Source organism: Teleopsis dalmanni, chromosome 1, assembly GCF_002237135.1.
Source record: "Teleopsis dalmanni isolate 2A chromosome 1, ASM223713v2, whole genome shotgun sequence".
Taxonomy (NCBI): Eukaryota; Metazoa; Arthropoda; class Insecta; order Diptera; family Diopsidae; genus Teleopsis; species Teleopsis dalmanni.
In genome coordinates, this window is record NC_051846.1 from 5,354,679 (window position 1) to 5,486,091 (window position 131,413).

At 28.8% G+C, this 131,413-nt stretch overlaps 7 protein-coding genes across 16 annotated transcripts; 4 read left to right on the plus strand and 3 right to left on the minus strand.

The window, feature by feature from the left end:
• The first annotated feature begins 19,740 nt into the window (after window positions 1–19,740).
• On the plus strand, window positions 19,741–20,938 carry LOC119670654 (signal recognition particle 9 kDa protein). Its single transcript, XM_038081006.1, has 2 exons — window positions 19,741–20,047; window positions 20,627–20,938. Exons 1-2 carry the CDS (start codon window positions 19,907–19,909, stop codon window positions 20,717–20,719), a joined length of 234 nt encoding a protein of 77 aa, XP_037936934.1. The 5' UTR covers window positions 19,741–19,906; the 3' UTR covers window positions 20,720–20,938.
• Window positions 20,939–23,103: 2,165 nt separating this feature from the next.
• On the plus strand, window positions 23,104–49,288 carry LOC119673058 (JNK-interacting protein 3). 8 transcript variants are annotated; one of them, XR_005252000.1, is made up of 19 exons: window positions 23,104–23,290; window positions 31,342–31,362; window positions 36,289–36,525; window positions 36,583–36,738; window positions 37,772–37,929; window positions 38,156–38,388; window positions 38,731–38,835; window positions 40,324–40,359; window positions 40,710–40,727; window positions 42,795–42,852; window positions 42,926–43,104; window positions 43,169–43,394; window positions 43,462–44,222; window positions 44,285–45,161; window positions 45,233–45,450; window positions 45,508–45,702; window positions 45,842–45,908; window positions 46,077–46,228; window positions 48,913–49,000. XR_005252000.1 is itself a non-coding variant. In XM_038084272.1 (18 exons), the coding sequence occupies exons 1-18, from the start codon at window positions 23,198–23,200 to the stop codon at window positions 48,914–48,916; spliced, it is 3,642 nt and encodes a 1,213-aa protein (XP_037940200.1). In that variant the 5' UTR covers window positions 23,104–23,197; the 3' UTR covers window positions 48,917–49,001. The 8 variants fall into 8 exon arrangements, 7 of the variants coding, with proteins under 7 accessions (XP_037940200.1, XP_037940197.1, XP_037940198.1 ...); XM_038084272.1 differs by lacking the exon at window positions 46,077–46,228 and having other exon boundaries at window positions 48,913–49,001; XM_038084269.1 differs by lacking the exons at window positions 45,842–45,908; window positions 46,077–46,228 and having other exon boundaries at window positions 48,913–49,288.
• Window positions 49,289–52,291: 3,003 nt separating this feature from the next.
• LOC119669230 (tRNA-specific adenosine deaminase 1-like) lies at window positions 52,292–54,445 on the minus strand. The gene is made up of 2 exons (XM_038079054.1): window positions 53,509–54,445; window positions 52,292–53,455 (listed from the first exon to the last, which is right to left on the minus strand). The coding sequence occupies exons 1-2, from the start codon at window positions 54,441–54,443 to the stop codon at window positions 53,125–53,127; spliced, it is 1,266 nt and encodes a 421-aa protein (XP_037934982.1). The 5' UTR covers window positions 54,444–54,445; the 3' UTR covers window positions 52,292–53,124.
• A 1,741-nt stretch (window positions 54,446–56,186) lies between these two features.
• Window positions 56,187–58,136, plus strand: LOC119672679 (transmembrane protein 43 homolog). The gene is made up of 5 exons (XM_038083797.1): window positions 56,187–56,544; window positions 56,607–56,830; window positions 56,897–57,269; window positions 57,349–57,568; window positions 57,640–58,136. The coding sequence occupies exons 1-5, from the start codon at window positions 56,449–56,451 to the stop codon at window positions 57,849–57,851; spliced, it is 1,125 nt and encodes a 374-aa protein (XP_037939725.1). The 5' UTR covers window positions 56,187–56,448; the 3' UTR covers window positions 57,852–58,136.
• Window positions 58,137–58,308: 172 nt separating this feature from the next.
• LOC119670678 lies at window positions 58,309–60,099 on the minus strand. The gene is made up of 2 exons (XM_038081047.1): window positions 59,773–60,099; window positions 58,309–59,708 (listed from the first exon to the last, which is right to left on the minus strand). Exons 1-2 carry the CDS (start codon window positions 60,013–60,015, stop codon window positions 58,932–58,934), a joined length of 1,020 nt encoding a protein of 339 aa, XP_037936975.1. The 5' UTR covers window positions 60,016–60,099; the 3' UTR covers window positions 58,309–58,931.
• Window positions 60,100–62,515: 2,416 nt separating this feature from the next.
• On the plus strand, window positions 62,516–98,607 carry LOC119687967 (protein ECT2). 3 transcript variants are annotated; one of them, XM_038102542.1, is made up of 14 exons: window positions 62,516–62,865; window positions 78,839–79,061; window positions 87,389–87,533; window positions 87,619–87,728; window positions 88,532–88,781; window positions 88,917–90,602; window positions 94,176–94,307; window positions 94,383–94,739; window positions 94,807–95,203; window positions 95,269–95,429; window positions 95,791–96,177; window positions 96,240–96,350; window positions 97,673–97,825; window positions 97,891–98,607. In XM_038102542.1, the coding sequence occupies exons 1-14, from the start codon at window positions 62,835–62,837 to the stop codon at window positions 98,023–98,025; spliced, it is 4,278 nt and encodes a 1,425-aa protein (XP_037958470.1). In that variant the 5' UTR covers window positions 62,516–62,834; the 3' UTR covers window positions 98,026–98,607. The 3 variants fall into 3 exon arrangements, with proteins under 3 accessions (XP_037958470.1, XP_037958486.1, XP_037958476.1); XM_038102558.1 differs by lacking the exon at window positions 88,917–90,602 and having other exon boundaries at window positions 97,891–98,025; XM_038102548.1 differs by lacking the exon at window positions 97,891–98,607 and having other exon boundaries at window positions 97,652–97,738.
• Window positions 98,608–100,911: 2,304 nt separating this feature from the next.
• LOC119676268 (uncharacterized serine-rich protein C215.13) lies at window positions 100,912–119,329 on the minus strand. The gene is made up of 5 exons (XM_038087539.1): window positions 119,211–119,329; window positions 117,310–117,427; window positions 115,265–115,477; window positions 102,327–102,703; window positions 100,912–102,242 (listed from the first exon to the last, which is right to left on the minus strand). Exons 1-5 carry the CDS (start codon window positions 119,327–119,329, stop codon window positions 101,294–101,296), a joined length of 1,776 nt encoding a protein of 591 aa, XP_037943467.1. The 3' UTR covers window positions 100,912–101,293.
• Window positions 119,330–131,413: the final 12,084 nt, after the last annotated feature.

The window sequence follows — 131,413 nt, forward strand, 5'->3', positions numbered from 1 at the left end:
AAATAAAAGTAATACATCACAGAAATTCTGAAAGAGTACTGGGTATTTACTGTGATGAAACTTTAAGATTTTATAGGAAATAGAAACACGTGCTTAAAATTTGTTTGACACTGATGCGTAAATAAAAGAAGTACCTAAGTAGGCACCTCATGCAGGATGAAGAAATTAAACTCTTTATAATGTAAGTTCCATACTACCATTTATAGAGGAGTTGGACTTAAAGATATATTCTAGAGGCAAGAAGGGGGTACAATGGTTTGTAGTTCGTAGTGCGAATTTCCTCAACATATTAATAACATCTTCTTTTAATACTTTCATTCATAGAGTATTTAAAATGCTATATCTAATGTAGCCTTAGTAATGTATCTCTGTATTCTTTAGAAAATAAAATTGAAGCAAACAGAGTACTGGCAGGGTACAATGGAGCAGATCACTTTGATCATGGCAGACGTTTTGTGTTGTTAATCGTGTGTAATTGAGTAAAGGACACTTAAACCTTTGATTAACGACCAAAATGTTAGCTGTTGAGGAGTTTCTAATACCAGATGTATTTGGAATTTATATTTAGTGTTAATGTTGTTCAACTGTTTGTAATAGTTATACATGTACTTCATACATGTTATACTCAATTCGATATTTTGGAACATAATTCGAATAATCAACTTTATTTAATTTTTTTGAAATTATGAATAAATGTTCTACTACACAATAAAGTAATGACTAACTTATATAAGTATTAATGTTATTGTGTTCTTCATAAAGTTTTTCATTATCAATTTCATAACATTAATGATTTGTTCCACAAATAATGGTGACACAATGTCTGAATTGTCTGCTTAGATACGAAATTTCAAAGACTCATGAACAATTGATTCACCACAAAACGACCTTAATTTATATCGAACACGTACATTACTCACAATTAATTAATAGTTAAAAAATATTTATTTGAAAATTAAACATTTCACACTTCGACGAATTTATTAGTGTGTAAGAAAGTCTAAATAATTATGTATTCAATTAATAATCAGACTTTCAATTTCATCAGAAAAAAACACTCATTATTGATAGAATGTGTTCTATATTTATAGAATATTATGTCACATGTATGACGTCAGAACCTTAATTCTCCTTAGAATGTAATCATCCTTTAATCAGTAAACAATTAAAAAAAAAATTATTTCTTTCAGCAAATCATTGCCATGCATTCCTATAATACAAATAATTATTGTATTTAATCAAAATTTTAATTATTTTGTACTTTATATTAGATAGACCTGGCGATTCGTTATCGATAACACTAATCATTATTGTTAGTAATTCGAGGGTCTCGATTTAAGTGAAATTGATTGTATTTATATCGAAATAATATTTTTGAATTACTGATTTAAATTTATTAATCAATTGCCTAATGAATTATAGTATTTGTTCAAGATTGTTAATAAAATAATAAATATATTGATACTAATATATCAATCATCTGCTTAAAGTAATAATTCGGAATTCGTTGCCTTGTGATTAGCTAACCATAAACATAAAATTAAGTTATCAGCTTGGATTTTTAGGATTTATGTTTTGTTTGAGAAACCCAGTTATAATGAAAGATTTATTATTGGTATATCGAAGAAAATAATAATGCAGTTTAAATTGTTCGATTTAACACCTGAGTTTAATATAAAAAATGTACCGTGATAAGTTTTACAATAGTACAAACGGAGACATCTCTCCATAAAAAATTTTATTTTTGTATTATAACATACGTTTAATATTGTATCTTTCCTACTAGAAATTAACACATTGCATTTAACTTTTAGAATTATACATAACGCAATAAGCAAGAAGAAAAAAAGAAATAAAAAAGATAATAAAGCAGATAAAAGAAACTTAGAAGAATTGTGGATAAGCTTGTATGAAAGACTTTTCGTTATGAACTGGAAACCATGGGACCAGAAAAGGGCGATGTATAGGACATATAGGATTACAAGATATGTACATTCATTATTGTGGATATATACATTTATAACATCCCATACTGCACCCGATATTAATAGACTATTTTGTATTCGCTATACTTTCTCGATATTAGAGAAGGACGTCGCGCTTCAATACCATACCACTAGACGAGTTTTATAATTAAATTATAAAATAATTGAATTTTCAATTAAATTGTAAATTAGAATTACACTTGATTGGATTTGCCTTTTTTGGGTTTTAGAAGATCTGGAGAATCTTCTTTACATTAATCCCATCGTAATGTGATGAGATTTTCAACAATAGAAACAAACTCGATGAAGATCTGTTGTATTCAGATTTGGTTGAAGAATGCTGTTAAATGTTCTGCTCAAATGGAATCTCTATCTTCGTCACCAAGAGTCCAAGATTGGTGATCTAAGTATTAGGTGTTTTTTTAGTTGCTTTAGAAATTTAAATGATAATATAAAACAGAAATATTATTAGAATGGAAATTTTTTGATTATAATCTAGTAGATAGTTTCATGTCATTTATTTTTCAAATATGATTTCCGACATATGTCTACCACTGCTACGAGTTAGATGGTCCATTCGATCAGCCCAATTTTTGACTATTTTTTGCACTAAATGTGGTTGTTTGACGCCAATGGTGGCAAAAACATTAGTTTTCAATGCTTTAAGAGTTGCTGGTTTGTCGTCATAAACCAAGGACAACATAGCCCCATAAAAGTGATCGTGATCGGCATTAAATAGCACAAACGAGGAAACTAGTTAACAGGACAGAACCACTTCTGGAAATAGCAAATTGTTTATTAGCAAATTGATTTCGCAATAAATCGATTGATTAATCTTGTTGGAACCAAATGTCGTCGATCTTTAACTGATTAATGTTTGGAATCAAAAATTTAGTCAGCATGGGCCGCTATTACATTGACCGTAATGGCAGCTTCTTTCTCATTTCGAAAGAAATAAGGACCGATGATGCCGCCAGCGTGTGAACCGTACCAAACAGTCAATTTTAAAGAATATAATGGTGATTCGTTAACGGTTTGATGATTATCTTCATATACGGCAATTTTGCTTATTGACATTTCCATTTAACCAGAAATGAACTTCATTCCTAAGCACAATTCTTCCATAAAGAGCTCTATGAACTTCGCAAACAGATTTATTTTTTTAAAAGTAAATTTCCACAATTTGGAATTATTGTTCTATTGTTAAACGATTTATGATGAATTGCCAAACCTTACTGAAAAGAAATGTCAACACAGTTTGGCATTCTCAGTTGTCAAACCATAGTTATTGAATCGATAGTCCTCATGCAGCTAAAAAAACATCCGTTATATAAAAATAAGAATAAAATAATGGTAAATTTTAAACTAGTTTTCGATGACATGTCGACACTTAGTTCGATTATAATAATGATAATTAGGGAATTGTCTTAATAAACATGATCAAGTAACAAAAAATCGATTTTGGTAACTAATGATAATCACAAGTTTGCACATTCAAATTTTCTCGCACAACAAAAAGATATTGTTTGGCTTGAGCCATCAATTGAAATACAAACCAACAATTGAAATACAATACCTTCCACATTCATGTCTTCACTTTCATTCCAAAAAAAGTAACCATCAAAACTGATTACTTGATCACACGATTATTTTAAAAAAATACTGGTTAACCACAGTTCCTGACTATATGCACCATATAATGATTTTTTGCAGTTACTTGTGGTTACCATAGAATTGTTTGTTGTCTATGGAACAAAAAATGTGACTCGTCTCTAAATAAAATTTAAAGCTGAAATCGTCACTATTTTTATAGTGAAGTTTTAAAATTTTTTGAGGTTGTTAAGCAATCAATATTGTGAAATAACATATAATAGCTTAAAGAAAACATTGCAACCATTTCTTCTAAAGGGTATAATATGCAGGTATAATATGCAGTTAATAGCATTGAAACAACAGTAGAGGTAGTGATCGATGATCATTTAATCTGGTACATAACATGGATCCAATCTACAACTTCGTAGTAGCCGTTTTGCATTACGCAACAGGCATCAATCGCTTTTCCGTTGTTCTTTCTAAAATTACATAATTACAGTCAATCAAAAATAGATAATCGCATGTCACAAATCAATTATCTTCTTTTTGATATTATTATTTAAAAACTGCATAATTTTTATTCATTATTCATTAGTTCTTTAATGGCTTGGCCTGAATAGATATTACTTTTTATGTGAAATTACTGATCATATTAATTTCAGATAATCACAAATCCATACTCTTCATTACACTGTATTTACATATATATGCATAATATTTAAATAGCTATAAAAGTTTATTATTGATACGAATAAGCAATAAATAAATCATTAATTCTCAATAAAAACATATCAGACAAATTTCATGTTTTAAGGTGATATTACAAAATTAAAAATAAATCATAATTGAAAGTCATAAATCGTTCAAATGTTTCTTGTATTTTATTTGTTCAATTTACCAAAGACCCCAACAACAATAAGAACACTAATGGAGCTACGAAAGTTGGTATAGCTGTACACGTAGTTGAGCTCAACAACGACGTATCGATAAAGCTGAACTCTAAAAGTAAATAAAGAAATCCTAATCAAATTTTAGCGCTTAGATAAGAAGTTCAGTCGTATTCAGTTCAGTTCACGCTACTACTGTTTACGTTTCGTTATTCATTAATACCTCTTTTTCCAGTAGCTATTAATATACAAATCATACCAAAGTCTATGACTTCCTCTTCGTATTGTAGCTATAAAAATCTTATCGTACTCCAAAATTTGTACTCTTTTTGTTTTTTGTAACCTTTGTTGTCGTCATCAGGCACAAATCAACAAATTATTTTTGACGGTTATTATGATGGATTAATTTTCAATTATTGAATTTAAAGCTTTGATAATAGGCCTTCCCCACGTCACACCCGCAAACTTCATTGATACCAATTTTCTGAGGGAACTTTTACAATCTGATACCACTTACTCGTACACCAGAAGCATATGCGTTTGGCTTTGTCTAGCTGTGGATTTCTGTTGTACGCTCGTATAAATTTACTTAATATTTGATTTGGGGTTTTGAGTATAATCACAGCGTTATCGGTATTTAACCACTATGTCGGTTCACTTCACATTCACATTCGTTGACTTTGTATTTCTTAAAATTTCATATCAGTAACAATCAATTTTCAATTAATTCCCAATGCTGCCTGGTAATTTCAAGCACCTTCTCAAATGCAGCATACTAGCACTTATCTAGGAATCCACTTATACTCACATATACACTCATACATATCGTACTAGTACTGCTTGCTGGGCATAATAAATTTTAAACTGTTTTTGTTTAATTAGGTAAATAAATTTTAGAGAAATATTTTTAAATTAAAAAAATTATACGAAATTATCATTGTTATCACATTTGAAAATGTGCTCGTTTGAAGCGTAAATTGCACTTTAAGCGAGATACTGTCACTCGCCATAATCTTATCGCATGCGATTTAATTTATTTATATATATAATAATATTGTTCTTTTAATTAAAAGATATTAAATTTGTTTATGACTTGAATGGCAGGCGTTCGGTCCTCTACTGCCAATGGCGTACGTGCGAGTGAGTGTGCGCCATTTAATTTAAAATTATTGTTCCGTAGATTTTTTTTAAATTCAATTTGTATTATTTAGTTTGATAAATTAGCTAATCAAAGTTACTTGCTGTTGTTTTAATTAAAATTGTTTTAAAATTTGTTTGTTTTATTTTTGTTGTTCTTTGGTCAGTTAGAAGAACAGTAGAAAATATCATTGAATAAGTTATAACATCAACGTAGTTATACAATATATTTTTAAGGCCGAGGTCTTTGAACAGTAGCAATAAAAGTAATTAACAATAAAAAGTATTCTACATTTCTAATAATAGATTAGAATAAGAGTATCTGAAGCGAATATTTGCCAATAAAAATTATTTATTGATCTCTGATTCTTCATAATTATTATAACTGTATAGGATAAGGTTAGCTAAAGAAAACTATCGCTAACACTAATCATTAAACATATAACAAAAATATGTTTTAATGAATATCAATCAATCATAAAATCGTAGAACAATATTACGGGAGGAAAACCTATCTAACCAATCTACTAAGTTCATAAGATCAGAAAAAAAATTTTAATCTCTATTAATAAAGAGCACCGCGAAATATTATATTGTAGATTTGTAGTTTCTTGAAATAAGTTGAAGATGAGGAAGAAAACTTTGAAGTGCGACTTTATTAGACTAATTTAAGTTAAGTTCGATAGACGTCATGCCCACAGCCCATTTGAGCTGAAATAAAAGCCAATTGCGTTATTATAGAGTAGAAATGTTTATATGCAGACCAGAGGCCTGCGTACAACAACGCCAAAAGGCACGACTCCCCCATTCAATTGAAAGTAAACCAACCTAACAAGTTTATGTAAGTACAAATTAGGCCAAGTCCCTAATTTTGCAGGGTGTCTGCTCTGTCAGGTCAATAAAAAATGGGTTCCCAAAGATTTTAAACATTCTCTTAGCCATCTTCTTAAATCTTCTCATGTAAACACTTACACATGATGTGAAGTATCCTTTATCCACAGAACTACAACCACGATTAAAGTCCGATACCGGAAGTGATAATCCTGCTTTCAAGTTGCTTCTCAACAAATTTTATCTTTAGACAACATGTAAAGGCATTCCTGTAATTTTTAAAATTGTTAAAGACCCTCCCGGAATCATTTACTAGTTATTTCGTAAGTTTCAATTAAATTGGCTTGTCTGTAGTTCTAAGAATATTTTCTATTTGCTCTATTGGAAACATTATTTTAGGTTTTATATGGTTGTCGGTATTGATATCCCTTAAATCGGTAGTTAACTATTTTGGAATGGAACACTTTTTCGGTATGTTTGCGCTTAAAATTTTAATTTGTTAGTATTAAATATTTTCTTTATTAAAATTTTTAATTTACCAAATTTTTACAAAGATATATGTATTATTATTTTTAAAGGCAAATGTTTGTTTATATAGAAAATGTGACGTTCGTTTATTTTGCTTAAGGTTGTCTTGATTTTATATTATTTATGAACCCAGTATATAGTAGTCTTATAATTATATTTTTGTATTTATATAGAAATAAATATTAGTGACATACTTACAAATGTCACAATATATGTAGTTGATCGCACTATCACAAAAAATTTGTTTAAGGGTACAAAATGAGTGTTTATTTGTCAATATTGACACAATCAGCTTGATCGATTTATTATTTATTTGTTACTAATTTACTCGAAATGATATTTTTAAAATTTTAAACGACAAATTATGAGTATATTATGTCAACATTGAAGAGATACTTAACGTAAGTACACTTTCAGGATAATCAGATTATAAAATTATTTGTCAAAATTATTGCTATGATATTTTAAGTTGATTTTTTATAATTAAAAAATACTAACTGTACTCACATTATCTAATGGAGTCCCCAAATTTCTATGTGTTTCAATACGTCGGTACAGTACATACTCGAGATTATCTGAATATGATTTTTGGTTTTGAGATTGTAACTCAAATTAGTATAATTAATATTAAATCTTCTGTATTTAACAGTAAAATCACCTCATACATAGAATCCATTATATAGTACTTTACTTGGTTAAAGGTTATTATATTTATATTATATATGAAATTTACTGATTTACGCAAAATAAACGATCAAGTTTATTGAAAAATAATTAATAAAGTCGCAAAAGATTTTTATTTGTTGACATTGAGTTATGTGACATAAAAGCCATATTTCCCACGTTAATTTAAGTCAATTAATTAATCATGCCTTTAGCAGCAAAATACAATATAAACAAACTTTGACTTTGATAATAATTTTAATATATTTACATTACATTTTTGGTTTTTCATACTACAGCGAGGAAAAAAATTGAAGTCATTTAACAAAGTAAACACAAGAAACAATATTAATCTCCATTAAAATAAAATTTCAATGAATTTATTATTTGGCGATGTGTCAAAGTGGCGCCAAGCTACTCACTTACGCACACACATTAACATTCTGACCAACAAATAAGTCCACAAAAAAAATCCATAAAACTTTTTGCCATTAAAAAGCCTGCGATTTGTCGCTTTTATGAGTTATGCAGAGCTGCTTTATAATAATAATTCCACAAAAAACACATAAAAATGGAAAAAATTATTATTTTTGATATCTGTTTTCTAGTTATTTTCGCTTTATTTAAACATTTTAACATTTTTAGTAAATTTTAAACAAAACAAACTTTGACTTACACCCACCGCGATAAATACTTGAGCAATGTAAAACCATAAACGAACGAAAAGTGGGAACCCACAGTGTAAATACGGCAAACACGTAAGCGAGCTGTGCGCTGTACGCTGAGTGAACGAATGAATGGAAGTCGTTAGAGAGCCTTAAACTGCTACCAGGCAACGTGTAAACATTTTAGTCCAAGATTTCGTCGTATTTGCCGTTGCAAACGTCGTCACTTAATAGCGCACGTTGTAAGGCTCCTCCACCTATTAAAACTGCCATCCAAAAAACGCTAATGGGTAAACAAGGTATTTTACCTTTTTTCACTAAATTTTGTTTTTGTTTTTTGTACTTTATTTTGTTGGTTACGAGACGTTAGCATTTAACAGTGTAAATGGCTTAAAGCATAAGAAAAATTGTTAAGAGCAATTGATGGTTACAGCTAAAGTTTGTTTAATTTGAAGTGGTTTACTTGTTGTTGTTGTTGTTAGTGTTTCTCCGGATAAAACATTTTGTTAGTATTTGCTAATTACAATTCGCAAATGGATTTCTTAACTACTATAAATTAAAACTGCTGCTACTGTACGGTTAATTGGTAATGACGGTTATGCTGCTTGACTTTGGTATGTGGTAAAATATTAAAAAGGCGGAAAAAAATAAAAAAAATTTTATTTAATAATAATTTTAATACATTGAAATTCAAAATTAAGTTAATTATCAAAATTATTATAGAGAATTGTTGTATATATCACAAAGAATAATTAGTGAATGAAATCAAAAATTATTGCTTTTATTCAAATTTATAGAAAGGATTTATGCCATACTTCGGAGCGAATACACCTAATAAATTCTTTTTTAAATTTCCATTTTATAATTGTTCCATATATTGACCAAATTCAATTTTAACAATAGAAATGACACTTCAATTAATTAGTTTATTTATTTTTTTTAAAGTTGCCAAATTAAGCATCAAATGTGTTCACACATTGAACACATATTAAACAATTAAACAATATTAAATAATAAACAATTGTTTTATTACAATGTCTTATGTTTTTTTTTCCTACAAATACGACCCTATCGAAAGATTTGTAATTCTTCATATATATATCACCTTTATTTTATAATTAAATTGATCATTTATTCATTCGCACAATCATTTATAGATCAACTAAAGTGGAAACATAAAATTACCGGAAACATAAAGCTAATGTATATGGAGAAGGCGTACATGCAGCAGAGGAATGCGCCTGGAGAGGAATGCTACACCAAAGCACGGTCATGGCCATGTAAGCAAGTATATGGAATATAAATACATGTTTAAGATACTAATACAACCTGTTGTAAACACATTAGTAGAAGCAACAATAGAGGAAGAAAGTAGAAGTAAAAAGCAAAAGGAAAATAAATGTGCCATCAAAAGTAATGGTAAATAAAAACAAGTATGTTATAATTTTCTAGAGAACTTACCGTAAAAAAACTGCACTGTATTGACAAGCTGAACATACTTAGCTGGAACAACCAGGTGCATCTAATATGGATGCCGGGACATGGTACATAAAAGGCAATGAAATGGCAGACAAACTTGCAAGAACAGACGCGGCCTCAAGTGGTTATGGTCTAAGCAAAGGAATTTTATTCATTCTTATGAATGCCGCAGAGAAAAAAAGAAAGAGAACTCTATTGGAAAAGGCTACTAAGACTTTCACAATCTAAAATGCTTTTAGAAACTTATAACCTAAAACGCTTCAAAGATAAATAGCACAATCAAAAAATAACCTAAGAATTATTACGGGATTATTGACCGATCACTGTAGATTAAATAATCAGCTATCGAAATTAGGGATTCAATCCAACTCAGACTACAGATACTATAGAAAAAAAAGAGAAAAGAGAGAAACTGTTTACCATGTGCTTCGGGAGTACCCGGCACTGACGCACAAGCGGAAAAAACACCTAGGAGGGTATTGGATAGATCGCAAGGATTCAAGATTAAGAAAAATAAGCTCTATAATATTCTTTCATTAAAGAAATCGGACTTGAGAAAACACTCTAATCCGACTAAGGGGCACAATAGATCTTTTAGGTCGCAGTGCACGATCCATTCTTTTAATAATAATTCTACCGTAAAAAATGTTGAATAAAATAAGTCATAGAGTATATTGTATATCTCTTTATATCTAATAATAATTTGAGCCATTTAAAAATAAATTATAAAATACAAATAATAATAAAATATTTCTTTTGACCCAACCATTATCTCATAATTTCGCTGTCGGTAAACTTGAAAGCATAGCTGCAGAGATTTCATTACAACAGCAAACCAATAAAGACAACAACAACAACTGCTCCCCATGTCAATAAAATGGAGTCGAAACTTCATAAAGTGTCACTGCCGGTACCGCTGCCGTTGTCGCTGTCGCTGCGGTGTTGTTGTACGGTTTACTTTAACCGGTAGCTTAACAGTTACTAATGGCACAATTAAACGTTGCTTATTTGCCTAAATGAAGTGGAATTTTATTTGATTGTTTACCGAAAAGATTTTAAAATTGATTTATAAATATTTTAAGTTGTTTTCATTTGCTTTGTTTTGCAATTGAAATTGCGTATGATTCATTTTCGGTGGTAGAAAGTTTCAGATAAGTTTTTTTTGCACTTTCTAATAAAATTTTTTTTTAATTATTATTTGATTAACAATCTTATTTTTCGGTCAAAATTGGCTAAACCTTTTTATTTTTCAGTATGAATCATCTTTTAGTTATTTTTTAATTAAAGACAAGTTTTAATTAATCTAAATTAAGGCTATTAAATTGGAAACATCTCTCGTGGTCCATTATTTGAATATAAAATAAATTTGAAAAAAAATTAAATAGATATCAAGACGTTGCTCGGTAAATAGGTATTCGGTAAAGTATGTATGTTGATCCTTTTTTCAAATCAGCGCAATTGTGCACTTTTACTCTTTGATAGGAGGTACTACAGGGTACCACCCATCTCATTGACTAATTTATGCATTGCCTAAAAGCTTCGTGCGGAGAGTGATTACTCTAAGATTAGATAGTGGTAAGTAGGATAGCCTGTCAATTTTCGCGTATAACTTCAGGGCTCTGTCCCTTATGTATTTTTTGATCGGTATAGTGTTAAAATGATTAAATTCTGAATTCTCTTCATTGATTCTTTCTGAGTAAAGTTGTAAAAAAGACCTGTCAGATCATTTGATTTTGTTTGTTTGCTTTATCCTATTTAACAGCAAAAAAAAAGCGAAAAAAAATGTTAAAACCAAATTGAGAATTTAAATAAAATTATTTTTTCTTTAATTTTTTATTTCTATATATATTTCTTTAAATATTATTTTATCAAACTGTTCAAACTTTGAAATAAAGTCAAGTTTTGTGCAATACTTCACAATAAAAAGCCTGTTCAGGCCTGAAGCCTAGGTAATTCGTTACTTCGATATCATTGTAAATATACATAAAATTACTTTACCGTCACTTTGCCGTGTTATCGAGTTCCCAAATATGGCTAAATATCCTTAATATTATGTTTCAAAATCAAATCTTTATATTTATAATGAAATACCTTAGAACTCTCAATCTCAAAACCCCAATTTTCTTTAACCTCGATAGTAAAGTAACAACTTAACAACAATTTATTAATAATATTAATAAATTTAATATAACATCTATCCTTAATTTTTTAAAATTTTTTAAACTTAAAAAGCACAAACCTAAGCTATGGAGCTACGTTTCGTCTGATATCGAGTAATTTCATATGTTTCATATGCAGAACGCCATCTGTCTATAAACAAGATTTCGACACCTAAGCCAATTGATATAAAAATTCATTACTTATAAAAAAAAAATAATGTTTGTATTTTTTTCAGTATTGATATCTGTTAAGTAAACCTGCTCCTTCAAAAGCAATATGAGTTGTCTGATTTATTTAAAATAGGTCATATAAGCCTGACGACAATCCATTACAAGGACGTCCAAAAACTGCAACACCAGAATTCGCTACACACAGAATATGTTATGGAAAATAATCACTTAATCTACAATAGAGACAAAAAAGTATGCTCAACCGTATTTCTGGACAAGAAATAGCACATGGGACTTACACAAAATTTGAAGGATATGTTACCAGAACAGTATTGTAGTATGTAATATTGTTATCATTTCTGGAGGATCGTTTTATTTAGAGTAAAACATGAAAATGCTTACTCTGATGTAAGAAAAATAAACGCTGATAAGCCACAAGGTACTTACTGTTAGGTAAGTATGTAAAATATTATTAAAATTATTATTTTTCCACGGAGCCCATGATTTTAAATTCAATGATTTCATTCATTCAAATACTATATTATTATTCATATATATTTATACTACTCGTACATTTATTTGCTATGAACTATCCATATAGTGCATTAGCTTATAGAATTACCTACTGTTTAATTGCTTAACTTCCATGAAAGAGATAATACTTTTTATCTTCCGTGAACAGTTTTGTTCTCTTTTAAAAGGAAGATGATATTTCGGAAATTCTTTACCCTATCTTATACTATGTGTACATCAACAAAAAACATGCTTTCATTCATTTATGGAGAGAAATGTTTTTTCCCCGCTTACGATCAATTCCAGTATGTTTTCCACAGATCTTTGTTAAATAGGAAACCTGCTTTCCTATAATTGATCAATTTTTCTTCTATTCTATTTCAGAGCTTGTAAAAATTTCTATTTATTCGACACTAAGATTTAACTACTCAATGACAGATTTGCTTCATTAATATATGATGACTTATAGTAATTAAACCAATATTACAAAAGTTAAAATAATATTAAATTTAGAATTCATAGAAAACAGTTATCTTACTTAATTAATAATAAAAAAATATTTTTAAATGCCAAAAACCAAGTATCAGTAGAAACGACAAACTGAAGAATTTTATTGATAATCAATCAATTATATCGCGCTACTGTTATTAGCTAACGATACTTACGATATAACATGACTTTAATTAGTAATTTTAAATTATATTACTAAATTAATAAATAATTTTAAACTTTTTTTAAGTCGAAAATTGACAAAGTATGAAATACACAAATACAATAGAACTTTTACATATACAAACTTAATACACACTCGTATATATATAAAATAAGCCAACTTCCTTATCGTCCTTATCTTTTGAAGTATTTCAAAATTACTTTATTTTAATTTACAACTAATTGTCATATGACTACACAAACATTTAATAACAATTTAACAATCATTTAGTTAAAAATGCTTAAATGATAAAATAAATAAAATTAACAAACAAAATAACAAAAACAGTGCCTCCAACGCCGCACTTGAGTGAAAAATGTGAACTTAACTAAATAAAGTAATATATAATTATAGTTAATATCTTTATTTGTTTTTTTTTTTTTTAATAATCGAACAAAAACAAGTTAATTGTTAAGATTAAAAAATATCAAATACTTTTCCTAATTATTAAATAAAAGTGGTATACCTAGTACATATATTTATATGTATTATATAAAAATATACTCTCGTAATATGAGTTTCAAGATAGTAGGTTAGTAGTGTGTCTACCCTACCTTGGTGGTAATAGGATGGCCACCTGCATCACTCAACCAATATTTACATGTTTTGATTCACAAGTGGTGTACATATCCTATATAATGGTGAAAACTCTCTAATCCGACACTTCAGAACTCTCGTTGTATGACTAACAAGCGATACGCTTGGAATATATGGTAACGGGTTATTAAAATATCCTTTTCGCAGTTTTAATAAAAATTAAAATAAATGTTTTTTCAATATATAGAGCTTATCTAGGTTATTGGCCCACATCTAGGTTATTGACAACTTCTCTGCGAAGAAGTTGTCAAATTGGTAACGAGTTAAGTATCTCTGCGCAAGAAGTGGAGTTGATGATGTGCATGTCATTGGGATTATATCTGTAATTAATACAATCACGGAGAATTGTCCTATTAAATGTACAGATTTTTTTTATTTAAACAAATTGCATATCAGATTGAGATGGTATAAAATAAATAGAATTGACTACTTTGTTGTGTGTCAAAGTCCTATCAAAAGGTTTAGTTAGAATTTTTACTTACTGTAAAAGTAAATGGTATATACATAGGTTAATACATAGGATCTAAGATAAAGATTAAATTCTATGTATATATTTCAAGATATACCATTGAGATATAACCAAATTTGCTCGATTCTGAAACGAAGGATAGGAACGAAAAGGATTGAGATTACGTCAAGAAGAATTTTAGCGACGATAGAAAGCGTACAGAAAAGGGAAAAAAAGACTATGGAATAAAAACGAATATGACTAAAACAAGAATATGAGTATATATGAGTAAGTCGGGACGCGAAATTCTGCCGTAAAACTTTTTGAGCCTGTCTGTTAGCATGTTCATGGCATAAATTTTATTTACAATCTTTAAAAGTAATAACCAATATAATAGATCATAGTATCACAACTCAATAAGAATGATGTTTAACTTATACGATTTGCACACATATCCAGCGTATTTTCTAGATGTAGTCTTCAGCGACCGCTACCAGTTAGAAAATCTTAAAAATATACTTACTGCAAGGAAAGAGACTTGGCTTGAATGAATAAATGATCGACGAAACGAAGCTCTATTTTAAGCTCTTGTCATATCGTACTATAAAAAAGATATGAAGTTAGACTGATATATAAATCCGAATCTAAACAAAATTGACTTCTCATAAATCCATATATTTCTTTTCTGTGAAACCTACGTTAAGTTTATTTAAAATTTGGGGATCGATTAAGACGGCTGTAGTGAGCATAGTAGACCACTACTAGTAGACCACTACTAATATCAGAAGGGACAATAATTCATCACATTCTCTGAGATCTATAAGTATTCTGCTACTCTACTTATACCTATATTAAGTACTAAGAAGTTTGAAAATTAGTTAAGTAATTTAAATTATTCAATAATATTTGAATTATTTATTTGAATAATAACAATTATTTACATAAACTTAGAAGACTCATTAATTGGATATTACATTACACAATTTCTGGCCCCATAATTAATATTAACTTTGCACACGTGTTCTCTCTCAATTTAGTCTAAGACTAATATAACTTACATTTGTAAGTCATTTAAAAAACTATTCAATATCATTTAAATTAAATAAATAAAATATTTTAGTAATTGAATAATAAATATACTTAAATATTTTTATAATTGATTTATGTCATTAATGACAGTAGGGAATTCAATGTGGCACTACTTAGAAGGCGTCTATTTCTTTACCGTGACAAATTCTACTTGTTGTTGGGTTTTTTTTTTTGTCACGCCAATATATTAAACACACAAATAACAATCATAAAATAAACCTCACGTAATACTAGAAGCTATTGGGCCATAGACACAAATTGTCAAGACATAAATACTGTTTACTCGTAAGTATATTTTAACCACCCGCAATAAAAGTATTTACGAGCATTCAATTTGATACGAGTAATTTTATCGATGATCATAAAATTGAGTGAAGATATTGCCCTGCTACCGTAATTAATGCTATTGATTTTTTTTATATTATATTTATAAATATTTTTTAATTTTTGTTGATATATTGAACACCTCAAAACTAATCCCTGCAGTGGTAATTGAAGCCTTATAAATATACACATTATATTAGAACTTTATCAATTTACAACATCATGAACACTTTCAGTTTATTGTATATGTGTTTAATGTGAGTGATTAATTTATTGACCCAAGAATAGGCCTCAGTTATTTCAAATTAATCAAATGGTTTCAAATTTGATGCATTCAGCAAGGAAACATATTAACAACTATAAAGATATTTGTAGCTCCAAGCTACCCCATTTTGAACGCAGCCAAAATTTCGAAATTTTTTTAGGTCTGTTCTTATTTCTAGGTCTATAAGTTATTGAGGCGGTACACCCGTTTTAAGAGAAGTACCATAGGTATACAAAACCTACCTTCAAATTTGGTTTAAAGATTGATTTATTCTAAATTTCCATTATTCTTAAATACGCAAGAAGAGTCATAAGTTATTTATTACAATAGACCATAGACTTATCTGAGTCCTTCTTAAGAAACCTAATGGAAATTCTTAAAGTATTATAGTAATCAGACGAAAAACAGAAGATGAACTATTGTTTGGAAGGTATCAGTATGAAAGTTATACATGAGTGATCAAGAATTTCTTCTAAAACAAATTGAGAAAAATATTAAAAAGGTAGTTAATACACACATCTATCCTTTGTTGACTTTTGACAAAAGTTTGATAGAATCGATTCTAATATTTATGACAGTGAAACCCCAGTAGATCTAGGTGTTAACAAAAATGGCACGTACTAACTAACGTATCAATTAACGCCAACTAAACTCATTCTTACCGAATTCAATGGTATCTAATTGCCTTCATGACAGATTTTCATGGACAATAACACTGCAGAAAGACATAAGGAAGTTCCAACAAAAACTTTTACCAAAACTATTGAACTCAAAAATGTAAGCCATTACTCGCAATATAACGACGAACTGTCAACTCACAAAGCAAAGTGACCACAACAAGCGATGTGTTCACATGAGAAAACATATGTACGAATACGCAAGACAAAATTTGGATGCAATGTACGTTTTGTAAATAAATTCAGTAAGGTGGCAACACTGATAGAAAATTGAATTGTAAACACATTAGCCAACACGTCAAAGTACTATAAAAGCGAACTTCCAGACAAACAACTTAGTTCAAAAGCACATAACGTAAACATCCGACTGATAAATGATCACAGTATATGAAGCTTTTAGTCAAGATACAGCGATCAAGAAATCTGGTAGCCAAACATGAAATATAACGACGAGTATATATGTCAACATGCTGATTGACTAAAGCCTAATAACATTGAATAAACTCAAAGAGATCCGCAATTTCAAAAACCTCTCAAAGATTTTAATAGCGGCAACTCCAATAAAAAAAATAACGACTTTAATGGCGGTTAAATTTCATTTGATTCGTCCATTCGTCCATCGTCTTACTCCATCCAAGCAAAATACAAGAAGGAACGCGTTGTGCTTCATTGAGAATTAAACGAAAACCTTTTGTTGCTTTTGTCGTCTTAATACATATCACCACTGGGTAGTTACATTTCATAAAAGGTACCGACTCTGAAGTGGTCACAGCAACGTTTCACTTATATTTACACACATGGCAAGTGCATATCCACTGATGCACTTTGCTCTATAGCTTAGCAATGAAGTGTCTGGCTTTGCCACTAGAGGAAGAGCACAGTAGAGTACAGTACAGCAGCTCTTCTCTGACTATCATTAGATGTGTAATGCAAATAAATAAATTAAGGGGTTTCCGAGTGTTTAGAGACTTAACATGCTATGGAACAGCTTCTGTGTTGCTGGTAGCCATTTGATCTTCAAGTGTTATTTGTTGGTAAAATGATAAAGTAAATATTTGTGTATGGATTATTAAGTGAGCATCAAAATGCAGCAAATATTGTCACCTTTAAGTGAAAATAATTAAATAATGAGATTAGTAGGTGGGAATCAAAATAATAAGAAGAGCTCTCTTCTAATCAGATTTCGAGAAAGTTAATGTATATATATATATATATATCAATATATATATATATATAGTGAACTATATATGGTATAGTACATAGGTATAGAAAATATAGTAGATATAATCCGTTGTGCTTACATCCTAGTATATATACAACGTAATATTATTATTTTGCATTGAATTCGTGCGAATTGTTGAATGTGAATCAAATGCATAGTGTTTACATTACATTTGAACACAATTATTCCATCGTAAAATGCAACCCCTCATTTTTATTCAGATAAAAAATAAACTTTATTCTCTTACTTAAAGTTAAGCAAAATATTTCCGATAAATAATAATTATAGTAAAAATAAACAAGTATCAAAAGATTCTACTTCAGCAGAGCATTAGGTTATGTTATCTTAGATTATACCCGATTAGGATATTTTAATAATCCTAAAATTATTTTTAAAGAGAAGGTATGGAGGTGGCCAAGATCGTTAAGAAACTAAAGTCCTAGCATGGTTAATCGGACACTTTCATTCTCATCTCCACAACAAGAGAAGTATTAATTTTTTATCACAGTTCTCTGAGCGACTGTGACCCTACCACAAGACTGATAGCTCAATGCGATTACTGTATTTTTTTTTAATATCAGATAACTATTACCTTAAGGATCTTCTGTACTGCAATTAAGTCTTAACGGAACAGAAAGCACAGTGCTTGTTCAATAAAACTATAATGTTTTTTGTTGAAAAATTTTTGTTTCCCGGCTGAATTCATTATTACTAGGTCAGTTTATGTTGAAAGTGTATATATTAATGGCACTATAACTATATACATAGCTATAATCCATCGTGATGTCTTCAAAGTTACTAGGAATAGGCAAACCACGCTCACCATTGTTTCCAATATAGCTCCTAGTCTTATCCTCTTATTGTTTTCCACATAAAGTGCAATAGTAAGTAAATGGTATCTTAGATATTGGAGCCGCTTTTTCTGTGGAGCCAGGCACAGACATTAATAGTGATTGATAGATTCCTTTTTCTTTTTATCATTAAAACTTCTGCTTAGTATATTTATCGAACTATAGGCTTGCTTAAACTCAAAAAACATTATTTTTCTCCTACCTAATCTTGGCCATATAGTCCAGCTATCTCACAATCTTGGAGATTATCAGTTGTTCCGCATTATTACTCTAAGAAATGTTATAGTTAATTGTAACCATCAAGTAAAGTTCCACAAGATTTATATTCAAAATTTTAACTTAACACTCTTGTAGAATATACTATACACTCCCTTTGAAGCATCTCTGTAATGGCACTGTACCTCGTTAGTGTTCCAATTAGTACCTGAACTGCCGGTTTGCTGTAGCCTAGAACACAGATCGTATTAATTCTTGTCTTACCTAGCCCATAAAATTCTTGCAAATTTGCACCCTTGTTTCCCTTCAATATTCCTCCTATTCCTTAAATAAACCATATTTCCAATTTATTTTATTATATAATGTCAATTTGAACGCACTATATATAAAAGATTACAATTTTGAAATGAAACAATAATTTACACAATCTAAATAATTATGTACTCTATTTCTAATAATATTTAATGTAACATATTCATTATTTTATTCCAACACTAAATTTTAAAAAACATATATGTATGAAAGCATACATACAAAATAAAATCAATTATTTTTAAAAGATATATTATAAACATACTACAAATTATTCTTAATAATTTTTATATTTTTTACATTTTTATAATAAATTTCAATAACTTTTCTTTTATTAAAATAATTTTTATTTTCTTTGAATAGTAATTTGACATATAGATGGCGGTAAACAAATTTTGTCGTTCTATTGTGAATGCTTCTGGCGTTTAATAAGATGACAACAAATTTCCACGTAAAAAAATAATATAAAACGAGTTGTCAAAAGTGCAATTGAAAGAAAGCTGATTTTAACACAAATTTTTGTTTTATACATGTGCTAATTTTGTAAATAAGAATTATTTTAAGAAAACATAAACTAACACAATGGTCTTTGTAAGGAGTTGGGAAGATTTCGAAGTAGCCGCAGAGAACATGTATTTAGCAAATCCAAAGAAATGCAGATATACAATGAAATACGTACACTCGAAAGGACACATTTTATTAAAAATTACCGATAATGTGAAAGTAAGTTAAGGATACAAATACTGGTTACTAATTATGCCTGCATTTATGACTATAGCATTACTTTTTAAGTCCGTTACTTATAAGAAAAATTATCATATATCGTAATTACTTTCTCATACAGGATATTTGATCAAAATATTTCTATGTAATCCTCCAGACTGGTGTGGAAATAGATATTAATTGCGAAATCATATGATTTCCATAGAAAAACATTATACTTTAGGTATTCCTAGTTTGGAGTCATGTATCTTAAATCTCTTCATCTTAAGCAGTTTCGTTACTTTATGCCAATATGTGTTTAATCTAAAATTTGCATACTCCGTTTGTCCATTTATTTCCTAACTTGTACAAATTATACTATTCTTTTAGGATTCTTACATTCACTATTTAGTTTTTGCTTGTTACGATTGTAAGATTCCAAATCGATGGAAGTTCTAATCCGTTTTCACAAAAACAGAGTAACTTTGAGATTGTCCTAATATATTTTAACTTTTAATTAAATTTATAATATCATGTATTTAAATTATTAAATGTAATTTATTATTATATGAAAATTTTAATAATAAATATTCTTTTTAGTGTGTGCAGTATAAAGCGGAAAATATGCCTGACTTAAAGAAAATCGAAAAATTTAGCGGCAATCTAATGGGACACATGGCTTCGAACGAATAATGTTATGAATTATTAAGTTTTTTAACATTGAACAACGGGTGGGGAAAGTGGGAACAGAGTCGTTATAGTTTAAATAACATTTAATAAATGTTAGCTTTGTATACCACTTTGAGAGTGGCGTGCTTAATTATAAAGCATTACTTCATAACGTTAATATAAAAGGCTTTAATTATAAATGATAATAATAAAATGTTTTGTATATGTGAATTTAAAAACGAATTGCATTTTTTCATAAAAATAACACAGTTGAATTATTTGTTAAAAATATTATATAGTAGAGTGTGTAAAATTTGATAAGAAATGAATTTTAAATAAAATTAATTTAATACTTACATAAATCATGAAAAAAGTTGGTTACATTTTACAATCTCTTCAGAATTTTCAATAAAAATATATTTTACAATTAATTAAAATAATTATAAACAAATATTTTTATATATTTTCTTTAGTTCAATATATTATTTTTATATAAAGTGGATGTACTTCGATCGCATCGTTATATGTAGTGTTTTATACCATAAAGAGTTATTTTAATGCACCATAATATTAAATTTACGATATTAATTTCACAATTCAAAATAAAAAATTTACGATATTAGTTTTACAATACAAAATAACGAATACGTTATAGTAATTTTACCGAATCAACAAATTTTATCATACAAAAGTACGTTTAAACTTTAATTGACTTATTATATATAATAAATTTTTACATTACTATATTTCGAAATAAGTGTTCAGATAGATTATTTGGATATTTTATAATAAATGAAGTGTATATTTTTTTTTTAATTTAATTTTATATATTATTCAATTTAATATGACAAACCAACTACGTCTAACACAAAACAACAATCTGATCTGTTAAATTATTTTACTAAATACGTTATATTTAAATATAAATCCATGTTTAAATTGTAGTATATCTAGTATTTTGATAGCGACTTGTTAGGTTGTTTCCCTACTACTTTAATCGGGGCCTTGTGTCTTCTCAAAGGAAGGCTATTCATACATTAGATGCATGCGACTTCCACCTTTAAGGTCACTCTTCGGGTTTAATGTATGGACTGTTTCTCATCCCTTATATCACAATGATTCAGTGCTTGTGCTTAAGTGAGCTTTGATGGAAAACACTGCCGCTCTAACCTAGAATAGTATTATGATAGAGGACAAAAATATCGATCATTTCCTTTTTTGGGAAATATACGAGGGTGGTTTGATAAGTCAGTGACTTTTTGAATTTCCCGCGAAGTTACTCCAAATGCAAAAGTGCTGCCGTGGACTGTAATCTACCAGTGGGCAACTTTCTAATTTTGAGCAAGCTACATCGTTCAGTTGGTGTTTGATAGCCGTTCAAAGCAGACAATCTCGTGAATTTTTACGAAAATGGAAAAAAGTGAATTTCGTCATTTCTTTAGGTTTGGAGAATATGCTGGATGGGGTAGCAGTTCGTATCCCAATTCGTGGGTTTTGGCCACAATGCTTAATCAGCAAACGAAATGATGAATTCGACATTTTTGGTGTAATTTCCTTTAATTTACTCTTAACTAAGGTAGCACGAAAGCTCTTTGTATGGTTAATCATTAGGGGTCTAAATTAAATAAATAATCAAATTGCCTTTAATAAAGTTAATGGGAACATACTATAAGTAGCATGTCATGATTGCACTCACAGCCAAGCAATTGTTGTTGCTTATAATGCAAAACGAAAATTTGACACTGACACAGCTCTTTTCATTTTACATTTACATATATGAATGCAATCATAACATGCCCGTAAAAATATATATAACCCATCAAGCCGCTGTATTGTGCTTGCCTTATATAAATCTTATTATTATTAAAAGAAGGGATTGTGCACTGCGACCGGAAAGATCTATTGTGCCATATAAATCCTAATCCAAATATAAATTTTATTTTGATTAGTGGCTGGTCACCTTATGTACTCTCAATGGAACTGTCAAAATAATTTCTCTGACAGCAAAAATGACACACCAGCAGCAGAAGCGAATAATTTTCACAGCACAACGGTTCGTGTGTGTAGTTAATATATCCAATTAGTTGCAAAATAAATTGTTTTAATATATAAAAATAAATAATTGTCATTATATATATAATGTTAATTTAATGTGCAATAAGAATACATAATATACAAATCTGTAAATATGAAGTTTAAGCAATGTAATTCTAGTCTATAAAATATTGAGTAAAGAAAAAAATGCAGTGAGAGAAAATTATGAAGCAAAACGTAAAATACTGTTAATATATGTGCAAATAAATAAATATAAATATGTTGAAATGTTTATATTATAAAAAATAATATATAATAGAACGTACTTCGTGTACACATTTAAATAAATATTGAAACGTAAATAAAATGTAAGAATGAAATTGCAAATTTTTTGTGTTTGTATTGATTGACGCATGTGATTTCTTTCCCCCCCAAAACAACAGAGGTTTCAAAAAAAAAAATAAAGCAATGGATAATGACATGGAGAACAACCGTGGGCCTCAGCCTGGCGCTGAGACAGTCTATGGCACCGAAGACAACAATATGGTCATGTCCGAAAAGGTGTGTACAAGAAAACCAAATAACCAAATATGTCAAGAAATAATCCTACGCAATTGCACAAGAAAAAAATATAGCTAAAAAGCTAATTTAATAAATATATTAATTATATTAGTTTTAGTTTATATAAATATAGCTAATATTTTCTTATTGTTATTGTAATTGTAATTATAGTGTAAGAAATAAATAGTAAACGGGTCAAATCTTGTAAAAGTGACACGGTTCATAAAATTGTTCATATGCGAAAGTAACTACCTCAGTCCAGTCGTTTTCTATTGCAAAACTCGTGCTTCATTTCATACTCATTACTTCATGCTTATCTTGACTTTTGTACACATATGAGGTTTGCCAGCTAACCAAAGCTAAAATAGATAAATTTTCAAAAATAAAAACACAAAAAAAATAACAAAAACAAAAAACTCTTGGCCCAACAACGTAACAAGTTATTTTTATATCGCCGCACTCGCTTGTCCCCTTTGAGTAAGACGGGTGAGTTTTTGTAACTCATTCGGTCGGAAGTGACGTAGTCGTGGCGTTACACTCATTCAGTTATTCCACGGTAGTAGGAAAATAATTACTAACAACAATAATATTTTTCATCGTTGGTTTCGAATTCAAAAATTCAATTTTACAGTTTTCAACTTACGAATCGAGCACACATTTTCTGGCTTAAGTACAATAGAAATTTATTTAAAAACATTGCTGAATGTTTGTATGTTCGGGTTTGTTTCTGGTCATTGACATTTAAAATTTACATTGCCAAAAATATTTTATGTTGCAGCCAGAAATCAATAATAAATGCCTTGGAGAATGCTAGCCTCAACACCAACACTCAATTAACCGCAATAGTACGTGAGCCATGTGCGCTGAAGACGGAAACAACCCCGTTCGCAATCAACTTATATTTAATCAATGATTTTAATTTAATAATATTTCACATGCATAACTTATCGGCGGTGCCCTAATGGAATTCCATTTTTTTAAATTAGTTTTTATTGATTAGAAAAATATAAATATGCAATTCATAATTGTATGAGATCAAATTATAAAATAAAATCAATATTGTTTTAACGATTGAAATATATATATTTATGAATATTTTACTTCCTTAAATGTTGTTTCTAGAACTATTTCTATATATTTGAACAGAAGATCCAAATATATATTTATGAAAACTTTACTTCCTTAAATGTTATTTCTAGAACTATTTCTATTATAGAACAGAAGATCCGAATATATATTTATGAATACTTTACTTCCTTAAATGTTATTTCTGGAACTATTTCTATATATTTGAACAGAAGATCCAAATATATATTTATGAGAACTGTACTTCGTTAAAGGCTATTTCTAACAATTTCTATAGATAGAACAGAAGATTCAAATATATTTATGAATACTTTACTTCGTTAAATGTTATTTCTAGAACTATTTCTATCGATAGAACAGAAGATCCAAATATATATTTATGAATACTTTACTTCGTTAAAGGCTATTTTTAAAACTATTTCTATAGATAGAACAGAAGATCCGAATATATATTTATGAATACTTTACTTCCTTAAATGTTATTTCTAGAATTATTTCTATAGTTAAAACAGAAAATCCAAATATATATATATGAAAACTTTACTTCCATAAAGTTTATCTCTACAACTATTTCTATAGATAGAACTGAAGATGAAATTTTGGTTAAGACATAGATTTATTTAGTTTGTTTTTTAGGTACTTACAGCTAAAGCTTTTAAGTTGCCACTCCGTTTATTTTTTTCCTAAGTAGCTTAATAATCTTAAATTTTTCAGTAACTATCTATCCTATCTTATTTATCACATCCTATGCTATTGAAAAAAGGATTCAATGGAGCACTGTTTGAGAAAATTGACCAATATTAATATTGATTTGAAACAAAATATTGCGTCTTAAGATTAATGATAGGATAATTTCTTTCAAAATTTTATTACTTAGATTCCGATACAATAAACTTTTGCATATAATTTTACAAACATAACTATATAAAATAACTGTATATGAAAGCATTCCTTATACAGCGATATAGAAGCGCTGTTATACATTGGTCCAAATCTTATTACAGTAAGAGATAGATATAAGCACTTCTATAGTCATGTTTTTTATAAGATATATTTCACTGTATTATATGTTAAAATGTACTATATTATGTTACTGATCTAAGCTCTGGTATCTAACTATTTAAAATTATTTCGGCTCCAATTGATTCAATACTGTACTACATAGGACAAGTTTGTGAAGGAATTTGAACTTTTGATCACATAGATTATTTCAGCACTAGAACACTCTTATTTTCCACTGATAGTGTGTTATAATCCTAAAGGATTAGTCTATAATTTAAAATGCGTATTAATCCTCAAGTACAAACTTACTTCGTCTAGGTAAGAAAAATTTTTAATTTCCCCTCCACAAGACTTCCACGAATACTAGCTGAACTTATGATTGACAAAGGTATATATTGAGCCAAAAATTGGGAAAATATGTGTTTAGAACGAGATCTTTCAATAACCAGTAATCGGAGTATGGATCTCAAAATATTACACAATAATATAATAAATTTAGAATTTAGGATTTATAGGAAAAGGATTTTAGGGTCTATAATAGTTTTTATTACGAAAACACTTAGCACATATTAAACGTACTATTTACGCTATCGAACGCAAGAGAATTTAATATATCTAAAGGGATTGTTTTTCGTGTAATTCTCATGAAATAAAAGATATATGTAATATTATTCCTGTATGCCCGATTTTCAGAGAATATAGACGAATTTTTGATAAAGCAATTCTGTCCGAAAAATAATTTAAAATCTTGTTAAATGATAATAATATTAATAATACTTTTATAATAATATATATATATAATAAACAATATATAATATATATATATAAATAATAATAATATATATATATAATATATATATATAATAAATATATATATATAATAACAATAATATATAATAATATTATTATTATTATAATAATAATATAAAACATAATACCTTTATAAATTTATGAAAAGTGTTTTAAGTTACAGAAGATTAATTATTGAAGAATTGATATGAAAAATAATGTCAATAATATGTAGCACTTTTTGTATGCCAATCTGGCATACAACCAATATGTTATTGTCAATTTAGATCTTAAGTAAAATTTTATAATTTTTGGCAAGTGCTGTATGAATTTTTTCAAATCAATAATAAATAATAATAATATTTGTTTGTTTTCTCGTTATGCACTCTTTCTCGTGTTTCACATTTAGATCGTTTAAGCACTGAAGTATTCTTGTTATCAAAAGATTTCGTCTTATTATTCCAAAGGACTTGTGTATTATTTAAAATTTTAAATACAATCAGGTCCTATTGTTGTATATATGACAAGTCTGTTTTAACTCCTCCAAGGCTGAAAAGAGTTGATATGACAAAATGAAACATACAAGTATTTACTTCTTTATTTATATATAAAAGATAATGTTATGGTTAATCTTACATAAAGTTGGAAACACTACAGCAGCAATCCCATAATCGCTTGTTTTTAACATCCCCTCTATTGATAACATAAATTCTTCTGTGGCATATCAAGTTTTATGCTTCTCTTCCGAGAAATAAAATGCATGAGATAAACGCATTGAAATGCTTGTCTTTTACACTACATAACTTTATTTAATTTGCACATTTATCCAACAAGTTCATTAACATACAAACGCTGACTCATTTACGCAAATATCGACAGCATTTTTATTATCAATTTGCAGTCTTCCGTTTCGGATAGAGGCCGTCTAGTCATGTAGTGAATAAGAGTGCGATTCCAATAACTGTAAATGTTGAATTTACTTGATAAGTCTAAAGTATGTCTAGAGCTGATTACTTGCCTGAAACCTTGCAGATTGAATACAATTATTTTACTAGTTTTCTCCATGATGTCATTCTACATAAGAAACTGGTTGATTTTATTTTTTATTATCATAAAATTGAGTTGATATTTATTTTAAATTTGTTGATTAACATACATAATGAGTAATTTACAAACTTATATTTTAATAATTGATTTGTATACTATTTAAATGTATTAAGTTAGATATTTTGTATGAAACTCATTTGTTTGTAATAAAATTTGGTCTGAACTATGAAATTAAGTTTTAACAAATGTATAAACATATCTTTTATCAAAAAATAATAAAATTACCTTACTAACTGTAAAGCACATATATTTTGTTGGTAGCGCTAAAAATGACCTATGTTTCAATTACTGCAAAATTGCTATCTAAATACCTCTTTTGTTAGTTAATAAAAGTTATTTAAACTAAAACTCGTTCTACGATCTTTTAACTACGATTTAAACTTGTTCTTATTGTTCTTGAAACATTAGCAATACTGCGAATACAAAAGTAAGTTTTCTATCTCAAATATCAAATATCTATTCATGAACTATTACGAGTATAACGGCTAGCGACCTACCCCTTCACTGAAGCAATAAAATTAAAACAATTCAAATTAAACTACCGTGATTTAATAAATCAAATTTCGCTATGGTAAATAGTGCATTTTTATATTAAATACAATTTTTTAAAAGTATAAACATTTAATTTAATAACAGCAAAATTTTTTTATTTTACCATTAATTTTAGCGGTAATTTTTAAAATTCATCTTTCAAGATTTATTTTCAGTAGATTTGTGTCAAACTAAACAAAGATTGTACATTATCTTTATTCCGACATAAACTGATTGAATACTGATACTTCTTAATGGTAACGGAAAATGTTACCTGTAAAATACAAGCATACATGATTTATACAACCCACAAATTAGATTATTTATCATTATTAAAGTTCAAAAAGTATAGTGATTTGATTAGACCTATTGTGCATAGATGTGTTAATTAAGTCGCCTTATATCAAGTCGCCTTATGTATGTACATATAATAATGACAGAGTAATCTACAGAACCTACAGAATACCTACAGATCATGAAATATGATCACATCCGACGTTTATAAATGGTGCCCAGAGTCAAAGATATCTGCTGTTACTGGAAAGCAAAAACATAGTAGCTTACCTTATGCCTATTCTAATTTTGCTTTGTTTTAATAAAAACAAGAACAAAAACTATTGGTATTCAAAAATTTGTATAATTCATCAATGTGATCAAGGTTAAAGCAAAAATACATCTGAAATTTACTAAGCGTTCAACCAATGGCCATTTCATCAATCTAAAACGGGTTCATTTTTATCTCTCATTGCTTTTGATTCGATGAGATTTATACCATTTGGTAGGTTCGCTGGTACTACAGCTAAATTATTAACTCTTTTATTTAACTATTTAACTTTTACTTTTCATTAATTCCATAAAAAAATTATTTATTACTCTGGTACATATAACTTATAATGTTAAACGAATATATCATTCAGATAGGTGTAGGTAGATGTAGTGAAAAGAAATCCATTGTTTTTACATAAAATTGAAAGCTTATTTACCATATTTAAAATAATCCGAATTAGGTCAAATGCGCGTTGTTTTGTTCAATAACTTTCTGCTATTTTGAATGTAATTTCATTATGGGTTTCATAGAAGTCCTTGTCCATTTGTCCAAAAATTATGAAAGTTGATTTTCACAAGCCTCTCTTGAAGCGAATTTTTTACCAGAAAAATGGCTCGCCATTTACAGGAGCTGATGGTAATCACTTGGTGCCAGGTCTGAGCTATAAGATGAATGCATAATAACTTCGCAATCAAGCTCCCAGAGCTTTTGTCGTGTCATCGAAGTCGATATCGATATGTGTGACTTGGCGTTGCCCTGATGGAACACAATTCAATTCCTATTGCCCAAAAAAGACCATATCTAGGCGATTGCTACCTTCAGGCGGAAAGTACAGTTTCGGAGTTAAGAGTTATGCTGCAGGGGAGCAGTTGGTTGGTAGATGATTCCCTGCCAATCCCACCAAACATACAGCAACACCTTCCTGACCAACAATTCATACTTGGTCACCGTTTCAGCCGGCTAACCGCGAATCGACCACGATCGTTTTCGCTTGACGTTGGCTGTTACAATATCAGGAATTTACCATAAACACTATTCACATTTTTAGTCGACCAGGCTATCTAACGTAACCTGATCGAAAAATAAAGGACTTTTTGCTGCACCTAATGTATTATTTAAACAATATGTTTGTAATATAGTGCACTAGAAATCGAAGAATCGGAATATGTTTCCATCTGCATATTTGATACAGAGTAGACTAGTATTTTAGTTTTTGAGATAAATGAATGCAATTTTTCACAGTAATCTTTGGGAATGGACTTTGGACTTTGCACCTTGATATGAGCTCACTAAACAACATATTTGCGGCAATTATCTATAACACTACTAAATCAAACTAATTTTTTTATTGTTTAAAAATATCTTTAGTTAATAATTAATAAAAGTAATATAATATACAAATTTGTTCGGAAAGTAATTCATTATTTTCAATAAAAATGAAAGATGATTTTCTTATAGACGATATTTTTTGGATGTAATATTTATATTGTCTATTCTGGTTGAATACCTTTTGATCTAATAATTTGAAAAAACTTTTGTTGTCTAAAAAATTTTGTAGAGAGCAAAATAAACAATAATCAAAAAGCACCAAATCTTAAAAATATGTTACGTTAATGGCCCTTTCTGCTCAAGTGAATCATTCAATTTGTACATTTATTGTCCATGTCCAATCATTCTTCTTCTTAAAAAACACAACGATACTATACATTATAATGAGTCATACTGAACTAGATATATTATGCTTTGCTACAATAGTAGTACTGTTATGGATCTCATTCTTTAAATAAGTGGCAAGATAAAGACATATTACTACACTTAAATTTATTACTAGTACTATGCCAGAATTTAAATTTATTTATGCCAGAAAAGAGAGTATAATACATTATATAAAATAGCTACAGTGTTGGGGGTATACTATATAAGGAGAGGGAAAAAAAGAAACCCTGCCAATTAAAAACATCTTAAAAGCCTAATATAAACGTGTTAAATCGAATAAAATCTATTTTGATCCATTGTAATTAACTTTAGGGTGCCATTTTGAAGGTACTGGTAGACAACTCATAAGCACTGCATAAGTTCAGGACAATTCTTTAATAAAGAATTTTTTGTAACCTTTTTTAAACGTATATTTTTTAGTTACCTGAATTGTATTTATTGTTAGTAACACACTTTACCTCCGTAGTTGTACTGACCTATATCAAAGGTTTTTAGAATTAATATTTAACAAGCTAAATTTAATATAAAAATAATATGTTAGAGAAATAACCTAGATTGGTGGAGGTGTAGAACGTGGATTTTAATAAATGGTGGTAGTTATTGTTAGTTACGGACTCTACATCTATTGATTAACATGATTTTGGTCAAGAACTAAAAGCAAATTAGAATTTGTAACGAAAAGGCATTTCGTTGGCAATATATAACTTTTGATCTTTAACTATTTCAGTTCAGTTTTTCTGTTAGATTAGGTTTAATTAATTTTTTTGGTCATAAATAACACACAGACCTAATGTGTCAGTCACATTATGTAGAATAATAACACTGTTTCGAAACTAAAGAAACTCCACTTATATGCTTCAAACTCTATTCATGAGACATCTTCCTTCTTTTTTTTTATTACTTTTCTATAAACTATTAAACAATTACATTTACATATAATAATTTTAGTCTAATACTTTCTCGAGATTTTTTTACAATATATGCTTATTAAACAAGACACAAAACACAGTAATAAGTATATTTAACAAAAAATTTATTATAAAAATTTATAAATTATAATAATATAATTTTTTATAATTTATATGTTTTATAAACTATCTATCTAAGGTGAGACTTTAAAAGATTTATTAATTTTTGAAATAAATAATTATTACGACTAACTTAAGAACCATTTTTATATACAATAATTATTTGAATTAATTATAGTTTATTTTGAAAACATCATAAATATTTTTATTTTATTATTTTAGTTTTTTTTTTTTTCTTTTTTCAGAATGAAGAGGTTGTGAGCATCGTGAGTTTTCCTTATTTTCGGTTTAAGTCAAACACGAAATTTTTTTACAAATACATTTATAAACTTTTAGTTAACACATAAATTAGTTATTTTAAATTATAATTACTTTACACATATTAAACGTATTAAACACAAAAATTCACCTGCACAAATATCATGTGAATAAACTCATTCAACTTATTTGTTTTATGTTGTATCTCGAAGACATTGTATCGAATGTAATTATGTAGAAAAATTTATTATTTTGAATTAAATAGTTAATTTTATGAATTTATGTGCTTAAAATAATCGCATGAGTAAGTTATTTGTTTAACTCTCAAAACAACAATTAACCAACATTTTCTTTTGTCATTAAAAAATATAGTTTAACAAGTCCAAAAAAAGCATTGTATTTAATTTTTATTTTATTGCACTTTCTTATTTAATATAATACTTTTTTTTATTTATTTCTATTTATTTTTATTTTTGTAAATAAAAATGTTTTAAAGAAACATTTTCATCTTATTCAAAGAAGATGAAATATCTATCTTGTAAAAACTGTAGCTTCTTCTCTTCACTTCATAGGCACATGCCTACGTACGAGTATAAATGAATTATATGAAATAGTCAGTTTATTCACTAGAATTGGCTCGCCAAGAGCAAGGTCACTTTATGAAAGCACTCTAGAATGAATGCTTTATGATGTAAATGTAATGGAAACAAAAAATTGTATCTTTAAACAAATGAATGTTTTCATGAAACACAAATGATTTCGAGTAGAAAATGTGAAATAACTGCAGGTCTCACTAAGAGCTAAAGATTTTGTATAGATAGTGTAGATCTGCGCCAAAAGTATGTACTCGAATTATAATAAACAATAATTTGTTGTTAATTATATCTATTCAGTATAGTGTGAGTGCGATATTGTCCCCCAAATGTATGAAATTGTATGATATTCATTGTTAAAATATATAATAAACATTCAATTTGTTTTGAATTTAAAGTTTTTTTTTGGCAAGCGAATTTTACTTATTTTTCAACAGGCGTACATAATCGTATATTTTTGAAATCATATAATTCTTGAATGTTAAGTATAGTATCTATAGAAGAAGTGTTTATATTATAAAAATTATTTCATATTATAATATCTGACTACTTGGGTGGGTAGTCGGATTTATATAAATGCTATATACTTAGTACCCGTTCCTCATAAAATAGTTAAATTACTGAAACTTTTCGCATAATTCCAACTATCTAGTAGGTTAAATTATATATCAGTTGTGGCTTGCTGGGTAGCTTCAAAAATGAACAAGTTATAGTTCTCATGTGTCTTATAGATATTATAATAAAATCAGTTTCTCATATCTGTTTTCTATATGGCGTTTCGTTGGAAAATGTCATAGCTTTGGTACGTGATTTCTTATTGCAAGAAACGAAAAAAAATCGTCTCAAAAATCACCCATTTTCAGTTATATATATTAAATTACAGAATGTAGAGAAAAAAACCTTATATTTGTCTTTAAAAACGTCATATACAGATCATTTGCGGCGTTGTAGTTTAATACTTTACACCTTCTATATATATAAATTATATATCTTTTTCGAGTTTAATATTTTATACCTTCTATATATATAAATTATATATCTTTTTCGAGTCCAATACGAAAAATTCCGATACAGTTTTAAATAATAATAAATTAACTCATCATTATTATTATTCCCTTTCGTGAGTAACAATCATCAATAACAAAAGATCTTCATCATACTCTGTTTACAGACAGTAAGTTTTAGGTTAGATCACTAACATTGCAATTTTCTCATTTAACTTTCACTTTTATTTTTATATTACTTGAAGTAATTCCGTGCAGAACTCCAAATTCAACATACCTATATCCTTCACATTAGATTTTTTATCTTGGTTATGCTTTATCTTACATTTTCCTCAATATTTCCGCTTTTTGTTGTTGCTGTAAGCTGTGAAGATCTGCTGGTATAGCCCTTTTTTGGGAACTGTAAGTATTTGGCTATCAAAATTAACGAGTGGCATAGACCCAGTCGATTTATAATTCTTTTTAAAGTAGTAAAGGTAATCTAACACCTCTTATAATACCAAATCTTCATCCATTTTTACTTGGTAGCAGAAATCTGAGTATTTGTAAACAAATAAGTCTTTTTTATTTTCTGTTATAATCCCTTAAGTAATATTCAGACAAACCAGACAACATATTGAATACTTCTCTGAGTTACGAGGGAAGGCATGTAAGATTTCAGCCAGCCAATATAGTTCTGTTAGTTGCATGTACCCCAACAAGCGAAATTTTATTTAAATTACATAAAGTAAAGGGAAACTAATCCGTAGAAAAGCTATAATTAAACCTTGTTACCTCAATGAGATGGAATCACAAAAAAGTTGATCGAAACATCTAGTCACTGCCACGTTTTTGAAAGGAAATCTAAGCTAGTATGTTATAAAGCCCACAAAGTTATCTTGTATTTGTTTAAAAGCAGTAGTTGATTCATTCTTATTTTATAAGAATGTGGCATTTGCATTATTAATATGTTTTTTAAATAATATGTGCTTATATTACTGTGAGCACATCATTTCATCAGATTTCTTTTAAAGTAAAATAATTCAATAAGAAATCTTATCCGAAAATGTTAAATATAATACCTTAAAAAACATCTAACATGTTATTTTTTTCAAACCTTAAAATTAAGGATGGCATGGAACCATCCAAAATCTCATCAGGGAGGGAGATAGCAGTAGAGAGAGAAAGAGAAATGAGGAAGTGAGATGACAGTAGAAAGAAATGGAGAAAAAGAAAGATCTATGAAGGAAAACACAGATACGGAAGAAGGAAGAAAAAATTTGTTGAGATAAATAGAGAAAGACAAAAAGAGAGATGGATAAAGTTAAAAAAAGTGGGAGAAATAGATAGAGGGAGAAAAAGAAAGAGATGGCTGTATGTAAAGAAAGAGAGAAAAGTAATGAAAGTTATCACCAGAGATAAACAAACAGTACAGTTCAATAAAAAAGAATTGAGGTTGAAATTTTCGTGAAAGGCGCTGAAAACTTGAAGTAAACATTTAAGTAATCATATAAATCCATTATCATGACACTTAATATTAATTGCCAGTATTTCTTTAATGCCAGTTTTCTTATAAGGCATAAGAGTCTTTTCTTATTTATATAATACCGAGAAGAAATTTTTTGTAAACCTCTATTTTCTTATATTATTTACTTGCCTATAATTAATTCGTGTCAGTTTTCTTACTCATTCATTGGTACTTGATGTTAGATTGAATCGTTCTCGTTTTCGAAATTAGTTGTTTTCTTGCTTTTCATAAAAATAAGCATACAACTTAAGTAACTGCCGATCATATTTATTTTCATACGATACATACATATATTTTTGATATTAAACGCACTTTTAGACTCAAGCATTCACTCATTCGAATGCATTCATTTGTTTGATATTTAACTTCAAAAACAACTGCACCTTTGTAGTTAAGAAAATTAGAAGGACAATAGCAATGTTATAAGATATATATGTCATTAACCAATTAGTTCGCTTTGATAAATTTGATAAATTTTGTAAATTTGTAAAATGTAATCAATATTTACTTGAAAATCATTTGCTTTTTGGTCCGAATGTTCAAATATAATTTGTAAATGAATTTGCGAATACTTAGATGCAGTTCATTAATGCTCTCTGGTTCAAATACATACCAATATACGATTAATTTCTTAGATTATTTTTTCATTCATTAAAAAAAGTAATCTAATACCAATATATGTATTTTAAACGATATTTGTACATATGCATATAATAATATCATTATAATATTATATTTATAACTTGCACATGGTCTACTTTTAGAGTACTTCGTATTGTGCTTGTAATATTTTAATTGTGTTAATATAAATGTACAAACTATCTGTGTAATATTATGTATATATATACTTATGTATACATATATGTAAAAATATCATCATTTTGTCCGCATATTTTTATTTTACTATGCTCATTCAAAAATCTACTTATCAAATTTCTATGGTTTTGCACCACATAGGTGTCAAACCTAAGTTATTTGAGCATATATACACTTCTTCTTTTCGTACAAGTTCGAAAAGTATCTTATTAAGAGCTACATTTTTTTCGATAGCATTACTTTAGTACATTAAGAGACAGCCGTAACTTAAGTTATGCTTAAATCATCAAATTTATTGACTTTAGTCATATTTATGAAATTATTAAGAATTGACTTGAGACTATGAAATCGGTTTACAGATAAACAAAAAAACTATATATATTATATATAATATTACTTAATGTTATAAATTTGTATAAATTGTAGCGAATTCGATAGTCGGTCTGAGCGCGCTAATTATTCACGGTTTGGAATTTCAGTGATTTGCCACTTTATTCATAACCGTTTACTTAATTGACTCCAGCAATAATTAAATTAGCCAATGTATATGAAGTATGAAAGATACTCGTATCGTCTGTCTGCCAGTTCGTCTAATGCATGTAAAAAGAGTGACTGAAAAAATTATATTTAATTAACAAGTAATGTAAACTTTGCTCAGACATTAACAGGGTTAACGAAAGTAATTAGTCTGCTGTAATATATATTATGTTATACCTATATTAAATTTAAAGTATGTTTTGTTAACAATTATTAAACATTTGTTCACATATCATTAATTATATTTTTTAATTTTGCAATTCATTAGTGTTATATTTCTTTACAATAGCACCTACTATTACTTTGATCTGTAATTAATACTTTTGAAATATGTATCAATTTTTAACTGACCCTCAAAAAGTCCTTTTACTCACATGCTCAGTGTAAAAGCTATCTATATCTTAACTGTAATACTTTTTTTTCATTTATCTGTAAATATATTTGAAATCATATTTTCTTTTGAAATTCATCTCATAGGTACAACAATTGGCTGGTAGTATTTATCAGGAATTCGAACGCATGATAAATCGTTATGATGAGGATGTAGTCAAAAATCTGATGCCACTTTTAGTGAATGTACTCGAATGCTTAGATGCTTCATATAGAATAAATCAAGAACAAGATGTGGAATTGGAATTATTACGTGAAGATAATGAACAGTTGGTAACGCAATACGAACGTGAAAAGGGTGCACGAAAACAGTCCGAACAAAAGGTAAATAATATGGATATTAATAAATTCTTTTGTTTAAAAAGTTTTTTAATTTCTTAGCTTCTCGAGGCGGAAGACTTAGCAGAACAGGAAAACAAAGATCTAGCAAGCCGTTTGGAATCATTAGAGAGTATAGTGCGCATGCTTGAACTCAAACATAAAAACAGTTTAGAACATGCCAGTCGTCTGGAGGAACGTGAATCGGAACTTAAGAAGGTGCATACAAAAAGTTATTCGCGAAATATGTGTTATAGTGTTCTCAAAAATTGTTGAAAAATAATAGATTACCTTAAAAAAGTATTCTTAAGTCGGGAAATTATTTTATTCAAATGTGAATTTAAAAACATTTAACGACCAAACTCTTGATGTAAGACTGATTAGACGTAGAACTATCTTATGTAAAAGAAAAGAGTCTTTATTAAAGTAGACTTTCCTTGTATTAATATATTATTACACACAACCTAAGAAAGGTTTATGATCTTCAACAGAACTTAATCTTAGTGGATTTTTTAACTCAAGTTAATATAATTTTAAACACATTAAAATCTATGAAAGAATCATGGTCTTTAAGTTTTCCGTATGTCGTCTATTTTCATCAGTTTTTATTAACCATATGTATATTAGAAATTGTTTATTTTAGTTCCGTTCCAACAGCAATGTCTTGTCTGCTCTATGACAGTTTTTTGAGCCATATACATAGTTTCTACAGTGATAGATCAAGTAAAATGGAAGCCAAATAACATTCTTCACATTCGAGTTTACATAAAGATAACAAGCCAACAATTAACAAAGGCTCCAGAAGCCGATAGTTCTACTGCGGTTTGTTTGGGAAATCTTCCACGCTTACCTCATTCTTAACTTTATTTTATTAAAGTTGTAAGAGATGTAACTGTTTTTTACAATAATCATTAGGGAGCACATATCTTTCAATATCTCAATAGTCCGTTAAACAAAAAAATATTTTCCTATATGTAACTGAACATTTCAAAGTTAATACTTTAACGTCAAACGAACAGAGACTTTGAGTATCTTATGTATAGAGTATCTTATGTGGAAAGTCGGGATAAACCATTTATAATATATTAAATCTGGAATCCAATAATAACTAAGTTACTTAAAATTGTTAAGATTATTTCCGAGTATTGGAAATAAGTACGAAACTCATATGCATATAATACTTAAACATATTTTTCATATATTTATTCGTGCACATATTTTATATAATATATTAAACCCTCTCTTTTATTAGGAATACAATAAACTCCATGAACGATATACAGAGCTGTTTAAAAATCATGTGGACTATATGGAACGTACGAAAATGCTCATGGGCTCAACGCATTCGCAAATGAGTTCGGCTTCAGAACGTCTGGAAGTTAACAGAGCCAGGTTAAATCCAATTGCTCGGTAATGCTTTACTTGTTTCAATTTTTTTTCGATAGCATTTGATATTTAACCTCAAACTATAGCTTACTAACTGTGCTTGTTTTTTTCTTTAATTCTTAGGCAGCAAAAATATATTTTGCTTTAAATAAATACTTGTTTGTTTGCCTATTAAAAAGTTCTTAAAAACCTATTTATTTTTTTAAGCAGTAACTAATATATATGTTTTTTTTTTCTTAAAATTATATAGATCTTCTGGCCCAGTTTCTTATGGTTTTGCTTCTTTGGAAAATTCTGTTATGTTAGACACAGAAACTATATGCAGTAATTCAGATGATTCAGGACCTCCTTCACTACAAAATGAATTGGAACAACTACAAACGATGGAACGTTCAGCTGAAACGGATGCACTACAACAACAAAATCAAGCTACTTCACCGCAGAGCGATATAAGTCCTGTTGTGCCAAATATACCAACAAATGGTTAGTACTTTATATACATATTAGATTTAAAGATTGTTTGATTTATTTTTAATTTTATATTTAAAATTAACAATGTATTTTGTCTTAATTACTAATATTAACATTTTTTATTTTTTTCTTTCATTCAATCTACATATGCATTATTAAAAATCTAAATCCAAATCTAAAATTAATAATGTTTTTGTTCTAATAACTGACTTGGATGACTATAATAACAATACACAATCATTACACACAAACAAAAACACCACTCCAATTACTACATCCAATAATTTTGCTGTTGTTATAATCCAAATCCGATTCACATTGACATCAAAACGCATTTAATACTCATTTATTTAGTTGGTCGGTCAACTACCAAAAAGGAGCAACGCTCTGCAAATACATTGTACCAAGAGTTATCCTTTCAAGATAACGAAGAAAGTGAGGAGCATGAAGTTGTTACAGGTACGTGGTTAAGGGAAATGTTAAAATTAAATTCATCACTTGTTAAATATTGTAATGTAATAGTACTAAGCCAGAGGAAGGTTTTTATTTAAATTTTTATACAATATAATAATTGTATATAGGGTCTAAGATTAATAATGTAATGTAAATAATTTATAAAAACCAAGTTGATTAAATCGAAATATATTTTTACTGTAATTGCTAAGCAAAAGTTCATAAGCAAAATTAAGTTAAAATTATTACTATATTCGTATAGTAATAATATATATTACTACATATCATTATTTTTATCATATATATAAAAACTATTATAAAAAAGATAACGTTTAAACATTTACTTTGTTGAAATAATAAATTAAGTATCCGTCTTTGTCGAAGTTAAGACTATTTTTCCAGTTCAAGTCATCACTTTTATTATAAAAAATTTTAAAGTATAAGATATCTATTTCGTTAAGATAACAATTTAAGTATCTTCGTATACGCATAGACGATACTATATTGAAATGATCAATAATGAGATATGCAGAAAATGCAGATCAAAAGAGACTTGGGAACATATTGTATGTTTATGTCCCACACGATCAATAACACATTAAAAATACTTTAAATTGTTCTAAGTTATTTTAGAAATGAAGCTTCAAGTATTTCTTAAAGTCACGAAAAACGTGGTCGTCTTAAATGATGTTTACTACAAACCATTATAAGGTTTGACTACATATAATATCATTCAGAAGATACAGGTCTAGGCTTATGACCAGTTAAGTTAACGTAGCTTAATATTGATTAAAATTTTCATAACCAATTAAAATCATCACTTCTGCTAGTCTTTAAGTAATATAAACTTCTGAGGAATCATTTCAATCATAATATTTAATAATTGGGCCCTTAATAGTTATTAAAGAGTGTTAGTATTTCTTTTTCTTATTAGATCATATGTTAATATTTTCTAAAATTAAATAAAAGTGATGTTTACGAATATTCACACGTAAATTATATAAAATTGTAAAATAACAAAATAATATTACATATTTAGATTATAGTCATAAATAGCTTTATTATAGATTTTATGCTTAATTTCATTTGAATATGAAGCACAGGTAGTCTGTGAAAAAAAGTGCTGGAAACCTGCACTAGGAGAGAAGACAAATTAAGTACGAATTATTAAAAAAAAAATAATTACAAAAATAAAAAAGTGCTGTTATAAAGTTATAAAAATGCTTTTTAAAATTTATATAGGTTTTCAAAAAAACTGGTTTAATATTTAGTACATTTCGATTTAATCAACTAATTGGTTGTATATTAAAAACAAATATTTATACAAATTATATTGAATTATGTTTTCATAATATATATTCATATACATGCTTTTTTTAATTAAAAATGTTTCCATCACCTCCTTTAACATTTTTACTACTCTATACACAAATACATGGAAAAAATTTTACTGGATCGACACGAACTCTGCCACCCAACACTTATACACAACAGGAAGCTGGGTACACCCTGGAGAATATGCATCTTCAGGTAGGTATCAAAACTCCTACTTGTATGGGTTTTTATATGTCACTTGTAAATACATAAAACACCAAATACTATATAAAGTATGAAGTATGAAAAACCCTACAAAGGATTACTAATCAAAAAATCAATATACGAAAAATCGGTTACTAATATCTTCAAAAATCTATATATAATATATAAACTAAAATTGTTAAATTAAAAACATTTGTTTGAAACTCATCTATTTGTCATGTTCCTTTTTTAAAAAAAAATTAATGCGCACGTTTTCTGCAACTGTTATTTTATAAAATTTTAAAATAATTTTATAAATTTTATGGACTTCCACACAACGTCTTTTACATATGTACGTTCAGCTAATGACAACTTTTTTGGTAAGTCGAGTCCTAGTTTAATACATATACCTATAATGTTGTATGTAGTTTTTTTTTTATTTTTAATATAGTAATTTAAATAGAAAATTGGTTTAGGTGTCTAATTTGCTATTTTCTTTTACATATATTGTTAATATTTCATTAATTATTTTTAAAAAAATTTCAATTTATAATATTTATAATCAAGGTATTGGTTCTATTAATATAACTTCAATTTTTTTTTTTTTTGTAAATAATTTGAACATTATTCAGAAGCTCGAAGGTGTCATTCACTCAAAATTTTGATATGGTCTTCATATAGATTTGGTTTTGAAATATACACTTGGATAAAGAATTCTGGTTAAGCTCATCAGTCACACTGATTGAAATCATTTATCATATCGAAATAACTAATTTGTTTTGAAAGACTAAAATTCATTTCTTTAATTTTTTTTATTTAATTGGGTTTCTTAAGTGTGATCTTGTCTAAGTTCTAATTAATTACATTGTCTTACGGGAGAATCATAAAGCTTAAAAAATCGAATCAAAATTCATTTCATTAATAGAACGACTTGCATTAATATAGATAATTGATGATATTAACATATGCATACGAGTATAGTATTTTACATTAACAGGGTATTCAAATAAAAAATTATTGAATTAATATATGGTATGAAATACATATTCATGAGATAATCACTATGAGACGTATTCACTATTAGAACGATGGGCTCACTTAGGCTTCAAAAATTAAGCCTATTATGGTAGCACAGTGTAATCACTATTATTCAACTGCTGGATTAAGTAAAAACATTATTAACTGAAGCAAAAAATACTTTATTATTTGATATAACTTCACCATCCCATAACGAATCTTCATCGGAGTCATAACAAATCTTTAAGAAGTTTAGATGATCTATAGCCAGATAATTAGACCAGCTATCTACTTTATGGGTGTGTCGCGTATCACAAAGCTGCCAACTCTACCATCCAAAAACTGGCAGAGTTGCTCAAAGTCAGGCTCTCCGAAGGCTCTTCAAAGTGCCATGGTACATCCGCACGAATGACATGCTGAGACCTTAGAATAGATCCGGTCAAAAATACATAAGGGACAGAGCTCTGAAGCTATGTACGAAAACCGACAGGCTGCCCTACTTAGCACTATCTAATCTCAGAGTAATCACTAACCGCACGGGGCGGTACGCAGATCTTAGATCAATCATTGAATAATCACGAAGATTATCAGGAATACTCAAATTAGTCAGTGAGATGAGCTGAACTCTGCAGAATCCCCCCAGCTATCTTACAGTAAAAGTGCACAGATGCACTAACTTGGAAAAGGCTCAACATAAGACATAAGATAAGATGTATCGTCCATTATGATACCCTTTAAATTGCCTGGAAAAGGTGAATTACCCATGAGACAATCACTACTAGGAAACGATTTTTTAGAACATCGAAATTAAAATGCCAATGTTAAGAAGCTTTGCCTGTCGTATACAAGTGGTTCTGGCATGTAGACATGACCGAGCAATGATTGTAGTTCAATCATCAAGTTGATTGAATCATTGAGTACCTTAAAAATTACAGCAGTTTTGTTCTTAGAGTTTTACTCTGTTAATAACCATATGATCGTTTTCCATAATCTCTTTAGATGAAAATATAAACAAAGGATGTGCTCTATAATTTTGAGCGTTCTTGGACTCCTGCACAAGCAAAAGCAAATTCCTTTAGTAAATAAGAGAGGTCGCCGTTTTTGTGAATTTGTTTTTATTTTGGTTTCATTTTTTCAGTTGAATCAATTTTCATTCCCTGGTAGTGTCTAGTAGCTCTATTGATATATTAAAAAATTATCTGTTTCTTTTATGTATCATAATTTTTTATATAAATAACAATTTATTTTTTCAGTTAAATTAAATTTTTATTTGATCATTTGAATCATCACATAATGGGAACCATTTCAAAAGTAATTATTTTGTAGTAAAATAAATAGTAACTAGTAAACTTTTGAGTAGATAAATCTTATAATAATCTGAAAATAAAACATTTTAAAATAATTAATCTTTCTTCTTTCGTTATTTACAGGAATGGGCAAAGAAGTGGAGAATCTTATAATGGAGAACAATGAACTTTTAGCTACAAAGTAATAAATTTCACATCTACTTTTTTTTCTTTATATACGTTGAAAATATAAAAATCTTTTTTCAATATTCTAGGAATGCGCTCAATATTGTTAAAGATGACTTGATTGTGAAAGTCGATGAACTTACAGGAGAAATTGAGATTTTGCGCGAAGAATTGAATGCCATGCAACAATCACGTAACAAGTTACGTCAAAAAGTTAGTGAACTTGAAGACGAACTCAAGAAAACCAAAGAACAAGTCAAACAACAAGGTACTGATATAAGCTTTCTTTACCCATTTTTTTTCTAATTATTATCATTGGAATCAATGTTTAGCTGACACAGAACAGGATGAAAATGATGTACCTTTGGCACAACGTAAAAGATTTACACGTGTTGAAATGGCCATGGTGCTTATGGAACGTAATCAGTATAAGGAACGTTTAATGGAGCTACAAGAAGCTGTACGTCTAACCGAATTATTACGTGCCTCACGTACTGTTGAAAATTTAGATAAAAAATCTAAACAAAGTATTTGGAAATACTTCAGTAGTCTATTTACGTAAGTTTGCAAAATCTTTATATCACATCTTTAAATACTTAATAAAGTTATTTTAATTTACTTTTAGCCCCTCCAATCGCCCACAAGAGCGTGTCGCTGATGGGCAGGGAGGGGGGCCTATGTTTCGTTACTCAAGCCCCTCACACAGTCACGGATCCCCCAGTCGAAATAGCGACAATCGCCTTGCCTTAACTGGACGGGATGGCCTAAATCCTCCACCACATCCTGCCAGTGCTGGTTTAGCAAATGCACTTATTATAGCAAAAGATTACTCTGATGAAGGTACATCAGAGCGGGCCAGTGCGCGAAGGCGAGAGCAATATCGACAGCTGCGTGCACATGTACAAAAAGAAGATGGTCGCTTGCAAGCTTATGGCTGGAGTTTACCTATAAATAAATCATCACAAGAACCACCTAATCGACATTCTGGCGGAGTACCAGTGCCTGTCTATTGTAATCCACTTGCGGAAGCATCGCCGCATATGAAAGTCTTCTGTGCTGCAGGTGTTAATCTGAATGGTGGTTTTACTAAAGATGGCCAGTCGGTTATACCTGCGACATCACCTTACGCTCCGCGTAGTACAGCTAAAATCGCCGAAATCACTAGCCCTACAGCTGAGCATTCAGCAGAAGCGTTAGATCGACAAATAAATCGAGCTAGTTTAGAAAATTTAGAACCAGAAACACAGCTTACATCCTATATATGGATTTGTACCAGCACACATGCAGCAAGTACCGTTACAGTCGTTGATGCAAATCAATCTGCTAATGTTTTAGACGTTTTCCCAGTTTGTACATCACATTTGTTATGCATAGCATCAGTGCAAGGTATTTATATTTATGAAATATTAAAGAAAAACAACTAACATTCTCATATATATATTTTAAAGGTGCTATGGAAAAAGATTATGCATTACTAGAAAACTCTGAAGTTATAAAAGCAGGTGAAATGCTAGAAAGACCTGGTGAAGGTACCGAGTTATTTGGAAAAGTTGAATTTATACGTGTACGTCCAAAATCAGATAAAAATAGTAACACCAAAGATTTTAATGCTGATGAGCAGGCGCAGGAAGTTACAGCGGAGAATGCAGTTGAAGAAAAAGCAAAAGAGGCTACAGAGAAATCTAATCTACAAAATGGTATTGCAGAACCTTTAGGTAATGTGCAAGAAATTAAAATACGACATGCATTGCCTGGTGCACCACAGCGTTTACACACACAAGATAATACTATTGTTACAGCTACTAATAATACAAATAATAATAATGCCACCGCTCAGCTGCCATTCTCCAAACCCATTAATCCAGTACTCGGTACAAAGGATCGATTAGAGCCCCCCATGAGTTCAGTTGGTCCGACAATGTGGTTAGGTGCACAAGATGGTTCACTGTATGTGCATAGTGCTGTTGGTCGTTGGTATGAATGCCTGCATAAGGTTCTCCTGCCCGATGCCGTCCTTGCGATAGTTCATGTCGAATCGCGCGTTGTTGTGGCCCTTGCTAATGCACAACTTGCAGTATTTCGCCGACAAACAGACGGCCAATGGGATCTGAATAGTTATCACCTAGTTACGCTCGGTGATCGTAATCATTCGATACGTTGTCTCTGTGTGGCTGGCGAACGTATTTGGGCTGCACATCGCAATAAAATCTACATTGTAGATCCGATCTCATTGAATATTGTACATTCGCTTGAGGCGCATCCGCGTAAGGAGAGCCAAGTACGGCAAATGGCTGCAACAGGTTCCGGTGTGTGGGTTTCAATACGGTAAGCATGTATAGTGTAATTTTTTTTATGGATATAAATGAATTTAAATGAAACAAAATATTTTATTACAGTTTGGACTCTACACTGCGGCTTTATAACACATACACTTTCGAACACAAACAAGATGTAGATATTGAACCTTATGTTTCGAAAATGCTCGGTACTGGCAAATTAGGCTTTTCCTTTGTGCGTATAACAGCATTGATGGTATCTTGCAATCGCTTATGGATTGGTACTAGCAATGGTGTTATTATATCTGTGCCATTATCCGAAAATCTCAATAAATCTTGTAATTAATATTGAATTATGTGGAAGAAAAAAATTTTATTAATTTATTTCTCTGCAGCTGATCCAAGTAGTCAAATACCTCTATGTTGTATGGCTAATGCTCAACTTTCATTTCATGGGCACCGAGATGCTGTAAAATTTTTCGTTTCTGTCCCAATGCAACAACAAATTGGAAATCAATTACAATTCACAAATAAACGACCTGATATGCTGGTCATGTGTGGTGGCGAAGGATACATAGATTTCCGAACAGGTATATACATTAATATTAGGAATATGCAGAAATGTGTCTATTGTCAATAATTTAATTATAAATTATTTATTAAAACTTATAATTTAATTCCAACATTAAAATGTATTTGTTCGTATTTTATCGTATGATTTGTGTGCAGGACAAGAAAAATCATTTATCGATGCAAGTGATAATGAAGCGCATTTGATAGTTTGGAAAGTTGATACGTAAGCCTTCTTTTCTTTATAATTTAATTGCGTTTATTTTTCTTTTGCTTTACTAATTTTTAATTACCGTTTTCATTTTGATGCTTTTTCTTTTTCTTTATCTTATTAATAAAACTAAACAAAATATAAAAAACTGATTGATTACATTTTTTATTTTATATTTCTTAGAGTATTTAATTTGTAGTTTAGTGTTTAAAATTGGAATAATTCAAGCGCACTTAGTTGAGAAGTATGCTCATCAATTGGCCGTCCTAGACTTCGATTAAAATTTTTCGAAGTACTTCATTACCTGCGAACAGTGAAAAATTAAATAAACAAAGGTTGTGTTCCCATAAATTTTTAAATTGTTATTTCTGTAGTGGTTTGATTTTGATTTTGATTTTAATACTTTTAAGTTTCATTTGTAATTGTCTATAAAGCATTTTTAATGATTCCCCAAGCTTTTCGAAAATCACAGTCTGTCTTGTAAAATTTTGTACTTTTAAAGCAGTGTTTGCACTTTTATTTTCATTATTAAATTTTGTTAAATGGTTTTGGTTAAAATTGTTTTATTTCCTTAATTTTTATTAACTATTTTATAATTAATTTTTTTTCAATTGCTTTCCAATTTTGTATATATTTTCCCCTTTCTTATATATTAATATTCTTTATTGATTTTGAGAGTTATTTTGTTTTTCAATACAAACTACCAAACAAGCGCATATCATTGTTTAATTAAAATTAATTGCTTTACCACACAAGATGTTGTACACTTGAATATATTTTAAAAATTCCAAATTTTAATTGTAAGGGTCTGGAAAAAATTATTAAGAAGTGTAAATAAGATTCGCGAATATTAGGTAAAATTTACAAAACGTGTTTGATGATATAGGTCTTGTTTCATATTTATCAAGATAATTACGATAACTCTATGAATCCGAGGTTTCAAAGTTACTCTACATCAATCCAGGTTTGTTTCAATTAGATCTCACCCAGCCCACATCCATTTCTTATCGCAAACAATTATTCAATTCCTCTCACTTAGTCCGTACTTAATCCACATCCTAACCCATGAATCCCATAAATTTTGTGGATTCGTGCTTTCTGCAATATGTATGTACCAAGAAAATAACATACCGAACATTGAAGACTGATATTTGTGTAGGATTATTCATATCGTGATCCCGATTTGACAAGTACTATATGTCAAATAAAACTATGAATCAAGGTTTTGCATATTAAATTTAACTTTACCATTTCACAGCATGGATAAAAATGTTGAATATTTTTCTTCCCAAATTTTTTTCGGTAATAAGGTTAATTATTTACTTAATATATAACATATCTCAATAAAATTAATTTATGATTTCGGGTAGTGAAAATAAGCAACAAACAGTCGAGGAATTATATCATCCACAAAAGGTCAGGAGTGGCGTAGCGTTTGAGTTAGACATGTGACATATCAAATCTAATCGTTGTAGCGATATAATTTCCAACTAATTTGGGTGTGAAATGGTAGTGGAACTGGATGATATGTGGCTTAAACAGGCAGTGGCACAAGCCATATACATATTCTATTTTTGCTTTGTTGCGCGTGAAATTTCCTAGGTGTATCTGGGTGAAGTAAATTGACCTCCGTGATCACTTATTGTTTATTGGGTAACATAGTTACAGAGCAAACCGGCAACCACAAAACACTTACTGTGTTACCCCGTTACCAAACTCATCACTCTTGCTCTTGAATGTCATTATTTTCAATAATAAAAATATTCTGAATATCTGAGGTTGTTTATTTAACAATACAAAAATTTTATTTAATTCAAATTTATTAAATATATACTATATATATTTCGATCTAGCGTGTATTCAAATTTGTGTAAGGCCTTGGGTGTAATTTTTATTGTTGAATTTTTGATTGAAGTAGAATTTGAAGTAGTTACCTACATCTGTAATTGGAGCCTTTATTGATAATTATCACTTCTTCAAAGTTTGGAGTATGGTTCATCGAATTGCAGTGGATCCCTAATGCTGTCTTTTGGTTATTGGTAGTTCTTCGGTTATTTATATATCGCGTTTATAACCAGCGATAAATATCTTATAAGCTGCTAAAAGCCTGATAGTATTTTCATAAAAGGAACAAAGATATTTCTTGTCGTCAAAGGATTGATGAAGCTTCATAATGAATTGTATTACTAGAAAGGTAGAAAGTTGATGGCAGACTTCAGTAGCTCATGATCATAAGTGGGCATTTATTGGTTTTATACCCCCGGTTTTACTAACTAGAAGTAAAAGTAGTTCTACTTGTAACTGCTAGTAAGTTAACTATAACTTTTTGAAACTCTTTTTAGCCATTTTACATATAGAGTTCTACTGTTATATAAATTAAAATAAACTAGAAATAATTATATCTGTGTCTATGTAATAATATGAAATTATACGAAGGATATTATTTATCATTTATACTTAAACTTATTTTTATTAGACTATAGAAATATTAAGTTAATTGTTGTTGTTGTAACCCACCGGGAACTGCTTGTGGAGTCCCTTTGGGAGGTGTTGAACGGTACTTGGTCGTTGCAGGTGACGAGTGGCTCCGGGACGTAGACCCGACCGTTCTTGGAACCATTAAGTTAATTAAAATCTAATGAGAAGTCATCGATTAACAAAATTTCAATTTGTTCTGAAGAAAATAATTTTGATATTTAAAAAATATTTGGCAACTTTTATCTTATTTTTTTTTTACCTATAAAAATTTTACGGAGCAAGACAAGGGTACTATGGCATGTTGATAATATATAAAGTTTGAAATATTGTTAAATGGTGTTGATTAGAAGACATGAAAGTGAAAGAAAATTTAAAAATTTAATTGCGTTAATTATACACGTCTGTATATTTCAAACAACACAACTAATCACTAAAAATTTTTAAATAATCACTGAGTTTATTTGTTTATGCAATTTTACTAATTTTAAATAAAAAATTTTTTTACATTCTTTTTAAAAACATTTCTTATATTAATTTTCAGATGACAATGAAATGGAAAATAGTATTCATCTGGAACCAAATCAAACAATTAAGAATCGTTGCGATAAAAGTTATTTAATTGTGTGGCATGTTAGTCAACGTTAGTTTTAAAATATTTTATATATAATTTTAATTCTTTACAATTAACTATATATATAGTTAGCTTAGTAAATAGTTAACGTGAGTAATATTACTTTAAGTTTAAGATAGATAATTTAAATCATTGCAACTAAATCCGTGCACTCAGCTGTAATAGATTGACTTAAATTATCTGTGTATATGTTATAGTTTTTTTTTTAATTCTAGACAAATCAATTTTTTTTAAAACTTTAAATTAATATACAAATTTGTGCGTATAACAAAATTAATATAAGTGAAATGCTTTCACTTTATGCTATTATTAATACTTAAATTATGTTTGTATAAGCTTTTTAATATCATATATGTACTCTGATTATATTGTATTTATGGTAGTTATACATATGCTTTATATACATTATAAACGTGATAAATTTTAACCAATTTATTAACATTTAACCAAAAAGACGTTTTTAGGACCTCAGTAATATCTATGATAACTATGTATTTATAAGGATTGTATATAATGCAGTGGATTGTGCTCAGATTAATTTAATAAGAAAAATGTACTGTTATTTAATTGTATTTACACAAGTATTGGAAATCAATTTTATATATTACCATTTTAATAAGTCAAAAAAACTTTAAAAGCTTTCATTAGGAAAGTGAAAAATACTCATGTAAAAATTTTGTATGGGATCTCATTTTTATGTTTTTTTTAGAACAGAATAATGAGACAAAAATATAGCTCATTTAATAGTTTTTAAATTGCTTCTTATGAGTAATTCAGTTTAAGTTATGGAAACAGTTGTAAGTCACGAATTTTACAAATTTAAAATCTCTTCAAGCTTCTTGAATCTGTACCCTAATCTAATAAAAAAAATTAGTGCATCAAAGTGTTTGAGCATTATGATGTGCTTTAAATTTGTTTTTTCGAATATCAAAATGCTCTATTAAAGCCGACTCAACGTCACTACCTCCGCTTACATGTATAACCAACAAAAATCAATTTTGAGCCATTTTTATCACAATTATTACATGTATTCAATGATACAAGGGTACCAATTTTGTGGTTCCAAAAGAAAACTTGATTTAGATTACAATCAAATATTTTTATATATTGTTTGGATCTTGTCATTAGATGTGAAATACATGATTCAAATGTCCTTTATGGGGATAACTTACAGTACTTGAAGAGGTGATTTAGATTCGATCATATTTTCTCAATATATACTGCTCAATATATAGTATCAACAATATTAATATATTTGTTTGAATTTTAAAATTTACATAGTTTTAATAATATGTTTCACTTATTCCGCCAGAACACACTGGATTAATTCAGCAAATTGAAACTGCTTTTATAAATTTTCAATCAAAGATGTTGACCTTAGATTGGTTTTTGATTAATAATTAATTCATTAATATAATGAATTAATTTGCGCTAGAGACTACACTAGATAAAACTTAAGGGTTAAATATATGTAAGGAAAAGACATAGAAATATTATTTTCAATCACATGAAAAACGGTTGAACCCCACGAGGCTTTTAGTCAAATGTGGTTAAAATTGTCCGAAATTTAGTTGTTTGAGGACATTAGGCGCATTGAAATGTAAATGTCCTGTAGTCTTACACTTAAAATACAATATAACAATATCTTAATATACATATATCCTTGTGCTTAGGATATACTCCTTATAACATAAAACTTATGTTTTACAGAGTTTAACATATATTATATTTCAATAGGAATAATGAAATGGAAAAGCAGTGTCTAATATCTATTAGTTTAAAGGGACTGTGGTTTTTCTGATGATTATATTACTGTCTGAATTTATTCATAAAACTTTTCTTAAAAATTTATTATCAAATATCTTGTTATCAAGCCTAGTATATTTTTCAATTGTATTAATCCTGCTCATATCGACACTTTCCACTGTATAATAACAATCTGAATTTAGAATTAACTTTAAGTTTTTTTTTGTATTTTAAATTGTTAAGTCATTTTAATTATGTTTAATTGTTTATATTTTAAATTTAAATTATTTATTTTATAAAATTTGTTTTTATTTTAACAATTTGTTGAATATATGCATAAGATATTTAGTTGAATTTATATTAATTTTTATTTAATAAAGATTAACTAATTTTATTTTGATGCAATACAATAAATTTTTTTTATTCTAAACTATTTTTAAAAATCTCTACCAGCGATGTGCTCTGATCACATCATTAAATAATTTAAGAGATTAAAGGTATTATATACTTTTCAATAGCAAATGGTAATAATGTTTTAATCTTCAAAGCGATAATGGTTTAATTCTAAAGTATTAATAATAAAACTATATCTGTTTTGTTAATATTGGAACTTTAGTTTTAAAACTACTAAGAAAATTCTAATTGCTTAAAGATTTAAAAAATAAAAAATCAAATAATTAAATACACCAATAAAATAAGTTGGATATTTTTAATATTTATAAAGTATTTTGGAACATAGTTATATGCTGCAGTGATATTTTTTGCGTTTTTAGAGCGATTGTAAAATTATCTTTGTTTTTGCAATATTTGGGAGTTTGGGTATTAGTGAAAAGTTAATGCTTTAATTTTTTTGACACATATACATTTAAAAATTATATTCATACATTTTAAAAAATTTATTGATATAAATTTAATTATAAATTATATTATTGTAGGCATTTTATGATATTGCAAAATTATTTTGTAAATAATTACAATATTTATTACCAGTATGTATAATACAAACAAAAATATATTAACAATAAAAATGTAATAATAAAAATATGAGTTTGTCATACAATTATTAAATACAAGAGAATGTCAACTGAAGATTACAGATTGATTGAAAATAATTAAGAATTGTCTAAAAATAAAAGCAATAAAGTAGAGTATATATTAGACTCTTCTTCAATGAAGGTACTGTAAAAACAAATCATATTCTTCTGCCATCCTTCATTTAAAATGGAGATTAATATATGATATTAAAGGATCTACATATAAAATGTGTTCTCATATGCAAATTGGTTCTCATCTCCAAATTTTTAAAGTATATAACAGATATATTATTTTTGTTTTATAAATTTTTAAAGTAGATAGCAGATGCACTAGGGCTATAATCTGAAATAGGCTATAAAATAATTGTGTTGTGTATATAGATCTTAATACATAATGTATTATCAGCAAACAAACTATTATTTCTTCTATTGTGTTTCATATGTACATACTGATGCGATACAATATAATTTTCTACGATATTTAAAAATTACATATATGATTAATAATATATATGCCATATAGCATACGGATGTGTTGGGATACTATGAGATTTTGAGATCAAAAAATTTATCGTAGCAAATATATTTATCCACATGCCATTAGTAGACTCTTTATCATGAATACATCGGCACCTACATCAACATGGAAGTCGGCCAACATCATGGAAGTCGATCCCAAAGGTGAACTAATAGCTTTTAAATACACAGATGGAGTATTTAAGTGGTTCGGTTTTTTTTTCAAACATTAAATCTCTATCACAATATAAAATGACACTGCTTAAGTGAGGACAAAGTAAAAGTGAGAAGTTTTTATTATTATTCACTTTGTCAACGCCGACGAGTAGGTTTAAAACATACGCATTTTGTTATTGTTATTATATAATATATAATATTATACCCCGCAAGGATTTGTTTGTTTTGTTTCTTTTGGGAGTGTTGAACGCACATAATCGTCGAATTTGACTAATGGTTCCGCAACCCCTCTCTCCCTTCCTTTATCCCCTGTACCACAACCCCACCTATCCACTCCTTTACCCATGTATTCGTCTTGTTATCCTTTCATGTTATCTGCTTTCAGGTCCCGGCGGGTTATAACAACAACAACAATGGTTCCGTAACGCAGATTCGGTCCTTCTTGGAACTACATACGCATTATTGTACGGTACAATTAGTATATTTTTATCTCCACAATGTTTAATAGATACCAACTAGTTTAAATTTTTGTATGACTTTGGATGCTTACAAGATAAATTTCTTTTATTTTTCTCGAAGCAGCTTTGTAAGCTCTTATTCGATGTTTATCAGTAGTTCTAGAACTATATTAGCTTTTACTTAATACCTACTATAAGTTAGTTTTGTCTGTCTTTTGCGTAACTATTGAAAAAGTTTGCAAATGTTGCGGTTTGCTGGTCCATTGTTGAAAGTAATCGCTTTTAACTTTTCCCCAAGCATTTTGATACTCTTCGGCAATATTTTTGAATTCATTATACTTTAAGATCTCCAATTTTTCCATAGTAATTCCAAATTTTTTACAAAATTCTGGTTTAGCTTTTAATAACTCCACATATTCCAACAACAAATGATATTTGCTTGTCCTTAAAGCAGCTTGTGGTGAATTGGATTTTTTTGCAGTTACACCTTGTCGTTTTCCATTAACGGAAATTTCAATAGGACTATAAAAACAAAAATAATAAAATTAACTTTTGAATTATACACCCATACTTACTTAACATTTACAGGTATATCACACCACACCAAGCCATTAGGACTTGGCTGTTTTCCAGTGTCCTCCACATACTTAAATTTAGTATTGTCACATATGTGTATGAGCGGCTTCTGTGGTTTATATTTCACGTGCTCAAATTGTCTATCCAACCAACGTCCGTATATGGCACGACGTATGGATTTTTCATTACTTCTACTACAGCAAAATGTTAATGTTTCAAAGTAAATGGGTTTATCCAGCAGAGTATCTAGTAGTGCGCCTTGTACACCTAAAACATTCCATCTCGACAATTTATCACTGCAAGACATTGACAGCGTGCGATCACCTCTGCCTGGTTTAGTACGTACAACTCCCACAAACTGTTGGAGTAGATCACTGTGTTCCCCAATTAGTTTAGCACCAGTGTAAACCACTTCACTGTCATTCAACAAAGTCTTACCAAAATCTTTTTGTACTAATTCATCGCAGACAAGTTTAGGCTTTTTATTAGGTGTTTCAATACTTTCCTCGTCACATGATTCGTCCTCAATACAAGCATCACCACAAGGCGTTTGTGTGCTAATGAAGTGAAAACTCAATTCTCGCTTTAGAGTGAAAAATAACTTTTCTGCATTCCACTGAAATATGGACAATTTATTCTCTATTGCTTTTCTAAGTTCAGCATAAAAGTATCGTAGCAGTGCTCTTCTCGCTAGTACTTCTGCATGTGAATCATTTAATATTAAACCGCCACTGCATAGTTTGCTTCTACCAATGCATTTTGTACCAGCACCCAGCGCCACAACCTTACTTTCCTTCCGATTTTCGTCATACTGTACAACACCTGCTAGGATCGTCCATTCCTTATTGGTTGGTTTTCCAGTTTTGGGTAATGTATCGAACTTATTTAAACACAGCTCGGCTAATAATTCTCCTGCTGGATAAGGTGAGCTCATGTTGATAAATGTAAACAACAACAGCTGATAAATTTATTATTTGTTGTTTTTATTTAATTACACATTTACACAGTGTGTTCCCAATTTATTTAAAACGTTAAAATTACAAGCAATAGGAATATTGGAATTAAGAGTATTCAGATCTACTCGAAAACTCAGTAGAGCAATACTGATAGCACTGAATCTGTACCCAATGTCACCGATTTAACGAATTATCAGTTTAAACCAGTTTATTGTCTGGACTTTGTATATTATAGATAATATAAAAGAAATTACAATTACTTTTAATGGGTTAGAATACGGTTGGGTAAAGGAAGTGTAAAAGGGGACGGCATTCTTTGAAAACAAAAATGGACAAAGGATAAGGATAAGAACATTAATTTATTAAAATCAATTATTTATTGTAATTAATTAAGTAATTTCATATTTTCCCCGTAGATGGAAAACATCGATACTTGAACTCACTAATTCACCCTCTTAGGAATGCAAAATGTACAAATTTCAATCAACTGACATTAGAAGCAGACATTAGAATAAAGAACAATTATATCTAGGTCTAAACTGAAAACAAGTGAGGAGAGAAAAGGAGGATGTTCTTGCTAGTTAGTAATTAGTGAATAAAAGTAAACTTTGTGGAAGGGGTTACTGTAATTGGATAATAAAAGACTTGTAGATAGTGGAGTGGGGAAAATGGGGTTATTGTAACCATGATTGTAGAGCGGTATTACAGCAGAAATGTCGAGAAATGCAGTTGTCTAGATAAAGCGTCGGAAATTTGAAGCCTAAACTTTATGTTAGAATAAATTACATCTTAAGCATGATATAGACAATGGTACGTGTATGCACACCAATTGTACATACCAAGTATACACTTTGCTATATACTTTGAAACAAGGTGTAACATTACTGCATACATGTCTGCAGACCGAAATTTTGAATGCATACTTGAATAGTGCAATTTGGTAGCACGGCATACTTGGTTTGCGTAGCATCGTCTATGTCATAATTTAGGCTTCTTCATTATTTTTCTTTAGCAAGCTAAACTAATGTTAAGTAACTAGAGTATTAAATATAGTATAAATAGAAATAGGATGAGTAGAGATATTATGATTACAACAAAACTCATAAAAAAAAAAATTAGTAGCGGTTGATTTAACAGTTTAAATTGAGTAAATTATTATACCTTGCGGCATCTTATTTGTTAAAGTGTTAAATATTGACATACCATATAAATTATTTAGATTTCACACTTACATTTTAGCAATACACAATAATATCGTTTACCATAGTATAATTAACTGAAGTGCTTACACTGCGTTTAAAAGTTAAATGTTTTATTATTATATATATATAAGACGGCGTCTATATTGTCAAGAATTTGGTATTATATTTGATTGCACTATAACATTTTCACACACTTTTTGTTCTCCGACAAAATTTGAATTTAATACGTATTTGCATTTGAGTATAAAAATCTAGCCAGTGTAAACGCCATGAAAATGTCATAAGTGGTTTAACATTTATATGAAGTATTTGAACACTTTTGATAGCTTTATGTCTCTGGTCAATAAAACATAATATATTTGTTTTTCTTGACGATTTTTTATAGATGTCTAATATAAAAACGCTCATTATTTTTAATTGTTGAATGTCTTACCATTTATGTCTGACCATTTCAACTGCCAGAATATGTCAAACCATATAAAATGACAGATTTAATATTTTCTGTCATTTTAGTTATGTTGAATAACCAAATCGAATAGTTTTTGAATTAAGAAATTTATAACAATTATTCAAAATTTTTACATATCTAAATATAAATAAATGAAATATATAATGTTAAAGATTTTTTCGTGAAATTTTAAATTCAAAGAAATTGTTTACCCTGTATTTTGAAGACTTCTAACAGCTGTTTAAAGTTATATTGTCTTGTATCCTTTTTAACTAAAAGAAAATATAAACAAATTAAATGTTATTGAATAAATGTTGATATTAATATTTAAAAATGCTATTATGGGAGGCGTTTTGTAACCGCTGGCTAGTCGCTACTTTTGGCATTTTATTGTTTATTTTCGGAGCAGTGGTGCTATTTTGGAATGAAGTGAGTTTGAATTAATTGTTTGTTTATATTAATTAAATTTATTTGAATTAACTTTGCGACAGGGCCGTGCGGTGCACACAATTATGTCGCTTGATGAAGCTCTAGATGAAGCTGTCTCAATTAATCCAACCGATCATTTAGAACATAACTACAATGGACGTATTGTACATATGGCAGGACCCATTATTATTGGCGAACCACTTACAGAACCAGACTACAACATACAAGTTTTAGCAGTCAAGTTGCGTAGACGTGTACAAATGTATCAATGGGTGGAGGAGACAGTGTAAGGAAATATTAACTAAATATTGTAAAAATTAATCATTTAATTTAATTTTTTTATATAAATTAGTGAAAATAATTATGGTGAAAGTGTAGCTTCAGTGCAGAGCGAAGGCCGTACTTATTACTATACAATGGAGTGGCGCGACAAACTGATAGACTCACGTAGGTTTTATATAGAAACAGGTCATCATAATCCTGAACGTTTTCCCATCGAAAGTGTAACACAAATTGCTGATGCAGTATATATAGGAAAATATGAGCTTGGTCCACATGTGAAGGAAAAATTTTCTAATTATGTAGAACTTACATCAGATCAGAGACCTGAAGATGCATCAATTAAATTGCATTTAGGCATATATTATCATTCGAATGATGTTTTCAATCCTGAGATTGGTGATGTGCGATTGTTATTTTCATTTAGCGGTATGGAGGGTGAAATGGTACTTACATATTCAATATTCAATTACTTGGAAATATGCTATATTTATTTTATATTAATTTTCCATTTTTTTATTTTAGTATACCATTGTGGGAAAGCTAGAAAATAACAAAATTGTGCCATATAAAACTAGTCGTGGACTCGATGTATTGTTAGTTTATAGTGGTGAACTGAATCTCAGTGAAGTATTTAAGCAGGAACATCATGCACAACGGTTAACCACTTGGGGCTTTCGTTTCATGGGCTGGGTCTTAGTATTTTTCGGCGCCACATGTACTTCAACATTGTTACACATTATACGTAAGTTTGGATATTTATTTGTAAGCTTAAAATTTATTATTAATAAATAATTTGCTTTTTGTATATCACAGTTATGCGTGTACAATTTTTATCTGCACTCGCTCCAGATCCACATTATCCAGTAGGCGCTAATGTTGTGCTCTCCCTCTCAATGGCTTTAATAATAGCCTCAATAGCTTGGGTATTACACCGTCCTATGATTGGTGCTGGACTTCTATTTGCGGCAGCTTCTCCTTTCGTTTGGTGTGCGCGTGGAGTAGCAAATTACGAACCAGTTAACTAAAATTGTGAATTCCTAAGAGACTTGTTTTCAGCTTCGAAACGCATTTGGTTTTTTAATACGGTACTTAATTTAATTTAAGTTTGGACTATTATTTTTATTACATTTTTTGAAAACTAAGTTGGTCTTTAAAATCTATTTGTGTTTTAAAGTAATATTTAAACAAATAATGAGCAAATATAATAAAGGATATTAGTTTTAAATATTTAAATCCATAATATTAGTTATTGAAATGTTGATCTAAAATATATGTGCTTGTAAATTAAATCATAAAAACTTGACAAAATTTAAAGCCTTCGAACAAAGAATGTAATATTAAAATATTGTAAAATATTTCTTAGACAATTTATTTTTATTTATTAAAGAGATTATCTTAACATTATGTACAATATAATTTTGAACAACCTAAAGTTGGATTTTATTTTTAAAATAAAATTAATATGTTCTATATACACACAATCTTTCTATATATTACTAGAATTTAAACCGGCAAACGTTGTTTTGCCGCATAAATTATTTCTACTGATTTCTTTTTTTTTTTAAATAATTGATAATGAATGTATTGTATTGTACTGCCATTTGCTGCAGTATTGTGAACTATTTCCGTTGCTCCGAACGAAGTCATTTGGAAGCATGAATTAAATATTCGAATGGTCTTCAGGAACAGATTTCAATCTTCATGCGTGCCAATGAGCAAGCCGTTCAATGGTTCTGGTGGTCACTCAATTTCTGGTAATTGCACTTTTCCTGATGCGCAACACAACCCGTCTAATTCTTGTTTGAATTTGAGTGCATGACAATAAGGGCATTCTTTGTCCATAGAACCAATCATCACTTTCGGATGTGCGAAATATTCAATATCTGGCTCGTACTTGAACGCAAGACGAAGAAACGAAGTGGATGTAAATGCTCGATGTACTTGTTGGCGTACGACCTATTCTCATACCTACCAAATATACACAAAAAGTTTCATGACAATTGGTAAAGTCGTTGCGGAGGAGTTTAAACACAAACACCGTGACACGAGATTTTTATATATAAGATTATAATTATTATTTACTAATAATAATATTAACAAATTATTTACATTCCATTTATTTTGTAACCACCAAAGTTATTAGGTGTTGTATCACTGGAGCTCAGTGTTTTTGGCTCTGTTTCGGGTGATGCAGCTGCTGTATTTGTGCAACTCGTGTGTATGCTGGGACTCTGTGATTTAATATGTTCATCTGCCTGCTGCTGTTCATAACGTACATATGGTTCATAACCGTTTATATGTATGGAACCGCGGTGTAGAGTACCGCTCTCAGCTTCGAAGAGTATATCGTTAATAAATTTTTCAGCAAGCAAACGTTGCGGTCTTTGTAAACGTTTTAATTTATGCGTCCATGTACGTGCTATCGACTCCTCTTCTGGAAAAGTGCCTGACAAGTAATCACAAGCCATATTTATCATATGCATTTCATCTGCACTGTGTCCATTTGGTGTCGATGTATGAGAATGTGGAGACAAACGTTGTCGCTTCACACTATCAGGTTGAGTGTTATTCTGCTGCTGTTGGTGGTAGTCAACGACTATATGTGGCGCACCAGTTGATGTAGGTGATGCTGCAGCCACTTGTGCTTCTGGTTTTGCATTGCCAAAGGATTTTTGAAACATTTCCGCAATACTTGGTGAATAGTTTGAAGCATCCAAAAAACCATTTTGCGATTGTGAATTTTCACTGAAGGCAAAACTTTCATTTTTGTAATTTGGATTAACAGCTAAGAATTTTTCGGTGTTGCGTAAAAAATCTAATTCTGGGTAAGTCCAACATCTCGGTGTATGCAACAAGCCAGTACGTCGGGAGCACTCTACTACCTATAAATTGTATTTCATGGTTTAAAATTATTGTTTTTAGGGAAAATGTTTTAATTAAAAATACTTTAAGTTCTTTGCGATAATTCGTTCTGAGTGTATTTATTTTCTTCTTCACATCCTCAACTGTTGCATCGCGCTTCAGGTAACGATAAATCGGCACCAGTTGCTCATACGCTTCAGCTCTTTTATCTCGGTTTGTGTAATCTCGAAGCGAAGTGTCCCACAGAATCGGTAAGTTGCGATAAGTTTGTATGAACGCGCGTAAATAGTTTCTATTTTCTTCAGCGGGAGTAATCGGTTTCAGCATTTTAAAATTTAACGTATTTCTGTCAAATTTCTGCTGATTAAAAGAAATTTTTCCCAATGATTATATTTGAGACTTTATCTTATACAAAACAATAAAACAGAATGTTTCATTCGCTGTTAATGATAAAATGACGATATTATTGAAGAAATGTCAACTTACAAAGATTGACGTAAGTATTGCTACATTGATGGTTTGTGTATATGCTAAGCAAAGAATATTTTAGAAAGAGTGACAAATGGAAGTATCAAAATGTATTTATTTGTGTATTTGTTTTTTAAATAATCGATTTATTGAAAAAACTTCACAAAACAGAATAAATTTTGATATGTGAATATAAATATTCCAAGCAAATAAATATTCTAAGCACAACGTTACACAGATGTGTTTTGCCAATGATTGTTTGATCTACACTACGTCTAGATGTCCGCGCGATGTTAGTATTGACATCAACTCCCACTCTAGGTGTTACCATACTTGTTATATCAAACTCAACTTTCGGTTGCCTTTCTTAACGGATATCGCAACCGTCACAGGAGCTTAAAACCCTCAGATATAAACTTTTGAATTGAAGATTCGCTATTAGCTTTACTGAAAGGCTAAAATACTTATAAGTTGTTTTCAATTCTAAATACAATTTCAATTCTCATTTTATTCACATCATCAAGAGTGCCACGCTTCAACTCCGTGAGCTTAAAAATGGTGTATGCCGTGACATTCTGCTAAACGTGCAAATCAAGCTGTTTTGTTACAAGCAACTAATACAGTCACTTTTGCATACTTATTTCCTATTTGGTTTGGAGTCTCGTTCTCTCAAATGGAATGCCTTCGAGTATTTGAAAGGGGTGTGCTCTGGGTCTGCATTAACTAGAAGCGCAGTCGTGATGGCAGACATTTTCTCAACTCCGCTATCTACGAGTGCAACGAGAGTTTAGATGACTTTATTATAAGAAATGTTTTGGTATAGATAACTAATATTGTTATCCACACCGTTAAACCGTTAATAGATTCATGTGTTCCATAACCGCAATACTAACTTAAATGGTCACAACAATCCGTTACTGGGTTACTATATCTTGTACATCACTTACGGTTAGTGCTTCTACAACTTGTTACCTTCACTGGATTCACAGTTTACCTTTATGTCTTTTTCCTTCAACTACAAATATCAAATATCAATGAAGCCGCTTGATGTTTTTCGCTGCATTACATCAATGTCGTGATAAAGCTCCTACAGCTCGTGACTCACTCGGAGCAGATAGTCGCCGTCAACTCTTAGAGAACCAAAAATTTTAGGAAGAACTTAACTTGTCAGATAACAGTTTAACAGTAAAAACACTTAAAAGAACCCAGGTACTGGATCTGACAGATGTATAACCTTCCAAAATAATTATGTCTGTAAGGTAGCATACAACATTCTAAGCTTTTCTATCTTATTTGTCCCATTGTGGAGAGAAAGAAGTCTCAAATCTGTTGTGTTACTGTCTAGCGCATGCGAAACTTCGATTTACTATTTTGAAGGGATTATTTTTTGAGGACCTCCCTCTAAAAAGTATTTAAATTTCTGTCAAAAGTTAAAGGTTGTTTCTAGAGCTCTGAGTTTTTTATACGGTAGGTAACACAATAGGCCATTAGGTGCATCCTTCGGATCGTCTGTATAATCTAAGATAAATTAAAATATGAGTGTAAGAGTAGGAGCACAAAAATTGATTTATGACAATCTTTGGCGATTCAAACTATGATATTATATCAGTCAACAAAACAGAGTAGTAAAGTAAAAGTTTTCAATATATATTTATATTAAATAAGTTTTTAAAGGATGTAATAAATTTTACAAAAATTAATGTGTTAGGTATTTTAATTCAATTCTATTTTTGTTATAATATTCCATATTTGCTTGAAGAGATTTTAATTATTTTTACCATATGTTATATCAAGTAAGATTAATGTAAAACATAATTTTTGATAATAAATTATTATATTATATTGGTACTTAGATTTCATATATTTTTTTTTATATTTTCACAAGTTTTCGAACAATTTATGACAGCAATAAATGCTTTGCCATTATGGAGTAAATGTCAAAATAAAAACATAGAAATAACATCGCAAGCGAGATCAAGCAACAACAAACATGTGCAAAATTTCATTTTAAAAACCGTTGGACTTTTTTAATTTGTGGCCGCGCCACCAGTCTTCGTTTACATTTCGCCGCTGTTGCCGTGACATTTCCGATAATGGCTTTTTGCGTGCAAAATATAATTTTGAGCATTTTTGTGAAAGAATAACATTTTATATAAATTATAAAAGTGTATTAATACATAAAAATAACATTAAAATTTTCTATGAGATTTACTTGTATAAAATAATTATATTTAGTAAGAAAAAATGCGGCGAACAGAATAAAACGAAGGAATTTTTATGCGTCCTTGGAAAAAGTACTCAAAATATAAATTAATGAGATAAAATTTCTGAAAATTGTGAAAGTAATAAAAATATTTTAAATATCATTGAATATAAATTCCAATAAGTTTTAAAAATTTATATGAAAACTATATTTTTTTTTGTTTTTGTGGAGAAAAGATCACAAACTGTGAAGAACTGCGGCGTCGCAAACGATATTTTTTATTTGTTGCTTGCCTGTGACACAAAATTGTGATCAAACTTATTTTCTCAAAAATAAAAACGGATTAAAAAATATTACGCTTATAATTGTATGTTATTTGTATTTTTAAAAACAAAAAGAAATACATGAATTTTTAATATAAGACTTCTCTGCGAGAAGTTCTCCACTTGAAAGTCTCAAAATTCTGCAACACAAGATGGAAGTAATTGAAGAGCAAACAAAATGTGGTAAGTTTGGTGGTAAAAAAGGAACACATTAATAATTATTTAATAAAATATGTTATTAATTTGTAACAGTTAACATTTGTGTACTTCGCATCGATAGTAGTATTGTTTAGGGATCTGCTTTTATCCTATAAAAATCTGTCAGGCAGGATTTTAATATACCGTACCCCACTTCCTACTAAATTGGATAGGAAAGTGTTTATTTAATTTTTGATGTTAGGCTGGATTTATTGGTGGTATTGTCCAGGTACTTTAAATTAATTTGTCATCAGAGTCATATTTTTCAAATTCATATCATCTGTCGGACAGGAGTTTAATATACCGTACCATTTCCTACTAAATTGCATAGGAAAGTGTTTATTTAATTTTTGATGTTAGGCTAGATTTATTGTCCAGGTACTTTAAATTAATTTGTCATCAGAGTCATATTTTTCAAATTCATATCATCTTTGTTTAGGAAATTGAAGATTTTGTTAATTTTCTATGTAAAATTAATTGGTAGAAATTTATTAAAAGGAGTTACTGATTTAAATTTATGGATATATTTTTACTAAATATGAATTTAATGAGTGTACTAAAACAGTGGCACACTCTGCTCTTTCCTTTGACTTTTATTGATTTCATATATTATTTAAAAGGTCTCTTAGAGATTATTCAGTTGACAACAAACTATAAAACATAAATATAGATTCATCTTCATGTGGTATATATTTCCGATTTTAAATTCAATAAATTTCATAGTAATTAAATCTCAACAAACTTCTGACAAGTATTAATATTTGTAAATAGTGAAACATATGTATTAATAAAAACATAAAAAATATTTGCTAAATTTTTATAAAGATTTTTATTTTATTAAGCAAATATTTTGCTTTAAATCTTTTATATAAAAAATTTTTTTTCATCAGCAGCAATTTCCTCTTATAAAAATAAGTAATAATGTCGCTAACAGCAAATAAATAATAAGTATTAAAAAAAGCAAATAATTATAGAAATCTATAAAATATAATAAATACGTTGAGGATATCTCAAAGCACGTCATTTAGTCGTGCTTGTCAATATGTTTTATTTTTATATATATATATATTTTTTTTTTTTTTGATTTTTTTGTTCTATAAAACAAATACTTTTTGCGTATTTTTAAAACACACACTTGCCACGAAAAGTACACACGACGGTTCCTAAACTAAAAAATTTTTTAATAAAATAAAAAAAAAAATAAAAATATTTGTGAACAGCTGTATGTGGAGCTACTGAGTCGCTTAACAACAAACATAAATAAATCCAGAAAAATATTTCTACAAAAATAATTTTTGTAATCTTTAACGTTTTTTTTTTTTATCTTTATCAATGTCCAAATCAAACTATTTTAAGTTTTAATTCGCTTGGATTTTCCTGCAACACAGCACATTAACTACACACAGTCAATAAAAGATACAGTTTAGCAGAGGCAAAAGCAGAAGCAAAAACAATAACAAAACTCACAATGAACACAGAGACAGAGTATGTTTTGTGTGTGTATTCGGTCTGTACATTTCAAGCTCAGCTTCACCTTTATTTTGTTTTTTAATTATTTCTTCCTCTTTGCTTTCATACATTTTTCCCCATATCCATGGACGCGTTTTGCTTACCAAATGGCATATTCAGTTCAGTGGTAGTTTATAAAATTTAGGTAGAATATATAGACAGCAAAAAAGAAAACAACAACAGCAACTACACAACAAGAACAACATAGCATCAACTGTGGCTGTAACATAAAAATAACAAAACATACCATCCATCCGTTTGTCGTTTTCAACAAGAAGAAGAAGAAAAAGAAGCTACAGGAATTAGGGTGACTCATATTGTGTGTGTTTAACAGTCGTTTGCACATGCCTCGTTCTTATCGTTGTTTTTGTCATTGTTTTTGTTTTTGTTGTTGTTTCTCCCAATACCGGCTTTTGTGTTGCTTCAATACTTACTTCGTTCGTTGTGTGCAGTGAGGAGTACGTTGCAGTAAACATAAAATAGGGTTTTAGCACTTGTTTTAATTTAAAGTGGATGAGTTGCGCCTGATACCTCAATTATCTTAGCTTATTATTATTCGATAATTGATAATCGATAATCGAATATTAATTATTCGATATTTGTTAGTGGAATTAATATTCCGAAAATGGAAGAACGAATTAGCTAACCCTTGACATTGCCACATTTACTTGTTTAATGCTTATTTATTGAACATAGTTTTTCAAACAAAATCCTCTACGTGCTGAAAACATGTATATGTTTCTATCAAAAGAAATAAGTATTTTTCTGTAAATATTTAATATAATATTAATGATAACAAATAAAGTAAAGATTTATTTTTGCATCTCTAATATATTATATATATATGTGTTTTCAATTTCAATTAAAAAAAAATGTTTTTATATCTGAATATATGGAAAATCAATTTTGTTTTTGGTGTACCAAAAAGTAATAGAACTATATATTTCTATTTTATATATAATTCTATCATGTTTCCACTGTTTACTTTGTAAGTTACCTAAGTAACTTTAAGATTTTGTCGTTTCCATTGACATAAGTTACTTATTGTATGTGAAAGAGCTTTTATGTGTCAGAAAGTTCTGGGAGAACTTATGTTTTTTAAATAAACGTATAATGTAATAATGCATATAATAATATATCACACAAGAAATTAAATATGTAATTGATATATTAAATCATTTATATGCATATTTTTTTTATAATTACATTATATATTTAACTACTATAAACAAAAAGAGTTTATCAAATACTTTTTCAGTGTGTTTGTTTACAGTGTAGCTGATATTTGTTTACATTTTATATATGTCTTGACAAATATTTCAAACTTTGATAATTTCTTTTGAGGGTAATTTGTTTTTAAGGGTTCCATTCAACCCATTTTTGGTTTAATTTTTCTTACTTTATTTTCAAGTAAGTTAAAAAACACAAAGCCCTTTATATGGTTAAGGAAATTTCCTTAGTAAGTTGTACTAACTAAGTAAGCAGTGGAAATATACTAATAAACTATGTAAAATAGATTAAAAATAACAACTGTAAATTGGTATTTTGTATATATAAGTTCAAAAAACTCAGCATAAGTAATTTAAAGTATAATATAAAGTTTCACTTATCACATTTATTTTTATTGTTTATTTGACAGTCTCCATTGAATACAATTATTATATAATTGCGCTATTTTGATCCAATTATCTGAAACAATTTGTATGGGAAATTCAAATGACCGTGCTATTTAACAATAACAAAATGTGTTTAAGAGATAGTGTAAATGATGAATGAAATATTAAAATATTGAATTTGGTTTGCTTTGATTTTATATAAAAACTTTAGCTGGTCGTTTCTATGCATTTTTTTTATCACAATTTGTTATAGTGTCCTCATCTTTCTCTACATAAATTCCATTTATTGAACCACTTGTCACTTTTAACATATCAAATCATATAATGTAAAACAAAAACCAAATAGAAGTAACGGTTTGTGACTATAGTTTCTATTCTGTTCAGATACTTTATTTTACGGTAGTACTCTGTCGAAAATCCATATGTAGTTCTACAAATAACTAGTTATATAATTAATTAATATAATCATAGTCTACACATATAAAATTTTTGCGCAAATTATGTACTCGAGATAAAAATATTATTCTTATCTTGTTCTTAATTTTGGAACAGAATTGTTGACTAGGCTAGTGTCTATTAAAGGGTCTAAATCAATAGGTGTCTTTATTGAAGAATTTGTTAGTCTGTAGTGCTATAAAAGGAAGAATAGAACATTTTCTATTCTTACGTTCAATACTGTTATTGGTGTTCTTCGCAACGAAACCCTATTTTTAAACTATTTATTCCTTCTGATGGATTTGTCTATTTTTAGTCATAAATTCTTGTCTAGATTAAATCGAATTCATCAACGAACAATATACGCATTCCAGGCATATTCTTTAGAATACTTTTTTATTACAGAAATAAAGCTTTTCTTTTTGGTACGTGTACCATCTGTTGTTTAGTTCAAAGTCGCGGCACCCCCGGGTGTCTGTCAAGAATATGTTAATGACAAATTAATTTTATTGGAGGCAGGTCTGATGATTTTTGTAATTGCCGCTATGTTCGCCGGGTCAGATATAATTTCATTGGTTTTCTCTAGTATCCTAATCGGTAAGAATAATTTTAGATTTTATTTGATTATAAATATTTTTGTATTTTATACTAACTTTGGAAAATTGTGTTATTTTATATTATAACCTTCAAAAAATTCTTTTACAATGAGTAAAAAATGCTATATGTAGATTTTATTCTTTGTAAATATGAATTAGATGCGAGGATATGCATTTAGTATATATACTTAAATAAAAGATCTTTTATTTATGATGCCATAAGAAGTCGTGTAGTTAGTTGCCTTCTAATGGGAGTTACAGTGACTACAAAATTTACAACTTCATTTGTGTTCAAGTCGTTCAATTTGTATAACGAATATTATCTTTTGTTATCAGAACAATTAGAAGTTTCCTACAAGGTTTTGTACCTGTAACGGATAGTACATTCAACTTATCAAATCTACATTGTTCTAAATTGTGTATACAAACTACAAAAAAAAAAAAATAGAGAAAAGAAAACAACAACTTATGTATATGTACCTTGTATATATATACCTTCTTAGTAGTCTATACTTATATACATCAAGGATAATGCATTTTTATGAAAACATATTTAAATCTTAAATCTTTCGAATTTTTTGGGTATTTCCTTAAGTCAACATGTTGCATATTTTCATTTATATTTGTTAAATAGAGTTTTAAAATAGACAATGCCATGCCAACTGAAGATTATGTAAAATTTCCTTAACCTTATAAGTTTTCAAGTAAGATGAATTATAATTGTTAGAAAAAACAAGGTAATAATCAAATCTAAATTCGAATAGAATATATGTACCTATATTAAAATTGTGTCTAATAAATGTGTTAAAATATTGATGTATGGTTATAAGTAATTTATAGTTCTTTTATTATCTTTAAAATCTTAAAAATTGTAGAGTTAATTTAATCCTTTTATAAGGTCTTATGAGGTTATAATAAATTTTTCTTCAAAATTTGGTTAACTACCATAGCTTCTCTATTCTTTTTTTGTATTTTGTAATTTAGTTTAATGCAGATATGTTTTGTAGTGAAATTGTGTACATATTATTTTAAAAATATTTGGTTAAATTCAATCTTTTGTATATCACCTTGTATTGATTGGAATTGGTGTGTTTTAATATGATCGATCAACTTACTTTATGTTGCAGCACTTTGATAAATTTCATAGTCTAAATATGTAGATGGTCAATATTATCATATGTTCTCTAACAGATTATCTGCGGAATTCATTTGTCTAAATGAACAAAAACCTTTACAGTCACAAAGACAACGATCAGCGGCATCTTGTTTGAATATAATCTCATCTCCTGTAAATTTTAAAGTACTCGGTCAGTCTTTATAATTAGAAGATTATTTTATAAGGGTTCTAATAAGCACTATTGCAACCTGTGGCAGCACGGTTTGTTCCGTAATCTGTTCCAAAGTATCAGATATAACATAATATAGATATAACATAGATATAACATAATCCCTTCTCCTGTAAATTTTAAAGTACTCGGTCAGTCTGTTTGTAATTAGAAGATTATTTTATTAGGGTTCTAATAAGCACTATTGCAACCTGTGGCAGAATGGTTTGTTCCGTAATCTGTTCCAATGTATTTGATATACTTTTAGTATTTTGTTTCAGAAAATTTCTCTTAAAACATGTACTAATAACAAAAGTGAGTAAAAAACCATTAAATAATTTTACATACGTGTATTATATCGTGCGATATCAGTTGAATAACAACTTTTAACAAACAAAGATCTGAACATGAACGTTATCATATATTAGTACTGACTTGGTCTACGTCTTGAATACAATCTGAATACAATGACTTAGTGCTATTCACTTTTTCCATTAGTATTTCCAAGTTAAAAAACGGTGTCCCGAATATTGTATGGTAAAATTACTATTTCTAATTGGTACTATAATTGAACGCAACTGAGTAAATAAACAATGAAAACAAATAAAACAGAAATTATTCCAAGTCGACTTTAATCAAACTCCACCTACCCCTACCCATTGTTGTCCAAAAAAGAATTAATATTATTTACCTTATATATATCGAATCTGTTAATAACACCATTTATTAAATTGAATCTGTTTGAAATAAATATCTTTCTTTCTTATATTTTTCAACAAACTGTGATATACAAAAAACTGTGTTATATTTTTCTTTTCCATGTAGCATCTTTTTGCAGCTTTATCCTGCAAACATCTTACATTTGAAATTATGGATTATAATGTAAAAATATATTGTTTAATTCTTTTCTTATTTTTACTATTCAGAATACTTTTATAGTAATATTTGTCGGTGACTCCACATCATAGACTATATAGTTAACACTTTTTTCATATGTTAGATTTGATTTTCAAGCGTTATGAACGATTTTGGAATCCAAAATCTTTCGTTATTCTTATCAAAAAAACTTGACAAACAGAATAGTATTGAAATTTAACAATTAAAAATAAAAATATAATTAATTAATTAATTATTCTACAAGTGGCTTATGATTTCGTTCTAAAATAAACACAGTAAGTGAATTTGTTAATAAAACTTTCACAGCAATGTAACAAAACTCCAGAAAAATGTGCGAACATAAAAGTCAAGTACTGCTTTGGGTCAGTTGGTTAACGTGCGCTGACTCTGAGCTTCAAATTTGGCAGGGCACGAGTTCGATTCCTGATACTTGCAGTCTCAAAAAATTATTTACGAATAATTTAATACAAGAATTATTTCAAAGATCACTGTCGATGGGTATTTGGCAATACTCGAAACAGCTGTATAGTCAGCAAAAAATTCGATTTATGGTTATGGTTAACAGCATAAATCGGATAGAACGTAGATCGTGATATACAGATGTCATACCTCTACCTATATAAATATGTATATATATGCAGATACCATGCCTATACCCATATATATATATACATATGATATTTATCTATATATATACACAATACCTATTTTGATTTGATTGATGTAAATTATTATTGTCAATAATTAAATTTGAAAGTTCATTAGCTGGTGCTCCATTATTTAATATTATAATTGTAATAAAATAAAAAATGCATTATTATATATATATGGTATATTGTATTATCTAATATAAAAGTTATAAGTATATGTAACACAAATTATAAGTTACACCAATACTATTAATTATTATGAGAAAAGTGCAATTGATGAGGAGATTTCAAGAAATATTGTGTAAGTTTGCTTTCAAAGCATAAATCATCAAAAAGATACGAAAAGTATTATATTTTGTTTACTTTAAAATTTTTTTATTCGTCGAAATTTGTTAAAATTTAAGATGAAATATGAAATTGTTGAGCGATGATAAGTTTCTCTGCAGAAATTTGTTAATATTATTGTGTGTTCGTGTATTCGAAGAGATTCAATTAGTTTATTTTGATTAAATTGGCAAATGGCCAAATAAGACATAGGAAAATCCGCTTATAAATGCGGTGAGGGCTTTATTAAAAATTTTTTGTCATTCATTTGTTACTTTTGCTATTATGTGTACTTTATCGCAATCAAAATAAGATGTACTGTATAGTGAAAATAATTCTAACAGCTCAAAAAATAATATTAAGAACAGTGAAAATAAAGTACTCGTATGAGAAAACCTTAAAATAAAATAAATTAAAATTCTTTGTTCTTTCTGTAAAAGCAGATCTCAGATTCTGCTGGCACCTGCCGGTTGACGTATCTACAACAAGTACACATTTGACCTCTTTATTTACATTTTTTGATGTATGCAAACTTCCTGACAAAAAATATCTCCGAACCTCTGCTTGTGCCTTGTACCTGTAGTAGGTACTCGTTTACTGAAATTGTTTGCATGTGCAGTAACCGCAAAGGAATTTCTTACAAACTCTGTTGAATTTCTTGTAGGTTTAACGTTTCTTGCGAAGGGTACTCCTCCAAGAGACATTTGCATGGAGTTCAAAATTCGTTACACTTGGTGGATTACAAAATTCTTAGCTTGTAGTAAGAGTGTATGTTTGTATATAAGTTTGAATATTTAAGATATATTTTATTGTGTCTTTAATGAAGGGTTGTTTAGCTGAAAAATAAAACAAAAATAATATAGCGGGAATACAGTAAAAAAAAATATTTTTCAATGCTTTCTGTCGTGTTGAACACATTCCTTTTTGCACTAAAGTGCTTTGCACGATTTAAATTGAAAAGACGTTAGTTCCACCAACGTCAATTAGATCAACAAATTGTTTTCTTCATATTTATTGCTACCCGCCATATGCTCATTGATGCAATTTTTATAAGTCGTGAAAAGCAGCTCATATGTTGAACTTTTTTGCGTTGCGTAGCTAAAATCCAATGCACACATCAAGTGCGTTTGATTGAGATACTTGCAACTGAGTCTGAACTACACCGAGGTTAACTTCACTTCACTTCTGTTAGAGTTCACAGTACACACAATTTCTTTAAATTGCTTGCAATTTGCATTACAATAAGAACTGAATTTAATTATATTTTGCAATTTATTTTTATTGAATGAATGTTATTTCTTCTTAAAGAGAACATAATGCAGTTTATTTGTAGTTCAAACAACAACAACTACTAAGGCGGTGATATATAAAGAATTTCTCTGATGTTGGTTTTCATCTTAAAAGTGTAGTTATTAGTTGAGTTTCTTTTAGACTTTCACTTTATAACATATATCAATATCAGTTATCAGGTCTAATAAGTTCAAGATCGACTATATTCTAAACGAAATTAAGATTAGTTAAGGGTAGCGATGACAAAGTTAAAAAGTTGGTGTGGCCTAAGTGATATCATTAGAAACTACCACATCTGTTATGAGTATAGAAACAAATTTAAGATTTTAACGAAGTGTACAAAGGGATTAACAAAAGTTTGCTTATTTTGCAACAAAAAAAATTTACCATATCAATTTTAAATTCCATAACTTTAATATTCAACATTTCAAAATAATTTTAATAATAATAAATAATAAGTTTTTTCAAAATAATTTTCATTAACTTTTATATACTTGTGATCTAAAAGATCCACTTTTTAAAACAATACATTTTTTGAGGTTTAGAACTTCGAAATTAAATGCATTAATTATCTTCTCATTATTGCTGAAGATAAAAAAAAGGGAATATCATACGGCGCTAGGTCCTTGAAGTATGATGCTGTATGAATTTTTAGAATCTATAAGACCGCAATGAAGTTCTTAGGTGTATCAGCTTAATATTCGCTATGCCATTTAAACATATATTATGGGTAATCAGTTCCTAGTTCAACCTTCAAAAAATTTTAAATTTTACTATAGCGACACTTACGTTATCACTTAAAAATAATGGATGATCTTCGCAAAATTCGCCCTCAACTGAAAAATTTCTGGCCTGTAATCTTCAAAATCACTTAGAGGTTTCATAAGTTAGATGTATTTTGTCCATTTGATATTTGTCACTCTACACATTTTCACAAATTAAACGTTGTGTCGAAATATTTGATGAATTAAAGAGATTGCTGCGGTGGCAATGGAATTTGTTATTAATTTTGCATTTTCAAGTTTCCTTGCTGTGATTTCTTATGGTAAAACTTTAATACGATTTTATAAGATAATACCTCTAAACTCTCATATTAAAAACTATTACGAGAATGGACCCGGGGGATATTAACTTGATTTGACGAAAAAAAAAGATAAACTTTCTTACGAATAAGTTTATATGATAAGGTATTATAGGTATTATAAGATATTATAGTATATAAATAATATTATATATTATAAGCGCCTGTGAATTTAAGATTGCCATACTATGTATGTAGATTCCCTTAAATGAACTATTTTTCCCAACAATATTGTACTACTTTGAAAATTGCAAATATATTAATAATAAGTTTATGAATTTGTTCAGAGGTAACATAGCTCATATAATTCAACAGTGATATCAAAAAGTAAGTTTCTACATAGATAATCTTACGTTAGTAATCACATAATATAACAATAAATACTGATATTCTATCTGATTTATTATCAATTAGACTTATAACACAATGTGATCGCTTAGAATTTATGAGAGGTCAACTCTAGTTTTACCGGTTTCTGACATCAGTCGATGAAATCATTAAGAACTAAAGGATAGGTTTTTGTTGGCTAACGTTCATCCCCAGTATTTCTCTATAATAATCTACATAGTAGTTTTACTCTTCACATTTGTACTGAACTAAATAAAATTATATCGGTCACTATTATAACATTGCGTAGAAAATATTTCAAAATTATATTATTAGTCAATGCATACGCAGTAGTTTTATTTCGTTCCTTTATTAGCATTACCGCGTATTTTGCGTACCAAAAACGTTAACAAAATATCATCAATAGATAAAAATTAATAGAGTACTAGACCAGACGTAAACATAAACATTGAAACAAATAACCCATTCAACATTTCATCGACATAATAGTAAATATTTGTTTTGAATCCAGTGTGCAAGTGCGAGTGCATTCTTCAATCTCGTGGGAGTACAAAAATAGTGCTTAAGACATATTAAGATCCATCACTAAATGATTGCAGTAAATATTTCCCTTTATTTACATTTTGCGTATTTATAAAAATCTAAGAACTGATGTTTTGTTTCCTTTCAAAATATCTGCACTTGAATTTGAAACTGCTTTGATGATATATAGATATTTTGGAGAATAGATATTGCGATAGGAATGCTTCCAGTGATGCAATGCGTCATTTGGCAATTGTACATTTTGCATTTCCTAATTTATATATTTTTTCTATCTAATTTGTTAACAGTATAAATATGAATAGTTGGAAAATAAAACAATAGAGTGCCTACAAGAGAATTGCAATTGAAATTATGGCATTATTTTAAAATTACAGTGAACACTTTTAGTATTGGACTTTGGTCAGAAAGCTTGTTTTTCATATATTCATTTCTTTTAATTAATTTTAATACTAATTTATGTATTTCACTCTTACTTTATGAATGAACATCTGTTTGTAATTGTGATTTTGCGTTAAAATATACTCGTAGTATCAATTATACATACTCATATATTATAATGGTGCTATAGTAACTGATGTGATCTAATTGACTTTTATATGAAAGCTTTGTCTCTTCCAGTTTTATTCTAAAAAATAGAAAATATTTTTATTTCGTTAGTAATGAATAGGTTGAAAGTATATTGAAAACCAAGTCAGCATCATTTTCACGAGACTTTCACAGTCTCATTGTTTATAATAAAAATCTATTAAACGTTACGAAGAAAAATAAATATTTTCTATGAAAAAAATTGAAGAGTATTTGGGTTTTAGAGATTGAAGAAATAAATATCGATTGAGTTTTTCGTTGAATTTTTATTGCTGAAGAATGTTACATTATTTCCTGTGTACTTAAATGCAAACTTATGTATACTTTCTAACATTCTTATGCATTTATCGGAATCAATATTTTCGAAAAATATAATATCGTATCAAAAGTTCTTTAAGATCTTTTTAATGTGATGTTTAAAAAGTCCATTTCTGACATACGGCTGTGTAGTATTAACAATTAGGGCCCCAAACCGCATGTAGTTCATAATCTTTGAATTAAAAATACTAAGGAAAATTTATAACACCATTAAAATCAGTAACAACAACAAACTGGTACAGCTCTTCCACAATCTAATTGTCATCCATTTTGGGAAAGCACAGCATATATGATGGCTGAGCAGAGTTGTCGAAAAGCAAAATGACAGCCAGCTTAAACAGCACCCAGAAGGCACTTAGAATTGTTTTAGGGGAAGTGAAAGATTTTACAGGACTTTAGAATCATGAACATTATAAATTACAAATCAAGTTCACCAGTATATAAGAGCTATACTATGAAGGAAGTTCTGAACACACTGGATTCTAAAAGCTGAAAATGATTATATCAATTATAATTGGTTATAATAATCAGTAATTAGTTAGAGATCATAAAATTATAGGTAAATCGACTATGCTTTATGCAACATTTTGCATTGTGTACAGAAAATTTTTCACTTTTTGTATGACGCCAAACAAAAACTAATCGTACGATTTGCGTTAAGCTTTGCCAGAAAGTCTATAAGACTGTTGCCAGCGTGAAAATAAAAAAAATTACCGATTGGATAAGCGCGGGAATTCAAAAATAGGCCTCGCGTTCTTTTTTGATCAGAAGGTATAACCAAAAAATGTAATTTCTTTTCTGGGTTTCATAAAAGTAAATATTCGAAACATTGAATGGATTCGAAATGTATTCAAACACATTGTGTGCAGTGTCATTCTTTTAGTGTTTTGAGAAAACTGTTTAATATTTCGGTATTTAGATCTGATTGGATCTGACAGTTGTTGCTCCAATTATTAGTAGTAAGTCTACCTTCATAGATGCAGAATTTTTCTGTCAGACTAAATCAAAATTTAGAAACATGGAACGATTTGGAACAAACCGTTCATTTGGGTTAACAATAATAAATGCTGACCTGTGTCTTCGTCCAAATATGTGAACATAGACAGATTAATCACAGTTTTTTCAATTGGACATATGTAGGTCCGAATATGTCGTTCATATTCTAAAAATATAATTAATTGATACTAAGATATTACATATTCCGTGAAATACAGATTTAGAAATGCGTCCATTTTACCTGTTTATATATTATGATTATCAGAAAATAAATCCGCTTATTTTATCTGTTTGTCTATGAGAAATATTCGAAAATGGGCAAGTATCTTTCTCTGCCCTTCATTAAAACTAAAGAAATTTTAAAGTCATGAAGCGAAAGATTTCTTAGTTGAGTTGTACTAATGCTGTTTTAAAAATAATATTAGCCAGATCAGAATGTATTTAGCATATTTTTAAAAAGTATATATGGTACATAGCTTAAGAGTAATTAAGAGAAAATACATTGATAAATATAAAAGTTTTCCAAACAAAAACATGTGAATTTCAAGGTACTCAATAAATTGCAAATAGAGTGAATGCTTGAATCTAAAAGTAATTCTAACATCTCCAATGAAGGATATAAACATTTTTGTTATGTATATGCTATTATTCTAACAGCCGTACATATTATACGCAATTCCTATTTGTGTTATATAGAAAATTTGTAAATAGCAAAGGAAATAGAGTGAATGCTTGAATATGAACGAATGTATTTCGAATAGAGTAAATGCTTGCGACTTAAAAGATTTATTACGAATGTGTAACAAAGCAGAGCGTAGTAATTAAGTATAAAAAAGCAAATAAAAATTCAAGTGACTTATAAGTTGAGTAAATTTTTGAGGATATGTGTACGATATACACCACCGTCACACTCTTTTGATATATAAACGCTTTTGTCTTATTGAAGCATATCAAACGACTTCAATATCTAGATATGTGGCGTGGGAGTTTATCGAGGAACTGTTTTCAATTTTACCATGGTCAATCGGAACATCAACAAAAATTAATCGATCTTTTACTGTAATCATTAAATTGAAATAGAAACCAAAGTCTTAATAGATATAAACATTTATTTTGATTGTTTCTGCAGATCTTAGGAAAAATGTTGTACTTGTATTATTTTTCGTTATTATTGCTGAAATAAATTATAGAAATTATTACCAATTAAAAAATCATTTTGCTAACAATGACGTTGTTTATTTAATATTTTCAATAAATAATGCAAGTGAGCTGTTGCTGTTGTTGCCTTGCCTGCCTGCCTGGTCTGTGGGGTCTGCCTGGCTTTTTCAAAACGCAATATTTTCATCTTTAGCAAATTTCAATTGAATGAAAATTTGCCCATGTTTTGATATATTGATCAATTCAAGAACTCGAGCGTCTAACTTTTTAAGAAAAAAATCTAGAAATAATGAATAAAGATATATAAATATATCTCTTCTTGTTCCACTACACGCGACTCTTGCAATTTTTCGACACCAATGTGACATTGAAAAAATAAACCTAAAATGTGTGAAAAATGTGTTGGTTTCTGGTGTTGCGGTGAGGTATTTTCGTTGATTCCTAGTGCCTGTTGCAAATGGGCCAGAAGCACTAGGTGATTTAAATTTAATTGAGCATTTAGTGTTGTGTCGTAAGAGAAAAGCAAATCCAACAATAACAGCAGCAAATATAAAATTTTCCTAATCTTTAAATGAAATATAAATATATATTAGTGGTTGTCAATCAGTCGTCAGCACGATAATAACGAAAGATGACGTTATTGCCGATTCCCTATGTTGGTGACAGTGGTGGTGGCATTGTAGATGTTTATGCAAATTTCGGCTTTTATAGGAGACTGTCAAAAAATGTTGTAGAATATTGTTTTTATATGATATTTTAATCCACTTTGTTTAAATATGATTTTAACCTTTTTAAAATTAAAACAAAAACAATGAAATAGAATTATTTATATACGTTTAATAGAATTATCTGTGTACTGGTTTGGTGTCTCCGGAAAAATGCAAAATCCCTTTATATATCTTATATTTCATGGATATCCATGAAATAAATAATGTTAGATAAGGGAGACCCTTGTCATTGAAATGGTGTTGAAATAATAAACCCCAAACTGTGTTTAAATTATTTTAAAACCTAAACATATAGGTTTAAAAATCAAACCCTGTATGGTCTTCTGTTAAAAGGCTATTGGGTATATTGTCAAGTAAGTAGATAAATACAAATCCTATTAGACATTGATATAAACAGAGTAAGGTATCCTTATTAGAGATTGAAATACTGGTGGTTATTTAAAATTAAAATGTGTGATAAATTGTAGAAGCATTATTATATCGAATTTAATGATATTTGAAAACTTTTTCAATACTAGAGTCTTTAAGATCCCAATTTGTTAGAAAATAGCAATAAGGCCTTTTTGTTAAGCTATAATAAGCCGAAACCATACGGGAATTATCATATTATTGTGGTGCTAATGTTCGGAAACAATATGTGGTGAGATTTGGGATGGAGTCGAATGAAGTCATGAAAATGGGAAATTATGTGGGTGGAGATGAGTAAATGGAATCTTATCTGTAAGATGGTTCTGAAACTTTGTGACAGATCAGTTAAGTCTAATACTTCTTTCTATCAATACAGAAGCATTATGAGTATGGCTTCAGTATTATTGGTTTCTGTTGCATTGGTACGTTTAACAATGATTACTTTAAAAGCCTTGTGATAATTTTGTTTTTTGACAAGTAGAGAATGTCTTCGCACTGACCATGATCTGGCGCCCTGGAAAGTGAGTATCCGGCTCACACGGACTAAACTCCATTGCACTCATTAATAAAGAGCTTGTCTTACACCGGGACTACATTAATATTTCTTCGAGGTAGGGTCGCTATTAGTCGTTTAAGACTTCTATGGACTTTCATAAGACTACATTCGTCTTGGTGTAATACATCTGCTTGCTCCAGCTGCCTTCTGTCGATATCTACTTTTATTAACCACAGAAACGGTGTGGTACCTAAAGATATCCTCAAAGCTGCTGTTCGTTAGACTGACAGTAACACTTTTTTGCGATATTGTGCTTGTAGTGCTTCTGCTCATAACTCTTTTCCATATAGGAGAATGGAGTTCAATGTCGTTAAAAGGAGTTATCTATTGCTCTGTGTGGGTCCTCTTATGTTTGACATAAGTCTACTTAATGCTGTTAACGCTTCCACAACCTGAGCCTAGAATGTTAGTTAAGAGTTAATATATTTGATTTAAATTATTTAAATTTTAAGTCATTGCTTGTTACACTTAATCTGTTCAAAAGGAATGTTTCAGTTGTTTATGGTGTTTTTGTATAATATTTCTCTCTAAAAAATAAAATATAAACCAAATTTATTTTAAATACTTAAACAATATACCTATGTCTTCGTTTCAGAAATGGATATATCTCCACCTATAATAGATAACATTCGAATTTGCCTAGTTGGTGATGTAGTGAATGACGCTGAGCTTGTTGAAGTTGCTCGTAGCTTTAATGTACCCGTATTGACATCAGAAAATGGCCTAGAGCTTATTAATGATAATGATTGGAGAACGTACTTTATACTAAGCGAATTTGAAGGACCGACTTTCGAAGCAATACATGAAAATAAACAATGGTAAGAATGACAGTAGAAAGATTAATGCTCGAAACTAAAATAACATTCCTTCAAAAAAAAATGTTTATAAGGATATAGATTTAAAGCGACTTGTAATGGCTTACTTATATTATTTTATATATACTTTTCTTTTTTGTATAATAATGATGACTAATTGCGACAAAATTACACTTGAAACATTTTAAATTTAGCATTTGCTTAAATTAGCATATTTTTGAAGTGATTGTGTTACGCTGGGTGATTATTTTTATTTGAAATACATTTGTTGAAATGTCGCATGAGGACTCAACATGTTAGAACGACGTCAAATATCAGATACATTAGTTTGCAATACGACTTACCCCAGAAATATGGATTCGATTGCTTTCTATTTTGTTTGTTGAATAGTTTTCAAGTATTTTTTTTTATTTTTCAATTAATGGAAATTAAATAGTGAGCGTCAACTTAAAAACACTAAAAATGCAATTTTTATAAAAAAAATGTTACTATTTGCTGTCCAAAGTAAAAAACATTGCACATTTTTTAACGTTTGATTAATTGGCAAAAAATAAATTTATATATATACAGCTTTTTTTTGGGTAAAAGACTGTATATAAACAAAATTTTGCTAAACAAATACCAAAAGAAACAAAATTAAGTTTATTTTTCGAGGTCAACATATGTGCGCTGCATAAATTTGTAAAAAATCATTAAATTTAAATAAGAGCAAAAGTGCTGCACTGCTGCAGTAAACTTGACACAATAAACTATACTATAGGCATGACACGCCTATTTTCTTTTGTATATATTTATAATATATTTTTTTTAAATTTAAATAAAAATTTTAATTTTATATAAAATTAATGGTAGAATTTATAATGAATTTATACTAAATTTAAATTTATTTCTATCTATTCTAAAAATTGCATTTAATAGTTTCTCATTTTTTAACTTGAAAACAATTTTTCATATATGTGTTTATGTTTATATACTATATGTATAGTATATATACGAAACATTCTAAATTTTGAAATTCTTCATTCAATTTTTCATGATCATTTTTACGCTTTTTTGACGCGTCTTTAAGTGTTCATTGAATAAAACGAAACATTTGTTTAAACAAATAATTTCAGTGGTATTTTTAAGCGAGTTGTCATAAAATGCGATTCACATATTACATATATATTTAATATAATTTATATTCAACAATAGATGTTTTAGTTTTATCTAAATCTTTTTCATTGAGCTAGCTTTAAGATGTTTTACTCACTTTTTAAGCATTTTAAGAACTTTTTGATTAAAGGAAAAATAAAATATTTAATGTTTTTAGAGCACCTCTAAGTTTTTTAAAACCTCTTTGTAGGATTTTTTTATATTGTTTGAGTGTTCTTTTAAACTTCTTTAAAGTTTTCTATCTATAGATTTAATTCTTTATGTGGATAAAGTCATATATATTTACATAAAAAATTAATATTTGACGCGATTTCGATATTCCTTGCACGCCAATATAGCAGCGAATTTTAGTAGATTCAGTTTTATTGAGAAACTTTTCAAAAGTTTCTCGATGCGATTACTAATTAGCTTCTGTTAAAGATCGATAAAAGAATGAAATAATCAATTGACTATCTCCAGACTTATTCTATCTTCAGAGTTATTCTAATGAAATGATTTCTACTTTGAATAATTTACAGAGTTTAACACATTTCACATCACGATAGAGAGTATATGATAAATCACGAGCATTTATGCGAAATTTCTTTTGCTTAAAATCGTTTTTATAAGAACTCGATAGTGTTAAAAAACAGGGGATACCAAAAATTTTCCAATTATCTAAGTTCTGCCTAATTTCCAAAAAGCTTAGAGAAAGAGAACAATAATCTGTTTCTGAAACCTATTTTTGGTAAGAAGGTTTGAATAGAACAAATTCACAGACAATAGTAACAACTTAACTCTGATCAGTAGTTAACATTAACTTGTGCCGTGAAAATTACTATTTTCTCTCTAAGTTAAATATTCAATTATTACTTTAAATAATATCTTTAAAAAAGCTCGATTAATATATTAGAGTTACATTGAATTTTTGTAATAACTCTTCTAATTCGATTGTTTTTTAACAGTATGATAAGCAAAAGAACACATACTCACTATGAACCATTACTAAGAGAAAGATGGAATGGCAGAGGTGGTTACTATAAAGTAAAGAGAAATCTGTTTCTGTCAGATTATATAGATGTTATTTTATTTTTTAATGTTATAATGAAATTTTAAACAAAGTACTCTACCACTATAGATAATATATACTATGGTGAAATTTATGTATTATAATTCACAAAGCAATAAAAATAATTGGATTATTAATAATCTCTAATCAATATATTCACTTCACTGCTGTGTCCCTTATACATATAAACTTTCTATAATTTAAACATACTTTGTACATGTCTATAAATATTGCATAATTTCTTTCTGAAATATATCTGTTAATATGCAATTTAAAAAAAATTCTATTTTATTTATTAATATCTGATATTTGACTTTTTTGTAAACATCCGTTTTATATGTTTATATCCTGAGAAACCTACACAGCGCCTCATTGACACGCAAATGCAAAAAGTAAATAAATAAAAATATAAAAATTTTAATTGACTGTCACCCACAAAACTTAATAGCAAATAAATTTAAAATTTGTAGTCTTAAATATAATTATCTCATCGGGAAAATTTATAAAAAATTCTGCGGAAATCATTTACTTTTGCGAATTAAAACAAATGTATGGATGTATGATACATTTGTTGGGTTTTACTTATTATTAAAAGTCAATACAATATATATTACACAATGATTTCTGGCAAATGAAACTATTTCGCTAAGAACGGAAGGGTGTACTTCTTGGAGTCACTCGCTGAATGGACAACCAAGTGCCGTTCACCACATCCAAATTATGCTACCCAAGCAGTTTCTTACGGGTTACAACAATATCTTGATAAGGTGATCAATATTATTTTCCTAAAGTTATTTTTTCACTGTGTTTGCAGTGATATATCTTAGATACTATACTATCAGTTTGAAAGTCATCAGTGTTATTATATCTATCATCTCAAATAGTAATTTTTTTTATCTTTTAAATATTACTACATATTTATCTTAGATATTAATATATTTTTGCAGCATCGATGGAATTCTAATTATGCCCAATAATTAGTTTACAATTTTTAATTACTCATTTCGAACACAAGTACCTACAGTCTACAAAACAACATCGTTGTTGTTACAAATTGTTTGTTGTTGGTTTTTGTACATATTTTCTGCATTTGCATTGTTACTTGTTGTTTTGTTCTGTTACCGTCATGTGTTCATATATTGAAGTTTACTAAAATCTGTTATTAACAATGTGTGAGAATGGTATACTAAGAGAAAATAATAATCTGTGTCAATGTTGAGAATTATTTCTGGTTTTTTATTTTTCTAATAGTCACACTAGTGCTACTTTACTTCCAATTCCATATAGTAAATTTTTATTTATTCTTCTTTTTCCGTCTTCTATATTCCTTCTTCTATATTTCTTCTTCTAATAGCACAAAAGGTCAATCATGATCGCAGTGCTCTGCTCAAATGGGAGCTAGTACTCCGTTTTTTCTTATCTACATTCCTTCTTCTATATTCCTTCTTCTATATTCCTTCTTCTATATTCCTTCTTCTATATTCCTTCGTCTATATTCTTTCTTTTATACTCCTTCTTCTATATTCCTTCTTATTTTCTTTATTTTTTTTTCATTTTCCAAATTTTTTTTATTTTCTATATTTTTTTATTTTCTATATTTTTTCTTGTATTCTATATTTTTTTTTAGTTTTTTATATTTTTCTATATTTTTTCTTTTCTATATTTTTTCTTATTTTCTATATTGTTTATTCTAATTACTGGTTAAGAATCCTGTATACAAATCATCCCATTTTATTTCTCATCTCTGATTCATATATTAAATTTAAACTTAAAATTAATCGATGTTACCTTTATATATATTTTCTTTTTATTAATTTTTAAAGACTTTCTCTCAGTGCAATTCCATTGAAAATATTTTCCCCTACGCTAATTGCATGCACTCTCACTATTGATTTGTCAATCCGTTTATGGGCATTGTTCAATATGTTGACCAAAATATTCTGAAAATTCCAACGACATTAGACTGAATTTTTCCTGTGAAAATGCATGATTATTCGTTGATTTCGATGATGTTTCGAGCATATGCTTTCCGTTGAATGACAAATAAATTTTTTCTTACAGCGACGAAATTGAAATTTTCACATCCACTCGGAAAAATCTCACAATTGGCGCCAGAAAAAGAATGAAAATATTGAATTTTTTTTTAATATTTTAATATTTTAATGTTAAAAAAGTCCCCCACAAAAAAATATTGCAAATATAAGAAAATCCAAATATATAATCGTAGATATATTTTTGTGTTCTCCTACAAATGCAAACATTTACATAAATATAGAAAATTGTATACAAATGGAGTGGCCATTAATTTTATGATCATTAAAATTTAAGATCTACGATCGGCAAAAAGCAAAAAGCAAAGAGCAAAGAAATGAAAAACACGACGAAAGAATTATTTAAATAATATTTATTAGTTTGATATTGTAATGAAACATATGTACATATATATCTTTAGCGCTTTGACATTGTATCAATATGATTATGACTAAGGAAGAGCACCCACATACATAAATTATTCTGCATACAAGTATACAAGCATACAAGCATATAAATTGTTAAATGTTTTTTAATATTTATTATGATCTCTATATATGCATATATGTAAGTATGTATAGATTTAATATAATAAATTGGAAAAAAATGTCCCTCAGAAAGTTTGAAAGACGCCACTATAAAATTCACAGGTCAAAGACAGTGCCTGTCGCGCTGAGATTACATGACATGTTAAACTTTTGAGGGACACGAGTAGACAGGCGGCGAGCTCTATAGATTTACAATGGATCTCTCTTAACAGAATACTACCTCCGGGTAAAATGTTTTTATTAATTTTTATATTTGTTTTTGTTCAATAATGAAAATTCATATGAGCTGTGAAAATTTTTATGAAAACTTTTAATAGGCATTCATTGTAATAAAATTTAATTATTTTAAAATATTTTTCAAGAATTTCAATAATACAATATGATGAGACTATGTCTCTGAGTCGGAGTCTCTTTTTTGTTCGTATCACAGTCCTTCTATTTGTTCGTCCGTCCGTCTGTCTGTCTCTCTGATAGTCAGGCCGACTATCTGTCGATATGTTCGTAAATAAAGAATTGCGTGCTTACATAGCTGCGCTTTTATTTGTTTTTCTTTTATCTCTCATAACATGGCCAGCTGAAATAATTTATTTAACAAATTTTCGTATTAAATTTTTTCACTCTTAAAAGCTGCAGAAGCAGCAGCAGCAGCAGCGGCAGCGACAGCGCTACGGTAGCAGCGGCTAAAAGCAAATATTTCAATATGCAAACTATTTTGTTTAGTGTTTCAATTAAATGACAACAGTTGTGCTTATTAAGCTGTCCTGATAAAATTCAATTAAAATTAAACATGAAAAATTCTTTATCAATTTTTTTTATTCTTATTTAAGTTAATAACACTTAAAAAATTTGTTTTAATAATTTTGGTACATAAAAGCGGCAAGTTAATAATATAATATTATTTACCTTTTATCACAATCGATTCACGTGCTATAATACAAAAAACAAAAAAAAAAACAATACTCGGATAATTTTCTTTTTTCTTTAATAACATCGATTTTTATTTTTAAACAATTAAAACATATGCGAATTTTATTATAAACATTGAAAGTGTCTGATGCTTTAGTTAATTAATTTCTGTTGTGGGAGTTTTATTAAAGATACTCGTTTAATAACAAAATGTTCTTAAAAGCAAAGCACAAAGTTAGAACCAAAAATGAAAATTGCAGAATCGTCTATAGTTATACGAGTACACCCCATAGATATGACCAAATAGCTAAAATTATAATATAATAAATACAACCAAAATAAGCAAATGATCTAAAACAATAAATATTTTATATTTATAATATATTTTTTTTGAGGTTTTCACTAATATGATTATGACTCATTTTAATAAACAAAAGATTTTGTTAACTTATGACGAATATCTATCTAAATAATCTATCTATCCATTTTGTGATTCCGAATGTAAACGTAAATAAAAACCATTCGTGTCTGAGATTTCGTTCAAATCTTTATTTCAATATATTGTTTGGACCGTGTGCCATTATATGTAATGCACAACATCATTCAAGCAACTTAGCAGATGATATAATAGTACTGGATCCTTTTCAGGTAATTTTCGATGACTTGTCAGCATGTGAATGATAATAGCTTGGCCCTAATTGGACATATATTAATTTTTATATAAAAGAGAATTTGAGAATTTTCCGCATAACCCTGATTCTAAATCGAAATCGCTGGATCTTGGCTGAAAATATATGTCCGAAAAACTTTTCACGCAACTAAGCCCAATTAGATTGTGTTATGTGGCTTATGACACACAATCTTGTTCAAACCACACGATTTTGTATTTGTTTTAGCATTAATATATATATGTATGTGATTTTTGATGCTTTTTTGTTTTCGAAGTGTTAATCCTAATTTAAAAACCAGTTCTATTGCCTGAAAATTTCGGGATTGGAATTAGAATAATTCCAATTTAAGCTATGCTTATCGTAAGAAGCGACTAAAATCCATTAGGCATCAAAATATATTGTTTGGTGTATCACTGGTGGTAAGTTTCACTTACGACACTCGACCAGAGGTGTAAATCTGTAACTACAGGGATTAGCGTCCGCAGCTTCTATATCCTTACAAATAGAGGTTGGCTTCGTAAAAGGAGAGACGTGGTGGCTGTGGTTTGAAACCGAAAAATGTGAAAAAATGACTGTATTTATTTCCTTTCATTCAAAGTGAAATTGCATTATGCCACCGGATGCTGTGATACAAAGCAGGTGTTAGATATTAGGGAAACTATATTCAAGCCTATAGCCCAAATTGGAACCGGCTGAGTTTCTTGAAATTCCAATGGGTCTTTATTGGCGCATTTAACCGTTACGTGTGTTTAAAGATGTTAAGTGGTGTTAAGTCTTTATGGCAGGAAGTCAAGATTGACAACTCTGAACTTTTGTTTTTAAAATATATATGTTAATTTAATATCATATAATTGTTGCAATGTTCATTTGAGATGGCAAAAATGTATGTGCATTCTAGTAGCATTATTTCCGATACTATTGAAGTTCGTGAAGGTAAAAATGTATGTTTGGGATTCCTGGACTATCTTTATATTAGAAAAACTTCAACAGTGAATATTATATGTTATTTGGTTTATTTTTTCAAATGCTATAAACAAGTCACTTGTTATGATGGCAGTATTCACATTTCGAATTATTTCCACCTTATTTGCTAAATTTAGCTCTCAACGACTAATATCTACTTGACAAAGACATCCTATTAGCAAAGAGACTTTATTCCAACAATAAAATCATATTTGAAATAAACCGACCTATCGAACTAAGCCCAGTAATAATTAAAAAAAAACCGTATGGAATATTGGTTCTAATAACAATTTATTAAAAACCGAATAAGGAGAAATTGATTTAGAAAAAAGTGAAGCACTGGAATAATTCTATTCCAATTGCGTTGAAGCAGTCTATTGATCAAAATAGGGAATTTTTGCAAAAAAAAAAACATAATCTAGTATTATCTAGTAGTCTGTTATCATGGATTCTAACGATTTCCTATTCTGTCTTATATTTCAAATTTTGGAATTTCATAATTTTATGATCTAAAATATAATATTTTATTACTGAGAAATTATTTAATTTGTTTATTTTCTTATGTGTATCGATTCCTGTTTTCCATTGAAAAAAATTTGCATAAATTTAAAATGAAATTCGGGTCAATACTTGCAATTATAAAAGACATACCACCTGTTTTTGTATGATTCATGGTGATTTTCATAAAATTTTTATACAATTTTCCTATAATTTTCATATAAAATTTTATGAATTTCATTCATTAATTAATTGCACTGCGCCGCTACTCTTTCACTTTGAATAAAGAATCCAAGTGAAGAGGTTTTACGCTTGAATGAGTGTATTTACGTTTTGCATACGTCTTGAGCTATAGATTGATGAGTATCAGCTGTTAGAATTTTGTTGAAAAAGTCTTAAGTAAATAGAATACATATTTTCCAAGTAAATGCAACGGAAGCCTGTATGATCAATTATAACTTACAATTGTATATTATTTCTTAATAATAAATTCTTTCTCTCTGCTTACAGTATATTGGGTCCACCTGCCTTAAAACACATCGCCAAAAATAATTACGGTCTGAAACGAAAGAGACATTATTCGCGTCCCATTTACAATTACTCTATGGAAGGTGTAAAGGCATGTTTTGAGGGAATACGGAAAAAAGTCGAATTGGTATGTTTGTTAAGAATAAGAATAATAACAAAAAGAAATATTTTAATATTTTCGAATAATAAAATGAATTTTTCTTTTCGTTTAGACACAATTGGTGGATTTAATTCATTCAATGGGTGGTAGCATACGCAAAGAAATCATCTATACGGAGGTTGAACATCTCATAACAGTTCGAACTGGTGGAAAAAAATATAAGTAAGTGGATTTTAGTATTTTTCACTTTATTTTTTTTTTTATTCTGTAAGTTCTTAAAGTCAAGATTCTTGTAATCAAGGTATAAAAACTAAGCATAGAAAACTTTGTTTAGATAGAGCTTTCTGAAAAGTGATTATCTTGTCTGTGAAATACTATATATATTATTTAGTATAGGGTTTAATAGAGAGAGTATCAGAAAAATGAACAACCATAATTAGTCTACATTTTTAAATATAAAATGTACTAGAAGATAATTGTAAGAAATATTGGTTCAACTTGCTTGCAGACACCTGTCAAGCCGAAAACAGAAATGGGTTTCAAAACATAATAAAACCGGAAATATAGAAATGTAATTTAGGTTACGAGACATAATAAAATCGAAAGTTTAGAAATGGAATAGTTAGTCGGAATGTAGTAAAGTAGAAATAAAGCAATTGTGAGGTTAATTGTGAGTTGATTTTGAACCTAGGTCTAGTTTCAGGAATCTTACTATATCACAATTATTAAAAAATTATTATCGCTTGATGTGTCATATGATAAAAAATCTTTTAAAAAAATAACTTTTGTTTAAAAATATATTAAACTGAATTTTAATGTCCGTTTTGACGAAAGTAACTAAAGACTCAATATAAGCTATTGTTTTCAATAGAGAGGAATTTCGAATAGTATTTATTTACAACCATAAATATAATAAATGCTATTTGTACAATAAAGTTAGAAAATATATATCTGACAATTGTTCAAAACAATTATAACTATAATTATTTAATGTTATTAATTACCTTATTTTAATTTATTTAAAGCTACGCCAAAACGTTTCGAGTGAATGTATTACGCCCTTCCTGGATATTAGCTGCTTGGGAACAGCGTAACGATTTAAACTTCCGTGCCACAAATGAAGAATTTTCTAAAGAGCATAGACTGAAAGCTTTTGAAGGTCAAAAGATTTGCTTTTTCGGCTTTCCACCTGAGGAGCATGAACATATGGTAGATGTGTTAAAAGCAAATGGTGGTTTACCTTGTGAATTGGATGATCCAGAGTGTACGCATGTTGTAAGTTATATATTTGATATATAAAAGAACTTGAAATCATCACTACATGTTCATTATGCTATTGTAAATTCACTTGCTTTTTTTTGTAATGCTGTACTTTAAACAATTATTTAAAAAAAAATTTGAATATTACAGGTTATGCCTAATACTGGTGCTTGCTTACCTGAAGAAAAGTTTAATAACTCTGATATCTCTAATATCTGTAATACCACTAACATCTCGAAATCCCCCATTAATTCTACTAACAATCCTAATCCCAATCCTATAGAACTAATGGAAGTTGATACAGAGACTACTGAGACTGTTCTTCCAGAAACAGATAAGAAAATTGTGCAAACCGAACAAAATACATCTAATGAAGAAAATGAAGTTAACAAGGATAATAAATTAATAAATGAAGAAATTAATAATGATAAGTGCAATGTTGATATTCATAATAGTGATGATAGTGAAATTGATGAACAATTTGCAGAAAAATTAGCGGTTGATGTTGAATATCAAAAAGAGCTGGAAAATGAAGCGGATGATTTTTTGTTAAATGATTTATTTGTTGAAGATAATGAATTTGATTTTAATGACAATGCAAAGGCAAGCACACCTGTAAAAGAAACTCATCCAGATAAAAAGGATAATGCGATAAAAACTTCTAGTAGCAAACATGATATGAGTTTTGAGAATCCAAACAACATTTCGCCTATTTTAAATGAACAAATCACTCCACCAAATATACAAATTGACAAAGCTTCTACATTTGCTGGAAATCTCAACAATATTTCACCTATTTTAAATGAAGAAATTACTCCACCAGATATACAAATTGATAAAGTACCAACATTGGCTGCGAATCCAAACAATATTTTACCAATTTTGAATGAACATATTTTACCAGGAACTGAAGTTGATAAAGCTCTTATATTTCCTGAAACGCCTAGAGTACTTTTAGATGATATTCCTTTGGATGAAAATGAACAATTTGAGACTGATAATTTAAATGATTTAAAACGTAAACGAGAGTGTTTTGATAACATTTCTTTATTATCTGTTGAATCATTTGCTATGCCCAATAGTACCAAGAAACCTAAACTCGTACGTACTGGTTCTATAACACGTTGCATTAAACGTTCATTGAGTTTTGCGGCTGCGCGTACACCAATTACCCGTATGCTACGTCCACGTCGTAGTTCAGTTGCACATGAAATAACAACTGACTTACATGAACATGATGATATTAGTATTGCCGATAATTCATTCTCTTCTATTACCTCTGTGGACAGCAGCATATTCAATGAATCCTTTTACAAACCAGTAAAGCAAAAGCTAAGTAATTTACGTCAACGCATAACGCGTAGTAGTAGTAAAAAGGATAAAGATCGAGACAAAAGTATACTTGGAACACCTGAAAAAAAGAGTGAATGGGAACAGCAACCTGATGATGCCTTTAAAACACCAAAAGCGCCAGCAAAAATTAGCATATCGGCAGCTGTAGCAGCAGCAGTTAAAGTATCAACTCCCAAATCATTAAAAAAATCGAAAAACTCTTCCTCTATGAAATCCTCCTCAAGTAACACTAACCAAATGTCCGATAAAGTTCATATGGTACAAGATGCTTCCATAACTTGCACAGATGTCGATAACAATAATTTCACTACTAACCCAACAAATATTCCAATGCATCTAAAGTGCAATAAAGATATTTCAAATACTGTCACTGGCATTGGCACTGCTACTGCCACTGATGTTGCCAGTTTGCAACCAGCAGCGTCCTACACTACACTAGAAAATGAAACAAAAGTGCAAAATGATAAACGGGAACCAAACACGGTACATAAAATTGTATTTAATAGATTTCAATTATGAGCACAAGAAAAAAAATATAGAAAACTAAAAAATATTAAGAGAAAAGTGAATTTCAATTAATTTTCTTCCAAGGAAGTACAAAATGCAAGCCTTTGAGTTTCTTATCCGTAAGCCAATGACGGATATGAAGATTAAAGTAAAATATCTAAAATAGGTCAATGTGTATAATTTTGAGATATTGTAAATTGGTACAGCAAGAGATATTTTATTATGATTATTAAACTAAAGTATCTTCGCAATACACACAACTTATCAACTTTTTATAAACTTTTATAAAAAAAAAATATAATTTGCAACGCATTTTTAACAAAAGAAACGGATTTAGTTAAGTTTAGCTACTGCTCAGTGTAATTTCTAGGAATGCCTTCCATCCTTCATCCTTCCTGTTTTAATTTTGTTTGGTGTTTTTGTTCATTTTAAGCTAAAAAATTTTAATTTCGTTTTAAGTTTGTTATTTAAGTTTGGGTGTTTGGAATTAAAGAATTTAAGTTTTTTTTTTAACAACAGCACAATAAATATTTTTCAAACATGTTTTAATAAAAATACTACTAGTTAAAGATTAATTAAGATATTTAAATCCTTTTTTTTTGTACATATAATTGTATTAATTGTTAAAAATGCTATGCAAATTGTTTTTTTTAAATATATGTATATTAATTATTTTTCTATATGTTTGTGTTGTGTCCGTATAAAAAAATATACTTGCACATATCAATTTATAATTAAGAGCACTTAAATAAAATTATCACATAATTATTGTTTACAATTAATGTCCTTAATATTTGTTAGTTTTCTATATTTTGTTAAAAAATATTTTGTCATTTGTTGTCATTTTTAAATAACATAAATGTCTTGTGTTTCTTAACCTAAACATATACACATATATATGGTATGTGTCTACATATGAAAAAATTTATTGTGCTGCTATTTAATAGTTAATTAATTTAACATATTTTATAACTTAATTTAATATCTTTTAAAACTTATTAAACTATGAAATATATACAATATTATTTTTATTCAAATATATAGGAGTATAGATGAAACTGATTATTTGCTTAAGAAACTTAATACTTTAATTTGTGAAATACCACTTTTAACAGTTAAGTGCATTTGTATATATAGCTGTGGTTTATGCGTTTATCCTACTGATTGAAGTAGAGGTGCATTTTTTGCTTGAGAAATAATAATATAATTGTAATATATTATAATTATATTTGAATTTATATAATTCAAATGAAATTATTGAACCACACAATTTGAGTGCGATATTGGCCTTAGTTTGTGAACATATAAATCCACGTTTCAAATTTGATATAGTTTGATATCTGGTACTTGCAGTTAAAAATATTATGTATGAGCAATTAAATCATGGATTATTTTTTTTGAATGACCATAGATGTTAAAAATTTGCCTGTACCCGAAATAGCCAGTAAACTTTTATTAATTTAAAATTAAATGCTGTATATGAAATTTCCTCACAAGAATAACAAACGTTTTGATTTGAAAGTTTATACAAAAAAGTATTATAAACCAATTATCAGTTACTACATAGATTGATTATTTAGTGCTACTTATTTTGCAAAAAAATTGCTAGCAAGTAGCACTTGTTAGACTGCAAATATACATGCAGTCTTCTACTACGAATTATACTATGAAGAACTGTAGAATTTTTTGATTTATGCTGTTTTTCCCACACTGAAAGTGTAACTTATGTAAGTTACATTGATAAGTAATTTATAAAATAATTAATAATTAATTATTTAAATAATTAAATAATTAATTAAATAATTAATTAATTCATAAAAATTCTGAAATTGTTATAATTGTGAAAACTGTTATAAACATTATTTTTAATCTGCCTAATTAATCTTGCAAAATGCAAAAACCCTCACTTACTAAAAAAACATAATCCATAAAAAGAATATAATATAATAATAATAATGATTGCTCTACTTAATTAATTCATATAAATTCTGAAACTATTATAATTGCGAAAACTGTTATAAATATTATTTTTAATCTGTAAAATTAATTTTGGCCTCACTCTTGCACAATGAAGCGTTCCTTTAAAGCGTTCATCAAATTAATAATCAGGAGATTCTTAAATACTTTTTGTTTTTAAGCAACTTTTTAATCAGCTAAGTAAATAATCAGTTTTATAAGTAACCCTATGATTAATTAAATACTTAAAAAAAAATATTTGCTATTAAGAAGGTGTGAAATATTGAAGTGGTTCACACGAAACAAAAGTAGCCACTTACTATTGCAACCTGCTTAAATGGTTCTTTGATGATACATTGCTCCACTTTGGTATGCAACGCCTTCACTTTGTATTGCTGTGTTCTTTTATATTGTATCTATTTTTAAATGTTAATATTAAAAAATTTATAAAAAATTCACGCACTCACATGGTTTAATTGTAGTTGCAAATTCATTTATTTATACAGTCATTAAAAGCACAACATCAAAATACACAAAATATTTTTTAACACTTTAAATATATACAAGTTTTTATTAAATGTTTATTTGGAACATATGCAAAAAAAAAGAAAAAGAAAATAACTATATAATATTGAAATTAGTTCATTGCACGTATTTAAATTTATTCATTATGGATTTCTTGAACGAATTTTATTTTTTATGAACGGATAACTCAATTTACTGAACTATAAAAAATTTATTTAAATTCCCACCGTTGCCATGAATAATTGTTTGAAAACTTTTTCACCGTTATTTTAGGATTTGTACTTTACATATAAATAATTTCTTAAAAGCTATCCGCATATGTTTATGTAAATGAAGAAATTCATACATAAATAGTATTATTGGGTTTCGGAAAAACAAATGCTGATCATGTTTTTTCTACTATAAAGATTATTCCTTTATTGTAGCAATACGGGATTTAAGGTTTTAGGAGGTAATACGTTTAGTCCCCGATATAATAATGCTGACCATTTTTTTCTACTATAAAGATTATTCCTTTATTGTAGCAATACGCGATTTAAGGTCTTAGGAGTTAATACGTTTAATCCCAGATATAATACATTATACCTATCAAGATAGAGATGTAGAAAGCGGAACAAATAGTAATCTGACTATTTGTCAGACTAAAGATGTAGCCTTTAACAGAACAATGTTATATCTTTAAAAATCAGCTTAATGCAAATCCTTCCAAACAGTCCACAATACTTAAACTTCAGTTCTTATGAATGTCATGACAGATCACTGGTTGATCTTTTCAGCAAAAAAAAATCAATTATTCGTTGTCAAAATCAAGCTAACAAAAAATCCGTATATTTTTTGTTTAGTCTAATAAATATAGTAATTAATTTTAATATTTATTTTTATTAAAATAAATAAATATCGAAAATAATAAAGTTCAAAAATTTATATTTATAAATTTAAATATATATTATTTATATAAATTTCTTTTAATTAATAAAAGTATTGCAGTATGGACCAAATAAATGTTTTTTTTAAAAAATACTCTATTTTTTTCAATTAATATAACATTTTCTGTACTTATTTAAATAGGTTGTAGATGAGCACACCGTTCAAGCGAAACCAGAACCGAAGAGCCAATATACTTACATATTGAAATCAGATTGGTTTTGGTATACTATACAAATGGGTTTTGCTCGAGAATCGGATTACCTATTTGGTAACGTAAGTATCTCCAATACCACTTCTAAAATTTTACAACAATAAGTGCTTATAATTTGAATTTCTTTTAATTTTTAGTATTTGAACAGCATTGCTAATACGCCCAACACAGATAGACGTGAATCGTTACCAATCAGTTTTAACAAGCGAAAAAGGCGACTTTTCTCCCAACGTCAACATCCTGAAAGCACGCCTCGTGGTTCAGGAAAACGACGTTCCTCCATTTCCGAAGCTGGTTTGCTATCAGTTTCAAATAGTTTTTTCGATTGTACTGCCAGTCCTGACAAATTAGAGAGCGGTAAACTTTATAATGAATCAGAAAGTTCAACATGTGAACTAACAACACCTTCAAAGAAATCTATGCGATTTAATCATTTTATGGATTTCTATAATACTGAATCTAATTATGTGGGCATTTTGGACACCATTGTTAATGTGAGTTATAATTTCTTAGTTATTTTATATTCACACTTAATAATATGTTTTTAATTAAATTTTGCAGCTCTTCAAAATTCCTTTGGAGTTAAGTGCTGAACAAGCTGAGCCACTAATAAACAAATCCGAAATAAGAGCTATATTTGGAAACTTTTTGCCAATACATGAAGTGCATCAGAGAATGTTAGAGCGCTTGCGTTCCATACAAAGTAAATGGTCTGAAGATTGTTCAATTGGTGATATTATTTTGCAACATCGTGATGATTTAATAAAAGCCTATCCACCTTATGTAAATTTCTTTGAAAAAATGGTGGAGACTTTACAACAATGTGATAATCAGTATGCGCGTTTTCACGCATTTTTAAAAATAAATCAAGCAAAACCAGAATGTGGGCGACAGAGTTTGCAAGATTTAATGATACGTCCCGTTCAACGTTTACCTAGTATAAGTTTACTCTTAAATGGTGAGTAATTTTTATCTATAATATACAATCTTAAAGTTTATTATAATTATTTTTACCATTATTAGATATTTTGAAGCATACCAATAAGAATAATCCAGATTTTGAGCGACTAGAAGAGTCGCTTAAAGCTATTAAAGAGGTTATGACGCATATAAATGAGGATAAACGGAAAACGGAGTCACGTATGGCTATCTTCGATATTTTCAACGAAATTGATGGTTGTCCAGTAAGTATATTAGATTGTGTTTGATTTATTTTAATTTGAGTTATTTTTTATATATTAAATTTTTAATTGATATAAGAAAATGTTAGTAAAAATTATTGAAAAAATTAATTGCATATTGTTAGGGATAAAAAAAATTAAATTGTGGAGATGAGTATGTTTTGCTTCAGATAATTGATTCCTAATTCCTGGCTCTAATAATTGCTATAATATTTTTCATTTTATATATTTATTTGTAGGTTTTTATTATTCATACGTAATTTTTCTATATTCTATTTATATTTATTTAATATATGATACTATAAAATTAAAGCTTAAAATTTAGCTTATAATATTACAATTCTCGTTTTTTGTTTTCTTTTAGGCTCACTTAGTGTCCTCGAATCGGAGTTTTATTTGTAAGTGTGAAGTGACAGAACTTTCGGACAGTTTAAGTGGTCGCGGAGACTCACTTATGTTGTATCTTTTTTCTGATACAATCGAAGTTTCTAAAAAACGTTCGAGAGGTTTTAATTCAGCAAAGTCACCTAGCGCCACACATAAATCGCATAAACATATCAAATTAATACCTCTGAATGCAATACGTTTCGTTATTGATATAATAGATAGTTCACGTGCATTTGCATTACTTTGTCGCCATGATAAGGATAAATTACATTCATTTACCATTGCTGACGAGGAAATCGATAAATGTGTGTACCTAAAAAAGTTGTGCAAACAAATGGCTGAAAATGCTTGTCGCACGGATACGGTAAGTTGCATTTTAAATTTAATCTAGTAAATGTTGATTTATATTTTTTACTTTACTTACAGGAAAAATCTTTACTGTGTCGTACATCTGAGGATCTACAGATAGATATAAGTGACGTCAATTTAAGTACTTTATCAAAAGCATTTAAACTTGCAGCTCGAACGCGTTTAAAAGTAAGTTTAAATTTAATATTGTATTTTTGTATCAGTTTTAACATGTAGATTTGTTGTGTCGTTAATGTAATTGTATGTTATTAATATTTAGAATAGTAAGAAATAGAAACAATCGTTAAGTAGTTAATTTTAAATATATTAGTTGAAATTAATCTAAAATTAAATGCACTAATGCTTTAATTTGTAGTAACAATATTATAAAAATATAATAAAATAATAAGTTAAGGATCTTATAAATAGTCTTATTATATAATAATAGTCTTATACTCTTATAAACAGTGCTTAGAAGTGTACAATTAGTTCGTGCTTAAGAATTAATAGATATTGTTCTTGTATAAGATACTGCTATTTAGGTCAATATCTTCTTTTCTTTAAGAAATTCGCAAATGTTACAATAGGTGATTAATGCGCGTCCACAATTTTCCGATGTTGTTGTGAAGCCCGCAGGTATCTATAAAGCAGAAAACATGAAACAAATTACATGACAAATACATGTGTAAGGATGTGAATGGGTAGTGTTTGTGTGCGAGGGGAATGGATGAGTAGGATTGAAATATTTAGTTCTACAAATTGGGGAAAAACCTCCTCATGATCTTCCTAACAATACTATTCTATCATCTAATCAAAAAAAAAACGATATAGAGCAGCAAAATCTTTTCAGACTTAACTTAGCTCATGTTATAGCCATGTGTTAAATATTTACTTAACTTGGTTTAATCTGTCTATCCGTACTTATCTTGCGAATCTACATCTTATCAGTCGTCTACTTCAACAGCTTCAATTTATACTAATATCTGAACCCAACTGAACTATGGCTCTGAGTCTAAATTTCAAATCTTTAATCAACGTAACCACCTTCAATAGATGTGAAGAATGGAATATTTGTTTATACCCATATCTGACCGCAACTGATCTATGAGTTCGAGTCTAAGTTTCTAATCTTCAATTAACCCAACCGCTTTAAATAGAAATTAAAAAAATTAATATTAATTTAAGTTTAAATATTTTAAATTAATTTATAAAGTAAACGTTAGAATTAAAATGGTTGTAAACTAAGCGATTAAACTGTTTTAGTTTGAGTGTGCAAACCAAATATAGATATAGTTGTTCTTTTATTTTAGCTTGCATTTTTTTTTTAAATAAGAAATGTATATAAATTATAATTTTTTTGAAACTTTTAATATTATAGTATAGTTGCTTTATTTATGTTAAGCATATTAGCCTTGATGTAATATATTGTACTTATATGTGTGTGTGTTTCTTTTTTGTTTCCCACCTATCCGCCCTTGACTCTAATCAAGAAAATCTTTCATTAAAACTAGGTCGGTCGTGCATTCTCCTTCAATAAAACTCCTTCCAAATTGAAACGTGCTGTTTCCACTATGATGACATCACCATTTGCCGGCAACAATTCCTTGTCGTCACCGGCATCACAAATGGCCCAAATGCGCTTGGCGAGCTGCAACAATATACGTGTAAGTAAAGCATAAAGTATGAAAGAAAAAATCGTATTTACTATTTTATTTTTCATTTAAAACAGGAAGCAGTCGATGAAGAGAGCGTTAGTTTACGTAGCAGTTCACCCTCAGCACAATCAGAAATTCTTTTAGTACCACCATTATCAGTGCAGCCAACACGCAAAAATAAGGCTAACACTATTGTGGGACGTATTTAAATTTCAAAACTAAAAACTAAAACTAAACATTTACAATATGCTGCAGCATATTAAGTGCATATGGAAGTTTGAACACTTCTAGTACTTTTTAAATTATTGGACTATAATTTTTTTAACGTGGTTGAAACGTATTCGTTTAGCATGTATTCATATCATATATCGTTTTTGAGAAGTTCGATGTATCTTCTTTGTTATTGTATTTGTAACATGCAATTTGTAAGCTGGATAATTGAGTATACTTACAAATTGCATCACTGAAGTATTTGATATACTATGTACATTTATGGCATTTGCCTTCTTTTCGTAGGCATTCGTTTCGGTTTTAATTTTGTGCTCTATTGTGCATTATTTATTTGATTTCTTATTCGAAATCAACGTTGTATGTATATTTTGACTTTAAATTATGTATTGAAAAGGATAACTTAATTTTAAGCTCTTATTTAGGGGAGTTTCATTTGTTGTAACAACAATTTTTTATTTTAAAGAGTTTGAGTTTTAAATAATTAAATTTTATTCATTTTTAAAGATGATTCTCATTATGTTCTTGTTATAGTAATGAACATGTTTCGTAGAATTTTGTCGTAAATCGACATGATTTACTTAAAATGGAAAATGATCGAAATAATTTTGTATCAATACAATTTCATATGAAATATATATAGACATACATATATATACTAAGATGTAGATTTTGATTATTATTCGCTTAAATGAATATTTATTGTGTAAATATGCAAATCAGATTGATCTATAAACGATTAAATCAGGATAATCAGAAACATGTACTTTGATTTTAAAACTTATAGTATATACATATTTATATATTTTCAATTCGGGTTCAAATTAAGTGGTTAGAAAGTGAATATTATTGTATAAAATATTTTATATAGAAATATTTATATTTTTTTAAATATTATAAAATATTCCTAAATATAGCTGTAGTAGTAATATAAGTTAAATATATTGTTCGTTTTAGAAAATATAATATATTTATATATATGTATATATACATATATATCCAACACTAGATAAGTTTAAAAATAAAATATAACTATTTTTATAGCTATTTTAGAAAAAAAAAAATAATAGCTTTTATTATTTATATATAGTGAGACAAAAATTAGAAGTTTTTCAAAAACATTGAAATGTTTTCAATGTTAATTTTTTTCTTGCCGAGAGTGACACGTCTTTATGACGAAAAGAAACTATTTTAAAGTTAGATGGATTCGAAAAGCAAAGAAAAGATAAGGACAAAAATTTGTTTTAATTTATTGAAATTTGGCTGATCGTACAACGCTGTTTCGAATATTACCAAGTATTGCTCATCATCAGTGGTCTTAGGAAATAATCGAATTTTTTAATTAATTTATAGTTCGTATATACAAATGTTTTCTTTTTAAATGGTGTAATATGGTATAGCCAAATCTGCAATAATATATATCTGTGTATTATAATTATTAGAGGAACAATCAGCGCTCTCAATCAGATGTTTACTGTAAATCTATTATTAAACAAACCAATATTTTGGCCAACTAAAATATTGGCTCATCATACAGTTCAAAACCAAATAGTTCAGTACTTTACGGCTTACATACGCGCATACCTCTTAAGATATTGAGACTTTAACAAAGAATATTTTTTATTTAGTTAATATACCAGCAAGCAATGAAAACAATCCTAGGCTTTGAAATTCTACTGAATTAAAAAAAAATCATATGATGTGGTATTTTTGAAACAATAGTGGTGCGATATAAAATGTTAATTCTGGTTGCCACAGTCATATGATTATTATATTTTTTTGGGATAAAATTTAAGATAAGGATGTGGAGAATAGAATATTTCGATAGGACGGTGCTGTATATCATTATAGTGTGGCTTTGTTGCGAAAATAAGCCGGATGTGTAATTTCGAACTTTAGTTGGGTGAATTGTCCATCAAGATGAAAAGATATGTCGCTATTGGAATATTTTTGTACAGGCACCCAATGGGACGTTTTTATGTATCCTCAAACTCTCGACGGATTTAAAATAAACATCTGTTGAGTTATGCCCAACTATTTGCTGATAAGTTATTGAAAATCATTTCAAAAGGAGTCAGTATTGTAAGGTATCTTGTGAAGAATATTTGAATTATGACGTATTCCACATCTAATTTTGGAGTTTAATAAATTATTGAAATTAAAATTTGATCACAAGTGTGTTTTATTTACGTTTAATTCAAACCCACAAAATGTGTAACGCGATATACTAAGTCGAACGTGTAAAAATGGTCACTTGTTAGTTCTGTGCCTAACTTTGGGAGTTTAATCTAATCCAGTCCAAAAATAAATATCTTTTTTTAAGTTTAGTAAGTCACTTATAGATAAAGTTTGTTGATGAATTTTATTGGTAATAATATTGTGTCGGCATTTAACTAAAACTAATTCAATAAAATTGATCTGATCGTCACTTATATAAATTCATTAAGTTATACAGATAATAAAGGAATTATAGGTACGAATATATGGGTTAAGATATGATTAGGAAAAGGAGTTCTGAAAACGAAGGATATAGTTTGGGCACAAAAACGGGTTTTGGATGTGTGGGATTTTGAAACTTTAATAGGATTGACGAAGCTTACTATCACTTGGGCTGAAATTAGTGCGTATGCATTGGGATATGAGAACAGATGAGCAATATCATGAGGGTTAAGCTACACTCTACAGTTTAGGACTGACGCATTTGTACGTGACAAGTAACTGTCTAGTACTTTTCTATATCCTGAGCTCAAGTGGGCTAGGACAGCTCTAGAGATGTCAATGGATTTAATAAAAAATAATAATTAAAACGAAAAATTTTAAAGATGTTTTAAAAATTTTTATTTATCTTTTTTACTGATGGTGGAGTTTTCTTAAGATATTCAACATCATTCTTTTTATTAACTAATACAGTTTATTGTAAAATGTTTCTTGTTCTTATAGTTTTACAATGCTTTTAATACTTTCGATTAGTTTAATAAAATAATTCCAAGAGTAATTAAAATAAATGCGGTTTAATATTGATCGTTATCAAAAAGCTGCATTTCTTTCTATTCATCAACGCACTTTCGTTTTATTCTTTAAAAGGCACTACAAAACAACTACGATTAAAATATCCTTAAGGATTTAAAGCTGCAAAGCTAAAGATAAAACACTTGGGACTTAAATTATAAATTGTATAAAATTAAATAAAACTAATAAAGTTAAAAATAGGAGCACAAATGCAGAACGGTGATGGTGTACCGAACTAACTTAAACCCAAAGGACAATTGTGGAATCGTCATTTGATAGAGTTGAAAATCGCTTGTTTGTATTGCGATACGCTTTTGTCGGCGACTCCCAACGATTAGATGTCTCGCATATTGAATTCATAGGAACGCCGATAATGTTGTTGGGATGTTTAGCATTTCTTGTAAGTGTAGGTACTGCAGTAGCGCTGGTAAGTGTGTGATTGGGGCTTTCTACATTTTGGTCTTGTAAGGATTCTTGTTCACTTGCTGTTGAACCATGTTGCTTGCCACGTGAACCTGTATATTTTTTGCATGGCGTGGAACATAATGGCACGCCGATTTCTTGAAAAGAACTGATTGAGCTGAAGCCACTTTCATCCTCCGTGGTAGAGCATAGAGGTAACGTTTGTTTGTTGTTTTTGTTAATGTTGTTGTTGTTACACAAGAGCGCTCCGGATATGTAAGGTAAGGTGGGCTCATCATCAGTTTCAATCTTTGAGGAAGAAGAAGTAGTACATGATGATGATGTTGTGGAATGCACGGAACTATCTGTTGTGCTGTGCAGTGAAAGTCGAGAGTCTCGTATATTTGCTGAACGCAAGAAGAGCATATCGGCATTGGCAAGTGTGGCTGCTTTAGGTGGTGCAACAATAGCCGAAACTGTTGTGTTAACTAAAGTATCAACATCATTAGTGTTTGGCGCTAGTGTGAGGCTAGTAGAATTGTGAATAGTGGGCGTGTGTAAAGTCAATGTAGAACCATTCGGTGTTTTGACATTTAAACGCGCTAAATTTAATGCGGACAGTGAGTTACGGTGTTGTGTTAAAACAGGTTGTTGTGTGGACGTATTCAATAGATTGTGTATGGTACGAGATAAACGAAAAGCCTCTTGGTTCAGTTTCTCTTCCACATCATCTAGTGCAGGTGTGTGGGTACGATTATCGTTTTGTTTCTGCTTCGGTGAACGGCGCCTGGAAGTGGAAAATAAATGTTATTTTAAATTTAAATGATGTGATTTATATTGGCAGAAATGTGTGTAAAGGAGTGGTACATACCATGTAAAATCTTTAAATGTGCTGTATGAGTTCGGTGGTGCTACAGCATCATAAGTCGGTTCGCTTAGTTTGTTGTGTTTAATATTGGCCACTGTGGCAGCATCATTGTGGGTAGATGCTGGTGGTGGCAATAAATGTGGCGACTGCTTTAGATCAATAAGATTGGTGCTACTGCGCGTGCGCAAATACGACGTGGCCATTGATTCATCGCTATGTGGGTTGTTCTCATGACCTCCGGCATAGACGTGGTAAAGGCTTTTCGAACGAGATATTTGCTCCATGTTATTGCGATTGTTTTGCTTATGGTTATGGTAACGATCAAGAAATCGCACTACTTCCTCCATAACAGCACGATACATTTCACAACTTGTTTCCACCTGCACAATGTAAAACAATTATTAGTATGCATTATATAAACATAAATAACTATTTTTATTTTTGGTTTGTGTATAAAATGAAACGAATAAAAATTAAAAGAAAAAACCGTGTTTTATAGTATTTGGTGTAGTTAAAAAAAAATTAATTGCGCAATATATGTATTTAATTATTTTAAAGTGTGGAATTGTGGAAGACAGATTTGCTATATTTCTCACAATAGAATCTATTGAATATAGAAGGACTCCAAAAAATAGAGAAGAGTATTAAAGTGAATTTACTAAATGGTTCAGAGTATATAATGAGGAGATTATCCTGCATATGATATTTCGCTTTATTTCCTTTGACCTAAAATTATGACAGTAGTCAATGGGGGGACACCTTTATTGGTTGACTCTATGAGCATTGTTAAAAAATAATATAAACAATGTAACTACTATAATTAAATAAAATGATAGTTAATCACAATATTGATGATGGATTTGAAACTTTTACATCGAAAGATGTTAATATGATATATTCTACAATATTGTTATAAGTGAGTGTACTAAAAATATGCCATGTTATATGTTAGAAGTCATAAATCCCAGTTGACAATGTTGAAGATAACTTTATTTAATAGTTGAAAGTAAGTCGGAGGTTCTTAAAAACTAATTTTGAATTTGAGAATTCTTTATTCAATCATTTAGGATATAACTATTAAAAACAATAGCGAGTAGTTGACACCTAATTTTTTTTGGTACACATCTAATAAAACTAAGTAAAACAAATATATTAACCTTTATGTGCTCAGGATATTTTTCTGACGTTGACGGTCAGTAGTGTACATTTGTAGCAAGCAAATATGTTATATAGAAATCGATGCTAACATATAGAAAAAACAGATTATTTTACTTTTGCACATAATTGTACATATTTATATATATTCTCCTGTTACTGCTCCGGTTAGTTAATAGTATCTACGGAGATTGTTATTCATTTAAGCCCACAATTCAGAGATAGGAACAGTCTTGTCATTAACAAGTCAATCAGCACCAGTACGCGGACTGTCAAATAGAATAAAACATAAAATTTTTTTAAAAGGAGATTTCGGCATTATTCGTAACTCCATAATACATCCATTTTGTCATCGTTTGTTTTGTTTAAACCAGCCAGCAATAGAAGTTCAGATATTGGCAGTTTCCATATCTGAAATTTTCTCATAAATTAAATTATGTAGCAAACGGAAAGACTAAATCCTTCTGAGATGTAAGAATTTAATGGTATACATAAAAAGATACAATTTGGCAAATATAACTAAAAGTGAAAGGCAATTGGCCAAAATTAAAAACAAGTACAAAAAACACCAGAAGGTGCATGAGAAGTTCAAAAAGTTGTCAATTGCAAAAAAAAAAAAATAAATAAATAAACGAGGTTTTCGGTTGCCAAGTTTTGTTAATCTTTTTTTTGGACATAAACGCGAGTAGAAGATTGTGGTATTGTTTAGGTGGGCGTGTTCTATTGGAAATACTTGGAACTGTGTTAATTAGGTGATATCGAGCCAAAAATCTCTTACTAAGTTTTATTTATTATTTTATAGTAAATTTAGTAAAGGTTAAGTATGCGGTCAGAAAACTAAAATTGTGATATTTTAAAAATAATTGAAATTGTTTCCCATTTCATTAAAATTATATAAAATATTATTTTATTCACTGCTGGCTTGAAACGCTGTAAGACTGTTATTGCTTTCTTCATATAACAAATCTTGTAATTTTGCTTTTATCTTGTATCTTGGTTATCGCTTAATGCAGTGAAAGTGCACTTCTTCATCATCGTTCGAATTGTTCGAATGGTTTGGATCGTTCGTATCAAGTCTAATTTTTCAAAGATTTGTTACCAAATCATTATGCATGCCTCATAAACTTATAAAGCCGCACACAACGGCAAAACAATAACAGAACTAAAAATTAATTTCCTAATATTGAAATAATTTTATTTAAAAGTATTAAAAATTAGCATAAATACTTTAATTAAAATTTTATCTTAGTTCGTTGGGATTGGGTTGGATATTAATCATTTTCTGTTTATGGATTTTCCATGTGTTGTTGTAACTCGTGTTTTTTTTTGGGCAACGATTTGTAAATGAATTTTAGAAATGGGGCCCACACATAATTTGGACACTTTTATATTTAAAAGATACTCATTTAACAAAAGAAAAGAGGAAAGACCATCAGTGAAACTCGAAAGAAGCGTGTCTGAAATTGGTCAGCTTTTTAACAAAGTAAAATAAGAAGTTTGTGTGTTTATATATGGTTTTATACCTACTCATATAACATGGAAATTAAATAGGTTGTAGAAAACATTAGGAGAAATAAAAAAAAAATTTGATTTAGTTTATCAGTATATGACGATTAATGCCGACGAAAGAAAGGTTAATCAAACATTGAGCCACAACTCAAACGGTTTAACATTTTCTGCCAAAGGGTCTAACTAAAAAAAATTTGAAACATACTATTATAATGCCACCAATATCAATTAACATCAATGCGGAAAGATAAATATATCATGAAATACGCAACTGGGTCACAAAGAAATGAACCACACTGAAAGGTTAACCGTATTATGTTGAGTCAACGTGAGATAGATAAGAAATCAAAGCTTTAAGTTCAAGACACAATCATCAAATCAATTTTACTATATGGAATAGAAATTTAGTGAGTAAACGGGAGAGAGCATATCAAAATGACAGCCTTGGAAATGTAGTTCCTAAGAAGAATAATGTAAAAAACTAGACATGACAGAATAAAAAACGACCTTATAAGAAGTGAATTACAGGATGTTGATAATGAATATAAAATGAAGCGCATAATGTCAAGAATTGCTAATGGTTTTCTGGCAGCCAACTTTAACAGAAGAAGTTTTGTTGAGTGCACAAAGAAAACATTTGAGAACAAACTTTCAGAGACAGTGAGAGTTGGAAATGTGAACAATATATAAATAGTTAACTGACTGGGGGATAGATACAGTAAGACAGCTGTATTATAAAATATATTACATAACGTTAGAATAAAAACTGAAAACAGTATGCGAAACATAAAATTATGTAGGGCCCATGAATCCTACAGCGTTCTATGTTCATTGTTCTAGAAAGATACTAATCAAGTAAAATCTAGGTGAGCATTTTTACTTATATTTATTCGAGTATTTAAATTTATTACACTTGCATCACTGTATCTTTTGTATCCAATGTTAAATAAGACGATATTTGCAATACGCAGAAAATTGTATAATAAATTTATGGATATTACATCAGAATCAATCGATTAGATAAGTTGTATCATCCTATTTATGTGCAGTTCTGCAATAAGACATTTCTTGATCTAACGATAGAGCTACATAAAGTGCATGAAGCTTTACTCTTCTCAGTAACTGTTGGTGCATGAAAGCAAGCGTAGTCAAAAGCAAACGCTAATGACCTCATCGTTCAAGTGCAAATTTAAACCTTTTATAGAGTTTACATAATGACAATCTCTATCGGTACTAAATCTTCTCATTTTGTTAATATCCCCTATATATTTAAATATTATGCTCTATTAAGAAGTAGTTTAAACTAGGTAATAACTCAATATCCATCGAACTCATGGCCATGAAACGAAGGCTGGCATGGTTAAGCCGACAAAGCAACGACAACAACAGCGTGAGCACAAATTATCGGTAACACACAATGCTAGAGTAGTAGAACCGGTGGAACAACGACACTAGTGAAAGATGGACTGCAAGACCCATCCCCGACTTAGTCGCCTGGACCACAAGAAAGTTCGGTGAAGTCAATTATTATCTGACGCAACTCGTCTCCGGGCACGGGTACATTCGACATTCGATAACAGCAGAATTGCATCTATGGTGAGACAGATGTCGACGATGTGTGCTCTTACATTTTTTGAGTGCAATCAATGGTCAACCGAGAGAGCCAGCCTGCAAGCACATATTGGTGGCATGTGAACTCTGGAAAACGTAGTACCCTTACTACTAGCGTAGTACCCAGTTGTTCTCAAACTGGTTCGTGGAGTGGAGGCAAGTGGAGACAGTACTCCGTGCAAAAAAGATGCGTCTAGACGCAGATACAACAGCAGCGTCGTAAGTCGTAAAAGAAGTACTTGCGAGGAACATGAGAGAGGTAGACTAAAGAAAAGATGAATGGATCAAATAGTAGACAACTACTACATAACAATGTATGTGATTGGAGAACTGCCGGGTCAGAAAAATGGAGTGTATTGGTGATAGATTATAAGGATACGATAAAGGACTATAATAAGCCGAATGTAGACGCAGTAAATTGCATTTTAATTAGAATAAAATTGAGGCACGCATTTTTTTTGTCAGTAGCTAATTTTCTGTACATTTATTTCGTAAAAATATTATTTTATTCAAGAGTTTTTGGAGTCATTTTGCTTACGGTTAAAGTGTTGAAAATATTTTTTTTTATAGATATTGTATAGAAATATCATTGTATTGTATATTGTATTATTATTATTTTTATTGTATTTTTATTGTATATTGTATAGGAATATTATTTTTCCACTTTATTTTACTTTAAAAATAGGAACTGTGCTGTGCTTATTACACTGCATATACGCGTCTATGCGTAAGTATGAATGTATATAAATGTCGAGTTTACAGAGAAGGGAATTTATTATTTTTAATTTAATAGTAAACCAACCAAAATTAATGGACTTTAATATCCAAAAACTTAACATTCAATTAGTTAATTATTTTTAAGTTAGTTCAACTTTTCACAAATTTGATTTATTATTTTCAGTTTATAATTATTTTCATTTTTTGTTTCTAAATAGTATGTATTTTCTAATTCTACTCATTTAACAAAAAAAAAAAACTGTTTTCTAAAACTCCATTATATGAAATTAATATACTGAAGTCATGACCAAATTGGCTTAAAAGATAAAAGAAAATTTAGGTTAGTGGAAAGCGGTCATGAAGCGGAGAAAAAAGTACTACCGCACTCGGTACAATAATAATAACTTTTTATTTAGTTAATAACAAACAGAAACAGAAAAGCAATAATAACAGAAAATGAAATTATAAAATAATAATTTCAAATAACAATACGATACTATATAGAATAATATGAGTACATAATATGTAAAAAAATGTTAAAATAAAAAATTCTATTCAATGAATGCATTATGAAAAAATTCTCTCGTACGGTTGTGATATGCATTCGAGTCGGTATACCGCTAAATACAATAAGAAATTGTTTTAAATTGATTAATAATTAATTTCTAATTAGCTTCCATGAAGTGCAATATGTGTATAATCATTAGGGTAAAGAATCTATTATAAAGTTAACCGACACCGGTGAAAATCACTTAAGCCAAGAACATACATTTAATAATGATAAGTGCAACTATATACCGGAGTTTCCAATTCGTGGTTCTGAAAATTAATGGTAATGGAACAACACCATTGAGATTTCAATCAAATTTTTATTTAAATATATTATTTGGACTTTGCTAGTGGGCGTGGAATTCAACATCACGCAAATTTCCTTTACGAATGATGTTACAGTACTGGAACCTTTTGGCATAATTTTCGAAGACTTTTCGGTACGCAACTGATTGTTGGCAGAATATATCTCCGTTATTTAAAAATGTGTGTTTTCAAAAAGTTAAGGTTTTAAAGATTGTAGGCATAATAATAAGGATCTTAAGGTAACCTAAAGAAAAAATAGAAAAAAAACGACAAATCGTTTATTGGTCACTTTGCATCATCAAAATGTGAAATCACACGTTCAAAAACTTTTCACAAAACAGCAGTATTATGTAGTACTAAAAATGGTAATTGATTATTGCGATTAGACTTGATGATTTGTTTCGAATTATTATTTTAAAAAAAGTATTGGCTTATCACACTATACAAAAGGCTGCAACATGTAGTAACTTTTGTGGATACAATGATCCTTTGACAGGATCATTGCCATAGATACAAAAAATTTGTTTGTTGACATATCATTGATGCTTATCACTGAAGAAAATTCAATGCAAAAAATTGTCACTATTTTCGTAGTAAGTTTTTACAACTTGAACAGGTTCGGCGGTTGTTAAACGATTCGTATTTTTAAATAGTCAACCTTAAAATAAACGTATAATACCTTGTATAACAGTTCTGTGCACTATATGTTAGTGAAACAGTATTATCAATTTAGAACTAAAAAAATGTACTACCCTTTACACGAAACCGATGGGCAGAATTAGATAAAGTTAAATCAGGTATATTAAATATTGCTTCAGAAATGGCCATGGCATGCAGAGACACATGGATATACTAAACACATGGCAAAGCAAACACCTAAGATATGATGGGCATGTTTAAGGTAAACTCATGCAAATGGCAGAAAAAACAATTAAAAGATTACTAATTTAGTGGGCATGGTTGAGGTAGGTTCAACATGTGGCAAAGCAAACACTTAAAGGATTATCAATTTAGTGGGCATGGTGGAGATAGGCTCTAGCAACTGGCAAAGCAAACACCTAAGGGATGGTTGGCATGGTTGCGGCAGACCCAAGCAAGTGGCAGAAAAACATTTAAAAGATCGTCGAATGGTGGGCATGGTTGAGGTAGGCACTACCAATTTAGTGGGCATGGATATGAGAGGCTCTAGCAACTGGCAAAGCAAACACCTAAGGGATGGTTGGCATGGTTGAGGCAGATTCAAGCAAGTGGCAGAAAAAGATTTAAAATATCATCGAATGGTGGGCATGGTTAAGGTAGGCAGGTGGCAAAACACACAATTAAAAGACTACCAATTTAGTGGGCATGGATATGAGAGGCTCTAGCAGCTGGCAAAGCAAACACCTAAGGGATGGTTGGCATGGTTGAGGCAGATTCAAGCAAGTGGCATGACAAATAATGATTAATATACATAGTTACTGCCATTATTGTTAAAAAAATCTTATTTTACATGAAGCAATATATGACAATTTAATATATATATAGTATTTTTCATTGGAAAGTTACTAGATAATAACAAATTAAGTGTACTTTGCGATGTTTAAAATTAGCCTAAATCAGTTAATTAATTTTTAATGAACAGAAAACAATGCAGCTATTGACAAAATTGATTAATTTTTTTAATTGAATATAAATTGACTCAACTCAACTAGCAAATGATCTAAATAAATAATTTATGAAGTCAATTAGAGTAGGAGGTTATAGGAACTACATAAAGAGTGTAATGGTAATGTGTAGGAGTTCATAAAAAATTATCAAACCAATACCATATAACGTTATGCATATAACGGACTTCAATTTCAGTTCACTTTGACATTTTTATTTTCCTCCTCCATACTAACTGAAACTATCTGTTTGCGCTGCAATTTGCCTCATTACTATGCATTATTGTTTATATTTTTTTAAATGATTGGCGTTTTGTAGTTACTTGGTCACTAATAATATTTTATGTTTTTATTTATAAATTAATTTTTTACACGAACATTTATTGGCCATTGTGGTTAAAGTAGTTTTTATCTGCAGTTATTTGCTTTACTGACCGCAACTATTATTACTACTATCGACTCGCAGTAAAAATTAACAATAATAAGTTGGAAAAAATGTTATTGAACATTTTGATTTCACATTCTCTTTCAATCTTTGAAAGTTAGCCATTTTTAACTTTAACCATTTCTGTGTGTAAATAATAGAAATTAAAATATAGTTTATGTACAAAATTGTAACAGCAGTGAAAATGGTAATTACGCATTATGCACCTGTCAATGCCATTTTTAAAGCCAAGTTTTTTGGACGGCTTTGGTCGTAGCATATTTTTTGCCAATTACGCCTGGAAAAAGTGTCGCCACTACGGCAGCAGCGTTTAATGTGGTTAATGCGTTTCGAATATGAAGAAACGCATGCTTCAGATGCCAACAATGGAGATTTACTAATTTGTTGTAAAATTGTTATAAAATCCTATGAAAAATGCGGATGATGAAGTGGTGGCATATTGTAAAGTTCATAATGGAACTTAAGAAAAATGAAGTCATAAAAAGTGAACAAAAGGTAATTCGGTTTCCGAAATAAACAAAAAAAAAACCGACTGAGACTTAGACTGAGTAATAAGTAGTGTGTTTGTATTTATGATTATTTCATTTTATTTCCTTTAAGATTTAAATAAATGACATATAACAGGTATTAAGTTAACTTTGGTTTGTCCGAAACTTGAATACCCTTCATATAGAGTCCCTGAGAACCTATTAAGTAAAATTTTTCACATCTGAAACGCACTTTTATATATGAGGATCACTTAAGAAAAATATAACAAAATTAATCTGGTCTGATGGAATACTTTTTTGACCAAAATCCTACGAATTTAGGTACTCTTTATAACATCAAAAGAACTTGGGGTCGGTCGTTTGAAATATTTTTACAAAAATTTTTTAGACAATGTTAAAAAGTAAATATATATGCACAAATGTATATGCATATTAATCTCAGTTAGTATTATGAAATATCTCACAAGAACTTCAAGTTACTTCACAAGACTTCGGTAGCACGTTTCCCGGAGAAATGATACGTCTAATTTATAACAACCCTAATTAAGTTATTTCACCAATGCATTAAACATACGTAAATAATTTGTTGTTTATACTAAATACGATTTAACTTATTGAAACAAACTTAAAAATATATTTAACAAATACATGGCTATGGGCAGTGATACTATGAATCCATTGAGACCTGTTGGTTCACCGTCTTATAATTTACTAATATTGTTTAAAAAGTAAGTTTCTAGCATATTTATATACATTATTACGGAGACATATCGTTGGGCCATTGTCTTGTCGTTTTCAAAGGTTTGCGTACATCGAACCTTTAATATAGCCAATATACTCTCCAAGTGGAGATCTTACCGTTGACTGTGATTCTATAGAATGTTTTAAGCATATTTACGTTTTACGGTGATACTTGGTATCCAATTGGGCCTGCTGACCCTTTGTGTTGTCATCTTGAGGATTTTACGTACCTATTTCAAATCCATTCATATCCAAAGCTGAGATATTTTTCAAGTGGAGTTCTTGTTATTGACTAAGATTTTTTAAAGGTATTTTTTTATTTATGATTGATGGAGATGTTTTAAAATAGCATATTTACGCTATAACGATATGTAGTATCCAGAATATATACTGATGGCTAAAATTGCCAAGTCACAGTCTCTTAATTTTTCTCAGTTCGTTAGAGATATGTGTGGTGTAGCGTTGTAAAGAAATTTTTTATTAAGTTAGTAAATTTCTTGCTTTGACTTTAATTACTTGCAATACAAAATTGAACCCATCGATTAACCAAACCGTACTGACTTAAATGGATAATGGATAAATATTCTAGTGATACCACTTCCTTATCGTTGATATTGTTATAATGTAATCAAAACAGCAAACAGTCTAATAGACTAGTATATCTGCATTGATTTATTAGGTCAAGCTAATTGAGAATATATACTTTATATACTCTACAACCTTGTATTACAAAGATTCAGAAGGAAACTACTTACTATATATCATTTTATATCGTATGTTCATAAATATATATATAAGTTCGTAGAATATATCTATCATTTTATATTACTGTTTCGTAAAGCTAATATTTCCCTGTGTCAATTACATTTTGTGATCTATCTAATTCAGATAGATACAAATCTTTAAAATTAAAAGATAATTATCCGTATCTATATTCCTAGTATCATAATTAAAACATAAATTGTCTGTTCTCAAATAAAAGGAACCAATGCCAACATGTGCCTGCCTAAATTCACGTTTTTTATTAGTTATACAATTAGACTTATCGTATCTTTTTATCACATTTTTATATGGATTATGTATAGATTTTGTATAAAAAATAGTACTTATTGGTGCATATCAGTTGCGCCAAGTAAACATATCATTGTATACCAGTGAATGAAATCAAGCTGTAAAGTACCAATAATAGTGTACTGTTTCATATTTTTGTAAAAAAACACTACACTACAACAGTACACTATATAAAGTCCGAAATACATCAATAAAATTTTTAGTGTCTACAAACGCAAACAAAATTTTTGTATCCTCTTAAGTAAACAAAACAACATTGCACTTTAAAAACATTTCCAAAATGTTTTGATAAATAAACAATAAAATACACTACCTTCAAGAAATGATCGCTACAAAAGTTCACTAACTTCGAGAAAGGATTGTAAAAAGTTCACCACCTTCGTAAAAAGTACACTAAAAATTTCACATGAGATGTTGAAAACAGTATGCAATTTAGTGTTTGGAATATGTCGCTTTCATTTTTAGTGTACTGTTTGTGTGTGCATTCATGAACACAAACAAACACCACCCATCAGTTTATAGTTTATGAATATTAGGCAAGGTTTTTTGCACCATAAATTTCATTTAATTTTTATATATCCTGCTATTTCATATTTTTATATTTCCTAACCTTGCCAAGATTAATCAACTTCATCATTTCAGCAAAGATCAACAAACTAAACTTTAAATTCACAACTTATTTTTAATATCATAATTATTTTATTGCTGAAAAGCTGTAACAATTATAAATAATAATTGTAATAAAAGAAGCATAAATCTCGGGTCTCTAATATTATAGAAAATTAAACTTTCATAGATTGCTTCTTAATGTTGGTGATAAAGATAAAGATACATTAAGTATCTTTATTGAAATGTAAAGGAACAAGTTTCAAGTTTTTTTGCAAAGGAAGTCTCATATTAAATTCATAAGAGAAGTATGATATACTGTGGATATAATAATATCTTTCATTTCGTGTATGTAAGTATGTATGTAAGTATGCAGCAGATGTATGTATGTAAGTACGAAAAAAAGTATATTACTTAATTTATGTGAATAGTGAGTTAAAATGTTTATATGTATTATTAAATGATTAACATATTGCCGCCTAATGAAATTGTTGCCACTGGAGAGAACCTCTTTTACTGGTTTATAAAATGCGCTACTCATTGTACGTAATTATCTTGAAATTAGGCGTGAGAAAAAAAACGCGAATACAAAAGAAAATTATTCATAGTTGATTAGAGGGATTCACTGGATAAAAGACGAGTGTTGAAAACTTTCAAAAGCTGAACTACAAACGGGTGTGTCAGCGGTGCTTGAAATAATTTGAAAACACAAATGCTTCGGGCAACATTTAATAATAATTTTATACTTAAGTATGTATAGTATGTCTTCGCTTCAATGTATTTAAGGTGGCAGACCCTTAAAGGGGAAAAAATGTATAAAAATTATATCATGTTACTAAAGCTGGTTTGTATCAGAAATGAGTGTAAAGAAATAAGGAATAAAAGTGAATTTATACCTTAACATATTGATATGATTAACAATAATTTATCAAAATTAAATTTATTCATAATTTATTTATTCATAATTTATTTATTCAAAATTAATCTAAAATTTGATATAAAGTTTTGGCTTCTATAGTAGGATAAGTGAAAATTTGTTAATTAAGTATTTTGTTTCAAACGAAGTTTATTTGCAAAAGAATAAAAGTAAGTTTATGTTCTGTGACCAGCAATAGGTGATCTTACACCTAACAAAGATTTTGAGAACTATAAACGTGATTATCTAAGATTTTATGAATTTTTATAAAACTGGCATCTCATTAAAGATGTGCGATTCTGGAAAGTATTAGTATTAACATTGTTTACGTGATTGTAATTACAACGTACAGTAATATCACACTTTCTTAAACATGCTTACATCAACAATAATAATGATTAGGTTAGGCTAGGTTGTACCGAAAATCCAAAGGGATCCACTTAGGCCTATTGGCTTATTCTGACAGTCAAGATGTGATTAAGTCAGACTATGATGATTAAGTTAGGCTATGTTGTACCTTTGAATCCAAAGCGATCCACTTAGGCCTATTAGCTTATTGTGACAGTCAAGATGTAAGTAGCAGTTGAGAATTTATTGCTATTTATTACTTATTGATTATAGGTTATAGTAATATATGTTATATCTATAAATTTTTATTTACATATCGTTATAAAGGTATGATGATTGTCTAGATTACATATAGGTATGTGAATAAATCACTTTATATCTAAGAACTGATAATTAAAAAATAGTCGCACGACAATAAAGAGCAATTCTTTCGGTCGTTTTTTTAAATTTGGTATTTAATTGGCTTTAAAAATGTTCTCAAGATGTAGCAAAAATCTTAAAGTGGCCTAATTAAATGTTGTTCCAGAAGCATCAAAGTAAAGTATTTTTTATATTGAATACGTGATGGTATGCAGAATAATATTGTAATTATAATTAAAAATCTAGAACAGAAATGTATTTTTCCACCTGACACAATGCTGGAGAGAAGAGAACAATGGTAAGTATTTTTTAATCACCTTTTTGGACGCAAAGTTATTTGAAAATAATAATCTACATATTTATTTTAATTTATGCATATTTAAGTTTTTTTTACACACTGTTATATTGTTTTTATTTATAACTAAATAGTAAGTGAAGTTTGTTGCTTAGCTCTATTGTTTATTATACTAACTAACCTGTTTTAATTGCCACTGCAATGTGTCCACTTGATTCTGTAATAGAACCGCTTCTATATTCATAGAATTTTCGTGTACTTCAAATGATGTGGGCTGAGTTAGTGGAGGCGGAAGCGGTGGTTTCTTATGTTCTACGGTAACTGCCACTGTTGGATAATTTGATTTAGACATTGTGGTAGTTTCGTGTTGGATTTCATCGTAGCAATTAAAATCCTGTAAAATTAAAAAATACTTATTTAGACATTGTATAGTGATTATATTTAATATAAAGTAATAGACTAATGAATTACTGTAGTAGGTTGACATGGTTACACATACAATTAAACAAGCATAATTAAAGAGTTGCCTATGTATTGATCATTATTGTTTTATTATATATAATAACAAATAATTATGGACCATTAAAATGTTGAAATTTCAATTAATTATTTATAAAAATATTATATATAATTGTGTGTTTTGATTTAATATGTATACTACATCTTACCAGTATATCTCGAGGGTATGATGAAGATTTATTTTTGGTCTACTTACATACACATGTGTTTATTGATGATTTTTAAATTGTAGTGTATATGAAGCTTATTAACTAATATGTATTATTGTTGAAGAAGTTAATATATTTTATATATAATAACTAATAATGAATGTCATTAACAAGCATCATTTAATATGTAGTAGAAACCAAAAATGTTAAATATATATTCACATGTAGACAATATATGTCTTCAGTAAATAAATAATGACGCTTTTTTTGTGTTTTCATAAAAAAGATTCAAAATAGACCTTAAGAAATATTTTAATAATTTTATAAAAATCAAATATTTGTTTGAGTTAGGCCTTTAAAGTAATGTATAACACATACTTTGCATTGGTAAATAATTTATGGCACAATTAAATTATATTTTATTTTAAAAAGTAATCTTTAAATTTAATCTTTAAAAATTTTTTAAATCGTAATAAATTACTTATTTATTATAGTATCGGCTACCGAATTAATATTTAACTTCAGAGATAGATATCATATCAAACGAAGAGATATAAATGTTAATAAAGTGAATAATGGCTTCATAAAAAATCAACTTCAAAGGTTGTAAATTTTAATAAAAGTTATTATTAAGTTTAATTAGCAACATTTTATAATATTTACATTTTTGTGGTCACAAGCTTTCAAATTATTTAGCTAGCTTATAGCAGACATTTAAGATAAATGTTAAATGCATTTAGTGTATAGTAACTGTAAATGTCAAGAATAATTCTAAACAACATATACTAAAATAATTAATTGTTCATCGATAATATTACAATTTATTCGAATTTAAGACATGTATATTTAAAGTAAATGAGCCAAAGTGCCAGCTAAAAGCACATCGGTCAAGGTACGTAGCAAAAATTAACACAAAAAAGTTCTAGCTAACAATATAGAACACGGAGAAAGAAAGTACTAAACGGAAAAATAAGAAATATTTCACAAAAACAGCGTCAAAAGTGCTAACTAAAAGCACTAAAAACAGAAAAGTTGAAGCGACAGAAAAGAAACTGCTGCTATTTATGTAAATGCTGTTGAAATCGATAAAATTGAGTTTTAAAATAGATTTATATATATGTTTCTACCACTTAAATCAGATTTCGATTTGACATACATTCACATAATCAAGAAATTTGAAACAATTGGTTGTAAGTGAAAGAGAGAGAGAAAGAGCGTAATTGGAAGTAAGTGAAAGTAGAAAGTAAAGAAGATCGTCTACGTGAAACAAAGTGACATGCAACGGTATATCGATTAACGTGATGCTTAGCAATGGATAATCTATTATGAATTGGAGTAGTACAATGACGCGCAAATTAAGAGAAGCAGATAAACTCTCTTGAGAGGTATAGAGGCTAAACCCGCAAGGCTATGAGACACCTCACATGCCAGCTATGACTTTTAGTAGAATAGTGGACTGCAAATTAAGGGGAACAGATTAATAGCGTTAGATAAGCATCGAAATTTAACCACCCTCTTCAGCAAACACCCTCTTTGCTCTTTAGGCCACCCTACATACCAGTAATGACTTAGAAGGCGATAGTTGAATGCGTATTAAGAGAGTAAATTGCTTGCAGAATGATATTGTTGCTTCTTTTTTATAAGAGTCGGATTCTAACAGAGGCTGTATGCTACACCTAGAATTATATATAATACGAGTTACATACGAGTACAAATTGTGATGTATCACACTTATGATAGACAGTATAGCAATACACTGTATCATTAATTTGCCAACAATTGTAGATTCTTTGTATATTCCTTTTGATGAAACCGTGTAGGTGAGTGGATTTCTAAAGTTTGATTGATGTCAATGATTATTTGGATACTGTTTAGTAGTAGAAAGATATTTCGAAAACCTATATAAAAATATAGGTTTACTTATCTTAAAAATGAATATACAATTAAAAAATTGTTGTTGGTTGTATTAAAATTTTTTTTCATTACTATTGGCTTTCCCTTATTATAAACTAAAATTGTGAGTAACTCTTGTTGTGAATGGTAACTGAAGGTAGGTAGTTTGTATTAGGATTGAACTTACGACACGGCATACGTTATGTGTTATTTCCGGATAAAAAATATTTGGGAAGTACTCGTACGAATATGCAAAACGAGTTTGTTGTTTAAGTCTATAGTATTGTATTTCATTATATAAATTTAATGAAATATTTAAATTTTCGTGGTAATTATTTAATAGATCTAACATAATAATGTTCATTTCTATTTTTTTGTATAAATGTTTCATAATTTGTTTTTTTTTTTTGATATTTTAGCTTAGCATTATTTTTTTTTTATTTTATTTTGGAGTTTGTAGTTTTTTTAATGCAGATAAAAGATACTAAACTAAAGTTACAAGTAATTTACTTGATTGCGATTTCGTATATATTGACAAACCCATGAATGAATTTAATATTTTCAGTTCATCAATTATGAATCTCCAACGAAGCTTAGCAGCTGACTTTTGTGCAAATAATAGCAAAATTATGAGTGTCACAATATGAATGAAGTATATAGTGCGGGTAAAAACGAAAATATAAGATAATATATATAAAAATATAATTACTTTATTTATAATTTTTGATTAAAAAAGGCAGTTTTGTTATGAATTGTGAATTATCATTGTTAAAACGTGACAGCAGAGGCGATTGCGTCTGTTGACCACAATTGTATCTTGCATACTTAGTTGGAGTTGATAACAATGCTGATGACAATGCTTATGTCGAGCTGTGATGGTAGTTATAAACTAAATACATTATTTAAGAGCTTCAGTGATTATTTTCTTAGTCATTGATTCGAAAGCAAAAGGGTGCTTACTGCCTCCAAATATAAAAATGTCACAACTACATCATTTGTAAGTCATCAACTCTGGTTAAAAAATTTTGTTTGTGTTTTACAATGACGGTGGGAAATTTGTTTAATGCAATTCTCCAAAATTTCAAACATTGTATTAATATATAAAAATGCTGTTGTTTTTTTTTCAAAGAAACATTAATTATATATATTTCGACACAGTAATTTTTATGCAATCCGTAAACTAACAAAAGAAATTTAAAAAATCATTACGTTTTACATACTAAATTAAATTGTTAATTAAGTAGTTTATTTGCTATAAGCTAAGCAAACATAGTAAAAAAGCATCTCAGCACGATTACTTTTTTCTCATCTTGAGTTTTGGTTGCAGCTATTGCGATGCAGTCAGTGGATTTCCTGCTCATTTGTTTGCTTTTCTTAATGTATGCTGTATGCACAGATACATACAATCCATACAATTTAAGCGTTTCTTTTTGAAAAGGGTTTTTAATACCCAGTAATGCCTTCACAGCTAATAAAGCACTTTGGATTGGAGTTGCTTCATTTAATTTACTTCATTAGTTGTGTGGAGATATGTGTTGTTTTTATCAACTTCCTGAATTGTTCAACAAAGCCCCAGTGACAGCAGCATCAGCATCAGCATCAGCCACAATTGCTGTATGTTCATCATCATTAATATCGTCAACAAACGTCATGGGGCACATCACCTGTCTTCTACGCTTTATCATGTTAATCAGCAGTAATACCAACCAACCAATCCAACTTATACACAGCGTTTAACTTTTTACTTTTTTTCGCCCTTTATTTTAGGCCTGCTTTAAACCAATTTGAACTGACTAGGCTCTTCGCATTTAACTAAGTATTGCCGACCAACATTGGTTGCACACTTGGCTGCCGGCATTTATACAGGCGTATAAAAATCTCATATGGGAACTATTGCATGTGGTACAAAAAACAAAAACAAAAAAAAAAAAGAAAAACTTTATTTTATTTCGGAATGCATTTGTTTAGATATTTTTTGTTATTTATTTTGCTGTTAGTTAATTTATTCACATATTGTTTATATTTTTTGTTTCATTTATATATACGATATTTATTTTCTTTTTATTGGAGCAGCAAATTTACTGGAGCAGAAACAGAAATAAAATTTAGCGTTGCCAACGTGTTGTATTTTATTTGGTAAGATTTTAAATATGTAGAATTGTATCTGCATTTAGTAAAAAAAAATTGAATAAAATCGTATGTTGAATAATATACGTGTAATATATTGAAAAACTGCGTAAGATAAATACAGGAAATAGTTTCGGTATCTCATTATGAATCTCATTATATAGTAAATGTGTTTACATATGTAATATTTGCAATATAATATGCGAAAATAAAATATGTTTAGGATTGCAACATAAAACTGCTTTATACCACAAAAAAAATAGCTTAAAAAAATCGTTTATTGATCAGAATGTTAAGTATATGGGTCATATCCTTGGCTCCAAAATCAGCTAGAAAGCTAATTTGGCTGAAATGGTTCATACGAAGATATGTGCTATTAACTGTTGTATAAGCTCAGTTGTCCCTAGATGGTATATTTAGTCCCGCTTGATTTAAGACAGAATGACACATATCTGGGTTATATTCTTAACACTAAACTGAGCTGGAATGGGTCCATAAAAAAATGTGTGCTTCTTACTGTTACTGTTCACTCGAGATAGTATTTTTGAGCTCGAATCGTCCTCTGTCTCTTCAGAGCTGTTATTGAACCTATCCTTTTGTACGTGCTTGTTTTTTCATGGTATGTAAGAAGCATGGTTATATTGCAGGCTGTTGGTGCAGTATACGCCACCACCTTAATTGTTTTATTTATGTTACTTAATTAGTTGCTCTCTAGGTTTCTGGTAAAACAACAAGCAAAGTAAGAAGGAACCAGATTTAACGTTTTAAATGTAATCAAGAATTGAAATAGCAAACGCAATTACACTGAATCAGAATTCTCAATCTTTTAGTATTACGAGATGGCTTCCTTCAATGAGTTTTCTAGGCTTGTCAGACGAATTTGTTAAAGCAGGAACCCTGCTGTCCTATATGTATTTTTCTAGTAAATATCTAGGGTTGGTTTTTAAAGAAGATTCTAGTCAGATTTTTAGACACTCTTGGTCTAAATCGGACAAAACTCATATCAATTAGCTACTTCCACTGAAGCGGTATTAATTTAGTACTACTCTGTCGTGGCTGAAAGGTCAATACGTACGAAGGCATGAAATAAGACTCGTCAAACAACGTTTGTCGGAGTTGTAGCTTCACAGATGAGGACGAATCTGTACTCGATCTCAGTGCCTATCAATAGTTAAAAGCAGATTTCATGTCTTTAAAGAGTCTTTTTTAATTGAACGAACAGAGATGTCATCCTTTTAAAATAAAATATTTAATTAAATTTCTAAATTTGTTAGGTTGATTCATTTTCCGAAGGGGCGTCGTGGTCCATGCACTAGATATTTGAGACTTTTATCCTGACATAAAAACCGAATGTGTTGCTTCAAGCTTAGCGTATAAGAGGGTGTCTAATCCTTGGTATCGCAATCTATTATTTACTATATGTTACCTTTAACTGATACTTCCTTCATTATGAAAGCGTTGGTAAATCAATTTAACTAATTTTGAATTTAATATATGACATGTTTATATATTGATTTTGAGGCCTTTAATGTGTTTTATACCAGGCATGAAAAAATTGTCTATAATAATTTTTTTTATAAAACTAAGATTTTGGATTTGTGATATCTGAAACTCAAATATTATTTACAGGGTAATATTGACACAAATATTCAAATTAAATAACATTAATTACTTAATAATGTACTTGATTAATTACATTTTTTTTTTTTTTTTGATATTTCTTTTCTATTAATTATGTAACAATTTTATGTCATTGCCAATATTTTTGGTAAATGTACAAAATCTAACGAAAATAAACAAATTACGCTAGTAAAAATGACAGTAATTAGTCGTTTTGCACGGTCTATTGTGGCGCCCATTTTTTAACACTTTTAATGTAAAAGGTCGTAATTACAAAAACTGGCAAAAGTAGACAAAAGTCAACCTCTAAAATTTTCTGATAAAGCAAGTCCATTAGAAATTTTTTTTGAAAAAAATTTAATTTGGTATATTATTATTATATAATATAAAGGTTGACGAAATGCAAAAAAAATGTTGTTAAAGGAAAAGACATTTAAGGTCAGTACAGGCAGAAAGTAGTGAATATTTATATCTTTTATTTTTTGAGGAACTGCAATTAACTTAATTAGTAACACAGAAATTCACTAATATAAACGTTTCAATGCAAATTAAGACTACTTTTTATATTTAACATGTAAAAGAGTTCAAAATGAGCTACTAAAATGGAAAATCCATTTTGCATGCTCTCGCAGAGAAGAAGTGTCGCGTAACTGGCGGATATCATCGGTTCCACTTCGCAGCTTCTGGATTTTAAAAATGCGTCTGTTGCTTTAGATTAAGCGCTCACCACATATGGAAAATGCAATGAATAAATTATACACACATTTGTTAATAATTTAGTTTACCTGCATATGACTCTGCTAAAGTATATAATGTGAGCAGACAGAGAATGTTTTCATAAATACTTTATATAAATAAATACACTACTTGTAGTTTTTAAACAATGTATGAAATGAGTTAAGAAATGGCATTTCTATAATGAATATTGAAATAAATATTTTAAAAATTTCAATTATTTTTACTTAGTAAGCATTTTATATAGCCTTTGCCAGCTTAACTCTCTTTCAAGCGCGGACAAATATGATCTATAGATGCTTTGAGTTCGGTAGACTTCAATGTCTGAGTCTACAAGTGAAATATGTATGTGTGGAAATCTCTTTGCGGTAAATTTTATGGTAAGTGGCAGTGAGACAAACCATGTCTGCACTGGAAGCATGAAATAGATCAGAATTTTGTGAGCATAGGGGAGACTAACTGGTTAACATTGGTTTACAAATGGTATCAGTAGAAAGATTTGATAGCAATAACATATGCTTGTGATCAAAAAAGAACGAGAATTTTAATTTTTGAATTCCTGCGCTTATCCAATCGGTAATTTTTTTTTATTTTCACAGGATGAGAAGAGTACTTTGAAGGCGATAATAAAGAAAATTATTAAAAATTATTATTGTAATAGAATAATGGTAGTAATTTTTGCCAATAGATTCAAAAGTTTGTCGTGTTATATTCTTAAATATTTCTAAAAATCTTTATAATAGTTTATTATCGCTATGTTAATGATACTAATGCTAATAATAACCAACGAAATACTTAACTTATGGGTAATACCTGAACAAACAAAAATAGGCAGGGGTCATATTCAATTCAATTAAAAATTATTTCAAATTTAGAAATATTTTAATCTCAAAAAATATCCACTGCAATAAATTTAAACAAAAAATCTGTTTAATTGAATAATTATCATTTTTACAATTTTTTATAATAAATTTTTTGTTTTATAGTAAAAATTAATTTAAAATGAATCTAAATTTTGATTTTGTCTAATTTGTCATATCTCAATACAAATTTAAAAACATTTAAAATTGAATATTCAAACTCTACAGATACATTTCATATTCTTTTTTAATTGATTTGAAATGATTTCAATCAAATTTATGTTTTATTCAGACTTGAATGCCAATTGAAAAGTCAGACAAATGTGTTCAAATTTGAAAAATTAAATCAATTGCGTTTAAATAAAAATAGAACAATTATAATAAAAATTATTTTTAGTTTGTTGATATGGAACACTGAGTCCAAATTGTTTTAAAAATTAAAAAAAAAATTTGCTGCGGTTTTGTTCAGGCTTTATTAGTCTTCAAACATATATTAATTATTTTCTATTGGCTTAATTTTCAAAAAAAAATTTTTTAAAAGATTTGTTTTTAAATTCTATATAAAAACTTAAATGAGTAAGGTTATTCCTTACTCATAATATGTTATTTAGCGAAAATGACCGATTTGCATTGTCTTTAATAGATATTTTGGAATTAAAAGCCAAAATATAGGTTATAAAGTTACATTCAAGTTTTACATATTTAGCAAAAATGGGCTAATTTTTTGCATTGATATTTCCCAAAATGCAAATGCTTTGAAACACATTAAAAATTAATTAGACTAAACCACAAGACATCAAAGAGTACATATAAAAATATATACAATATGTATAATATATAATAATACATATATATTTGCATAATTTTTTTTTTGTTGAATCTATTTATTTTATTTCTAGACTGATATGAAATGATAGACCTGTTATTCTACTTTCCTAAAGATTATCCTATTTAATTTAACTTAGTCGTCGTAATATCTGGTAAATAAGTTCTGGTTACTTATTCCATTCGTTGTAGTATGTATATATAAAATAATTTGTAATATAATATTAGTTTTCAAGATTCTAAAACTTATTGTTTTAATAATAGGCTGCAAATAAAAGCAATTTAATAAAAATGTATTTTTATATAAAATAAAAATTATTTTATTACAATCTGACAAGTATAAATGACAATAGGTAATATTTACTACGAGCTAAAAAAAAGAAAGGCGCGTATGGACGATACCCAGTGACATGTCCATATATACTTAAAATAAAAATGTGTGACCTACATATACATATCTAAGACGTCTCTCGAAGACTTTCTTATTAGAAATCTATCTGTATATAGCAAATATTTTATATTGGAATATACTAATACTCAAATAGAGATAAACATGTTCAAAGCAGTATCAAAAATTAAAATTGGGGTCCGTAGTTCTATCCTTGACAAGCTTAGAAACCTATAGTAAATGTTTTCTGAGCTATTTAAAGAATGATTATGTCAACTTGAAATATTTTGGAATAATTTCAGAATATTGCTGTAAGTGTCTTAGATTGAGAACTACTCAAAAAATTTTGACAAAAGACAATTAATTACTTCAGTTTGGAACACTAAACAATATTTTGAAAATCTTAGACTGCGTTTCAGACAACTTTAGTAAACCACTTAGCGTTTAATATTCGCTTTTGAGCGCAATCATACACTCATTTGAAATTACTTATTTGCTTGACATTCACATCTCGTTAAGCATAAATATGAATATAACATTTTCGAGGTTTGGCTTGTTTAATCATTCAATTTATAGTTCAATCAGTGAATGCTTGATAATGTCTTTTTTTTTTGTTTTGTATTTTCTGTACAAGTAAATCATAATCGTTCCTTGATTCTTTTACTCCCAACAGCTTTTATCTTAACCAAACATAATAACCAACTTTTTTCTTTATATATATCCATATATTTCTGTTTTATTTATAAATACTATAATTAATAGTGTTTATTAGCTGTTAGTTATTTATATTACGGTTTATAATTAATATTTCTTTTAACCTTTTATGGTTTTTTTGAGCACTTACTAAAAGTTTTTAATCAATTTTAATATAAAAACTTTGAGATTGAATCCCATTTTTAAGATTTAGTATACTCCACTTTTTGAATTTATTACTTTACGAAAAAGATTGTTAGTCTTTAAAAAAATAATAAAAACATAGAAAATAAATAAAATGGACAGAAATACTTGTAATCTGTGGACGGGTTGAAAGTTTCCTAAATTTACACTTGAAAACAGTTCTGTGCTTTTACCTCTCGAACGTTTAACACTATAATCAAATGTCTATAATTTCATTAAAATGCCTCAAGGAATAAAATCTTATTAAAGAAAAAAAATTCCTTTTAAAAAAATAATAAAAAACAGACACAAGCGTTAACAAGATTTATGGCATAGACAAGTTAGGTAAATACACTTGAAAATGTGAGCACCAACAATAAAAAAGTGGGAAATTTACAAAAAAAAAAAAATAATAATAAAATAAATACATAATAAAAACTAAAATATTTACAAAAAAAAAATAAAATGTGAAAAAAATAATAAAAAAATATAAATTGAAATATTTTTTTGCACATCATCATGCTTAACATTATCATGGTAAAAATCGTTATGGCCAACAACTTGACCATGATTGCTTATTTTAATTAATGATAATGGTGATGATGATGATAATGATGATAAAAAAGAACAATTTAGGAAAGTAACTATTAAAATTCCTTAATATAATTTTTTTGTGTTTTTTGTGGGTATGGAGTTTTTGCTTTTGAAAGTGGCGGTGTCTCCTCTAAGGCTTTTGCCTTTTACTGATGAAGAGTGGTTATTAACGCGATGAAGTCATGAGCTAAAGTTAACAGCTTGGCTTCTAAGTTTTTGTTGCTTTTTGGATTAGACTGGTTTTAATAAGGTCTTCATGCGAGCGAGCATGAGACGGGACGTATGCATAATTATACCCCAAAAAAAAAATAAATTTAATTGAAAGATTTCTATGTTGAGATTCGAAAATATTATTTGGGCTCATTTAGTTTGTATGTACCGCGTTTACATTATGCGTGCTTAACTAATTGACATTGACAGGCTCATTGAAGCTAATCTCAATTGAGCTGTTACGAAAATAAATGGTACGCCAGGCATGTTTCATACAATTTTATTGAGATACTGTAGCACTGGCATAGGGTAAAGCGTATTTAAATTAGAGATGGATTAACTTTTTGTTCTGTATTTCATTTACTTGACATGTGGTTTAGTGGATTAAATAGATTTTGTATGATTTTGCACAGATTAAGTGAAATGTAAGCGTAATTTGACAGAATGCTATTTAAACTGTTGCGTTTGTTCGAATTTATTTGATTGAAAGTTGAATTATTTTTAATTTCTCAGTAATGGCATACATAAAATAGTAAATTAGACTCATTAAATTGAAATAAACTTGGGAATAGTATAAAATATAGATCACTCAATCAATACAACTTCGTTTGAAATGATTCTGTAGAGATATTATAGCATTTTCAAGTTGGGATTGACTTTTTATATTAATTGGAATACCTCTATTTAGTGCTCAAGTAAAAGCTTAAACAGGTAATTTAGATTTATTACAATAAAAGAAGGTATGATACAAACCAATAAGTTCTCTAGAATTTATTGAATTGAATATGTCGTATAGTATAAACTTATTACATATGACGCAAAGCAATAAGTTCACCCAAATTAATTAAATTGAATATACTTAACATACAATACAACACTGCGTTTTAAGGCTAGTGTTGTTAACTAATAAAGCTAGTATTATGGTTCGACTGTCATAACTATTAGTTTGTATCATGATTTATATTATAATAAATGCAATTAATTTTAATAAATGACATTTATTATGATTTTTGTTTATTAAGCCATTAATTGGTATTTATTATGATGAATACTTTGGCCTGAATGTACTATTATTATACCGTAAATATGTTATAGAAAAATTTATTGGTATGTAAAATATATTTTATTATTACACAAAATTAATTTCCAGTATTTATTTAAATAAAATTTTACTTCAATGCATAAAATATGCAATTATTTAAAAATGATTTTTAACGTTATGATGCAAAAAATTGTGGTTTTTTTAATGGTAAGTATTGTTTTAATATAGGGGTTTTCGAATAGTAGTAAATTGCAACAACAAAATTTTATTATTTTTAATAAATTAAATTTTTGGTTGACTAAGAACTATGGAGCAAATGCGATATGTTTTCTTCGTTATCTGTGTAACTAAAATGTTGCTTAATAAAGCGTTATAGTTTTCTTGCATAGTTATATAACCAGTTACTAAACTAACAACTATTAGTTTATCAATTATGGTTCATCAGAACAACCTAGTACTAAGAATTGTTAGTTAACATCTCCCATAAGAGTACTTGAGAGATAGGTCATAGAGGGACAGAGAAATTGGTAATTAAAATTGGCTTTTTGTACTATGTGTAGTTTCTGCATATTTACTCATGAAAGCATAATCTGTTAGTATACTAACAACTAGAATGAAGCTTGTGACAATACCCGACTATGCAGAATTGTCAGCTTTTCCTATTTGTTATAAGAGATTTTAAATAAGAGTATCTGAGAGGTAGCCTGCTGGTAGCTAACGGTTGATTCATGGTACTATATTATTATCCATATCTTTACCAATTGTTACATGTTATATATCCTACTTAGATAGCGTAATCTACACTGAACTTCTTACAGGAGACACTGTACACTTAATTACCACATGAAGATTATAGGTGTGGTAGAAAGTGACTCCTGTCGACTCTGTCATGAGGAGAAGGAAACATCAGAACATGTTCTATGCAACTGCCCAGCGGTGGCAAGACGTAGACTCAATTACCTTGGAAGCGGGGTATTAGTCCCAAGTCAAATAGGTAAAATTAAGCCCACAGCAATTACAAGATTTATAAATAGTCTAAAATTGCTCAATAGATCTTTTAGGTCGGGGTGCTTTAATAGCCTGTTATTTAAATAAAAATAGATAGCGTAAACCGAGTTTGAAATTTTTTATTTGTTTAAAAAACGTTCATAAGAAATGTTTAACATTATTTATATAGAAAATATAAAACTGCTTAAATACTACTAAAAAGAAATCATATCACTTCATCTTACTGCATTCTAAGTAAGAAAAGGAAGCTAAAGTGCTATTTTAAAGCATTAAAAAAACAAAAGAGAAAAAAATTTCTCTGCAAAACTTTCTGTTATAATAATTTTTAGTAATAAACAGATGACTTGAAAAAAGTTTATTGCAACAAATATTTGTAAAAAGAGTGAATATACATATTACATATAACTTACTACTTAAATTAAGCAATATAAAGTTTTTATATTGTATTCAAAATTTTTGTGTGTAACTAAGTTTTACAAAATTAAACTCAAAAATTGATTAATTTGAATTTAATTTAAAATAAATGAAGTAGAGCTTTTGATTAATGTGTTTTAAGTGACACGATTTCAGTTTATGTTTAGATAAAAGTACACATAATCACCCATAGGTCTTCCAAACAAAATTTACAAATATTTTAATTAATTAAAATCAATTTATTAATTAACAAAGATAATTAAGTTTTCTCCAAACTTTGTTGCAACTATATAAAACCTTAATGAAATATTTTACATCGGGCATGAAAAATGCATAAGTGCTTCGACTTGTAAATAAACAGGCTAGCTGGCAATGCAATGAGACATCACTTTATGTGGGCCAAGTTCACGACTCGATGTGAAATACAATTAATGAGTTAACAATATTTCGTTCATAAAACTATTACGACTACGACTAAGGTCAATCTCCTCAATAGGTTTGAGCACTGATTGGCATATTTTATGGTAAATTATCGTGCCCCACAGGGTTCAAGCGATTAACTGAAGTTAGGCACGAACACTGAAATTGTCTGTAATTCAATAGATGCGGAAATCTTTAAGCTCAAATAGTTACTCTTAAGCCACACACATATACCAACACACACTTGAAAAAATAATAACACGAAAATTGTTTAAAAGAATTTAACTGAAGAAAATCTTTACTTAAGATTTACCATAAAATAGTACTTAAAATACTTTAAGAACTATTTTGAAATGATTTGGTTAAAATAACTGATTAAGATAATGTACTAAAATTATGAAGGTAAGCTCAATATTAATGGATAGCATATATGACGTAAATATGTTATCATATACAGCCTTGCACAATAATTAAGGTAATATACAGTTTTTCTAACTAAGCAGTAAGGAACTGATAAATATTTTAGAGGCCACAAATTGCAGCAAATCGTTCGGTGTACGCCATTTTAACCGTTTTTTATATACTTTTTACTGTACTTGAAGTCTCATTGCACTGTAATTACCACGTCATACGTCAATACAGAACATAATCAATTTCCTATAGCGATTGCCAAGTGGCGACGTTCGCTGCATTTGGCCAATTTTTGTTACCGGCTTGGCGTAACTCGACGGCTTGGGTTGGCTAAAACATAAAAACCAAAAACACTGAACATAAACAAAATTTCTAACAATAAAAAAAAACACAAAAACAAAAACAAAAACAAAAAACTATGAATCAACAATGCAGAAAGTACATTAATTATTAAGTATATTTTTGTTGTTTTGGCTGTTTTGGCTGTTGTTGCAACGAAAACAATAACTCATTGGCCTTCATTGACCGACCACCAATAAAAGCGCCGTCAAGCAACAGTACAACTGAAAGCAACGCCATACCAGTAACGACAATGCGAGTAGAACGGAAGTGCATGCGAACGGATGAATGACGAACAAATTTATAAGCCAACAGACGGACAAGTGGTAATGGGGACTGGATGGTTGGCGAGTTAGACAAGTTAATGTGCGGCTCAGAATGAAGTATAATAAAATTTTCAGTACTACTAAAACCTGGTAAAAACAAAAAAAATAAATCTACTAAAACACAACAAAATGCAATCAAGTCATGCAATGAAGCAATCAAACTGAAATTCATGTGGCAGCGGCAGCGGTAGCAACAACAGGAAAGGCACCAGCAAGAGCAGCAGCAGCAGCAACTGAGTTATTGCTTGCTTCAACTAAAGCTAAACTGTTGGCAACTATTTTATGATTGTATCGATCGTTCGGTATGCACTGGTATTTGTGAATATTGAACCCCAAACAAACGCTTATCACGCACTTCATTTTTGTTTTGTAAATTTTTGGCTGCAAGTTCATTGAAAGCGAATCAACTGAAACGACATAAAAAAGCCGTAAACTATGGAAAAAAGCAATAAAAAATATAAAAAAATGATTTTTTAAAATAAATTGAATTTAAAGGAGTTCAGATACAGTTAAGCATTTAAAAGGGTGCATATATGAAGTACACTGATGGAGAATATTGATGGAGGTGTGCCAGCATATGTTAGCATAGCGACATAATGCAGCATAACAGTGCTTCTTAATAGGCGTTCAATCAATGCACCTGTGCTGAATTTTAAAATTTAAAACTTTGGTATTTAAAAAAAAAAGTATTTACATAATAAAAAATAAAATTAAAACAATTTATAATGTATAAAGTATGCAATCAGTATCAAATTCTATCACATAATGCGACATTATGGGCGCTACGTTCGGTGTTTACCACATTAAATCATTTGCAATATTTCATATGGGTTAAGCTAAATTTATTTTAATATTTTTAGTGGTGGATGAGGTGGAACAAGGTTGTTGGGATATCTAAAGCTAGTTGGGAACGAATATGCAAGCAATATGCTTCAAAATAATGGAAAAGAATGAAGATTCTTATAAACAACAGAACAGATTGATACCCTTTATAAACCTATTGTAATATTCTTCAAAATATTGGGAAGAAGTAAAGACTCTTGCAATCAATAGAACATATTAACAACCTTTATTATTTCCAAAATCTCTTTAATACTATGTCTTTTCAAATAATACATAAATTATGCTACTAGAAACTTATATTTTTTGAAGTGAAGCAGTTCGTAAGTTTGTAAGCGAGCAGAAAAGACAGTTGCGTACTTATTACTCGTAGAAGCAAAGATTTCTATAATCAATAGAGCATATTGACATCCTTAATTAGTTCAACTGCGTGTTAGAATCTACGCCTTTCGAAGTAATGAAAAGAGGTGTAGAATTCAACAATCAATGAAACATATTGATAAAAGTTGTATTCTTATAATAGCGATAAAACAAAATAAAGAGAGACTTCTGGACTCCCGGTACTACGAGTATTGGCAATACTACGAATATTACAGTTCTTAAAATTAAAATTCTATATAGCCAATTTAAAAATTATACAACTATATGTTCCATTAAATGTCAAATATGTTTTTATTGTTAGTATTGTTTCTTTATTTAAGCAGAAATATTATATATATATATCTATATATATA

Excerpts from the sequence above, each read along its gene's own strand:
- LOC119673058 (XM_038084269.1), top strand. The coding sequence starts at position 23,198 with ATGGATAATGACATGGAGAACAACCGTGGGCCTCAGCCTGGCGCTGAG. Across the intron at positions 43,105-43,168 it reads AGAACAAGTCAAACAACAAG|CTGACACAGAACAGGATGAA; the intron begins GTACTGATATAA and ends ATCAATGTTTAG. Across the intron at positions 43,395-43,461 it reads TACTTCAGTAGTCTATTTAC|CCCCTCCAATCGCCCACAAG; the intron begins GTAAGTTTGCAA and ends ATTTACTTTTAG.
- LOC119672679 (XM_038083797.1), top strand. The coding sequence starts at position 56,449 with ATGCTATTATGGGAGGCGTTTTGTAACCGCTGGCTAGTCGCTACTTTT. Across the intron at positions 57,270-57,348 it reads GCGGTATGGAGGGTGAAATG|TATACCATTGTGGGAAAGCT; the intron begins GTACTTACATAT and ends TTTTTATTTTAG. Across the intron at positions 57,569-57,639 it reads AACATTGTTACACATTATAC|TTATGCGTGTACAATTTTTA; the intron begins GTAAGTTTGGAT and ends TGTATATCACAG.
- LOC119676268 (XM_038087539.1), bottom strand. The coding sequence starts at position 119,329 with ATGATAAAGCGTAGAAGACAGGTGATGTGCCCCATGACGTTTGTTGAC. Across the intron at positions 117,428-119,210 it reads GCTGCTGTCACTGGGGCTTT|GTGTAGCATACAGCCTCTGT; the intron begins GTTGAACAATTC and ends ATATAATTCTAG. Across the intron at positions 102,704-115,264 it reads TGCAGTGGCAATTAAAACAG|GTGGAAACAAGTTGTGAAAT; the intron begins GTTAGTTAGTAT and ends TACATTGTGCAG.
- LOC119687967 (XM_038102542.1), top strand. The coding sequence starts at position 62,835 with ATGGAAGTAATTGAAGAGCAAACAAAATGTG. Across the intron at positions 79,062-87,388 it reads ATACATGAAAATAAACAATG|TATATTGGGTCCACCTGCCT; the intron begins GTAAGAATGACA and ends CTCTGCTTACAG. Across the intron at positions 97,826-97,890 it reads CGAGCTGCAACAATATACGT|GAAGCAGTCGATGAAGAGAG; the intron begins GTAAGTAAAGCA and ends CATTTAAAACAG.
- LOC119670654 (XM_038081006.1), top strand. The coding sequence starts at position 19,907 with ATGGTCTTTGTAAGGAGTTGGGAAGATTTCGAAGTAGCCGCAGAGAAC. Across the intron at positions 20,048-20,626 it reads AAATTACCGATAATGTGAAA|TGTGTGCAGTATAAAGCGGA; the intron begins GTAAGTTAAGGA and ends TATTCTTTTTAG.
- LOC119670678 (XM_038081047.1), bottom strand. The coding sequence starts at position 60,015 with ATGCTGAAACCGATTACTCCCGCTGAAGAAAATAGAAACTATTTACGC. Across the intron at positions 59,709-59,772 it reads ATTATCGCAAAGAACTTAAA|GTAGTAGAGTGCTCCCGACG; the intron begins GTATTTTTAATT and ends TACAATTTATAG.
- LOC119669230 (XM_038079054.1), bottom strand. The coding sequence starts at position 54,443 with ATGAGCTCACCTTATCCAGCAGGAGAATTATTAGCCGAGCTGTGTTTA. Across the intron at positions 53,456-53,508 it reads GATATACCTGTAAATGTTAA|TCCTATTGAAATTTCCGTTA; the intron begins GTAAGTATGGGT and ends TTGTTTTTATAG.